This window comes from Emys orbicularis, chromosome 6, assembly GCF_028017835.1.
Source record: "Emys orbicularis isolate rEmyOrb1 chromosome 6, rEmyOrb1.hap1, whole genome shotgun sequence".
NCBI classification, from domain to species: Eukaryota; Metazoa; Chordata; order Testudines; family Emydidae; genus Emys; species Emys orbicularis.
In genome coordinates, this window is record NC_088688.1 from 68,762,126 (window position 1) to 68,906,304 (window position 144,179).

Genomic DNA, 144,179 nt, shown 5'->3' on the forward strand with positions numbered 1-144,179 from the left:
TTGTGGAGTCACAAATATTATTCAGACATTTAAATCTGGGCAGGTGCTATTATCATGTTAGAGTATTCAGAAGGATTTCGGGTGAGTATTGAAATTATGTAAAGGCTGAGCTCTGCCAACCTAGTAGTCACCAGAGCCCACTTGGCTCCACTGTCTGCTTCTGGAAATACTGTCCAGTGTCCCATTGATGAGCTAGGTTGTTCCACTGAAGTAGCTTTCTTGATTTTGGCACCTTCTGTCATTTTGGGTAGGTGTGGACTAGAGTAAAAATGTTTTTAGTATGCATTAGTTAGAGTGGTCTAATGAAAACCACAGTGTAGATAAGCCAAGTAGTACAGTACTTAGCATGTGTTAAATTGAGCTGAAGCCGAGGCTCTCCTTTAGGTAGAGAATTGCCTACACAAATCTAGTTACACATGCTCTTTTCTAGGGTTCAACTCGCCCAGCTAAAAATTACTAAATTTGCCGTGTCTAGACTCTAGTTTTAGAACATGTTGGATAAAAACAGCTTCTTACTCCTATTCTAGACAAACTCTCATGGAAGGGGAAGACTGGCACTAAATCTAGACAGTCTACTTACTATAGGAGGTGACAGCTTAAAAATACAGAGGGTGAGTGGCATTCACTGGGCAAGAAAAGCAAATAGCAACCCAAAACAGAGGACAAAGAAACTATAATTGTTTAGAAATCTGATTACTGTTAATTGAATTTTCTGATAATAAACATTTGCCAGCTGTCAAGATGAAACATCTGCAAGCTGCCTTTGAATACTAAGGTCTGGAGTTACTTCTACAAAAAAAGAAATGTCTTCACTCACTGGTATATGGGTGGGAAAGTAGTAACTTTCTGCATCTTCATGCAGAATGACAGATTCTCATGAATATGCATGACTATACAGATAATAATATTATGCCCTTTATATTTCATCTCCTAACACCTCAAATCCTGTAATTCACCAGTATGTCTTCTGTAAAGTAATACAAAATATTTTTAATATACATTGGTGCTTCATTCTTTTGCCTAGACATGCCAATTGATCCAACATTGAAATGTAAACAGTAATAAATGTTTTCCTATTCTCTTTCCTTCCCTTACACAACAAAGGAAAAAACAACACACTAGCAGCCTATTATTTCAATGCTAGTTTTTCCATATAACTTTGAGTATATACATTTGTCTATACGCAAATATTATTGAATGTTCATTTGCTATTTGAATTATTCCTCTTCTCAGGCGATGACTGTTTTAGAAGTTTGGCCACTCACCATTATCCCAAGTTACTCAATTCAGTAATAAATTCATTGTTTAAGTTCTGATCTTTTTGTAAGGAATTTTGCAAATTTTCTATACTTACTGTTATGGTTGAACCTTTTCCTGTCTCTCACATAGCTGAGATTGACACAATTAGGTTTTAATTGTGTGTCATGAATTAATATCAATTTAAGGGGCAAATTTTAAAATAGTGATTTAAGTTAGCACAGAAAGTAGAGAAATTGCCAACATAAAATCCAGTTCACTATCAGGACATGGTTTACGCATAAGCGGGTTTCCTAGGTGGTGAGCTGAAATATGCATATTTTATATATGTACAAATGGGACTCTCGTTTGTACAAATGGAGGCAAGTGATTGCAGGGGAAGATAGAAGGGAAGAGTAAAAATCAAAAAACAGAGAAAAGGGAAAGACAGGAGGAACCAGAAAATACAGGGAAGAAAACAAAAGGCAAAGTAAAGAGGCAGACAATTAATCTTTCTAGAAACACTGCCCCACGTAATAACAGATAGGACGTGTTACATGCAGAATGGCAGATTTATACATTGGGAAGATGCAAGAGTGACAGAAAATAATCTGACCTAAGGTATGAAAACCAAACATGGAAGTGAAAATAGAGACAGAGTGTTGACATTTTTTTGGCATCAAAATGTTGAGAGAGATCTATTTTCCCAAAAGATTTATAGAAGGGGAGTCTCTGAGCCCCCTCAATTTAGGATTTTACCTTTAGTAAATGCACCTTCTTTTGATGTCTCTTATTCCATGTTCCCACATTTAACACCCCCCCGCCCCCAAAATGTCCAACTATCTCATTGTAAGCATTGTAAAACCTGTGTAATGTGTAATGACTAAACTGGACACATGTTGGGTTAAATCTGACCCTCTGGAATTAGGACCCTCAGTAGTACTGATTATTATTTTGGTACTTTCCAGACAAATGAATTAACTTCAAGTACAGCAAGTAGTTCCACTGAAATGAGCTTTACTCACAGGAGTAAACTTATGCTCCTCTGCAAGTGTGTGCAGGATTTAGGCCTAAATTTTAACAAAACACAAAACGTGTGATGACAAAGTGAAACCAGAGACAAAGAGTCAGAAACAAGAAGTTCATGTGGTTGCTTTGGTTAATCATACACACCTCAATGACTTTGCATTTTAAAAAATAATTTGGTTTATAAATTTACATTGTTACTACTGATTATAAAAGTAGATTTACAAAACAGAGTAGTGCTTTGCACTCTGTACAGAACTCACCTCCTTCACCATCGTTCACTGAAACGGCCCCTCCATTTGTACTCCTCTGTTGCAGAGCCTCTCTCAAAGCTTTCGAGCTAAGGACTGGTGCATTTTTAACTAGTTATTTAAAACCCAGAGGAGAGTCTCCCCAGGTTAACATTACATTAATTCATTTGAATGACTGGGTCCCATTTTTATGATTTAATCAGCAAACATTCCAAACTCCCTTTCCTGAGCTAATTTTGTGCTTCAAGTTTGTAAAATAACAAAATAACAAAACAGAAGTAGTAGTCTGTGTAGCTCAAAAGCCTGTCTCTTTCACCTACAGAAGATGGTTCAGTACAAGATATTACCTCATCCACCTTGTCTCGCTAAAACAGATACAATCAGAGATACATGAATGGCTCTAGCCCACTTGTAATGCATTCCACTGTGGTAATTTGAGGGGGCAATCTTCTTCCAATACTGCTCACAGTGGCATCTTCTTAAACTAGCAAATGTAATCAAAATGTCAGTTTAAGACAGAATTTGTCTTAAGGAATTGACTGGCATAAGTAAATATATTTATTACAAATCTATACAACTATTGTTGCAGCTAATATCTTTATACTATAATTTTCAAGAAGCATTAGAAAAACACACCCTGACTTCAAATGTTTGTTACGAGAATTCTGCTCATGTGCAATGAAGCTTATCTCCACTTTTACAGGAATTATCTTACACATTAACAGGTCACAGTAGAATACTGTTATTCAACTTACAAGACAAAAATATACCTTTATTGTACTTTTAAAAAAAAATCATCTGGTTTTCCTATTTCAGGGCTATCAAGCAGCCACTAGCATCTAGCTGTTCTTAATCAGTGTTAGCAAGAGAATGTGGGTGAGGTAATATCGTTTATTGGACCAACTTCTACTGGTGAGAGAGAGAAACTTTTGAACTTACACAGAGCTCTTGTTAAGCTCTGGGAAACTTAATGTTGCAGATAAATACAGCATGGAACAAGTTGTTTAGCATAAGTAGTTAACAGGGACCATTCAAGGTATTGTTAAAATACTAAATATTTCATCTTTTGTTTTCTTTCATAAAAGAACCTGGTGCAAAGTACCCAACCTTAAACTTCAAAAAAATTACCTTGCTCCTACAATAAAGTGTAATTGACTTTCTTTGAAGCCTCTGGGAAAATTTCTGTCTGAATAGGTGAAATATGGTTGTTTCACTGTTGAAAATTGTGCCCGTCAATTCTATTTTTACCTTTGTTTAAAGGCTGTTTGAGAAACATTGGGCCTGATTCTCATTTACATAAAGGTTCCTTTATACTGCTGTGGCAGCATAAATTACTTTTACATCCACTTTAATGCAGTTTTATGTTGCCACACCTGTGCAGAAGGACCTTAGTGTAAATGAGAATCTAGCCCATTATGTTTTAGCCTTTAATGTATGAGACACCACTAAACCAATATGCTTCTTAAACAGTAATGATTACAAGGACATCTACCTCAAAAATACACCTACTGAAATGTTTTAAACTAATAGTTAAAAAAAAAAATCACTTAATTTCCAATATGGAGTTTCAGCATTGAAACAAAATTTGCAAATACAGATTTCTTTTTCTGTGTTTTTATGGTACTAGAAAAAGAAAGGAATACAGATGCCATCTGGTGAAATTCCTCAGTCTACAAGCATGGTATTTAAAACAAATATCAATTATCAGGAAGTAAAACAAGGGAGAAATAAACACCTGCTGAACAAGAAAGGAACTGACAGGGTGTATTCAGAGCTGATAGAAATACACATCATTGTGTTTGATATAAACACTCAATCCCAATACCATCGTTGGTTGTATGTCCCACCATACTATACTGAACAGTGCTTAAGGAAGTGCAAAGAGGGCTCCCAAATAATTTCAGATGGATCAGACTTTTGATGGAGACTCACTATCAGTACAGTACAAGGAAATGACACCATGTCCTGGACTGGATAAAGCCAAAAATTACAAGTGGGGTTCAAAATTTTATTATACAATTATTCTGACATGAAAAACAACAACATCAAAAAAAAAAAAAAACGCAAGCTGTGGTGGGCCAGGTGAATTCACTAGAAAATGAATAATTTCGTTTTTGTGAAGGAAGATGATAGCTCTTCCTGTGGCCCATTAATAAAATAACGTGTCATGGAACAAGCGCATAAGATACAGGTCAAATTCTGGATCTATATTTAGTTGCCCAAAACATTGGTAAAAAGTGACATACTGGTCAGGATTTTCAAAAGTGCCTAAGGGAGAGAGGCGTGCAATTCTCCCAGAAAGTCAGTAAGAGTTGAGCTTTTTTGAAAATCCCCATCATTCACTATAAAAGAAGAGGTGCATCCAAATGATCACAACTCATCCAAGGAGCATTCACATATTTCTAATAGAAAATAATATAAGAAAAAATTAGGGCAGCCCCCAGACTGTCAGTTTCATCTAGTTATTGCAAAAATGGGCACGATGAGAAGTTTTACGGTTCTTTCCAGAAAGTCCAATAGGAACAAATATTCCACTCTCTTATCAGTGTCTAGTATGTTGTCACCTGATTTGTTAAATACTGTTTGTTTTTTAAACTAATGAGCATAATCTGAAATAGTATTTGTGAGATAGTTGTCTCCGTATTGGTTAACGGACAACCTTTCCTCCAACACAAAGGAGGTAATAATATTGCTGCAAGACTAAAGAATATCTTATAATCAGACAAGGATGGATGAAAGAAAGAGAAAATATCTTGTTTCTTTAAGTTAGAAATTCTGAGTGCAGGCATGCAGTTTGGATCATACATTATAACTCCGATCCTCCAAACACTTATGCATATTCTTAACTTTAAAATTAAGCACTTTAAACTTAAGCATTTGCATGTTAGAAGGATCATGGCCTATATTATAGTATTGGAAAAAGGAAGTCTCTACATGCAGTAAAAAGTACATTGCAAATTCCAATTACAGATGCTGGACTCATAAAGGTGTATTTAGCGGACAAGACAATCAATAAAACAGCATCCCTGAAAGGAAGAGGCTTCCAGGTATCAAAAACAGAAAAAAAACAGGAAAAAAAATAAGTCATTTAATGAACAGGATGCCTGGTTACTTTGGTACATTTGCATATTACACCCTCCCACATCAGTCTGCTCACAGCCTTTTCCTTCAATAGCAACAGTCCACATCATATCTACAAAACTTCTGATTGTTTACATTTTGCTCTAGTTAATTTGATTTTGGAGCTGGTTCCAATTATGATTTGGTGGGGGGCAGGGTATAAGAAAGGGGCTGGCAGTGTATTTAAATAGTTTAATTTACTTACTTTTTACTGTTGTGAATTTTTAGTAAAAAGCAACCAGATCTTGGAATGGGTACTTCTATTATCTGTTTTAAATAAATCAAAGTAAAATGAAATGTAAAAAGTAAAAATATTAAATCCATCAAAATGGGACCTCTAAAAATGTGGGTATGATTCAGAAGAACAAGGTCAAAATGGGGACCAATTTTTGTTTCAATTAGTTTGGATGGGATTTTCAAAAGAATTTAAGTGAGGGTTGAACACAAGTCACATTGACTTTCAGTGTGAGCTAGGGACTTTTCACCCATTGCTCCTAATCTCTGATATAGTTTCATACTTATTAAGGCCAGAGGGAGATTGTTATGATCTTGATAACAGAGGCCACAGAACCCCACCCACTAATTTCTGTATTCTTCTGGTTGAGTTACAGCATATTTTTTAGAAAGACATCCACAGTCTTGATTTCAAGGAGGTTCACCTTGTGGAGATCCTCAATAGTCTGCATAATCTCATTAAAACTGAATTCACAAGAAAGGAGTCATACGGGTAGTACCTCCAAGGTGCAGGAACAACCATGCAAGCAAAGAGAAAAACTCTTCATTTTGGCATTTTTGGTTTCTTCCTTCTCTTTTAGCTAAGATACGCTGTAGAGTAAATAATATGTAATTCATCCCATTACAGAATAGTATTTTCTTCTTGTAGAGGGATGGACTCAGTCAAGTCTTTTCAATCTTTGATTACTGTGATCCTACCTGTTATGAAACTGCTTTACTGTGTTATATCCGAATTTGTGTTATATCGGGTCATGTTATATCGGGGTAGAGGTGTACATATCAAAATTAATAAAAAGGATCAAAAAGTTTCCTCTGGAGGGTATCAAATAGGGTAAAACAAAATAAACAACCCATTGGTCTGGGTAACAATTGTTATCATATAGTTTTCTCAGAGCTTGATAAACTGAGATATGAACCTAACTATCCCTCATATGTATTATACAGAAGCAGGTACCCAAAATCAATGACTTTCATTATTCTGTTTTACTACCTGGAACTTCAGTTTTGAATTTTGATGTTTAGGTAGGTTGGCTGGCCTTGGACAACATGTTTTGGCAGTTATGGGATATTAATATTGTAGGATTGTGTGTGAGTGCACATGTGTGTGTAACAACTAAAAATTCTAAAAAGCACAATGCGACTTTCTCAATGGCTGCCATTTCAACTGTGATACCTGGTATGTAATTTCTTCAGGATAAAAATACCCCAAGTGATCTATTTACAACATATATATTTCTCAGAAGGTTGTCTGGACACATATAACGAACCTCTGTAGTAAACAGAAATCTCAATCTAAAAGGATCTTTCAGGAGTTTAAGCAAGGGCAAAATGAAATTTCTTTTTTAAACCAAGGACACATTAAACAAATTGGTGGTCTGACTGCAGTTCCCAGCAGAGAGAAGTCTGAATGGACACGAAAACTGGATTAAACTACCTTCTTGCCCCTTGAGGTTTCTTTCATTTAGTTGTGTCAGAAAGCTTGCACTACTCCATCCAGATCTACTTTGTGCACAAATAGAGAACTTACTTTCCAAAGTCCCTTTCTTTCAAGGTGTATGGGGGAGAAGTGGGCAGGGAAGGAAGAAGGGGGAAGGGATGAGGGGGAACCAAAGTGACTAATACTAGATTTTTGGCTAACAAAAATCTGCATTCTAACTTTAGAACTAGAGATGTTTTATTACAATATTAAGTGCAGTTTATATCATATATTTAACTGCTTTGGAGAATGAATATTGTATTATTAACACAAACATTCAAAATGGGGTAGTTTGTTGTGGTGCTGCTACTCATTTTTGTGGTCTTTTCTTAAGGAGACTCTGCAATATATTGCTGTACGCACAGAAGACCAAGAATAAGTACTTTTAAATAAATGAGCGTAACTTGTCACGTTACTTCTTTAACCATGTAGACAGATTAAGAGCTTGAAAGTTTTGTTTTAGGTAACAGGACAGGGAAGAATAGAAATATTTAGCCTGGTAGTTGATCAGAGTTCTTTTATAAGATGAGTGGACTATTCTCTGGGAACAAAGTTATAGCCTATAAAAGTCACCTTGAACTGATTATGGACAGAATACAGTGCTTTTCAGAGCACTAATGCCCATACAGGAGTTATTTTGGCCAGATATATTTTTATATTCAAAGCAGAAGCTTGCACATACATAGGATACTGCTTCCATAACAAACAAAACAGTAGCTATAACATTTGGAGAACAGTTCATCATTTGACTCTTCCTCTTTTTTTGTGTCCGATATAATTCGACTAGTAATCTTTTATTATGATCTAGTATTTATTGATTCAACCACTAGTTAAAGAGATATTTTGTGTTATCCCTCAATTAAAGACCAGGAGTTTGAAAGGTATGCAAGGAAGACCTACAAATACAGATTTAAAAAAGTAATCTTTTAAACAACTTTTGTGTACGAGCTCTGTAGAGATAGAAGGGAGCCAAAGGCTGAGACCAGCAACAGATGGCAAGAACAAAAACAAAACAAAACAAAACAAAACCAAAAAAACCCTAACAGCTCTTGACACTGCTGGTTGAGTTTAGAATTGAAAATTTTAAACAACTGGCAAGCAGTTTCTAAATCGTAACACAGAAGCTGGGAGAATTCTCTTTGAAACAACTGTTCTTTAGGAGAAGGAAATGAAGGGCATCTTACAGTGCAGAGCCAGTATACAACAGAGCCAAGTAATACATATAGGCTTGTCAAGAAATCTGTAGTATTATCAGTTGCACATGTGCAGTACTATATAGAACAATGACATTAACAAGGAGCAAACTCAGCCCCACATAACTATATCCACCTTTTTGCATGTTTTTCCTATGAAGGGGACAGGAATCTGTTTTAAATCCTGCACTTTCCCTCCTGTCTCGCCTCCTAAATCTTCAAATGCCCCAAGATTCATGTGGACCTCGAAAGAACCTTAAAGATCACACCTCTGCCTTGCTGTCCTCATTTTACCATGGCACCGTCTGGATCTGTGTTGCCAATGTCCAACTTGCCTGTGACTCCAAAGGAGCAGTTTATAGTAGGGATTCTATGAGAGTCAGTGCTTCGTGATCAGTATTGAATCTAGGTCAGATTTCTAATAGGAAAGCTGGTGCGTCTGCAAAGAAGCACAATGGTTGTCACCTGCTCACACCCCATTCTGCCCCCCCCAGTCTCTGCTGAAGCCCACTGCAGTGGAATTTAGATATAGGGACTTTCCACAAGAAGAAAAATCATACTGTGGAACTGTGCCTTTTCTGCTTTGGCTTCACTGTACCCCAAGGCAAAGGAATGATAGTTCTGTAGGTAAGCCACTGAGTTAGGACTCAGGACATCTAGATTCAACTCCTTGAATTCTGCTACATTCTTCATGTATGACCTTTGGACAAGTCACCTTATTTCACTGTCCTCCTGTAAAATGAGAATAATACTTTGCTCAGAGTGGTGTTGTGAAAATACATTAATGTTTGTAAGATGATCACATTTTTACTGTATTGGGGGCCATAATCAGGAATATTTCTGAGTAGCTGAAGAACGAGACCAGAATTTGTATGAAAAGGGGGTTATTTTCCAAGAGTAACTCTTCTCCAAGGACCCATCCCAGGTCTAATTAAAGTAAATGGAAAAAACTGCCACTGAGTTTAGTGCCCCAGATGTATTGCTCCCAAGGAATTATGTTGTAAAAAACATGTATCTAACCTAGGGGTCGGCAACCTGCGGCACGTGTGCCAAAGACGGCATGCAAGTCGATTTTTAATGGCACACTGCTGCCTGCCGCCTGCCAGGATCCCGGCCCCACTGAGCCCCCCCGCCCACCGCCCTCTCCTGCGGGGGCAGGAGGCAGAAGCTTGGTCTTGCCGGCAGCCAAGCTTCCCCCTCCCCCGCTTCTTCCCCCAGCGTGATGCTTTCCTGCCCCTCCCCACCCCCTCCCTCTCCCTGCCGCCAATCAGCTCATCGCCCTTGCGAGGGAGAGGGGAGGGGGAGCAGAGCCGAGCCACAGCGTGCTCGCTGCTCGGGGAGGAGGAGCAGAGCCGAGCCACAGCGTGCTCGCTGCTCGGGGAGGAGGCAGAGAAGAGGTGGGGATGGGGCATATCCCCTCCAGCCCCCTGCCGTGAGCACCCCACGAGCCGAGCACCCCAGCCCTCTGCCCTGACCCCCCCCCCCACACCCAGTCTTCTGCCAGCAGTGGGCTGGCGGCGTACGATCAGCATTTTAATTTAAGTGTCTTAAACATTTTGAAAACCTTGTTTACTTTACATACAACAATAGTTTAGTTATATAATATAGACTTATAGAGAGAGACCTTCTAAAAAACGTTAAAATGTATTACTGGCACGCGAAACCTTAAGTTCAAGTGAATAAGTGAAGACTCAGCACACCACTTCTGAAAGGTTGTCAACCCCTGATCTAACCCATAACCATGGGAAGTTTTTGAGAGTTGGTTGTTGGAGGGAATGTACAATTCCTTGAGCCCTACATTCCCGCCATGTAAGATTTGCTTTCTATATATGCAAAAAGAAGAACATGAAGGGTTATTGAGGAAATATAGTACAGTCTGAGATGTCTATTACAGTCCTTTCCGTTTCTTGGTTTGCTTTTGGTTTAAACATAAAATCTAGTGCAGTCCATTGCAGCCAGCAGAAATACTGGAAGTCTAACTGTATCTTTACACTACCAGTAATGACTGTCATAATTATCTCACTGAACAGTTTATTCCATTGCCATATTCCATCCTTTGCGGTTACTACACTATACTGGGTTTTTCTCAATTCAGTCTGAAGAGTCCTTACTCCATTTTTCAGACAAAGATTCCCAGACACAAGAAACTATTTTGAATATCTCTGCACAGAGTGAGCAAACATCACCCCAGACCCCTAAATCTCAAGACCAAAATTTTAGAATGGGATTTGCAAAAGAGATTAAAGGAATTAGGCATCTGACGCCCATTGATTTAACTCTTAAAGCTGGGATTTTCAAAGGAGTGTAAAGTTTCATACCCCACTTTTTTTTTTTTTTTTTTTTTAAAGCCAGGACATATGCTCAAGAATAGTGCAAATATTTCTAAAAACTCCACATTGTGGTATCCATAATAAATAACTAGAGGTTCATACATATGGGAAAAGAATATTATGGAAAAGTCAGAAGATAAAAAAAGTGTATTATTATGCAGTTTATTTCCAGTGAAACCAAATTTTACTACTGCTGTGATCACAGAACGTCTTCACATTTGATGCAAATATGAGAGATCAATTACAAAGTCACTTGGTGCCACTATCTTTGACAAAAACAAAAAAAACACATTGTTCAGTTATATTATGTAAAACAGGTTATAAGCATAACTTTAATAAGCTCCAACTGCACTGCAGTTGCAAGAACTTGAACACATAAAGTGCCACATTAATGATCATTCTTTTGACAAATTTAACGTAATACAAGCTTTAGATATTACGGTTAACAGCAAGGTGTTCTACTGCAGAAAACTGACGCAAATTTTTCTAACTTTCAGTTTGAAAATGTTAGCTATTATTGTAAATCTAAACAGTTTAGAAAGTCTTACATTCTCTTTCTAAACTAAAATATATACTATATATAGCATTTATATATAATATATTTTATATATAATTGTTTTCACATTGTAATTAAAACAGAAGAAATTTACATTTTTAGTTTGCTGGGGCAACATCTCATTCCAGAGGTTAATTTTATTGTGTTCCTGCAGCACTGTGGACTGAAGGAGGGGAATCATGATCAGAGAGAAAGGAAGTAGCAGCAGCTGCTGCTTCAGGGAGTACAGGTGCAAGCACATGACGACACACCGGGCATGTTCCTGACTAGAAGAGACAAAAAGAAATAGGTTAATTGCAAAGTGTGCGTGACTCTACATGTTTTCCAATAGCAATTCTCAACTGCTTTATTCACCCGTCTTTTAAATGTCTCAACCACTGAGGATTTCATCCCTGCGCTGAGGAGACAATTCCACACCAAACAGACCTCAGCCTAAGTTTTCCAGTGCAATTTAATGTTATTACTTCTAGTTAAATTGCTCTGAACCACTTTAAACAATTCCTCATCTTTAGTGATGTTGCACTCTTCACTCTTGTAGTTTGCTATTCTCTCTTCCTAGGCAAGTTATGAAGAAAAAATTAAACAAGTTTAAGTCAATTCCTCCAACCCAAGAAGAATTTTTTATCTTACCAATTTAAATTTTCTTTTTTCCTCCTAGTAATGAGAAGCACAGTATGGTGTTCTAGGGGTTGGTCATTCTAAAGAATATCGGTACCATCACTGATGCAGTCCAACATTAGGACTCTACACACACTGCAAGCAATGTCTAAATTGTTTATGGGTGATCTTGAATATATCAAATGGTCAAGACTAATCAACTTTGCTCCTTGCATACTCCTATAGATCTCTTTTCACCACCAACAAAATTGTTTCCTAAAATATTAAAATAATTCAATTAACTATTTTGTGAAATAATCTCACAATAAGTTTTCAGAAAAAGTTGCATGTTGTTCTAACCAGAAGAGCACAAATTCACCACTAATCATGCAAGCAAGCAAAGGAGAACTCACCTTCTGTAACCAAAGTGTTACACAGGGTTTGTGAAAGAAATGGTGACAGGGCAGCTCAGTTATTATTTCATCTTTCACATACTCACTGCAACAGATAGCACAACACTGCTCCTGACCAACCGCTTGAGGGGGGGAAAATAAAAACATCACAAATTTTAAAATTTAAGTTTAATTAAAAATCAAGTGAAATATGTTAATAAGAAGATATCAGTGGCTAATCATAATATGATATAGTTTACCAGAGTAAGCAAGTCATTTTCCAAAGTACCCTTAAGTTCTACTCAGAGTGAACAGATAATTTCTGAATTTACCACTCAGTATTGTGCTGCATAACAGAGTTTCCTTTAAATACTGTATGTACACTACCACACTATAACAAATTTAAGCTTAGATATTGTATTTTGCAGAAATTAAAAAAATTTGTGGGACGGTTTTTCCATACCATTGTGATTTTCTGTAATAATAATCTGTGGCAGACAGTCTATGCTTTCTTTGCTGGCTGGTGGATGAGCTTGCTCAACATCAACTGCAAGAGACTCCAGATGTGCTAAAGCAGTCTAAAGAGAAAGTTTTTTTTAAAAGGTTACATTTCATTACTCATGACAAAGATACTTCACATTTAAAAAACCCAACAGACAAAAAAATTAATATAGCTATTGTGTTACTTTGTTAAGCAAAAGGATTATGCAAGTTATGTAGAGCAACATTACTGCTAGATTTTTACAGGTCAAATGGAACAGGAAGTTAATTGATTAGCTACTTATTTCTGGATCCCTGGTTTCAAATATCAATTAGGTTATGAGCAAAGAGAGTTATGGTCTCAAGCTACTCCCTAATGAATATTTACTCATACACAAAGTGGCTGAACAAAATGGCATGAAAATGTCTTTTCAGGAATGATTTAGAGGATGCAGGAGGTCAGAATTGACTGTTTCCTTAGTAACACACTGCTATTGTCACCTTATGAAAGCAGTACCAATGGCTTCACGTTAACAGATTTCCCAGTTTCAATTACAACATATCCCAAAACTATAAACGAGAAATTAAGGATAATAGTAGTGGGCTTGACTATGTATCAGCTGCAATACTAGTTTTCAGGAGGAAAGCAGAATCCATCGAGGTCATTATGCGGATGAGTGATATTTCAGGAAGACTCAAGTAATGCAAGGAGTTGGGATATTTCAGGAGATGGTACTGTTCCCTGTGGTTCGCTACTCAACCGATGTATGGTGGTGAATGGAGAAGCACTGTACTCTTTGAGGAGCCGTCTCTTGGTTAAGACTTACAACTTAAGATCTTGACCAATACAAGGTCATTAAAGATAACTTTTCATAAGAGTAAGGAGTTAACAACACTGGTGTCCCTGACCAAATACGACAGGATTAGTCACATTCTGTCCAACTAAAATTCATATTTCAGTTTCAACTAGATACAGAATTATTTTCTGACGTTATGTACATAATGTAAAACATGTTCCATTTAATGTGTAGCTGCATTTCAGTGCACAGAGAAGCGGTCCCCATGTAATTTTTACTTACCGTACCTTACAATGATGTTGAGTCTTAATCAATTGTTTGTAAAGTATTTTACAATTCCTGGATGAAAGGTACTGTAGAAATGTACTGGTATATTTATTATTATTTTCTTATTTGCCAACTTAAAGAATATTTATTGCACTTACAACATGAAAAGCTGAAGCAAATGAACATAATACTGACCTATTATATGGAGTGAATGACATGTTAAATAGATTTTACATCTTAAAGATAGAAAATCCTTAAAAAAAAACTTAAATCAAGCTAGAAAGCCAAGAATACTGGGATAATGGATCACAGGCAAAACCCCTGAGCAAACTAGACCTTGCAAGTCTGGAAAAACAGGATTTTAAAGTCAGAAGTCCATATTCACTGGACCAGCTGAACTCCGCTCAGCACAAATCCAGAGTGGGCGGAAGCAAGGATGGCGTTAAAGCCACTTTTGAGAGTCCCCAATCCTAGACCTCACATAAATGACAGCAACTTTTTGGCTATGCTCTCACTTGTTAGTTACCATTGGCCCCAAAAACCTATTCTGGCAGCTGAGGATCACATAGATATAGCAAACTCCCCTGTCACGTTCCTTATGCTGGGACCAAGGCAAAGTGGGATTGTGCAGGAACTCACACCTCTTTTCAAGTAGCTGGTATAGCACAAGGCTGACTGAGCAGGAGAGTGAATCCGGACATAAATATTTTATTAAACTGGCACCACATGGCTCTTAATGCCGACTATCTTCAATAATTATGATACTCTTTCTTTAAAAAAAATTCTTATTGGGAAGTAAATAAATATTTATCAATATATATTAACAGAAAAACATGTACATGTAACATGTGACAAATGTTCAAACACAAAGAAACAAAACAAGTTAAGCCATCTTACACTGTGTCTCCTTGATTCTTCCACCCAGAGACACATACTTCATCACTAACAAGCCATCCATCTCATGAGCAAAGAGATAAGCACAAGCTACTCATAAAAATACATTTTACCTTTAAGAACAGAACACTAAATAAATGACATTTGAACAGGTTCCCAAGTTTCAAAGTTGAGGTTTGTCAGAAAGATATTGGAATATGCATATCTAATGTGGAGTCTGACTGAATACCTGGCAACTCAGGTCCCTAGTGTTGAAAATAAGAAGTCTGAGACTGAGATGAGGCATCAATTTAATAAGTTTCAAAATCCAGTAAAACCAGAAGAACTACTTTAGATTTGCGTAAGAACGTACTTAGGTCAAATTGCAAATTCTTCAAATTTCTAAGGCACTTCAGCAGATTGAAGCAAACTAACATCTATTATTCCCCACGGTGTACACTAGATGATAAGAAGAACCATAGTACAACCCACCCTGAGCCCCCCACAACTTGCTGTGAACCAAATTTGACAGATTTCAATTGCAGGATGAAACTAACAATAGTCTTACAATAACACAATAGAACAATAGCAATTGAAACTGAACAGCTAAAATGCCACTTTAATACATATATGTTATAAGCACAGATTTTTTTGGGGGGAAGTCAGCATCCAATTTATTTATTCTAATGGACACAAAACTTATTAGTTTTGAATAATCTCTAATACTAATATTTACAGAAAATGTTACTGAGATCTACAGCAGCCTAATTAATTACTAATTAATGTAAAATACAAAAGGGGAAAGCACTCAATACACTAAACTAAGGGACTGGTATGTTGGATTATATTTGGATTTACTTTTAGTGTGTCCATCTCAATCTTTAAATAGGGAGAAATTTTAAAGAACCCAGTCCAATATTCTAAAGGGTTAGAATTGGTTTCATTTATGTTCCTGTATAAGATATTATCTTTGAGTATTAATCTTAAAAAATGTTTAAAACTTTAAATGCAGTATTACATAACATACTTTTAAGATGAAAAAACATCAAAAGCAAGAAATGGACAAGAAATTTGGGAAACCATGAAAATAAAAATCTGAAGGGTGACGCGGGGAAGGGGAGGAGGGGATTATAATTCGTTTGATGCTTTCCCCCAAGCACAAATATCAAAGTAGTCCAAAGAAATGGCTATCCTGAAGCTACAAAATTTAGTAGTGTATGTTATTAAAAACAGTTAATGAGAACACCTGGGAATCAACCTCAGGCCTCTACTTCCTCCCCAACTGACGCATTTCCTAATTATTGCTTATTTTCAAGTTTTTTTGGCACCTCCTGTCTATAGACTTCCAGCGAGGTTTCCACTCTCATCCTCCTATCTGTGCCTGCAACCCATCTTGTACTCTGAAATAAGGAGAAGGAGATACCAGCACTTGTTCTATAGCTTAACTGAACAGGTGGAAAATTATCACAAATGGTTTATAAGATTAAGTTTGCTGGACACAGAAGCGGAGCTTTCTTTGACATTCAGTAAGATTCTGGAATCTATTAATAAATAATTGGCTAATCTACCAATTAGAGGGGAGAAAAATGGATAGAGTCATGCTTAATCGGGACAGCTCAGTCTCTCCCTTTTCTAAAGTAAGATAAACTTGGATTTTTGCAGCACTACCATTTCACACCCCTTTCAAGTGCTCCTTCGCTACAGCAAATTGGTTTTGCTAGGTAGAGAGATTTTTTGAATAACTTCTGAGCTATAGTAGACTTAGATAAAAGTTAGGTTGTCACGGGGAAAAATATCTGGCTAATGAATTTGCTAGTTCAGATAAGGAACATTAGAAATTTTGGGAAGATTGAGGAAGGGGGTTTAAATAAATTAGTACCTCTGAAAGAATGAATCACAGTGTCACAAGACAGATAGGATTTTATTGATGATATAATTAAAATCAACCCTCCAGTTCCTCAAATATCAAAAAATGGTACATAATATTTCAAGTCAGTGGTTAGACTCTGAGAACACCCTTAACCCCACATGCAAAATGCTTCCAAACTGTGATAATCCTGGACACATCATTGTATTTTGACAGGGAGCAGCCAGTCTGCCTTTTATGCTACAGAACAAAATGCTCTTTATTATCCCATTTTCAAAGCATTTCCTACATTCCGTATATGTAGATAATCAGAAATTGCCGATACCTGTAGACGGTGATAAGTCATTTCCATGAACATGCTTGTTACCTGAATTTGAAAAGACTCAGATTAGTGAAGGGGAGTGCAGGATTCTTAACTGTTTGTACCCCAGAACAAGCTAACCTAAAAGATTATTTTTTCTGAAAAATGTAATTCCAGAGCTGGAATGTTTGTGGGCATTATGACAGTGATACTAAATAGGAGAGAAAACCTTTGTATCATTATGCCAGTATTTTGAGAAATTTAAGTCATCCTCTGTTCCAAGATTTTTATTTTATTTTACTTGCTTCGCATCCATTTTAGATTTTCCAATTGCATGATGCACCATTTAAAGGCTCTGTCTACAATGCCCTAAAAACAAGATAAGGAATCATTTAAACTTTGTTTGAAAACAGTATCAGGAACACTAATTTCTAGCACCATGTGGCTAGCAAATGCGGGATGGTGCTGCACCTGTTCCACAGTGTCCTACACTAGGTAGTTTGTCTTAATTTAGGTAACACTAGCCAGCCAAATCATGTTAGACTCCATCTTCTAGAACAGTGGTGGGCAGCCTGCGGGCCGCATGTGGCCCATCAGGGTAAGCTGATTGCAGGCCGCGAGATATGTTGCTGATGTTGACCGTCTGCAGGCACAGCCCCCCAGAGCTCCCAGTGGCCGCAGTTCGCCATTCCCGGCCACTGGAAGCTGCGGGGAGCCAACGTCAGCAACATGTCTCGCGGCCCACAATCAGCTTATGCTGATGGGCCATATGTGGCCCACAGTTTGCCCACCACGGTTCCATAACCTTTTGTAAGAGAATTTAAAACATTATTTCCTGTTTTTAAATCAGGCTATGCTCATCAAACATGGGACCTTAGTAGATCAAAATCCAGATGACATCCGAACACACAGTCCTCTGGGTGGCACAGATTTTCAGTCAGTTTCCTTTTCAAGTTCCAGAAGGTACATACAAAGTTCTCCCAAAGGAAACCAAGCCATGTACTGGATAATCCTTGATGTTTTCTGGACAATTTTTGTAACTATTTTGAAGCTGGGAGTAGAGGTGAGCCATCTATAGAATTTTGATTTGGAGTACATATCTTGAGATCTTCTCAAAATTCCTGTTGTTTCTGGTACAATCAAATAATATAGATGTAGTTTTTTTGCTACTTTGAAAGTCTCCTCACCACTTTCAACCATTTCTGAAAACAGTGGAACAGCCTAGCAAACATTCTGTACCTCTGAATGTAGTAAGTATGCAGAAATATATAGGATACTCTATTGATCAGAAACCTTACCAGTATAGCTACACAGTAGAGGGTCAGGAATTTAACATATCTAAAGATCACATGATCAGAGATTAAACATTTCCTACATTCAGTAAACCAATGCGGTAAGTCTATTCTTTTGGACAAGGGGGTAGCAAACAACAACCCTTGACATATGCCAAATTTTCAATTCAATAAAAGAAGCAGATACAACTGATAATCAAATCAGAAATGGGCAATATCAATTTTTCAAATTGCTTCATGGATTTAAGTTTGGAGAGGAAGAGGCACTGACATTAGCCATATTAAAAGGAAGAAGCTCTTAGAAGGACAGAGTTGGGCAGAAGTGCACTGGGTCAAGTTATAGAATTTAGGAAGAGATCTATAAAAACATGATACCTATGGTCTCCCCCTCATGATTACTGGAAATGCAAATTTTAGACGGATATGTCAATAGGTTTTTACCAGTGGTTCACATGGATAGCTATTCTTTACATCATAAAATGTTTAATAGACTCATAGACTTTAAGGTCAGAAGGGACCATTATGATCATCTAGTATCACCTCCTGCACAACGCAGGCCACAGAATCTCACCCACCCACTCCTGTAACAAACCCCTAAACTATGCCTGAGTTACTGAAGTCCTCAAATTGTGGTTTAAAGACCTCAAGGTGCAGGGAATCCTCCAGCAAGTGACCCGTGTCCCACGCTGCAGAGGAAGACGAAAAACCTCCAGGGCCTCTGCCAATCTGCCCTGGAGGAATATTCCTTCCCGACCCCAAATATGGCGATCAGTTAAACCCTGAGCATGTGGGCAAGACTCACCAGCCAGCACCCTGGAAAAAATTCTCTGTAGTAACTCAGATCCCACCCCATCTAACATCACATCACAGACCATTGGGGATATTTACCTGCTAATAATCAAAGATCAATTAATTGCCAAAATTAGGCTATCCCATCATACCATCCCCTCCATAAACTTATCAAGCTTAGTCTTGAAGCCAGATATGCCTTTTGCCCCCACTACTCCCCTTGGAAGGCCGTTCCAGAACTTCACTCCTCTAATGGTTAGAAACCTTCGTCTAATTTCAAGTCTAATGCAAAGATGTAAGTGTATACTAGGACTCAAAATCCTCAAATTACTCATTTTCATTAGGCTCGGTTATTAATCAGAATGCTGAAATCGTTGTACTGGTTTCTTGCCTTATAAGAAGTTGTAGCCACTATTATAATAAATCAGGTTTTCTGTACTGATATTAATTGTGTGTGAAAGTTTGCTCCTTTTTGTACTGTGAAAGCCAATTCCCCTCCAGCCTGGAAGGCACATATTACACATGCAGGGTTGATTCTTGGCATTAATAAAATTAGGACAGGATTGTGGAATGACTTTTCACTGAAAAAAGGTAAAGAATCATTAATACAAGAACACCTACAAGTATTCTGGTAACAATAAAGAGAACACTGACTGGAGAAAGTGCAATAGATAGAATGGCATGCAAGTTTAAAACCCATCCGCTCCCTATAAGGTATTTAATAACCTATGAGCTATTTTTTCTCCTTAAAGAAGCTGTATTTACATTAGCTCCAGACTTGCTTGTAGATGAAGAGCCATCCTGATGCCCTTGATAATGACATAAAACCAGAAAAAGGTTGAGATTTTAGCGAGAGGGGGATCTGAATCCAGACTTTCATAGAGGCTCTGTGAATATGGTATTAGATCCAAATTGTATCAACACATACATTGTGTCAACACTGGCAACACAATACAGAATTGCTAAATTTGTCCAGCCAAGAGCATAGTCTCCATACCTTTAAAGAATTACTTGAATTTACAAATGAGAATGATAATATCCTACAATGGGATTTTCCAGCAAGCGTAGGGAAGTGATGTATGTACCAGGTATCATAAGTGTCAACCAGTTATTAAAGACATCTATGATTCTTTGAAACATCCTATTGGGCATTTATGTACTGCTGACAAAAATCAATTAGATCAGGCTCTTTTGCTTGCCATAACGTTTCAGACAACTAAAACCTAATTTTAAACACTGGTATAGTCCAAGGCAGTGGTTCTCAACTGGCGGCCCAATCAGCACTCAGCTGCGTCCCATGTGACATACTCAGGGCCATACAGGTAGTAGATATATTGTGTGGATGTGGCCCACATAAACACAGAGCGCTGCATATGAGACCCACAATGGTAAATAGGTTGAGAACCACTGTTCTAAGGGAATTGTCTTCCCTCCTGGTCCAATATAAAAATTGACTGGATAGGACTTGTGTCAATCTCAAAGACTAAATAAGAACTTGTTTACAGTCATCCATGATTTACTAAATGGACAGAATGCTCAACAGCTCCCAACAATACTACCATAATTACAGCAGCTCTCTCAGTCAATCAGGCATACAGCCCCCAAGAATTGCCTTTATAGGGTAAATTAAACAGGGGCTCATGCTTTTCTTCCGATAGAAGAGCTTAAGTCTGTTGCATACTAGTAATATAGACAAACTTCTTGTAGGCTCAACACCCCCAGACTTCTGGGTCAGGTATAAACATATGAGTATGAACACATATAGGACAAGATTATCTGGCAAATATAACCAACATAAAGGATTTGCCCTCTCCATGCAGGCTCCCCTATTCTTGTGCAGAGAAGCCACTCAGTTACCTCTGTCCCCCGAGTGGAAAGAAAACCTGTGACTTGGTAAAGGACTAGCACAGGTAAAGCAATTGGTCTCCAGTTGAGACATGCTGTCAAGAATCTGGGTAGAGCTGAGTGGTAGGAGGTCTAGACCAGATGCAGAGGTATGACTTTTGTTTGGATGGCCCTGACTTCTCATGGGTCTTAGGGGACCTAGGTGGCAGGGAACAGAATCACTGCTGATGCTACAACCCCGTCCCGATTAAATGATTTGAAGAAAAATGTGAAGGGATCCTCATGGGGTTTTTCATCTCCCAGATCTCCTCCCACGGCTATTACCAGGAGAGGATTGAAGAGGCCCATGATCAATATATTAAGGAAGTGAGCTCTAGACAGAGATTTAAAATTTTTTTCATGTGTACCACAACAAACAAGTCTATTGAATTCACCCCTTTGAACTAATGGACTGGTAGTCAAATGATGTTGCTTCTGCATTTACAGCATCACATACCAGGTACTCACTGCAGCAATTACTTTACAACGGTACATTACACATCCAAAAGCACCATTTAGCACTTCTTTTGTACAATGCAATCTAAGGTTGAGGAGTCTTGGGACATGAGAATTGCCATACTGGGTCAGACCCATTGTCCATATAGCTCAGTATCCTGTCTGACAGTGACTAGCATCAGATGTCCAAAAAAAGGTAAAGAACCCCACAGTAGGCAAATGTGGGATAATCTGCTCCTCACATTAGGTCTCACCCTGATCTCTAACATTTAATCTTTAGCCAATCTCAATCTCTTCCAAATTTTTTATGACCATGCATTATAATTCTGACTAATTATTCTGATATATAGATTATCCAATTCCTTTTGACATTTTGTTAAATTATTGGCCTCAACGATATCCCATGGCAGCAAATTCCACAGTTTAATTACTGATAGAGTAAAAAATTTATTTTGATCTATTTTGAATTTCTCATCTTTTAATTTCATCAAATGTTCCCTTGTTCTTGTGTTATGAGACAAGAGAAAAGTACCTAATTCTCCTTCTCTAGACCATTCATTATTTTACATATTTTTCATGTCCCCTTTTATTCTCTCAAACTTTTCAATCTCTCTTCATGAGAGAATTTTTCCCTTCCCTTCATCACTCTTTCTTTTTCCTGAACCCCCCATAGTTTTGTAATATCCTTCTTGAGATGGGGAGATGGGATTGCACACACACTATTCCGGATGACATTACATCACTGATTTATATAAAAGCATTTAATATTGTTGGTTCTATTCTCAAACCTTTTTTCTTATGCACTCTAACTTTTTTTTTTTAAAACTGCAGCTGCACATCAAGAACTCTTCACTGAATTAGCTATAATGATGGCCAGGTCGCTTTCTTGAGTAGATACAATTGATTTATAAACCTGTAAGGTGTACGAGTTGTTTAATTTTTTCTTTCCAAAATGCCTTACATTGCATTTATTGACAATGAATTTTGTTTGCCATTTTGTTGTCTTTTCACCTCGTGTATTTAGGTCTCTCTGAAATTTCTCACAGTCCCCAATGGTCCTGACTAGCCTAAATCACTTTATGTTATTTACACGCCTCCCCACTCACTCCCCTCTCCAGATCCTTAATTAAACTACATGGGACCTCAACATCTTATTACGACAGGAATATCAAACTGAACTACACTGTTGAATTTTAGCTTTGACATGAGAAGGCCAACTGCTAAAAGTTTAGAGCAATGCTCTGTATGATGCTATAGAGAAGAGGTCATCTGTTGTCTACCAGAGCAAGATAATTAAGACTGGAAAAATTGCCACCTTTTCTTAAAATGGACCTGAACCAAATCTAAAGCAGAAATATATCCTGCACCACTGTGGTATCAAGGCGCAAAAAGAGGGGGGAAAATGTATTTAGAATTAGGGTTAAGCAGAAATAATTTCTGGGCATGAATCCTACCATTACTGAATGTTCCATATTCAGATTGTAAATATGGAGAAATTGCCAATATTCCTAGAACAGTTTGAAATGTATGTATATGAATGTATGATGGCTATCATTATTGTTATTTCATTGGTTGGAGATTAATTTATCTTAATGAGGAACAGCAAAGTAATTTTAAGAGTCCATTAAAAATATTTATTCCCTATGTGGACACTTACAGACTGGCATCAAGTCATCCCATAACATGTTAAACTAAATAGATTGAACTCCTTGAGCATCACTGTTTTTTAATCCTTCAATCATTCTTGTGGCTCTTCCCTGAACCCTATCTAATTTATCAGCTTTCTTCTGGAATTGTGGACACCAGAACTGGACTCTGTATTCCAGCAGCAGTCACACTGGTGCCAAGTAACATAGTACCTCTCTACTCCTACTCAAGATTCCCCTGTTTATGCATCCCAGGATCACATTAGCTCTTTTGGCCACAGTGTCACACTGGGTGCTCATGTTCAGCTGATTATCCACCATGACTCCCAAATCTTTTTCAGAGTCACTACTTCCCTGGATAGAAAACCCCATCTTGTAAGTATGCCCTACATTCTTTGTTCCTAGATGTATATATTTACACTTAGCCCCATTAAAAACACATATTGTTTGCTTGTGCCCATTTTACCAAGTGATTCAGGTTGCTCTGTACCAGTAACCTGTCCTCTTCATTATTCACACCCCCCTCCCCCCGATTTGTGTGTCATCTGCAAACTTTATCAGCGATTATGTTGTTTTCTTCCACATAACTGATAAAAATGTTAAATAGCATGGGACCATGAACTGATCCCTGTGGGATCCCAGTGGAAACAGACATGCTTGATGATGATTCCCCATTTACAGTTACGTTTTGAGACCTGACAGTTAGCCAGTTATTAATCCATTTAATGTGTACCATGTTAATTTTATATTATTCCAGCTTCTTAATCAATATGTCATGAGGTACTAAGTAACTGTCTTTTCTTCTTCAAGTGGTTGCAGATCAGGTGACTCACAAGCGAATGAGTAGGAGGTGAGATCAGAATCTATTTATAGAACAACTGCAGAACTACCTTCCCAAAGTTTGTATCTGATCTAGATGCAGCCATGATAACAAAGTGTTTGCTAAAAGTATACACTGAAGACCAGGCAGCAGCCCTGAAATGTCCAATATTGAAACATTATTGAGGAATGTGATCGATGTCATTTGGGCCCTAACTGAATGAGTCTGTAACTTTTGTGGAGGTGTGGCCTGAGCTACTCCATATGCCATCATAATACAGGAAGCTAGCCATCTGGAAATTGTCTGTGCAGAGACCCCCTGACCCATTCTCTGATATGCATAGGAGACAAAAAGATGACATGATGAACTAAATAAAATGCCAATCATTGTCTCACATCCAACACATAAAGATCCTGCTCATTTGCATTTGAATGTGGCTTAGGCAAGAATACTGGTAAATATACTATTTGGTAAAGATGAAACTGTGAAACCACTTCAGACAAAAATTTTGCACTGAAGACCAGGTAGCAGCCCTGCAAATGTCAGACACTGAAACACCATTGAGGAATGTGATCTATGTCACTTGGGCGCTAGTTGAATGAGTCTGTAACTGGAGGTATGACCTGAGCTACTCCATATGCCACCTTAGGGCCACATTACCTTTGAAAAACTGAGTATACAAGGGCTCTGCCCTTAAAGCCTGTGGCTCATTTACTCTTCTTGCAGATGTGACAGCACATTGGGAGTAGGACATTAGAGATAGAGAACAAGATTGCCAAGGGCTCAGATGGAGTAGGACAGCCAGCACAGTATTAAGGTCCCATAAAGGAACCACTTCTTTCACTGGTTGAAAAAGACAAATGATTACTTTTAGAAATTTCACTGACAGGGAGTTTGAGAAAATTGACTATCAGAGGATTGAACACCAAGATCACCGCTAAGTGGACCCTCAAGGAGCTGAGAAACAGACCAGAGGATTGAAGGTGTAACAGATACTCCAAAATGTCCTAGACATGGGTTAGCATCGGTTGAACCCCCCAGTTTAGGAACCAAATTGAAAACCACTTCAACTTATCCAAATAGGTAGCTCTACCAGAGGGTTTTCTACTGTTGAGTAGCACTTGTCTAACAGCTTCCAAACAGTGTTCCTTCTCCTCATCTAGCCATGCAGCTTCCATGCCATGAGGTGTAAACTTCTCAGTGCTGGATACCAAAATCAACCGTGGTGCTGAGTCAGTTGATAAGTATAAAGAGGAAGAAACATTGGAGCTGGGGTCAAACAGATAGACTGACGAGGTCAGGGAACTAACATTGTCTCAGCCAAGCTGATGCAATGAGAATTTGTTTGGTATGATCCAGCTTCAGTTTGAGAATAAACTGAGGAACAAGTGAGATTGGGGGAAAGACATACATGAGTGCCGATCCTCAGTTCGGACGGAAGGCATTGGTTAAGGAGCCTGGACGGAGACCTGCTCAAGAACAAAACAAATGACACTTTGTCTTTCATTGCAAACAGGGTGAGAGCCAGGATGCCTCATTCTACAAAGCTGGACCTCTGCACACTGGTCTTCAGAGCCCACTCATGATTCCAGGAGAAATACCTGCTGAGGTGATCAGCTAAGTGATTCTGGACTGCGGGTAAGTGAGTGTCTGTAGGGAATAATGCTCTACTTGATGCAGAACTGCCAACATTTTATTGCCTCCTGAAAAAGCTGGTTGGAGTGAGCTTCCTTCCTGCTACATTGCAGTGTTGTTGTTGAGAAGTATGTGAACCGCTGTGTCCTTGTTCTGTATCCAAAAAGCTCTGCACATATTGTAAATGGCTTGAAACTCCAGGATGTTAATTTGAAGGGAAGGTCTTGTTCTGTCAATAAACCTTGAACCTTCAATGTCCCCAGATGTACTCCCTGGTGAAAGGAATCAGTTTCTATGTCCTGACCAGAGGGGGACAGGCAAAGGGAACAACCCTCACTCATATCAATATGATCTGTCCACTACCCTAGGGACTCGAGGACAGGCAGTGCCACAAGCACTATGCAATTCAGTTACTGACAATCCAGGTGATATACCAACTTCAACTAGTCCTGAAGATGAAGGCGTAATCTTGCATGCTGGACCGCATAAATGCATGCCAACATATGGCTTAATCTCAGACATACACATATCATAGTTGAAAGGTGAGAGCAGAAAGACAGGCACAGGCAATGAATTGCTTGAAATTGTTCATAGGTCAGGAATGCACTCGAACTAGATTTTTTGTGTTTGTGTTAATGCTTACTTCCCTTTGTTCAAAATCAGAGCCAAATGATCGAAGAGATACAAAGTGAATTTGACATGAGAGAGGACTTGATCTCTGGACTTGCCCTTCACTAACCAACCGTCCAGGTACAGAAAAACATGAATTCCTCTTTTTCTGAGATATGCTGCTACTACAGTCATGCATTTGATAAATGTCGAGCCAAGGACAGGCCAAATGGCAACACAGTGTACTGATAATGCTGGCCTGCCACTACAAATCTCAGAAACCACCTGTGACTTGGGAAAATTACCACATGGAAGTAAATGTTCTGAAGATTGAGCGGGGAAAACCACTTGTGGTTCAAAGCAGGGAGAATAGCAGCTAGGTTAACCATACAGAAACTCATGTATCTGATGTACTTGTTGAGATGGAGATTGAGGATAGGTCTCACTCCTCTCTTGGACTTGGGGATCAGGAAGTACTGTGAGTAGAATCCCCTTCCCTGATTCTGAAGGGGAATCTCCTCTATGGCCTACAAAGCCCAAAGAGCTTTCACCTGCTGTAGAAGCAGAGACTCATGAGAGGGGTCCCACAAAAGGGATGGTGTAGGAGTGTGGAAGGGGGGATGGAATGGCATTACCCAGTCCCACAGTGCTTAGGACATCCTTGTCCATAGTTATTGACTCCAAAGCCCTGTAGAGGTGGGATAGCCTGTCTCCCCCCACCCCAAATGGAGGGGAGATGACTTGAAAGCTTGATGACTGGAATGTTGACCTCGGAGAGTCACACTGACGGCTTGCCCAAAACAGAAGAAAGACAGGCTGACTGGGTGAAATTGGAACCAGAAGACCTCTTACTTGACTTGTACCCCTTTCTGGAGAAGTCCTGCTGTCTAGTGGGATAATCTGACCTCAAGAACTGCTGAGGATGATATTGATCCTTTTGCTCTTGCCCCATGAAATGAGGTCTTTTTACCGCCGGGGTAAAAAAAAAACCCCAATGAACACAATGTAGCTTGAGAGTTCTTAAAGGAATGCAGCGTTTCATCAGTTTTCTCTAAAAACAAAAATTGACCGTCAAAGAGTAAGTCCTCAATCATTTTTTGGACCTCAGGAGCTGTATCAGAGTTCTGTAACAACGAAGCCCTTCTCATTGCTACAGCAGATGACATAACTCGAGAGGAAGCATCTGCCATGTCCAAAACTGACTATAGTGACATCTTTGCCTCTAGATGGACTTCTGCAATGAAAGTCTTAAACTCTTCCCCTCAAGGATTCTGGCAACTTATCTGTAAATTTTGCTATCACTTCCCAATTTATAAACTTGTACTTTGACAACTCACATTTGTAAGGACAAGACTGAATATATTTTCCTCTCCAACAACTCCAATCTTTTAGAGTCCTTTTCTTTTGGTGTTGATTTATATCTCCTCTGTCTTAACCTCTCATTTGCCAAAGTTATGACATGAGAGTTAGGCGCTAGATGCAAGTAGAAGTGCTCAAAACCATAGATAGGCACAATTTCTCTTATTAGTGCACTTCGTTGTGGGTGGTAAGGCTACCAGAGTGTTCCTCAGAGAGTTTTTGCAGGTTCCAAAATCACTTCAGTTATGGGGAAAGCTACCCTCCCTGGAGCGGAGGACTGGAGAATATTCAGCAGCTTATGGGTGTTCTCCTGAACAACTCAGCCTGAACGCCCAAGGCTGAAGCCATGCACCTCAGGAGGTCCTGATACGATTTAAAATCCTCAAGCATGGGGGAGGAAGAATCCAGCACCTGGAGACGAAGAATAGGAAGAAGCGGAGCCAATGGAATCTCCTGTGGTGCCTGTAACAACAGTTCAAGCTCAATCAGTTCAGCAGGAGTAACCATTGTCTGTGGCTGCAGCATGCACCGGCGTCGTCATATGCACTGAAGATAGTACCTGCACTGAAAAGCCCTTCAGTACCGAACAGGTGGGCAACCTCAACTCTGCGCCCTAAACTGGAAGAGGTGCAGAAGAAGGTGTCAACAACAATGTCAAGTCTTTAATAATTTCACATGGCGCAAAGGACATCGAAGAAGCAACCATCACACCTGAACATTCCTGAATTAGTGGACAGTCAGGATCAGACAGGCAAAACAAGTCTGATACTGCCCAGTACGCCAGAGTACAGAGTCAATAGTGCAGACCTCTCACCTCGGTACCAGAGAACAAGTAGACATCCCTGCTCTATCTCATGTACCAGATGAATCACGGTCTTGGTCTGCACTCCTCTTAGAAGGGGAGAAGAAACCTCTCCTACCTCTGGAACGACCCTGGTCCATTTTATGAGATCTCTGTCTAGGAGGACCAGAGGAAGGGAAACAGTCTCTCTTCCTCCTGGAAGAGGAATCCTTACCTGGCCAAACAACAGCCCGTGCTGGCTCAGATGCCCACTAAGGGGTCTGGCAATTTGTGGAGGTCTCTAGTGCTGAAGCAGACCTCATGGTCTGCTCCAGAAGGTACTGCTTCAAGTGAAAGCTTCTGGCCATCTTCATTTCTTTGCCTTTCTCTTCTTGAATGACTTGCAGATTTCTTTAACGTGCCCTTCCCCAACAAGTCTGAGGTCACTATAAGCGTTCGCTACACCACACAACAGTGAAGGCATCACACCAGGCAAAATCCTAACTATTAGTAAACTAAACCTAGGGGTACTACTACACGAACTACAACTAACAACTATATACAGGGGGGAAAAACCCCACAGACAGCAATGTGAAACAAGGCATGAGGTAAAAACCACAATGAGCACTCTGACTCAAGCTCTGGGCAGTGAGAAGAAACTGACGCAGGTATGGGTAGGATCACCGCCTGTACGCTAAGCAAAGTTCTCCAGCTTTGGTGTGCTGGGTGGGTACATACCTGAGTGGAACACATGGATGCAAACACTTGAAGAAAAACCTCCAATGATAAGAATTCCACAACCTCCCTTGGTAGCCTATTCCAACACTTAACTATCCTTAGATTTAGAAAGTTTTTCCTAATATCTAACCTAAATGTTTCTTGCTGCAGATTAAGCTGATTACTTCTTGTCCTACTTTCAGTAGGCATGAAGGACCACCAATCACTATCCTTTTTATAACAGCACATTTGAAGACTCATCATGTCCCTCTTCAATCTTTTTCTCAATACTGAACACACACAGTTTTTTGTTGTTGTTTTTTTAAAAACCTTTCCTCATTGGTCAGGTTTTCTAAACCTGTTAGAATTTTTGCTGCTCTCCTCTGGAGTCTCTCCCATTTATCCACATTTTTCTTTGTGTGTGAGCACCCAAAACTGGATGCAACACTGCAGATGGGGCCTCCACAGTGCTGAGCGGAACAAAACAATTGCCCCTCGTGTCTTACATATGACACTCCTGTTAAAACACCCCACAATGATATTAGTCTCTTTTGCAACTGCCTTACATTGCTGGCTCATATTACACCCAGCTGTACTATCACCTAGGCAGTTATTAACCCATTTTGTATTTATGCATGGGATTTTTCCTTCTTACGTGTAGTATATTTCACTTCTCTTTATTGAATTTCATCTTGTTGATTTCAGACCAATTCTTCAATTTGTCAAGGTCTTTTGAATTCGAATCCTGTCCTGCAAAGTGCTTGCAATCCCTAACAACTTGGTGTCAAGTGCAAATTTTATAAGCATAGTCTCTATTCCATTATCCAAGTCAAAGAAAGTAATTAGGTTTGTCTGGCTTTATTTGTTCTTGACAAATCCATATTGGCTATTACTTATCATTCAATTATCCTCTAGGTGCTTACAAATTGATTGTTTAATAATTCGTTGCAGTATCTTTCCAGATATAGAAGTTTTCAATTATAAAAGACATGTACTGTATGCCCCTTCCAGTCCTCCTGCATATCACCCATCCTCAATGAGTTCTCAAAGATAATTGCTAATGGTTCAAAGATTGCTTTAGTACCCTACCATGAATTTTGTGAGGTGCTGCTGACTTGAATACATCTAAGTTATATAAACATTCTTTAACCAGTACTTTCTCTATTCTGACTTGTATTCCTTCCTAGTCTTTGTTAATATTAATTGTGTTAAACATCTGGTCACCATTCACCCCTTTTTAATTGAAGACTGAGGCAACACAGTCTTCTTGGTGTCATCCAGTATTAGTTCTCCTTCCCTGCTAAGTAGTAGACCTACACTGTCCTGTGTCTTTCTTTACTCCCAAGGTATTTATAGAACCTCTTCTTACTGTCTCATGACCCTTGCTAGGTGTAACTCATTTTGTGCCTTAGCCTTTGTGATTTTGTCCCTACATGTTTGTGGTATTCATTTATATTCATCCTTAGTAATCTGGCCATGTTTCCACCTTTTGTAGGATTCCTTTTTGATTTTCAGGTCATTAAAGAGATCATGATGGAGCCATAATGGCCTCTTACTATTCTTCTTCTTCTTATCTTTCCTTTGCATCAGGATAGTTTGCTGTTGTGCCTGAAATATTGTTTCTTTGAGAAACTGCCAGCTCCTGTGAATTCCTTTTTCCCTTAGATTTTTCCCCCCAATGGAACCTTACCCACTAATACTCTGATTTTCTACAAAATATTCTTTTTTGAAGTCCACTGGCCTTATTCTGCTGCTCTCCATCCTTCCTTTCTATAGAATCATGAAATCTGTCATTTCATGATCACTTTCACCTAAATGAATGATGCACTAGGAAATGATAACACACTAGCAAGTGCATCTAGCTCACTGTTTCATACTTGTTTAGATCAGCAGAGCTTACAAGAATAAAAAGTAGTAAAAATTTATGTTATTAAAAAGTAAGTCGATATGAATCCATACACACAGGGACCATATCTGTGGAACACACTGGTGCATTACCACTCAAAACAAAATGAAAATTGTCATCTTTAGGCTCCTTTAAGCTAGTCTGGTGATATGGTTTTAGTCATTTTAATGTGTTCCATTTTTATTTTTACACAGAAGTCAAAACCGTATTTCAATACCTCCATGGCCTGTGCCAAACGCTCCTCCAGTGCCATATATGTGAGAAACTGAGGATCCACATAAGAAATGGCTTGAGCAACTCCTAGGCCATCACCAAATTCATCAAGTAGTCTGAAAACACCAAAAATGCAATATTAGGAAACAGAGCCTCCATTTTAAGTGGAGCCTTAACAATATTCAATTGAAAAATTACTTGATCTGTCAGACAAAAACCAGACAAATCCTAATGAGAGAGACAAGGTGTGTGAGGTAATATCTTTTTACTAAACCAAAGATATTGGTTCAATAAAAAATATTGCCTCACCCTCTTTGTCTCTCTAATATCCTGGGACTGACACAGCTACAACTACACTGCATACAAATCCTAAGGAGTGCATAAAAGCTGGGTTTGTATATGTCAATTAGAGGATGTTTGTGAATCAGTCAGGAGTATGCCCATTTGAAAATTTTATGCTTCATGTCTCTGCATACAGATGCTGAGATGTATAGACACACAGTGTCTAGTCTTTGTTCAAAAACATTTACTTCTATTTTAAGTAAAATTGTGCACTCTGCAATGGAACAACCCCGTATCAGGCTTCTGACACCATTTCTGCATTTATACCTGATGCTTTTCTATATTATGCTCATGAAAAATAAAAGCAATTTATTTTAGAGTTACTTTTTATAATTTCATCAGTATAATTTAGTGACAACGCTTTGATATGAGCAGATACTGCAAGATGCAGGTATCAGCATTTGCTAGGTATAAGGGATATGCTTTCTGTATTCTTACCATCCCTAAAAGATATTACCAATTTTTTTTTCCCCAAAAAATTGAGACAAGACTTGGGGTTGTGCCTTTTAGGTCTTCATGATGCTAAGCCACACTCTGAAAGCTCTTGCTCCCTCCCCCAACAAAAAAGTTTATTTCCTGCTTATTTTTCTACATTAGGAACTCAGGTCCTGTCTCACCTGGAAGAGACTGTGATGTCACCACAACAATAAAAGTGAAAGGTGAACTATTGTAAAGGTAGGACTTGTAATTAGGCTGCTTAAAACTCTGTTTTTGTTCACACTTTTGAACTTAAACACCTAAAATTTTTGAATGAAGACTATTTTAAAAATTCAACATCCCACATTTTCAATTAAGGGCTGAAAGTTAACACTGTACTTGTTCACACCTCCCACCCCCACAAAGTGGTCCCTCAGCCAAATCTTGGAAAAAAGACTTGATATTCCTAAGGTTAAAAAAAAAATTGAAAACCAACACACCCCCTACCTTTGTCACCAGATTCAGTTATCTGATAGTTTAAAGCCAGAAGAAATCATTAGATCATCTAATCTGACTTCCTGTACATCACAGGCCATGGAATTTCATCCAGGTACTCTTTTACTGAGCCCAATAAACTGTGTTTCACTAAAGCATAACTTGTGGTTGGCTGCTTTTCTGGAAAAAATGCTTTAGCCACTCTCAATTTAGACAGCAAGAAATGGAGAATCCACCACTTCCGTTGGTAGTTTGTTCTACTTGTTAATCGCCTTCATTGTGAGAAACCGGATACTAATTTTTAACTTTTATTTGTCTGACTGCAGCTTCCAGCCATTGGTTCTTGTAAAGCCTTTCTTTGCTAGATTAAACAGCTCTTTGGCACCCTCTATTTTCTCCCCATAAAGCTACTAATACACTGTAATCAAGTCACCTCTCACTCTCCTTTTGGATAAGCTAAAGAGATTGAACTCCTTAAATCTCTCATTCTAAGACATTTTCTCCGGCCTTCAAATTATTTTTGAGGCTCTTTTCTGCACTCTCTAATTTTTCAACTTTCTTTTTAAAATGTGGATACCAGACTGTATGCAATATTCCAGTATTGGTCTTATCAATGGCATATGGAAGTAAAGTCATCTCCCTACTCCTACTGTAATCATCTTGCTATTTTGCAATATTTCTAAGTAATCTTAACACAGAAATGGAAAGAAACATGTTAAACAGCAACATAAAAATGATTTCTATGTGCATAGCACTGAAAAGAGAAATAAGACAAGGTTTATAATGCAGATCTAAATCCCTATAATTGCAGAGGAGTAACTACAACATAAAAACCTTTACCAAGATCATATATACTTCAACATTCAATTAGATGCATATTCTTATGTAATCAAAAATTTGTATAACAACATTTATATAGGGGCATTTATCAACCTGGAAATGAATCCAAAATTACAACCCTTGGATCTCCAATACATCAAAACTATCTTAAATTTGAACCTGATCAATATGACACAATGTCTTAGTCTTCTTGTTGGAAGAAACAGCACTTATTGCAAGTTAAGCCTGAAACTGCAGTATCATCGGCTTGTTTAAGCAGTAGAACAATGCTCAATTTGTGGCCTCCTAAATATAGCACGAAGTGCAAGATGACAGAATAACTAACTACTAATATCGTCTCACACAGAGAACCCATCACTTTTATGCACAGATGCATACCTCCACTCCATGTCTAAGTCTTCACTCATACTGGAGTCATCCTCAAGGTTGTTGTTCCCATCCAACATGAAAAATCCTGGATGCACAAAATGGCTAACTGGATCATTTTCCTCATCACTGCTACTTTCAATTTCTTCATGGTACTGCAGCCAAGGAATCTCTCCCTCCTCCAAAGAGGTCTGTTCCCTACAAACAAATATTAGAAAAGCTGTAACAAACAAAATCATTGCTAAAGTAAATGTAAATAATGGAGGATACTTCTTTTACTCTTAAGGGCTGTAAAAGCACCTCTCTCATTCCTAGTCTACACTATGAGTATAGGTTGAATTTTGCAGCATTAGATCGATTTAACCCTGCACCCGTCCACACGATGAAGCCATTTTTGTCGACTTAAAGGGCTCTTAAAATCGATTTCTGTACTCCTCCCCGACGAGGGGTTTAGCGCTGAAATCAACCCCGCTGGGTCGAATTTGGGGTAGTGTGGACGCAATTTGACGGTATTGGCCTCCGGGAGCTATTCCAGAGAGCTCCATTGTGACCGCTCTGGACAGCACTCTCAACTCAGATGCACTGGCCAGGTAGACAGGAAAAGCCCCGCGAACTTTTGAATTTCATTTCCTGTCTGGCCAGCATGGCGAGCTGATCAGCACAGGTGACCATGCAGAGCTCATCAGCACAGGTGACCATGGAGTCCCAGAATCGCAAAAGAGCTCCAGCATGGACCGAACGGGAGATACTGGATTTGATCACTGTATGGGGAGACGAAGCCGTGCTATCCGAACTCCGTTCCAAAAGACGAAATGCCGGAATATTTGAAAAAATCTCCAAGGGCATGAAGGACAGAGATTATAACAGGGACCCGCAGCAGTGCCATGTGAAACTTAAGGAGCTCAGGCAAGCCTACCAAAGAACCAGAGAGGTAAACGGCCGCTCCGGGTCAGAGCCCCAGACATGCCGCTTCTATGATGAGCTGCATGCCATTCTAGGGGGTGCCCCTACAACTACCCCACCCCTGTGCTTCCCTCATCCCCCACCCCTCCCGGGCTACCTTGGCAGTTATCCCCCCATTTGTGTGACGAATTAATAAAGAATGCATGAATTTGAAACAACAATGACTTTATTGCCTCTGCAAGTGGTGATCAAAGGGGGGACGGGAGGGCGGTTGGCTTACAGGGAAGTAGAGTGAACCAAGGGGGCGGGTTTTCATCAAGGAGAAACAAACAATACTTTCACACCGTAGCCTGGTCAGTCATGAAACTGGTTTTCAAAGCTTCTCTGATGCACAGCGCGCCCTGCTGTGCTCTTCTAACCTCCCTGGTGTCTGGCTGAGCGTAATCAGCGGCCAGGCGATTTGCCTCAACCTCCCATCCCGCCATAAATGTCTCCCCCTTACTCTCACAGATATTGTGGAGCACACAGCAAGCAGTAATAACGATGGGAATATCGGTTTCGCTGAGGTCTAACTGAGTCAGTAAACTGCGCCAGTGAGCTTTTAAATGTCCAAAGGCACATTCTACCACCATTATGCACTTGCTCAGCCTATAGTTGAACTGCTCCTTACTACTGTCCAGGCTTCATGAGCCATGGGAGCAAGGGGTAGGTGCGACCACACGGTGCTGCCGACTGGGAGAGCAGCCTGAGGCAGAAGCCTTCAGCTGGCATGATATTCCAGGCAGGACTGAATCCCCATTAGACGAAACTTAAAGAAGAGAATGACCTGGAGCCATTCCCATTTTTGTCCCCTGTCTGCCCAGGTGCCCCTGACCAACCTAACCAAGGTCGGCCAGGAGCACCCATGGGACGACGACAACGGTTAGCAGTCGTATTGCACCGTCTGCCGTCCGCAAGGCAAGGAAAGGCAAGGGGATGCTACTGTGTAGCACTGCAGGAGACATATGGTGACAGTGAGCTGAGCGGGCTCCATGTCTGGTATGTCGTCTGCACGGGTAACCCAGGAAAAAAGGCGAGAAACCATTTTTTGCTGTTGCTTTCAAGGAGGGAGGGAGAGAGAGAGAGGGGGCCTGACGACATGTACCCAGAACCACCCACGACAATGTTTTTGCCCCATCAGGCATTGGGAGCTCAACCAAGAATTCCAATGGGCGGCGGAGACTGCGGGAACTGTGGGATAGCTACCACAGTGCAACTCTCTGAAAGTCGATGCTAGCCTCGGTACTGTGGACGCACACCGCCGACTTAATGCACTTAGTGGGGACACACACAATTGACTGTATCAAATTGATTTCTAAAAAAATCGACTTCTATTAAATCGACCTAATTTCGTAGTGTAGACATACCCTCAAACTCAGAAGAACTAGACTCTGAATCCAATGATGTCTGCCAGGATCCTAAGACAATAGCTCCAAGAGGTATCACCTGACCCATTCACCAAAAATCAGGGCCCAGTGACAGCCATAATTCTGTGGTCACGGAATTTGGCTTTTCCCCAAGATGCCACAGAAATCAGCATTTTTACTGCAGAACTTGCTATTTTGTTGCAGACAGAATCAGGCATTTGTCTCCCTGCCCTGCCAGGACCCACTTTCCTGATGAATTTCGCTATCTATCTTTCCCTACAAGAGGGCACTTAACTGGATTACAGTGCATGCTCTTTGAAATGTTCCATGGAACCAGGAAGCAAGGGATTGGTGACCAAGAATAGGAGTCCAGCTTGCAACAGTGGAGCTGGAAAGACTAAATTATAGGCTGGCCAACTGGCCTGTCTGGAGAATAGCACTAAACTGTTCCATTTCCTTTGCTACGGTTAATACAAGGCAGGCAGAGAGAGGCACTCCATTTTCTCACTGGCAGATTTGTATATGTTGTGTAAAATTTACACTTTGATTGCTGCCCCAAAATTTGTACTTTTGTACAGGATCAACAATAGGGGGAAAAAGGGGTACTCTGATCATAACCCTTTTGGACTGATTGTGTGAAGTCTAGTCAGCATAATATACATTTTAAACAAAAAACAACTTAAAATTGTACTACCCCACTGAAAGTACGTATGTCCAGTCATTGGTATACTGGACTGGAGATAGGAGTCTACCTGGCTTTGTAACTGGACTTGCTGCATGACCACGAGCAAACTTCTTTTTGTCTCTATGCCTAAAACATCCTTCACCTAGGATTAAAACCTGCCTACTCCTAACAGGGATATTATGGAATTAATTTGGGATATTTGTAAAGTGCTTTCAGATCATAATTGCTATAGGAGAGGGAAATGTTATTTCAGAGTTGGATACTTTGTACTAAGGTACAAATACATTTTAGTTTTTTCAACATCTAATACAGTCTGTGTGTCACGCTCACTTTTGGTTTATCTTTTAAATACATTTTCATTCCTATTTTGAAAACTGTTGATGGTGTTTCTCTTCATATATTTCCATCCATAACCTGATCGAATAAGGTGCTTATCCTTGGAGAACTGAAATCTACTTTGGTGGACATGTAAAACCTACCAGCTACAAAAACGAGGAGTCCTTGTGGCACTTTAGAGACTACAAATTTATTTGGGCATAAGCTTTCATGGGCTAAAACCCACTTCATCAGATGCATGGAGTGGAAAATACAGAGGCAGGTATAAATACACAGCACATGAAAAGACAGGAGTTGCCTTACCAAGTGGGGGTGGGGTGGGGTCGGTCAGTGCTAATGAGCCAATTCAATTAAGGTGGAAGTGGGCTATTCTCAACAGTTGACAAGAAGGGAAGAAAATCACTTTTGTAGTGCTAATGCATTCAATGTAATCAAGGTGGCCCATTTCAAACAGTTGACAAGAAGGTGCGAGTATCAGCAGGGGGAAAATTAGTTTTTGTAGTGACCCATCCACTCCCAGACTTTATTCAGGCCTAATTTGATGGTGTCCAGTTTGCAAATTAATTCCAGTTCTGCAGTTTCTCGTTGGAATCTGTTTTTGAAGTTTTTTTGTTGAAGAATCGCACTCAGACTTTTAAGTCTGTTATTGAGTGTCCAGGGAGAATGAAATGTTCTCCTACTGGTTTTTGAATACTACTATATCAGTATACTATAGTTGTTCCATTGGCAAGTCACTTGTGAAAACAGGCGATACATTTAAATGATTCTGAAATCCAAATATTAAGTAGGAGTCAGATGGAGAGCAGAAGGAGAAGCTCCACCCACCATCAACCCAAGAACTACACACTCTTGTTGCCAAAATGAGATGCTTCACAGCTCCAACTGCTAGAAGCAAGCCTAATTAAACAGCTGGCACACATCTCATCGTAGTTTGGCACAAAGTAAAAGGAAAAGCATTGGATTTAGCATCTGCTCACCCTCATTTTTTGCCACAAGCATATAGCTACTTGAGCTAACGGGGGCCAATTTTAGGTCTCCTGATACTGTTTTATCTGCTAGAAGATGGCAAAACATTGCATTTTAAGTTCTGGAGTGACTACACCTTGATCATCATACTGATTCCTGATTTTTTTTATTAGAAAGGCAGTGACAATTTGGAGAAAGTTCAGAGAAAAATCATCATGAGTGATCAGGAATTATTTAATTAGGATAGTACACAGGGATATAGCCAAGACTAAAGAGGTGAAATCAACAAAGCAAAATTTAGGCTGAATCTCAGGAAAAGCTTTTTTACATGAAAATTTAACCTGTGCAATAATCTCACAAGGTAAGTGGTGGAAACCCTGCAACTTTGGACAACAGGTACTAGGCTGAACAATGCATGACATTGGGTACAATGTGGCATTGAAGGGGAGGGCAGGAGGTGCACGACAGGTGGAGTTACAGAAGAAGCTAATAAGAGTTAACATTTGCCAATTGTTACCACAGAGTTATCCCAACTGGCCTCTAAGGCCTTGCTTAGAGTAGAGAAATAGGTGCCTTCTTCAACCAAGTTAGTTCAACTGAAAACTCCATGTAACATGAATATACACGCTCCTTCAGCTTGATTTTAGCAGGTTGAATTATAGGTGAAATTGAGCTAAAAGGTGTAAAACTGTGTCTATATTGGTGTTAAATGAGTTTTTCAATAAATTTGAACTAGCTCAATTGAAAGAGGCACCTTTTTGCTTAGTTTAGAGAACACCTAAACTCTTGCTCACTTTTTAAAAAGAATTATAAGTTTTCAATTAATTTTTCATTGAAAGGGACCCCAAGATTAAATTTGATAAATTACTAGATACATACCTGAGAATAAAGTTGAATATATTGACATCACCCACGTTACTGTTCTTTCAGGTAAGATAGTCTTGAATAGAGTTTAAAGAAATTTAATTAAAAAGTCAGTGTTTGGCTCTATATTGAACACTTTGCCAGTCAATGAGGGTCACGGTCTGTAATTGCCATTAATGGGCATTTGAAGGTGCTTCTGTAATGGAAAATTGAGGTTATGGGCCTCCAGGAGTCCCCATCCCCAGAAATCAGAAATAAGCCTGATTCCTTCCAAGAAGATAGAAGGAACCCTTCTATCTGCAGCAGAGGACAGATAGCAGGAGACAACTCAACTGCTGCCATTGTTGTGCCTCTCCTGGAATCTCGGCAACTATCAGAGGTGCATGAATAGGACTCAGTAAGCTACATTACTGGGGTAGGGTCAGGAAGATACTCTAATATTGCCATGATGGGCTCAATACGAGTACCTGAATAGGAGAGAACAGACACCAACAAAACCCCTGAGATGTCACCTGCCTGTAGTCCCCTTCTCTACACTGGGCACAAACTCCTCTCATATACTACAGTGATGATGGCAATATAAGAACTTATAAAGAAATGAACAAGTTACATCATGAGGAAAGGGCCAGCTCTGCCCAGGATAATCATCTGTGATCTGATTTTCCGCATTCCCTCTCTCCTGTTGCATTCAGGGTTATCCTGGCTTCTCGCTGCAATCTAGTGGTCCCTTTGAACTGTAGAAGGCAGAGTGAGACAAAACAGCTTCTCCCACCTCAGCTATATGCCCTCTCAAAAGGGTGGTGGTGCTAAATCCATGTCTGACAGGAGCAGGGATAGGCAAGGAATGCTAGGTAAATACAGCCCACACCTCTGCTCACCATATACTATACTTCAAACAGGCTGCCCCACTGCAGTGAAAAACTGGGGTAACCATGTTTGTAGCAGAAGAGAGAGCGCAGTTCATGTTCAAATTCATGCATCTGGTAGGCTGCAGACCTCCCTAATCTCCTTGCAGAGGCTATAACATTCTGACAGAGTTGTTAGTGCCCAGGGAGATGTCTGGCAAGAGGGAAGAGGGCAGAAGAGAAATATTGCTGCAGGTGCCCACTCCCTTTCCCCCTCATTATTCAGTATATTTTGCATACGCTGTCTCCCAGCAATACAGGGTTTCAAGTATTTGGGAGTGTAAATCTGCCCTCTGCTGTCCTTCAATTGCTGCTCACAGACCTATATGGCCTTCCCCTACAGGGGCAGTAGGTGCGCTTTCTCCCGCTGATAGGGGCCCTGCAATCCCATGGTTTGCCTTTTTTTTAATTTTTTTATTTTTATTTTTTTAAAGTGGCAGCCATACTTTTTTCTGTGTGCTGCAGATCAGGGAATTATTGAGGGTAACTACCCTGTAAAGACTGTACTGTATACTGTCTTTAGAATATATGATCTTCACTTCTGACACACACTGCAAGAGTCACAGCTTCTTGGCTATGTAATACAGAATTGCGTGATTTCTGAAGAGAATGCAGAAATCTCTTTTTCAATTGTTTTACGGTTCAGACAGAAAGGATAAAAGCCCTTATGTCTATATTTTTATTCCAATTTAGAAAAAATCCAGCATATGAAGTGGATGAATCACACTAAATCTCGGCAGTTGTTTGCAACAGGTTATTACTCCTGCGCCAATGCTAGTTAAGAAACACTTTTATTCATTCACCAAGTGTGAAGGCAGAGGCCTTGAAGAGACCACCACTAATAATAGGACTATGGGTATTGTGTGGCTGTTGTACACAACACTGTCGACCAACATGACAAGCCACAGACACTACTTTGATGAAAAGCAAAATTCAGGTGGTAAATTTACCATGCCAGAGTGCTTGCACTGTGCTGGCCACAAGCGATCTTTTGCAACACAGCAGTGGGACTCTAGTGCTTGTCAGACAGGAAAGCTATTCTAAAAAGATTGGGTATATTCACATGATTATTCTATTTCACATAGCAAATACAGAAAAAATGTATTCCCTAGGGTATTATAAGATTATAATTCAATCAGTTTGTTGATGCCACCGACCTCAAGAGTGCAATTTGAATGTCTTGAATTACAGAAAAAACCTCCAGAGAAAGACTTGTGCAGCCTTTTAGTCAATAAGGTAATTGAATGCACACTACAGTGAATGTCCAAGGTAAAATTACCTAGTTTTTCTTAATCCATTTCCTTCTGCATTACATAGTCAATGACTTTTCTAGTACGGGCCTCGAATGCTTACTGATCTTCCAACTATGACAACCCAAAGAACGCCCATGGCACATTGGGAAGACACAAAGTCTGGCCAAAAATATAGAATGTTAAGTTAAAAGAAAAAAAAACAGTAAATGCTCAAATTTTGTTTGTTTTCGATCCAGATTTAACATATTTTAGACAAATACACAAGAAATGCCCTGCCCTGCATAGAACACAAAAGATAGTTTCACTGTCATTCATGAGATATTTGTGTTTTTATCAAAAAAACTCCTCCTCCCCCTGCCCGGGCCACCAATAACCCTTAAGAGAAAAATCACAGCTTTATTTAAGAGATTGTATATTATAGACTCCCTCTTAATCCAAATATCCACCTTAGGGTACACTTCCCTTGCAACTTTCAAATCTCATACACTTTAAGTTCTTGATTAATAGAAAACATCCTGTAGCACCATTAAGGGATTAAAATAAAATAACTAAGTAGTATTAAAGTGGATTTATGTTCCTAATCTGATACAGTATTTCTGCTATTTACTTCCTCTTTCTGGATTTAGAGCCAGTATTTATTAGTACCAAATATCCCTTTATTGCCTACATCCCACTCAGCTCTAATCTCTCCAAATTGACTCACAGAGTGTTACACCTCTACCCCGATATAACGCTGTCCTCGGGAGCCAAAAAATCTTACCGCCTTATAGGTGAAACCGCGTTATATCGAACTTGCTTTGATCCGCCGGAGTGCGCAGTCCCGCCCCCCCGGAGCGTTGCTTTACCGCGTTATATCCGAATTCGTGTTATATCAGGTCGTGTTATATCGGGGTAGAGGTGTACTCTCTGTTTTTCAAGTTTTACAATTTATTTTTTGTCAGTAAATTTGATCAGATTTGAATTTACACTAGAAAAAACACTCAAAGACTAATTAATAGGCAAATTCCTGCACAGCAACCTGGACACAGAATCATACAAGGGATCTCCCACAGGAATAAAACAGACCCCATATGCCTGAAGACTTCTCTAGACACAAATGAAATTTCTAGAATACAGAATTACCTCTTACTTCAATTGCACATGCTTAACCATTGTGACAGAAACAGCTTTGCAGATCAGTTTGAGAAGTGTTGATTTAGTAAATTATTCACCACACTATTATTGTCACTAATATAGCAGCACTATATAAGCATACCAATTATTTAAAAAAAAAAAAAAAAGAGTATCAAGATCAACATTTTCAAACATCAGTGCCTATATTTGGTCACCTATAGCCATATTTAGACATCCAAATCATCTAAATTATTATTTTTTGAAGTGTTGAACACTTGCAATCCTCAAAGACTGAAATTAGGCCATTCTGATTTAGATTACTACAAACAGATATAAGTAACCAAATTTAGGCACTCATTCAAAATTCTTGACATATACTATTATTTAACAGACTAAAAAGAGTAATGGAAAGCCACACACTTTCACCCAAAAATATACACTGAATAACCTTTCAAATGTGTAATCTCCCAGGGCGAATGATTTATTTGACAGGTGAATAAAATGTCAGGTTCTCCCACCATCAATGTTGCAAAGGCAGAAAAGATCTTGTGTTTGGACTGGTAAGTTTTTAACAGGGCCGGCTCTGGCTTTTTTGCCGCCCCAGGCAAAAAAGCCTCTGGCAGTCCCCCCCCCCCCCCCCCCCGAGCCCCGGCGGGGGCTCCGCTCTTCCCCGGGGGCCGGGGGGAGGGCGCCGGGGGGGAGGGGGGCCGGAGCCCTGGGAGGAGGGCAGCGAGCCCCAGCGGGGGCTCCGCTCTCCCCACGGCGGCCAGAGCGCCGGGGGCAGGGCGGCGAGCCCCGGCCGGGGCTCCGCTCTCCCCCCGGCGGCCAGAGCGCAGGGGGCAGGGCGGCGAGAGGGCGGCGAGCCCCGGCCGGGGCTCCGCTCTCCCCCCGGCGGCCAAAGCGCCGGGGGCAGGGCGGCGAGAGGGCGGCGAGCCCCGGCCGGGGCTCCGCTCTCCCCCCGGCGGCCAGAGCGCAGGGGGCAGGGCGGCGAGAGGGCGGCGAGCCTCGGCCGGGGCTCCGCTCTCCCCCCGGCGGCCAGAGCGCAGGGGGCAGGGCGGCGAGAGGGCGGCGAGCCCCGGCCGGGGCTCCGCTCTCCCCCCGGCGGCCAGAGCGCCGGGGGCAGGGCGGCAAGAGGGCGGCGAGCCCCGGCCGGGGCTCGGCTCTCCCCCCGGCGGCCAGAGCGCAGGGCGGCGAGCCCCGGCTGGGGCTCGGCTCTCCCCCCGGCGGCCAGAGCGCAGGGCGGCGAGCCCCGGCTGGGGCTCGGCTCTCCCCCCGGCGGCCAGAGCGCAGGGGGCAGGGCGGCGAGAGGGCGGCGAGCCCCGGCTGGGGCTCGGCTCTCCCCCCGGCAGCCAGAGCGCAGGGCGGCGAGAGGGCGGCGAGCCCCAGTAGGGGCTCGCCACTCTCCCCCCGGCGGCCGGGGGGAGGGCGGCCAGAGCGCCGGGGGGAGGGCGGCGAGCCCGGCTGTGGCCCCGCTCTCCCCGGCGGCCGGAGCGCCGCGCCGCCCCCCTCCAGGTGCCGCCCCAAGCACAAGCTTGGTGGGCTGGTGCCTGGAGCCGGCCCTGGTTTTTAACAGTATTTTTGCAAAGCTGTGCTAATTCATTACACCTGAAATTTATAAAGGCCAGAACAGAAATACCCTAATGGTAGTGATTTCCTTAGGCAAGAAGGACCTGAGAGTGTGGAAGAGCAGAAAAACCAGGAGTGACTACTGTCGCTCAAGGCAGAACTCTCTAGTCAATTAAGAAATAATAATGACTGGTTCAGAGGAGAGTTCTCAGCTGGACGCCTCCACAGTTTGCTTTGAAGAACAAAGTTGCAACAGTTATTGACACATATGACTGAATAAACAAAGAACTGATGATGACAAATTCCATGACCAGCGGAGGAAGAGCAACCAGGTAAAGAGAAGAATTGGACAGAAAACCATGGAAGTAGATTTGTAGGAGAAGGTATCTGAAAAGCAGTAAATATATGCAAAGAAGAGTGTTCATTACAATGAATTTGGACAAAGATAATACAGAATCCACTCTCACTGTTTTAGTCTAGTAAGTCTCTTTTGTTGCTTGTGCAATCATCAGTATTTCTCAATAGCATTACAGTATTACTATAGCTATCATTCAGAAGTCAAGAATTACCAACAGTGGGTCTGTATGAAACACCAGAGTTATTTCCTATTCTAAATATAGGCAAATACTGCATTCTTTCTGATACAACCATAGTAACTGCTGGTAAATTAAGTTTTATTTAAAATGGCAACAATTAAATATACTGTTGGGTACACAGCATGTTATTAATTCTCACTTATTAGTAGAAATCACTTTCTGAAATACAAAAACAAAAAACAAAAAAAAAACCATACCCGCCTTGGAAACAGAAGTCTGTGTTTTCCTCTTCTAGGCCACTGCTGTTGCTCTGCACTTCAGGTTCACGTTCCTCCCTGCCTGGCAGAGTCTCCCAGCTTTCATCACTGGAGGATTGGTCTTTTTCTGTAGCAGCAAAATAGGAGGGCAAACATGCAGACCACTCCCCATCACTGCATTCAGAACTGCAATTTGAGACAAGCCAATGTTGTGTTTAAAGTATTGACAGGTTCAAAAAGAAATAAATAAATAAAAGCCAAAGTTAAAATCCATTATTAGCTATTTCACGAAAAAGGTAGAGAACTGTTTCTAAATATAAACAATATTTCTGACATACATTCATTTTGTACCATTCATGTATCTTACCATTATGAATAAAAGCTGTTGCTTCTTTATAAAAAGGAGGATTTGTTTATCTTCTTATAACACTATGATTTTTAAAAACCACGTCCATATTATTTAGCACAATTTTTCATTTTTCCCTCCTCCATCCATGTTTGCAGAGTCCATGAAATACCTTCAAAATATTCACTCCAGACACTATATAAGAACCCTTTCTCTCGCTGCCCTGGGAAAAGAAAAGGATGGCAAGACCCTTGAGAGGAGCCAGAAGATACAAGTGAGTGGCAATGGCCTCATTTCCATGGCATGCAAGACTTCACAACTGGACATTGATCCTCCACTTCTAAACACTATTTGGTACTTTTAAAAATAATCTCTATATGTGAATGAGACATCTAAATTGAAGGAAGAGGAGAAAAAACCTGAAGATTATTAGGTGCATGGGTCTAAAACAGGAATTGGGCGAACTACGGCCTGGTGCCACATCAGGCCCTCCAGACGTTTTAATCCAGTCCTCCAGCTCCTGCCGGGGAGCAGGGTCTGGGGCTTGCCCCGCTCTGGGCTCCAGTCGTGGAGCAGGATAGGGGACTTGCCCCACTCCACGGGGCTCCCAGAAACAGTGGCATGTCCCCCCTCTGGCTCCTACACATAGGGGCAGGGGGCTCCACATGCTGCCCCTGCCTCAAGAGCCACCCCCATATCTCCCATTGGGGAACTGCAGCCCATGGGAGCTGCAGAGGTGGCACCTTCAGCTAGGGCAGCGCGCAGAGCCTCCTGGCCACACCTCTTCATAGGAGCCAGGGGGGGCGCAGGCCACTGCTTCTGGGAGCTGCTTGAGGTAAGCGCCGCCCAGAGCCTGCACCCCTGACCTCCTCCTGCACCCCAACCCCAGCCCTGATCCCCTCCTGCCCTCCGAACCCCTCGGTCCCAGCCCAGCCAACCCTCCTGCATCCCAAATCCCTCATCCCCAGCCCCACCCCAGAGCCTGCACCCCAGCCGGAGCCCTCCCCCCTCGCACCCCAACACCCTGCCCCAGCCCAGAGCCCCCTCCCACACCCTGAACACCTCATTTCTGGCCCCACCCCAGAACCTGCATCCCCAGCCAGAGCCCTCACCCCCTCCCACACCCCAACCCCCAATTTCGTGAGCATTCATTGCCTGCCATAAAATTTCCATACCCAGATGTTGCCCTCGGGCCAAGAAGTTTGCCCACCCCGGTCTAAAAACTAAAAGAACCAATGGCAGAGACGTTTTTCCTGAGAAAAGGGTAAAGATTGAGGAAGTTTAACTTTCACCCACAACATAGTGCAATAAAAGAGCACAGTAGATGATATCTGACTGGATGTTACTCTCATGGCTTATAGTAGCATTAAAATTGTAGAGGCATTAGCTCAATCTCCAGAAGTAGGATACGTAACTTGTCAAACAGCACCTTCTGTAAAGCAATTTGCATAGCTCTTGGATCTTTTGCCCTTGGGGACAGAGGACACCTGCCTAGATCGAAGCAGAGATAATGGAGTATGTCATTCAAAAAAAAAAAAAATCACAGGAAACTATAATGGGTAGGCAAGCAGAGAGTCTGTAATCTGATGGAGAAAATCTCTTCTTATTTAAGACACAGGCAGTCCTGGGACAGCTGCAGGTCAGGATTTAGTCTGCTAATCATTATGAAGTTGACATTTGAAATTTTACCTTCTTCCCACCATCAAACTTATTTGGGGAAATGAAGAATTAAGTTTCCTTCTAATAATACATACCCATGCTGACAGAATTTGCTGAGAACATGTTTAACCAAATAGCAAAGTACATTGGAAGCTATACATGATAAATGCAAGCTGAGGGAAAAGATGTTGCAGGATCTGTAAATTTATTTATCCCCTATTCTCTCCCAAGAGACATCCACAGTTTTATATTGGCTCTGGCCATGCATGCTGAAACTACATGGTAAATAAAAGCTATCTAGTAAGTGTCCAGTAAAGTTAGAAGTCCCTCGGGAATAGTCCCATAAATACATCTAACTGTCCATCCGATCTATGAATAGTTATTCCCCAGAGGAAATAGTTCCATAAAGCTGGAATGTCAATTCAAACTGTCTTCAAGAGTCACCAATAAAACAGCAGGTAGAAGTTCAACAATATCCCATTTGAAAAAGAAATTTGATAAGTCCACGAGAGAATGCTGTAAAGACAAGTTACATTAAAAATGAATAGATCAAGTTACCACGAGTGAAATCAGCTAATTATTCCCAAGCTTCCACAGTCAGTCATCTATATTCATCTTTTCACTGCATAATATAAATTATTTACCCTTTGTGTGTTAGTAGCATATAGCCAAAGCAATAGCACTGGTATTCTAAAGCTTAACAGTGACAAGGTTAAAGCCCCATCTACAGAACATAACGGAACAGTGCTTTCACCATGTTTAAGGACAACCTGATCCTGACACACTCTCAGGAATCAGGCCTGCAGCAGAGCTAATCTCCACATAGCCCCATCAGTACAGCTGGCCTGCAGCAGCAGGCTGCCTGATTTGGCCATGCCATCTGACTGGCTGGAAGGGCCACCAGGCTGGCTCTTAAGTCAGCAGCAGCAGCAGCTGCAGGCTGGCTACTCAACACCCACCATAATGCCCACTCCTGTGTTACCTTGTTCCTGCTACTCCTGTCTGGCTCCCAGCCTTGCCTCTGTCCTGTCCCTGCCCTTCCTTGCCTCTTACCCTGCTCACTCCAGGTACTGACCTTTAGCCTGACCATGGCTTTGACTTATTACTGTCTCCAGCTTGCCCCTCAGCTCTGGTATCCAGTTCCTAGCCTCTGGTTTAACCCTTGGCTTTGACTTTTATTACTGACTCTGGCTTGACCTTTGGCTCTGGTATCTAGCTTCTGATCTCTGGCTTGATCCTTTACTCCAGCTTCTTTATACTGATTCTTGCTCTGGCCCTAGTCCTTGGTTCCTTACGACCGCTCTGATCACTAGGCCTGATGCGCGCCCCGATACCTAGGTTAAACCACCCTCATCCGTACCAGCTTACACACACCTTTACTTCTAGTATGTATGAGCCCTCCATCACGAAGGATTTTGAGTTATTTTTGAACTGTGTGCTTTACAGGGCTGTGACGTTGCACTCTATATGATTTTATGAAAATATGCTAATGTAACTGGAATATGCTTCATGCAAAAGGTCTTGTAAGGTATCATTACAAAGCTTATAATCTACTGAGTGTGATCATCCTATTTGTATAAATGTACCACTCTTGTATCTGAAACTAGAAATATGAAATATAACTCTGGGGGCCTACTGTAATTATGCAAAGTGTGGGCCACTAATGGTGGTTTGGAATCTTGATGACTCCCATTAACCGGGACAACTGACTGCAGATGACTCTGTTTTACCTGTAAGTCTTCCTGTATAGGTGTGTGCTGGCAAGTGGGTAATGAAGTCTTACAGTGACATGTGATCATGTCACCTGAACCGGAATCCATCTTTAACCTAGTGCTTGTCCATTTGGGGGGGGGGGGGGGGAAGAGGAAGGACCCAGAGGGACAAAGGATTCCCACCTTATGCAAAAGATATATAAATGGGTGGAACGGAACAAAGTGGAGAGCCATCATGAGAAATCCTCTAGCTACCACCTGAGCTGGAACAAGGGCTGTACCAGGGGAAAGGACTGTGCTAGACTAGGAAGGCATTCAGTCTGTGAAAGAGACTTATTGAAACATCTCTCAGGGTGAGATTTTTACCTGTACTCAGTTGTATTACTGTATTAGACTTAGATTTGCGTGTTTTATTTTATTTCACTTAGTAATTCACTTTGTTCTGTCTGTTACTACTTGGAACCACTTAAATCCTACTTTCTGTATTTAATAAAATCACTTTTTTCTTATTAATTAACCAGAGTATGTATTAATACCTGGGGAGGCAAACAGCTGTGCAAATCTCTCTATCAGTGTTATAGAGGGCAAACAATTTATGAGTTTACCCTGTATAAGCTTTCTACAGGGTAAAACGGATTTATTTGGGTTTAGACCCCATTGGGAGTTGGGCATCTGAGTGTTAAAGACAAGAACACTTCTGTAAGCTGCTTTCAGTTAAGTCTGCAGCTTTGGGGCAAGTAATTCAGACCCTGGGTCTGTGTTGGAGCAGACGGGCATGTCTGGCTCAGCAAGACAGGGTTGCTGGGGTCCCGAGCTGGTAGGGAAAGCAGGGGCAGAAGTAGTCTTGACACATTACTTGGCAGTTCCCAAGGGGGTTTCTGTGTTCAACCCGTCACAAGGGCTTTCTAGGATGACTCTGCTCATCTACCCATTCAGCCACATGAAAGATTCTGGCATGATCTCTTATAATAATATCCAGAGTCCAAATCCAAAGATTAAGGGCAAACAGCTGAGACCTAGCTAAGTTAGGGCACCAAGAAAAAGGTCACACCATTAAAAATAAAAAAAATTCATAGTAGTATCTCCCTGTATGGAGAAATCCACTTGGGGCAAAAAATGACTTAAGGTGGTAGAAACCCACTGTTTTAATGGGGAAATGTCAACTTGAAACAAAAGTTTGTATCCATTAGTGTCACAAGTTCAAGTTACTATAGCAAACCCAAAACTCTTTCATGTGGTTTGTTTTACATGTTTCAACACTTTGCTCCAACATCTGAGATGTCAATTTTTAAGTCAGGGTCAATACTAGTCTCAATGCTAATACCAATCCAGCTTGGGCTTTGGTGCTACTTTCTCTGCAGAGATCTCTGGAGTCACTTGCTAACAGATGGAGGGCTGGAAGATGTGGGCTTGACTGTCAGAGGGATGTTCAAGCTTGGCTCTTCTGGATCCAGTCCCACTCTGAGATTGCTCCAGAAGATGGAGCTTCAGCCTTGCATCCCTCAACTTGCAGGTTCTTTCAGAAAATGAAAGGCAGCCAAAGCATGCTGCATCAAAGCACACTCTCCCAAGAACAGGCACGTGCAGTACCTGTCTTTCAGTGGAACTAGCTGACTACTAACCTGCAAGTTTCGAGCCAACCATTCTCAGAGCCCATAAAAAAAGCTACGTATGGGAAAGTGGTTGTACAGGAGGGTCTGCAAGCAACTTCTGTTTGACAAATGCTAGAACAGACTAGGTAATATAGAATAAAGATAGCTCTGAGGCATTTCAGAGTGCTTGAAGAAGCATTAGAGAAATTTAGCCAGAGCTAAAGCCTAGTGAGTCAGCCATCAGATAGATTCTATCTTGCTGCCATGTACTGCGGCTCCCCTACCCTTTATGCCCTTGTATGGGAGCATGAGGCAGCAGAGGACACATGCACAGCCCTGACAGATGCTATTAAAAAACCTCTAGTTTTGTGTCCATGAGGCACATCTGTATCTAGAGTGGGATCTGCCCTAACACATAACAGAAGAAGAATAACTGTTACAGGTTATCCCCATCCTCCCTCATGTTAGTATTCCTCATAAGTCCACCCAAAGGCATTAAATAAAAGGCTTGACCTTTTGAATCCATTTACAAGGCCTTGAAGATTTCATTCTTTTGTTCAATCAGTACTTCTTGCAATATTTTAGTTACAAGAGTTTATGCAGACAATTTTTCATACTGTAAATCCCTCATAAGTGGTAAAAACGTGAACTGGTAAATGGGTCTGGCCAAGGAGCATAAAGTAGTAAAAAAATACAAGGCCAATTATATATCAAGAGAGAAGATTAGATCTGTGGTTAAATGCACTGAAAATTGGACCTCCAGAGATTTGATTTCTATTTCCAGCTCTGCCAAAGACTTATGTTATTTTGGCCATGCTGCTTAACTTCTTTGGGTAACATTTTCAAAAGCACTTAAGTCCCACTAACTTTTAATGGGACTTAAGTGGTTTTGAAAATGTTACCCATAGTGACTCAATTCCTCAACTGCAAGATGAGGATAATACTTCCTTAACTTACAAGGTTTTATGAAACTAAATTAAATTAATTACAGTATATGCCCATGTATCCAAAACACTATTAGCCAAACCTTTGCATTATTTCAGATCCCTTCCTTGTCCCCCCGCATGAGAGATATGATGCAGAGGTCATGTATATCATGTTGGGGCACAAGGAAGGAATTTGGATAATCAAGAGCTTCAGATAATAGAGCAGAGCCACCCTCCCCCGTCCCACCAGCACTGTGAAGAGGAGGATGAGCCCCCGGCTGTGAGGAAAGCCATCCTGAGGCTAAATGGCTCCTGTAGCAGTGCAGGGATGCCAGGCACTGAAGCCCTCTTGTCATAGGAGTGAATGGAGGTGTGACACCAGAGCTGCAGAGGGCTCCCTGCACTTCTGCAGTCAGTGACACCCAATCCATGCAAGAACAAGCGGTTGTGGTTGTGGCAGAGCAGAGTCCTACCCGGGGAGCTCTGCTCTGTTTCACCAGGACCAAAGCCTCCCCACCACACCCTTGCACCTACAGAGATAGGGTGTCACCTGTCTTATGGCAGTGCAAGGAGCCTTCTGCAGCCCACTGTCATGGGAATGAGCAAATGGTGCAGAGCAGAGACCCCCGGCGAGGATGATGATGACGACAAGTCCCCAGCTGTGGGGGAAGTCCACCCTGCTGCTGAATGGCTCCTGCCCTCTTGATTATCAGAACTCCCGATTATCAGAACTCCTGATTATCCAAAGAAAATCCATGTTATCCATGCTATTTGGATAATCAGAAGTATACCGTAGTGTTTATGAAATACTCAGCTATTAAAAGCAATGAATGTCTTTTTTTTAAAAATGTATAGGCTTTAGGATGTCATTCTTCAATATAAGGAGGAAAATAACTGTTTGGCTGATCATTTTTTTATGTTCTCTCCCTTTCCCACTTTGTCAGTTAGTACTTCATATCTGGTTAAGAAATCTCTAGTGGAAGCAACATGGTGATAACACAGCTATTTTAGAAATAGAATGATTTATCTTTTGTGGCAACCAGGAGCTATATACAGAGATGCTGACTGATGCCATCGCCTCCCAAAGATTAGAGTGAGGGATCATCATCATCCAAAAGAGCAAAACCACAAGCAAAACTAAAGGAGAGAAGCTCCACATTGGCAGATATATAATATGAGGCTAGCTGATACATATGACAAAGCTGTCCTTTTCTCAATAAAGTAAAATCAGTCAAACCTAGTCAACTACCAGGGTGCATCAAGCAGTAGTAGATAAGCAGGGAGAAGATGAAGTTACTGCAAAAGAACTAAGTAAAAAACAATATTTTTAAAGAACAACAGAACACATGAAAGATAGCTTGCAGGATACTAAGCCTACTTAGATTTTAAGCTCTTTGGGGCAGGGACTGTCTTTTTACAGTGGCTAGCATAACAGTGTCCTGATCCATGACTGGGGTGCCTCAATGGTCAATCAACAACAACAATAATAAATAATAGACTCCCAAGGGAACAATGCTGCACTGACCATAGATGCTTAGAGAATTAATTAATAGATGCTGAATAATGGCTTCAACTTGCAGCCCTCACTAAGGGTTCAGCTGTGCAACCCTTACTCACATTGACTAAGGGCTCACTTAGCGTCCTACTGATTTCAGTGGGACTCCTTGTGTGAATAAGTGCTCATCAACATATGAGTAGTACAACTGGGCCCTAAAAATAAATAAATAAATAAATATTTTCTCTGCCCAAAAGGCAGCCAGAAAATGGTTGTGGGAGCATGAATGTTGCCACAGATGTCCTTGGTCGTCAGTCACCTAGAGCTTGTCGCTCTTGAACCCTTGTTCACTATTATTTAAGGCACAACTGTTATCATAGAGAACTGTTACTAGCTACAACAGCTTGTAAAAGACAAAGGAAATTGGCAATGGGTAAAGAGGGAAATATATATTTATCTTGGAAGACATGAAAGTGAAACTTTGATGGAGAATATCATACAAGTCCCAAATATACCACCACCCAAAGGGAGTTCAAGAATTCCTTCACAGCAAAGGACCTTTAACTCCCTGACCAACCAGGCTGAAGTGTCTAAAAGAAATTACCAAATTACATAGGTGAATAATTAACAACTTGCCCCTTTTTCCTCTATCCCTACCAGTAAAAGTCATAGTCCTCAGTGGTAGCTAGGGCGCTCTGAACCTCTTAACACCCACACACCCCTTGGCCACTTATTTAGGGACCTAATTTAGGCACCTACGTTTATAAGCTTTGGTAGTAGTTTTCAAAAATTGCCTTGGGATTTTTAGGCTAGAAAGTGCTATATAAAACATGATTATGGATGGCCTGTGAACCTTAACTCTGTCTTTAAATTTAATACGAGGCAATGATCCATTAATGTCGTTTTGGTAGTTAATATCTTTATAACAAAAAAAAAAATACAGCAACAAGTTGAAGGACTATTTTAAAAAGATTTTACAAAAACAACAAGGAGTCTGGTGGCACCTTAAAGACTAACAGATTTATTTGGGCATAAGTTTTCGTGGGTAAAAACCTCACTTCTTCGGATGCGTAGAGTGAAAGTTACAGATGCAGGCATTATATACTGACACATGGAGAGCAGGGAGTTACTTCGCAAGTGGAGAACCAGTGTTGACAGGGCCAATTCAATCAGGGTGGATGTAGTCCACTCCCAATAATAGATGAGGAGGTGTCAATTCCAGGAGAGGAAAAGCTGCTTCTGTAATGAGCCAGCCACTCCCACTCCCTATTCAAGCCCAGATTAATGGTGTTAAATTTGCAAATGAATTTTAGTTCTGCTGTTTCTCTTTGAAGTCGGTTTCTGAAGTTTTTTTGTTCAATGATAGCGACTTTTAAATCTGTAATAGAATGACCAGGGAGATTGAAGTGTTCACTTACTGGCTTATGTATGTTACCATTCCTGATGTCCGATTTGTGTCCATTTATTCTTTTGCGGAGGGACTGTCCGGTTTGGCCAATGTACATGGCAGAGGGGCATTGCTGGCACATGATGGCATATATAACATTAGTGGATGTGCAGGTGAATGAGCCCTTGATGGTGTGGCTGATGTGGTTGGGTCCTCTGATGGTGTCGCCAGAGTAGATATGGGGACAGAGTAGGCAACGAGGGTTTGCTACAGGGATTGGTTCCTGGGTTGGTGTTTCTGTGGTGTGGTGTGTAGTTGCTGGTATTTGCTTCAGGTTGGGGGGTTGTCTGTAAGCGAGGACTGGCCTGCCTCCCAAGGTCTGTGAGAGTGAAGGATCATTTTCCAGGATAGGTTGTAGATCGAAAGTCACTATCATTGAACAAAAAAACTTCAGAAACCGACTTCAAAGAGAAACTCATAGACTCATAGACTTTAAAGTCAGAAGGGACCATTATGATCATCTAGTCTGACCTCCCGCATGATGCAGGCCACAAAATCTGACCCACCCACTCCTGGAATAATTCTCTCCCTTGACTCAGCTGTTGAAGTCCCCAAATCATGATTTAAAGACTTTAAGTCGCAGAAAATCCTCCAGCAAGCGACCCCTGCCCCATGCTGCGGAGGAAGGCGAAAAACCTCCAGGGCCTCTGCCAATCTACCCTGGAGGAAAATTCCTTCCCGACCCCAAATATGGCGATCAGCAGAACCCCGAGCATGCGGGCAAGATTCTCCAGCCAGACCCATATTGACCATTGATACTAATTACCAGCGATGGCAGTTATCGACTAAAATCATGTTATCCCATCAAACCATCCCCTCCATAAACTTATCAAGCTTAATCTTAAAGCCAGAGAGGTCTTTCGCCCCCACCGTTTCCCTCGGAAGGCTATTCCAGAACTTCACCCCTCTGACGGTTAGAAACCGTCGTCTAATTTCAAGCCTAAACTTCCCGACGGCCAGTTTATATCCATTTGTTCTCGTGTCCACATTAGTACTAAGCTGAAATAATTCCTCTCCCTCCCTTGTATTTATCCCTCTGATATATTTAAAGGAACAGCAGAACTAAAATTCATTTGCAAATTTAACACCATTAATCTGGGCTTGAATAGGGACTGGGAGTGGCTGGCTCATTACAGAAGCAGCTTTTCCTCTCTTGGAATTGACACCTCCTCATCTATTATTGGGAGTGGACTACATCCACCCTGATTGAATTGGCCCTGTCAACACTGGTTCTCCACTTGCGAAGTAACTCCCTGCTCTCCATGTGTCAGTATATAATGCCTGCATCTGTAACTTTCACTCTACGCATCCGAAGAAGTGAGGTTTTTACCCACGAAAGCTTATGCCCAAATAAATCTGTTAGTCTTTAAGGTGCCACCAGACTCCTTGTTGTTTTTGTAGATACAGACTAACACGGCTACCCCCTGATACTTGACACCAAGCAAAAAGATTTTAGGATCTCAACAATTTAGTAACCATTTTAGAATTCTTCCTCATTTGGGTACTACACCTATGTTTTTATCTAGCTTTGGATATTTCTTCTATTTATAGTTCTTGCAGATCAGTATGATCATTAAAACTTCAATGAGGATTATATCAGCAGTTGGTCTTTCTTACAAGAGTAAATTAAAGAGCTAATACTACGTGTCATTCTCAAATACAGAAATTACATTTTATGCATTTTGTAACATTTAAGATTTACTCACAGCATAAGATGCTTATGCATGGAGGATTTGCTGGAGATTTGCCATGCTACACTAACCACTAGTTTGCTGCTGTACACAGGCAAACTAAAGAGTGAAAATGAAAAGTGCAATGTATACGATACTCGTCAATTTCAGTCTATAGCTGGCTACCCTGATTGGCAGTGAAACTAGTCAGAAGCTATGGGAAGAAGGAGAAGTCTTCTAAAAGTTATATAGCAGGAGTGGCCAAACTTACTGACCCTCTGAGCCACATACAACAATCTTCACAAGTTAGAGAGCTGGGGCACACGTGCCGGGGCTTGGAGCTTCAGCCCTGCGGGAGGCGCCTGCTGGGGCTTGGGGCTTCAGCCCCACTCCTGTTAAAAGCCCCAAGCCCCAGAAGGTGCGCCCTGTGGGGCTGAAGCCCTGAGACCCCTCTCCTACTGAACAGAAGCCCGGAGACCCCCGTCCCTACTGGGCAGAAGCCCCTACCCCACCACCCCACTGCAAGGCAGAGGTCCTGAACTCCCCCCCCCCCCCTTTCTGGTAGGTGGAGAATGGGGAGAGTGGTGGGCTCCGCGAGCTGCACTTCAATGGTAAAGAGCCGCACGTGGCTCACAAACCACAGTTTGGCCACCCTTGTTATATAGGCGACTACAGAGGACTTCCAAAATTTCTCTTTATATTAGTTTAAATAGGCTTTCAAAAACAAAATGCTTACTTCACCCAACTGCATTTCCACAAACCAATCTTCAAAATATTTTATTTTGGAATGCAGGATGTTAACCTATGTTTCTGACAACTAAGAGTCCCATGGTGTGTGGAAGGCTTTAGCTTACAGTACACTTTGGGCTGAATACAGAATGAAGACACTGAAACATAGCAGGAATGTCAGTTTTTCAGAAATCTAAAACCTCCTAGTACAATACACAACTGTAGCAGCTAAGTCTCCCTGTCTACATTACCCTGCACATCTTTTAAAAGAAATTCTTCTACAGCAGGAAATTACAGATAGTATTCAGTAATCTTTCTCTACAAATAGCTGTATGCAGAAAATTATAATTCAATGTGGTTTTAAATGATCAATTTTGACTGAAGCACAAATACCTTACATATTAGTGGAATGAAAAACGGGCTGGTTAATATTTTAAAATTAAAAAACCCTATATGCAATGATGCATTTCTGGCTTTTGGTACAGCAGCAGATATTAATATTGCACAGCAATTTGAGGAGGAGAAAGATGGCAACTCATGACAAGGTTTTAGAGAAAAATTTTTGTTTTGCCATTTTATATAATCATTCCCCGGATACTTTGTCTTTTTTAAACCACTACTACCTCATAATAGTTGCTAAAGTTATTTAGATTAGTACATTATTTTTACAAACTTAAGATGCTACAATACTGTATATATTAAAATTCTTACCTGTCTTCATCTTTGTTTGAACCAGGTAAATGCCTGCTGCAATCTTCAAATTCATCCCAGAAAGCACTATCATCTACTACAGATGTTCTTTCTTGGCTGGTTACATTACTTTTTAGATCATTTTCCGTTTTCTTTTGAGTACCTTCATAGTCTCTTGGGTCAAAGAACATACTGGAATTCATTTTTTCTTTGCTATTTCTCAAGGCATGTTCTGCACTGCCTTGCTGGGCTTCGAAAATTTCACTCCTCCTTCTAGTACTGCTTTTCTCCTCGTCATCACTAGTAAGCTTTTTTCTATCCAACGGGTATGTAGCATTTTGTTTTCTAACTTTAGGTCTCACTACCAGTTCAGGTGAATTTCCTTGGTCAGTCTTGCCATCACTGGTATTCAGTTCATTACAAATCCCTACAGGGGTCCTGACGGCAACATCAGCTATAATTTTTCTCTGTTGTGTTTCACAACTGGCACTACCACTTAAGTTATTTTTTCCTATAGCTTCATCTTCAGCAGGTGATTTTTTAAATGTCCTATTATTTCGATGGCCAAGATCTGAGTCTATGCTATAATATCTCATTGAAGGCACTGGTCCTTGTTCTTCAAAAACTTCTCTGGAAGCATTATGATTAAAAGTAGACAATCGTGACTGTATGCCACTGAAGGACTCTACCTCTTTCTCCAACTCAGAAAGCATGTGATCCAGTGTTTCCTGAAATAAGCCTGCTTCCTCTTTTGCTAAGGAAAAATCAACTTGTACACCATCATCCTCTCCATCACTGCTATCTGGCTCATAGGAGTCAATGTTTACAAAAGCAATTCCATTCTGACCATTCCGATCACTACACTCGCCAGAAGTATACTCTGCACAGTCCTCAGGAATTTTATCAGGATTCATACTGCTCCTTGAGGTTTGATTGCCTTCCTGATTGTAGCATACTGGAGAAAATGGTGATGTGTTTGTTTCGACAGTTTGCCTCAATACAGTTCTACAAACAGGAACTTCAGATCCACCATTCTGTAATGAAGGTTCATCTGATAAAGCAGAACAAACTTGAACCAATGGATTGGGACCTTCATAGAAAATTGCAAGAAAGAATACATTGGAGTGATCAAACTGGATATGAAGTTTCTCATTAACAATGCTTGCTCATGAAAAAGCTGGCAGTTGACTGGAACAACAGTGCAATTGAATGATCAGGTACATTTATCACAGGTGTGCTTATGTGCAGCTAATATATCTTTGGTTCCATTTATTAAACTAAGCCTAAATGAACAAACCTAAATGATACAATTTCAGCTTTACTCATGAGAGCAGAAATACTTAAGAGTCCTATAAACAAAAACACATTTGCAGGCAAACTCTTTTAAATTGCTTTCAGGCAATGGAAGTTTGAGATGAGAATTATAGGAATTTAGTATGTTTCAAAAGGTAAGGAAACTGAAAAACTTGCTGCTAATAATAATACTGCTAATAATTAGACTATCCATATATTAGTGGGCAAAAATGCACATTCTGCTAGGATTTGAAGAAGACATTTACTGGTACCATAAATGGGATTTTTATATAGGCATATTTTGTACTTTCAAGTAAGAATGCCATTCTTGATTTACAAGGAGAAATTAACAAGGAAAGGAAAGGTAAAAGCTCCAATTGGCAACAATGAGTGCACTGTAATTAGGTTTAATAGTAAAATTGAGGGTAGACTCCTCTGATGGTATGACAATGAACATCAAGAATAGCAGACTTTGAAAATGGAGGGGGAAAAGCTAGAAAAAGGTTGAATAAGTAAAAAAGTATAGCATCCAATCATCTTTGAAGTGAACAGTGACCCAAATCTTCAAAAGTGTGTACATTTTTGCATACCTCTGACTGGTGCACATGCAAATCAGGGTTGGAACATTTATATTCAAGTTTGCATGGAAACTTCAAGCTGCATTCACAGCTCAGTGCATGCACTTATGAAATTTAAACTACTGTTAGAAACACAGAAAGCTTGTATACATCTGAGAAAAGAGTTTTGAATAAAGAAGAATGAAATATGCATGGTTAAATACATGGACCCAAGTATAGTCTTTTAAAAAAAAATATAGGGAATACTGCATAAACAGATAAGGTGTAAATTAGAAGAAAAAGAAAAGATCTCTCTAATTTAAAATGTTATACATTATTCAAATACATAAGCAAACTAGGGAAATGTGGTCTAGATTAAATTACTATAAGGTAGGTGCACAACTGATTGAAAGACTGTACTCAAAGAGTACTTATCAATGGTTTGCTGTTAAATTGGGAGGGCATATCTAGTGGAGTCCCACAGAGGTCAGTCCTGGGTCCAGTACTATTCAATATTTTCATTAATGACTTGGTAATGAAATAGAGAGTAGGCAGAAAAAATCTGCAGATGACACTAAGCTGGGAGGGGTTGCAAGCACTTTGGACAACAGGTTTAACATTCAAAATGACTTTGGCAAGTTGAATTGGTTTGAATTCAACAAGATGAAATTCAATAAAGACAAGTGCAAAGTACTTCACTTGAGGAAGGAAAAAAATCAAATGCACAAATACAAAATGGGGAATAATTCTCTAGATGGTAGTACTGCTGAAAAGGATCTCAAGGCTATTATGGACCACAAACTGAATATGAGTTATCAATGTGATGCAAAAAAAGGCTTATATGATTCTGGGGTATATTAATCGGAGTGTGGTATGTAAGACACAGGAGGTAACTGTCCTGCTCTACTTGGCACTGATGAGACCCCAGTTCTAGACACCACAATTTAGGAAAGACAGGGACAAACTGGAAAGAATCCAGAGGACAGCAACAAAAATGATAAAAAGGTTTAGAAAAACCTCACCTGTGAGGAAAGGTTGAAAAAAGTGGGCATGTTTAGTCTTGAGAAAAGAAGACCGAGGGGCGACCTGTTACAGTCTTCCACTATGTTAAGGGCTGTTATAAAGAGGAAGGTGATTAATTGTTCTCCATGTCCACTGAAGGTAGGACAGGAAGTAATGGGCTTAATCTGCAGCAAGGGAGATTTAGGTTAAATATTAGGGAAAACTTTCTAACCATAGGGGTAGTTAAGCTCTGCAATAGGCTTCCAGGGGAGGTCATGGAGTCCCCATCATTTGAAGCTTTTAAAAAAAGTTGGACGAACACCTGTCAGGGATGGTCTAGGTTTACATGGTCCTGCCACAGCACAAGTGGCTGGACTTGATGACTTCTCAAGTTCCCTTCCAGTCCTACATTTCTATGATTAGAATCCAGATGGCTGCTTGAGACTCTTGTATCACACAGACTCAGATTTCTGCAGAACCTTGAATTATAGGTGGCACAGATAGCGTCACCTCTAATTATGGTAGCCCAACATTTTTATTTATCTCTTCAGTCTTATCTGAAAAAAAAGATACGGCACGTCAGAATGGGTGAGCTGATAGCACTTTCATTTCTGGAACACAAGGATGCGGGTTGTGGTTTCCCACACTAGAATTTGGGCTTACATGGCACGCTGTCATTGCAAAACTAAAAGGATATTGCTCTGTTAGAGGTGCTGCCTTTGATGAAACATTTAACTGAAGTCCCTTCTATCTATCTCTTGTGGTTGTTTAAGTAGATATTGAAGATGGCATGGAATTTAGCAGTGGATAACTCCTGTGTTTTGGTCAGTACTCTCAGTATAAAATGAGAATCAGCTTGGAAACATGCAAGCTCATACATCTGGGAATAAAATAATCCAAAACACAAATATTCAATGACAGGGAAAAATATGGAAAGTAGAAATGCCAAGAAGAGACTTAAGGGTTATAGACCACAGCACATTACTATTAGACATGAGTTTACAAGGAAATATTGCAGCAAAAAGTCAATGAAAATTTGAGCTACATCTATAGAGGATCACATTATGGAACAGGGAAGTAATATTCCTTTTAACCATATACCTCCTCTGAACACCTGAAACAATATGTTCAGTGTGGGCACTTCATTATCTAAAAAGATAGTGACAAACTAGAGTGAGTTCAGACAAAAAAAAAGCAACAAAAATAGTCATGGGGTTAGCATTGAGTTACCAGAAAACTAAGATGCAAATAAGGTAAATATTTGCATACAACTCACTCTGAACATTTGAAAGATGTAAACACAAAAGGGGAACAGGAATTTCTTAGCATAATAAAAGAAGCTTTCAAAAACAATAGAATGAAATTATGTGACGAGTTTCCAAAAAAGTGAGATCTTCTGGTTGTGGAATACTCTCTTAAATGAAAGAGTGGTAAATATTACTTGGCACATTTCAGACTAGACTGCAAAAACATTTACTAACATACAATCGACTCAAAAGAAGAGGTACTATACGTATGATTTAATAGGTCATTTTGAATTTCTAGATTCAATTATTCTAACTGAATGCTACTTTAACCTCATGAACTATTGATGAAGTTTAAAATTAGCAAACCAAAGAAAACTGAATATTCATGAAAAGGGGAAAATAATGTCCATTTGCTATTTCAATATTTCTTTTTCTCTCATTTTTCTTGTAAATATTTATATACAGTCGAATTAATTTCTGGTGTAGCTCTGCTAAGTCAATGGACTTACATGATAGAAGAATTTGGCTCATGAAATGTAAAGTATTTTGTTTTCTAGCTCTTTGTGGCAGCAAATAAACATGATGTATTTTCCTCTTACATGGGAATTATTCAAGAATCTGGTGCTGGGGTAAGATTTCTATAATATATTCATGGTTACAATTATATGTTTTATGAGATTTTATTAAATTTAAATCTTTCAGTGTTGCTCTACTTTATTTTATGAAGTAAATTTAAACATTTCAAGATAAATACTATTTTTCATTAAACTTCACATTGAGTTTTTGATGCAGAACATATGAACTATAGTTTGTTCATATGACTTTAACCATTCTATACATTTCCATTTCCCTTCCCTCCCAAAGAAAATGTGTCTCAGTTTGAAATTACAGAGCACGCACATAAAGACTTCTCTTTTTGAACATCGTCTAATTCTAATCCTTCACATTCTCCATTCTGTTGGCTTGAATTTCTGTCTTGATTCATCAAAGATGGTCTAAAACTGACATACGCATGTCTTCTTCCATATCTTCTCCCTGTAATGGTCTGATATCCTCCGGCTGGTTTGGGCCAGGCAGGTTTGCCAGCTTCTTGACCCATTGCTGCAAGAGATAAAACAGGAAAAATTGAATACATTAGATAAGAGGGATAAGAAAACAAAAATCCATTCACCCCCTTCCCCTTACAGTTTGATTTGTTTGAGCAAGGAATCATTTTCCACTATAAAGAGGAAACATGGGAAATTTAAAGCACTGAAGTGTGCTGGCATGAACATTAAAAAAAAAAAAAATCTATATATAATCAAGTAAACACTACCAGCTTACATTTTAGTTCTTTTGATGCTAATGGCATATAAAAGTATACTTGAATCAGACTTTTCTCCTTATTTTAAATAATATTTACTGATTAGAGCCTGTCAGGATAAAAAGACAGACTCTGCAGTAAATAAAGGCTTAAAAACAAACACTGGGCCAAACTCATCCCTAACGTAACTCAACTGAAATCAGGAATTAGTTTGACACAGTAAATTTTGCTCTATTCCCGATTTGTATCATTCCTCATCCCTTTCATATCTCTGAGTGACATAAATACCTCAATCTGGAACACTCAGCACCGTAAAATTAGGGTTTACTTATTTGATAAACCATCCAAAGCACAACTATGAACTACTTATTTTTCTGAACAATCTATGCAAAGGCTTTGCTGAAAGAACAGTCTATTTTTATTAAATGCGGACTACAAAAAAAAAAAAAAAAAAAAAAAAAAAAGTGTTCAGAAGTTACAGAAGTCCACCAAGCAAAAGAAAAGTATACTGACACTTTATATAAACTTAGCATTTTGTCATAAATGCATAATATATGCTACAAAAACATGATTAAGAAAAGAGTTGAGAACAACTGTAGCTCTCATCCAGTATTTCTTAAGAAGTGCTGATTTAAGAATTGCTGCCTCAAAGAAAATTTTTTACTTGTATGAGCCAGGTAAAGGCAACAACTGTAAAAGGGCAGAACTAAACATTGCACAATCCACCCCTGTGAGGTCAATAGATTATATCTAAAATTCAAATCTTCACTACAAACACCTTCTGATTTATGTGATTAGGCTTTTTCCTTATATATGCAAAAATTTACAAATAAAGAACACAGAACACTTGATTGCTCTTCCTTAAATGACATGCATTGGTGCTAATGGGTCTGACATTTGACATAACCATAAGAAGTTTTATCCCAAACTTAAGTACTGTTGAAAATAAACACAACAGAAACAACACAAAAGTCAGCTGGATCCAGTTAGTCTCTCTCTGGTGGGAAAAAAAAATTGGTAGTCAGACCACATCTTCTAGAATAAACATTCCAGGTCACAAGGGGGTAGTGATGGATTCTTTACATTAGGACAGGTTTCAGAGTAGCAGCCGTGTTAGTCTGTATCCGCAAAAAGAACAGGAGTACTCGTGGCACCTTAGAGACTAACAAATTTATTAGAGCATAAGCTTTCGTGGGCTACAACCCACTTCTTCGGAGCATCCGAAGAAGTGGGTTGTAGCCCACGAAAGCTTATGCTCTAATAAATTTGTTAGTCTCTAAGGTGCCACAAGTACTCCTGTTCTCTTTACATTAGGTAACTTCATTAAGTCTAGCCATGCAAAGTAATAACCCATGTGGGATCCTATTATGGTAAAAAGATCCAGGCTAAATGGATCCTACTGACTTTACCAAGAAGATACACTCAAAAGTATAAGAAAACTTGAATAGGAAAAAATGCTGATATACTAGATATTACAAACGTTTCTGGTGCAATGTTAATTCCATTTGCAGTCTGCCTGATATAGAAATGCTCATGTTGCATAATCTCCCCAATTAATGTAATTAAAAGTCCAATACTTCAGAAGTTCAGTAGCTTTCTTTGGGGTTACATATAAGTAATTTTTCCAGTCAATAGGCCATCTTTAACTTTGCTGGATATTCAATTAACACTTTAGCTTTTGTAACCTTGAAAGCCATCGAAATGCAGATGAGGCAAGGACAAGAGGGAGTTTAGTTTCTCTGGCCTGGTCCCCACTAAGCCCCCACTTCGGACTAAGGTACGCAAATTAATTCGAAGTACCTTAGTCCGAACTTACCGCGGGTCCAGACGCGGCAGGCAGGCTCCCCCGTCGATGCCGCGTACTCCTCTCGCCGAGCTGGAGTACCGGCGTCGACGGCGAGCACTTCCGGGATCGATTTATCGCGTCTAAACCAGACGCGATAAATCGATCCCAGAACATTGATTGCCTGCCGCCGGACCCTCCGGTAAGTGTAGACGTACCCTCTGAGAGCCCACATTCACAGACAGCAAATATTTTTGGAGTTCAAATGGAAGTTCTATTTTTCCCAGCTGCTACAAGTATTCTTTAAGAACCATGCTCAGTTCAGTGGAGACAAGCAGGATAAAGTTGTTTGTTTAGACATATGATGCCACTGATCAGGGGGTTTCCTCATGTGCACTCAAGTGCTTTTTCCACTACCAAAGTTAGTACCTATATTACATCAACTGTCAGGAATGGTGCAGCTGCACAGGTGGTAACAGCATAAATATTAAGAGTAGATGGGGTGCTGGTGTTTTTACCTCTCTCATAAAACCCTACACCACTGCTGAAGCATGTATTAATTATGCCAACACAGACACACCAAAGGAGGCAATTTTTTGTTCCAAACAGGATGAAGCAGAGCCTGCCCTTAGAAAAAAATGTGGAAAGGAAAAAAAGGATTTTTTCCCCCCTGGAGCTTCTCTCAACTAAGATATCACCCTTTAAAAACTTCAACTGAAGAAATGGATGTAGAAGGACTACTTATTTCAAACTAAGGGCTATAGCTTCCAGCAGAAGCCATTTGGGCTGCAGGTATGTCAATATTCACAAAGAAAAGTGTAAAGACATGTAACTGTTGTGATTTTAGAGTGTAATCTGGATACTAGAAGTTTTTCTGTGGAAGACATTGGTTATATTGTTTTCAGTTTTAAAAGGTGAATCTGGAGAATTTCTGGCTGGTGAACACAAAGAAAGATGAGTGCAAGATAAACATTAATGGAATAATTTCACATAAGTCTTAGGGTACGTCTATATTTACCTCCGGGTTCGGTGGTAAGCAATCGATCTTCTGGGATCGATTTATCACGTCTTGTCTAGACGCGATAAATCGATCCCAGAAGTGCTCGCCGTCGACATCGGTACTCCTGCTCTGCGAGAGAAGTACGCGGAGTCGACGGGGGAGCCTGCCTGCCGCGTGTGGACCCGCGGTAAGTACCTTGTAGTTCGAACTAAGATACTTCGACTTCAGCTACGTTATTCACATAGCTGAAGTTGCGTATCTTAGTTCGAACTGGGGGGTTAGTGTGGACCAGCCCTTAGGAACTCAGTTACAAAGCATCTATAAAGCAACTTAAAGGAGAACCAGGTTACGACTCAATTACAGGTTGGTAAATGTAAGATATTATTCATGTCAAGTTGGGAAACATACAAATTTGGAAGATACTGGGAGATTCTCTCTCAATTTAAGGACTTCTCTTGTGCTTGAACTTCATCACTAAGAAAAGGCACTATGTGAGTCTGGATCTGGTTACTTATGCTTTTTCTGAGAAGTTATTTAAAGCAAATAGCAGCTTAAATAAACTATTTAAATAAGGAATCATTTTATTATTTATGCTTCATTACTGAAGATATGGAGAGCCATTACGGGTGACCTATTCTCATTTTGGAGCAGTATTTTAAACTTACATATACTTTAATCTATACATTAAATGCACATCAAGTTTCATGAGGTTTACAGGAATTCCTGAAGGCTGAGAGAAAGACTTTCAGGATCACATTTTCCCCCTTTTATTTTTCAGAGTTGGAGTGACTTTAGTACTCAAGAAAGGTACTAAATCAATAATCATGGAAGCTGAGGTCCTCTATTTATCCCATGATGTACAGCATGGACAGTGGGAGAGCAAACTTCCCTATACTACTCTACCAACATGCCTCAATTCTGCTCTATGATGGGCCTCTTCTAAGGATTAGAGATTAGTGCAGTTTCCTTACCCACTCAATCCTTGACTTCTCTTGCTAACAAAGATGCCAGACGTGTTCACATTTCTGTCACTAAGAACTGTATTTAGCTAATGAACTCATTCACATGAATCAGCTTTTGAAGATGAGAGCCTTCAAGTAATTATTGACCTCAGAACTAAGATTTTATATAATTTATACGCACAACAAAATTTTCATAGTTGATTCTCTGTATCGCATTGGCTCTTTTTGGCATAGTATCATGTTGCAAGCCCCTATCTAGTTTACTGTCCACTACATTATCTAGATCCTTTTCAGCATTCCAACTACCTCTTGCTCACTGAATCTGTGTTGCTGAATATGTTTTAGAACCATTATACTTCCCCCACCACCACAGCCACGTGAACCATTCAAACATAAAACGAACCCTCCTGGTCATGTTGCCAATATACTGAAGTGCTGAGCAAGTACTGTAGCTAAGTATAGCACCACACATCTGTTTGTGGAAGCCATCACTATAGAAAAACAATTCAACAGTTAAAAGCAGCAACATTTACACAGAAGATTAAGGCCTAATATTTAAAACAAAAAACAAAAAAAAACTTCTCTTGTAGGTGCCAGATTCATTTGACTTTTCAAGCCTCTGGCCAAGTGGCCAATTCCCCATCACAGCATCTAACTTTGGGCCCTCTTTTGTTTCCACCATTCTTCCCACTTTCTTGGGAAAGCAACCCAATTCCCAAAGCACTGCCTGAGTCTGCCAGTGAGCCACTAACCATACTGTAGCTCTGGAGCAACAGCAAAGAAGATAAATCATCATTTATTATGTTTCAAATGACAAAAGCCTTTCAGCTATTTACAACTGCGCTGTGGTTGTCTGAATAGCTAAGACATTTTAAAGCTACAAATAGCATCTTATCTTCACTGGTATCAATGCAGCACCACATCCAGTAACAAAGGGTCTGGCCCAAGTTTCGGCAATAGCAGAAATGTCTTACTGCCACAGATTTTGATTGAGATTGCTTTTTGGGCAATGCTTAAGTAATCAGTTTGCTTTTCCTCGATCTATACACAGCCTATGATGTGATGATTAGACACATGGGGGGCTTGCTGCAGAGTAGGTTTAATATCGGGAAAAGGGAAGTTAGCATGAAGAAATTAATTTTTTAAATTTCCATTTATGTTGACATACCTCCTTTTCTATTCCCCCACTGATACAAGAGATTTTTGAGCTGCTCTACTCTGGTTACTGAATACAGTATTAAGAACATTGCCCTGCCACCATTAGCTGAAGCAAGGGAAATATAGAAATTAAATTAAATTAGTAAAAATTGGAGTGGCAGCAGTAGATCTTAACATCAAGATGCATAAAGTGTGTGTATATATATAAATAAAGGAAATAAGAATTGTTTATAGTCATAAGTATTTAATAATTTATAAACACAGTTTAAAGCAGTTATAGCTAGGAATAGTAAAAATGGCGGTCTGGGGTAGTCACAGTCAGAAACGCTAAGATGGTGGTCTTGGAGCAATTCGGCCTATGGCAAGCATGCAGCCTGAGATTAAACGCAGGTCACTCCAAAACCTGAAGGGAGGGGTCAGTCTGGCAAGGCACAAGTTTACAACTAGGCCCGGCTTTGGTTGACAGACATCTAGCAGCTATGATTGGTTTATAAGAACTAACCAATCAGAGAGGGCTTAAAGATGATTGGAGAATAGGTATGCTAATGATAAGGATTAAGGGACTAACCAATCAGAATAGGCCAAAAACTGTATATAAAGCAGAGAGCTGACAGGCTTGAATCAGCAGAAGGAAGAGATCAGGAGTAGAAGGTGGAGAAGTAGGAGAAGAAGAGGGCAGATCAGAAGGAAGAGTGAAATCACTAAAGAGAGTAGAAGAGAGTTAGGTTTTTGTGACAGAAGAAGAAATCACTGCAAGCAGCGGTGGAGAAGCGGCAGCAGTGGAGAAGGGGCAGCCGAGAAGCAGCCTTGGTGCTAAGACAGAACAGAAGGACTCCTTCTGGCACAGCAGAGGGAAGAGAAGCCTGCGGAAAGTAAGCACGACAGCCATAGTATAAAAAATAAAATAGAAATAAGGTTCATAAGTGTGTATGCTGGGAATAATAAAATTGGATGTATCTGTATGTATGTTTGTTGCTATGTATAAAGTTTAGTGTTCTAATTAAAACTGATGTCAGCATCCTCCACATGATTGATCACCGCATGTAGAACATACTCAAAGCCATTTCCGTGACATTGCAATATTGGGTACTTTAATGCGCATACTTGTGCTACCAGGATTTGTGTTTTGGTTTCTTAATGTATGCTTTCAACATTTATTGTATTGAGGAATATTAATACATTAAATAAAGGATATTTTGTTTTCGAAGATTACTGCCTGATTCTCAATCCTTCAAGCAGCAGGCTGTATCCGTGTCCTCCCAAGAGTAAAGAGTTACTTTTCTGGGGAGTTTCCTGAAGGGCATAGGGGAAACCCTGGTAAAACCCTGGCAATTCCTCTAGGGCAGGCCATATCCTTTCACCTACCAAAATAGATAACTGAGTTACTGAAATAGGCAAGCCATTGTGAGGGTGACTCAAGTCTGGTTTTGGGGGTAACACTACTTCTATTATAAATGAAAAGTTGCTTACTTGTGTCAGTGCAACTCAGCAGAGCCCTGCCAGAAGAGTCTTTAAGTAGAGAAATCGTGTACTAACACCTCCTCCTGCCTCCTCAGTCCATCTGAGGAATTGGTTTTTTTTGTCCATAAAGTCTGTATAGTTTGATGTCAATCACATATTATCTTCACTTAGTATCTTTCCAGACATTTTCACAACTTGCCGAGCCCACTTCAGCAACCAAGACAAACTTATTGTTAAATAGATAGGGTTCATGTGTTCAGTCACTCCTTTTACTCAATCCACTCACCCCTAGTTATAGCCCAAAAAATCTTGCATCCCCAGGCCCACCAATAGCAATTCCGGGCCCCAGGGCAGAACAGTCAAAGGGCCCCCAGTCCGCCTGACATTTGGGCGGTGCTACACCTGTGCTGGCTGGTGCCCAGTGAGCTTCCGGCTGTGCTGCTGGGAGCATTCTTCTGGCACGGCCAGGACTTCCACATGCCCGGCTGCCTTCACCACCACTAGGCCTGCCAGAGGTGACTAGTGGGAGACACACAAAGGGGGACACCAGCTAAGGAGGTGGACATGTGACACCCCTACGTGATCTCCCATGTGACTCCGCCTCGCCCCCAGCTCAAGGCTCCCACGCTCTCCCTGTCCTCGCCTTCCCATCCCATGTTACCTGAGCGGGGGGGGGGCTCTGTCCTCCTGCTGCACCAGCCTGGCTCCCCCTGGCTGTTCAGCTGCTCTTCTGGCAGCCAGGCTCCAGAGCCACTTCCGGATGCTGCCTGGTGCAGCACAGCAGCTGCCTGGGAGAGTGCTTGGCTGCGACAGCAGCAGGCCACCCCTCCAGGCTCAGCTTCTGGTGACAGTGGCCAAGCGAGCCAGAGCGCCCCCCTCCCCCCGGCATGCTCAGAATTGGCTCCTGTCCCGAGAAGCTGAGCCTGGGTAGGGAGAGGGCTGCCGCTGTCGCCGCTCCCTGCCTTGCCCAGGCTCAGCTTCTGGGGACAGGAGCCGACTCTGAGCATGCTGAGGAGGGCCCCGGGCTCGCTCGGCCGCTGACCCTAGAGAAGCTGAGCCCCAGGGCAGCCGCTGCGCTGCACCAGGCAGCATGGCCAGAAGAGGAGAGGCTCTGGTCCCGCCCCACCTCTTCCCTTCCGGCTAAACTAACTTTTGACAGTGTTGTGCAGGTGCAGAGAGAATATTTTCTTCATTTCAGTTTATTCAACCAGTTCAGTTCAATGACTACTTCATTCAAAGGTAAGAAACCAGGAAAGTTTGTTTTCCTCTTCCAATCGATTAATAAAATGGAGGCATGAGAGGGTAGGATCTACTAGCTCTAACGCCTTAACAGACATTGGGTGACCAGAAACAATCATCTCAATTTATAATACTGCCTTTGTTTAACACAGCAATTAGTTTTAAGTGTAAAATATGTTCTGATAAACCTTTTTCTTATGTATCAAGCACATTTAAGGTAATTTTATTTAATTAATACAGCCCAAATTTATTTTGTGTGCACGCATTTTTGATTGAATTCCAATTTTCATCCAAATAGAGTTTGACACACAAATCACAAGTAAAAAAATTAATCTATTAAAGAAATGTATCCTTCACCATTTTCTTATAAGAAAAAAAATAAAAATTAAGACTGAATAAATATATGTTAAGCTATATAACTGCTTAAATCAATTTGTAAAGATATAGTGTATTCCTTTTAGTTATTAAAAAGAACCACCAAATTTAGCATAAAGGCTAGAATTAGTAGCATTTAGTGTCAAGACTAGAGTTAGTTTCAAATCAACATGCTTTAATGGTTATCAACCAACAGGGTGACCAGACAGCAAGTGTGAAAAATCAGGACAGAGGGTGGGGGGTAATAGGAGCCTATATAAGAAAAAGCCCCAAGTATCAGGACTGTCCCTATAAAATCGGGACATCTGGTCACCCTATCAACCAATGAAATAAAAAAAAAGTACAAATGTAAAACAAAGATTAAAAGTAATGATTTAAATCAAGGTTTTCTGTTCTGTTTGATTTGATTTAAATCAATCCACCCTGTCTGAGATCTTGAAAATCTGGTCTTATGTTCCTAGCACTTCCTCCAATCCTGTTTTTAAACATCAAGCAATTAAGTTTCCTCCACTTCCTTTGAAAGACTATTCCACAGTCCAAATGATCTTGAGCTCTAGACATTTTTCCAGATACTCTGTGTAGTGAGTCGGTGTGGCTCCCCTCCTACCCAGCAGAGGGAGCACCCTTGCAGGCACCCGAGTGGGCGGAGCCACCACCGCCTGTTCCCGCCCCCCGGAAGTCAAGGGGCGGGACCGGAAGTATAAAGGCTGGCCGCCGGAGCTCAGTCAGGGCCCAGCCACCGCAGGGAGCAGACGTGCCGCCGGGAGCTCGTGGCCGGGAGCCCTCCGAGACCCGGGACCGTTGCCCTAACTGGTCGGAGCTGCCCCGAGCCCACTACGAGGAGGAGCCGCCGGAGCCCCCCCGCACCCGTTATTGGGAGGAGCCGTCGGACCTGCCCCGCGCCAACTGCGAAGGCGAGGAGCCCCCAGAGTCCCTCCGCCCCTGCTGTTACCTGGAGGAACCGCCGGAGCCCCGGTGGCCGGATTTCCCCGAGGAGCTGCCGGACCTGCCCCCAAGCCCCGGACGAGAGGAACCGATGCTAATGGACTGGCCTGGATCCGGGGCCACGGACGAGGTAGGCCCGGAGGGGGAATTTGGAAGTAGCCCGGGGATAGCCGACCCCGGTCAGGCTGCAGACGCATGTGAGCCGATGTCAGTGTGTTTCGGCCAGGACACCCCACTAACCAGCAGCGACACGAGCCGCTGCTAGGGCCCCGGGCTGGGACGCAGTGGAGTGGGTGGGCCTGCGTCCCCCCCCCTGCCACCCCGCTCTCGGGTGGCAGGTTTCCCCCTCACCCAACGCTCAGGTGTAGGAACCTGAGTCTACCTACCTAACTCATTGTTGCTCAGCCCCTGCACCAGAGGGCCTGAGCTCCCTAACTGTGTGTCGCTCAGCCCCTGCACCAAAGGGCCTGAGCTGTGACTGTTTGTGCCCCGCCCTGATCCAGGGCCTGGGCTTACCTAACTGATTGTTGCTCAGCCCCTGCACCAGAGGGCCTGAGCTCCTTCACTGTTTGTTTGCTCAGCCCTGCCTGAGGGCCTGAGCCCTGAACTAACTATTTGTTTGCTCAGCCCCTGCACCATAGGGCCTGGGCTCCTAAACTGCTGTACTGTTGGCTCAGCCCCTGAACCTGAGGGCCTGAGCTCCGGACTACCTGTTTGTTTGCTCAGCCCCTGCCTGAGGGCCTGAGCCCTGCACTAACTATTTGTTGGCTCAGCCCCTGCACCAGAGGGTCTGAGCCCCTGCCCTAACTAGTTGTTTGTTCCACCAGTAGTGAGTCGGTGTGGCTCCCCTCCTGCCCAGGAGGGTCGAGCCCCAGCACGAACCTTCTACACTCTGCTTAAGTTTTCCCTTACTTAATTTCATTCCAACACATCTAGTTTCATCCCAACACATCTAGTTTCATCCCCTTAAATCACTCTAAACAAATCCTCTCCTTTCTTAGTATATATATTCTCTCCTCTGACCTACTACTTTTAGCTATCACTAAACCAAGAAACATTTAGTAATTTTAGTCTTTCCAGCCACTTAAAGTCATTTTCATTGCCTTTTCCTGGACTCCTTCCCATATATCTTTAGCTTGCTAATATGGATGATTCCAGAACAGAATGCAGTATTTCAGATGAAAGCTCAGACCTTTATAGTGCTGGACTATCACATCCTTCCTCTGTGACATCAGTGTCTACACAGCCCAAAATTGCACTAGTCTTTTTTGCTGCCAAATAATATTGCAAAGTTAGCTAACCTGCTGTCAGACATCAAACCTATGTCACTTTTTCAAATGTCTCTTCCACTATTTTGATCTACAATATTTTACAATTACACTGGTCTACAATTTTTGAGAAGTCGTCTGCTTCAGAGATAAAATGTGCTATTTATTATGTTTTTTGATGTGCTGAATTCAAATATGACAATTAAAACAACTGATTGGCTACTGTTTCTAAGATATTTAAGTTTTTACATTTTATGTCTATGTATATCGTGTAGATAGTAGAGTTTTAATCATAAATTGTAAACCTAGGTCTTTTCATGTGTTTATGGTTGCTTTACATGATAATATTTCACCTGTCCTGTTTATGTAACGCTTTAAAAATCAGCTAAAGGGTTATATAAATAAAATTTATTATGAAACAAAAGGCAAAAAACTATTCTGTACATAGTTTAGTCCTATTCAGTGTCTACTCGGCGATTCTTGGCTTGTCTCTTGTATTCATTAAATGGAGCATCTCTTGTCACTGTCCAGCAATAGTCTGCAAGCATTGATGGGCTCCATTTGTCCCGATAGCATTTCTCCATTGTTGCAATGTCCTGGTGAAATCGCTCGCCGTGCTCGTCGCTCACTGCTCCGCAGTTTGGTGGAAAAAAATCTAGGTGAGAGTGCGAAAAATGTATCTTTAGTGACATGTTGCAACCAAGGCTTTTGTATGCCTTGAGGAGGTTTTCCACCAACAACCTGTAGTTGTCTGCCTTGTTGTTTCCGAGAAAATTTATTGCCACTAACTGGAAGGCTTTCCATGCCGTCTTTTCCTCGCCACGCACTGCATGGTCAAATGCATCATCTCGAAGAAGTTCACGAATCTGAGGACCAACAAAGACACCTTCCTTTATCTTAACTTCACTTAACCTTGGAAATTTTCCACGGAGGTACTTGAAAGCTGCTTGTGTTTTGTCAATGGCCTTGACAAAGTTCTTCATCAGACCCAGCTTGATGTGTAAGGGTGGTAACAAAATCTTCCTTGATTCAACAAGTGGTGGATGCTGAACACTTTTCCTCCCAGGCTCCAATGACTGTCGGAGTGGCCAATCTTTCTTGATGTAGTGGGAATCTCTTGCACGACTATCCCATTCGCAGAGAAAACAACAGTACTTTGTGTATCCAGTCTGCAGACCAAGCAAGAGAGCAACAACCTTCAAATCGCCACAAAGCTGCCACTGATGTTGGTCATAGTTTATGCACCTCAAAAGTTGTTTCATGTTGTCATAGGTTTCCCTCATATGGACTGCATGACCAACTGGAATTGATGGCAAAACATTGCCATTATGCAGTAAAACAGCTTTAAGACTCGTCTTCGATGAATCAATGAACAGTCTCCACTCATCTGGATCGTGAACGATGTTGAGGGCTGCCATCACACCATCGATGTTGTTGCAGGCTACAAGATCACCTTCCATGAAGAAGAATGGGACAAGATCCTTTTGACGGTCACGGAACATGGAAACCCTAACAACACCTGCCAGGAGATTCCACTGCTGTAGTCTGGAGCCCAACAGCTCTGCCTTACTCTTGGGTAGTTCCAAATCCCTGACAAGGTCATTCAGTTCACCTTGTGTTATGAGGTGTGGTTCAGAGGAGGAGGATGGGAGAAAATGTGGGTCCTGTGACACTGATGGTTCAGGACCAGAAGTTTCATCCTCTTCCTCGTCTGACTCAAGTGAGAATGATTCTGGTGCATCAGGAACTGGCAGTCCTTCTCCGTGGGGTACTGGGCGTATAGCTGATGGAATGTCTGGATAATGCACAGTCCACTTTTTCTTCTTTGACACACCTTTCCCAACTGGAGGCACCATGCAGAAGTAACAATTGCTGGTATGATCTGTTGGCTCTCTCCAAATCATTGGCACTGCAAAAGGCATAGATTTCCTTTTCCTGTTCAACCACTGGCGAAGATTTGTTGCACAAGTGTTGCAGCATAGGTGTGGGGCCCACCTCTTGTCCTGATCTCCAATTTTGCAGCCAAAATAAAGGTGATAGGCTTTCTTAACCATAGTGGTTATACTGCGCTTTTGTGATGCAAAAGTCACTTCACCACAAACATAGCAGAAGTTATCTGCACTGTTCACACAAGTACGAGGCATCTCTGCTCACTTTGGCTAAACAGAAATGTGTCCCTTTGCAAAATCAAACACTGACAAATAAGAAAGCACGACACTGTATGATTTCTAGAGCTGATATAGATGTAGGTTTCATTTTTAGAAGGTACATACTATACATTTTTAAGTGATTTATTTTGAAAACTTTTCAGATTCGTTTTACAGCTATATCAGAAAATGAATGATTGTTTGGTTATTTCATTTACCAAAGGTAATTGAAGCAGATATTTATGAAGTCATTGGGAGGTGAACTATCTCCAATCCAACAGGTTAATCATGAATATTTGGAGGATTTTCTTGCCATGCTGTATTAGGAAGAGATCACCACCAGACAGACATTTAAATTGTTTTAACTAAAACAACGTTATGTATTCTGGATTTTTTTCTTCAACAGCAAACACAATATTTTAACAAAACAAGCACATGAATTTTTGAATTTAGTTAAACATTCACATTTTTTAAAATCAGGTTTGTTTTTGTTAAAATTGTTTTTAACTAAAATTGTTGAATGAAATATTTAAAAAAAAAAACAAATTAAATGGACTATGTCAGCCAAGTCAACATGAGAAACTTAAAATATTGGCTTCTGCAGCTAACTCAGTCATCTTCACCTTCATTTTCCTGTTTGTTCATAATCTGGAAAAGAAAAACAAGCTTTCCTGCTTTTTCAGGTCCCAAACGATTTCTCAATTTGGAATGAATTAGTCCAAAGGAAGAAAATATTCTTTCTACACTGGCAAAAGAAGCTTCTGCTGTTAAAAGTGATGATCACTTCAACAGTCTCTGAATCCAAGTGCTTAAGTGACTTCCACCAGTTCACTGGTGTGACTTTCTTTAAAACATCATCAGCTAACATATATTTCTTGAATGTTCTTATTCTCAAACTGGGTCTCTTTTACGGCCTGCTGCCATTATAGGTTTTCCCTTCTGTGGTTACACTCCCATTTTTTGATGATTCCCCATTGGCAATTGTTTTTTTAGATCTGTCAGTTAGCCAATTCTTAATCCATTAAGGTATATTTTATTGATATTCTGCAGTGCTAATTTCTGAAACCAGAATATTATGTGGCACTAAGTCAAACACCTTATAAAAACTGAAGTATATTACACCTATGCAGTTACTTTTATCAATCAAGTTTGTAATCTCAAAGAATGACAACAGGTTTGTTTGACAAGACCCACTTTCCCTAACACTATTACACAAAGAATTAATCTAGGATGAAGAGATGAACAGAATGGAAAATCCAGAAGAGAAAAGGACTGTGAAGCTCATCTTCATGTTATCATCCCCTATGAAATTCAACTAGTTGACAACATAGGATCTTTCATCCTTAGGTAGACTGTTTCAGCAGACTAAGAACTTATCACAGAGTTCACAGCCTTCTAAGGCCCATGTGGCTTAGAAGGCATCAGAAATAATGTGCTGGATTGAGCTCCATTTGTCATTTGAAGACAGACTCAAAGTATGCAAGCTGCCAGCTAAAGATCAAACTGTAAATTATAAAGCACAACTGTAGGGTACTACGTTTTCTCTGAATCATTTATACTTTGTTCATCTGCCTCACCATTGACCCCTCACCCTTCTTCTCAGTTGTTTGCCCAACACAAGCTTTGGTGCACCATAGGCAGTGGTTGCACAAGCAGCCACAGCAATGCTCTAAAACAGAGTCCTCTGCAAAAAAAGCTGACTAGGGTTCTGATCCTGCAAACACTTACACAAATGCGTAACTTTAAGCAACAGAAAAGTTAATGAAAATTTTAATGTGCTTAATGTTACAAACATACAAAAGTGTCTGCAGGACTGCAACCTAACATTGTACAATACTAACCAGTTTTCCTATGGGAGCTTTTATGTAAAATGTATTGCTGCTGGTGATTAAAAAATAACCCAAAATGAATCAATTTCTAGGAAAACCAAAAATGGGGAGAAAATACACTTGAGCAGACAGAGAAAAAAGAGCACACAGAAGAACTGTAACAGACGCAGAAAGGGAGAAAAATGAACAGAGGTAAGGAAAAGGCAAAAACAAGCGAAGATATATTTGAAAGAATGTATGAAATAACACAGATTTGAATCAGTATAGAGTTATTTCAGTTTTGCTGGCCAGGACTCAAACTGGTGGGGAGATTATTCCACACCTCACTGCTCCCAGATGAAAAAAGGAAAAATATTGAGGAAAAAGAAGGAGCAAATAAATACTTTAGAGTGGTGAAGAGACCTACCACTGCACCCCAATGTGGCCATTCCCAAACCACTTGTTGTGACAAAAGTTCTTGAAGTTAGTTGTGGTTCATGTTAGTGTAAAATCTGTAAACTTAGAAACTATGTGCACTGGTAGACTCTTTACTCTAGGACAGTTAACCTTCAGAGTTAGGACATTCCACCATCCTTAGCCACCTGGGATTTACCTAAAGCAGTGGAGGACCATGATGTAGGAAAATATTTAAAATGTACTTAAGGTATTTGATTTTTATTAGCTGTAAATTACTTCCAAAGTCCCAAGAGTATTATGCTTTGTGGCAACTCAAAACTGTTTTGTAGGTTACTTGAGAAATGTACATTGGTTGTTTCCATAAGCAGTGTTAGTTCAGATACAAAGATGTTAACAAATGGGGGTGCTTCAGGGATTTATTCTTAGGCCTTAATTATTTTTTTCTTCTTGCCAACCTTTTATTTCAGCTATCTTTGCCCCAGGTTGAAAGCAGCCTGTAGTCTGATTTTAATAAGCTGGCAGCCAGCTCTCCACTGAGTTGACTTTAAATTAAATGAAAACCATGACTTTTAGTTCACCTCCCAGATGGGGATTGGGCCTGCTTTGAGCAGGGGGTTGGACTAGATGACCTCCTGAGGTCCCTTCCAACCCTGATATTCTATGATTCTATGATTACAGAAAGTGACTGCTTCATTAATGACTGAAACAGCAGATGGTGATGTCTTGTAGCAATTGACGGATTTAAGCATCAGGAATCCCTCCGTTCAACAAGCCAGTATTTCCTTTATAGTAGATCAAAGTTCAGAAGCACTATACAGATAATTTAATAAGTGTGAAATACTTTGTGAAGAAGCAGGTTGTTCAGCAGTACCTGGTCCATTCTGGACTATGGGGATTAATTTATATTTAAAATTATTTGGTGTGCTAATGCATACTTTGAAAATATTTAACCCACTGAGTTTTGACTTTGGAACTTCAAGCACACAGAATCACAGAAATAATAGCAATGTAAGACTGGAAGGGTCCTTAATATGTCTTCTAATCCAGTCTCCTGCACTCAAGGCAGGACTAAATATTTGCTACACCATCCCTGACAGATGTTTGTCTAACTTGTTCTTAAAAACCTTCAATGGCAGAGATTCCACCACCTCCATAGGTAATTTATTCCAGTGCTTACCTACCCTTACTGTTAGGAAGTTTCTCCTAATGTCTAACCTACATCTCCACTGCTGCAATTTAAGCACATTATTTTTTTGTCCTTTCTCAGTGGTCAAGGAGAATAATTTATCACCCTCCTCTTTATCATAACCTTTTACATACTTGAAGACTTATGTACCCCCTCAGTCTTCTCTTCCCCAGACTAAACAAACCCATTTTTTTAAATCTTTCCTCATAGGCCATGTTTTCTAGTCCTTTAATCATGTTTGTTGCTCTCCTCTGGACTTTCTCCAATTTGTCCATATCTTTCCCAAAGTGTGGTGCCCAGAACTGGACACAATACACCAGCTGAGGTCTTTTCAGTGTTGAGCAGAGTGAAAGAATTACTTCTCGTGCCTTGCTTATAACACTCCTGCTAATACATCCCCCCAAAAAGTCATTTGTGGGTTTTTTGCAACATTATTACACTGATAACTCATATTTAGCTTGTGATCATCTATAACCCCCACATCCTTTTCTGCAGTACTCCTTCCTAGGCAGTCATTTCCCATTTGGTATTTGTGCAATTGATTATTCCTTCCTAAGTGGAGTACTTTGCATTTGTCGTTATTGAATTTCATCCTATTTATTTCAGACCACACTTCCAGTTTGTCAAAATAATTTTTAATTGTAATCCTGTCCCCCAAAGCAACTGCAAGGCCTCCCAATTTAGTATCATTTACCAACTTTATAAGTTTGCAAAAGAGGACTGGGTCCTCTATAATCAACTTAGTTAGCTAAGTCACTCCAAACTAAACAGTATACCAGATCATATACATATATTCGTAACTTGGCATTAGCATGTTTATACTCACTTATCAGACGTAGACAGCAAGTGGCTACTGGCTCCACCCAGTCTATCAACTTTGAAATACCCAGAGTCAACAATTACTTTAGGAGATGGCTATGTAAGGCTGAAGCTAGAACAAGCCCCAAGCTACCTACTCTATTAGAAACTTTTTCTCTTATCATTGCTAATGTAAATTATCACTCCATACTTGTGAATGCAGACTACTATTTAAATAGAATACAGCAGTATACTGTTTATATGGTAATGTAACTGAAATTTATTATATGCTGTTGTAATTTGGCAACTGTCCTTTTGGATCCTCATCAAAAAGAGACTTGTCCCATCAAATCACCCTAAATGAGCAAAAAGGTTTTTTTTTTTTTTTTAAAAAAATACATATAAGATGGGTAAAGATACTTTTAAAAATAAGAGCATTGTGCAAATTCATTTCCCCTCAATAGAACATCTGAGTGCACATAAATATCTGCAGGTATTTACACCCATCTCTTCCTGAATTCCAAGGAGGGGAGAATAATACAGTGAAACATTTAAAATGGTAATCAACCTTCTTTTACTTAGATTAGAGCTAAATTTTAGCATTCATCCGCAGATTTAAGGAGTTGTGACTTCCCTTACAGTGTTTGTGTGTGGATTTTGTCCCATAAAAATAATTCTAAACTGTTATAAGAATGAGAATAAAAGATCTCAAGTATCTATAACCATGGAGACACAGAAACACAGAGAAATTTCAAGAAGAAATTAATCCAGGTTATCAAGAGGAGTTATCAAGCAGCTGAAAAGTAAGAAGGAACATTAATATTTTAATCAGCATTTATATACGTTTGCTTTCAATTAATACTATACTATAATCAGATATATCAAGTCTCCATTCAAAGCATTGGGAATTTCCCCATGGAATTCAAAGGGAGCAGGTGGTGCCACTGTGTGAAAATTTCTGTGATGTAATTAAAGGTGTTTAGACCTGCAGCTTTTCCATACACACACTTGTCATGAAAGAAACTTGTTTATTTTTAATAACTTTCAGAACATAGCACTACCAATTTTTTGAAAGTACTGAAAAAAATTAAAATGGGGGGGGGGAGATTACCCTAGGATTACTCAAGATCAATGCTGTTTTTTCCGTAAGCCACGCATCCCTGTGTTAAAGTTTAATTTAAAATGTTGATTTTTAAACATTTTCTCAAATATTTATCTACATGACTGTTCTAGCTTTGTCATATTTGGTACCATTGTGTTCATGGGAGAAAGGGCTTTCCAACGATACCCAACTTGACTCATTTCCCATGACACTATTATCAAAATTTCCATCAACCCGAGAACTTGGAGCTGGGAGCAGCATGTCCCCTCTGCCATGCCACAGAGGGCGATACCATTGAAATTACGATTCTGTAGATTTTTATTAGTCAAATGACACCTCCCTTACCTTTCTATCACTAACTTGACCACAGAATGAGATTTTACGATGTTGTGCTCCCACATTGCATAGGCAGAACTGGAAGAAGTGGAGAATCCAGTTCCAGCCTTCCAGAGTGATGGCACAGGTAAGAGGAGGGAGGTGGCAAGTGCTGTGTTAGCACAAACTAATTTCCTGCTTGTGGCCACCACTCCCCTTTCCTGAGTGTATTCAGCATGAGCTTTGCAGTGCAGTGCACTGATGTGGGTGTGGAGAGCTGAGTTGGAGATAACGATCTTTTGCCGCCCACCTAGAAGCACCAGACACAAGTAGTATGCTCAATCTCAAGGGAAGGGAACTCTCTTCTGTTGCTACATGGTATTCTGTTCTGGAATCTTTAAGCTTCCATATAAAGCTACCAGAGGGATGGTTCCTACAGTAGAAAATAGAGAAGACCCTCTAGGTTCAGAGGAGGCCCATGGGAAGGTGGTCAGGGACTCTCTCAGACTACATTTGCTAAATTGTTCAATAACAACTGTTTCACTGATGTGAGCAAATGCATGTCATCCCTGTCTTGTACTAACTCCACTTGCTTCTCATTCATTTCAGGGTCTAGTTCAAAAGTATCCTGCATGGTTTTTAAAACTCTGTTGGTTTTGCTCCAGATGAACACACAGACCTCGATTGTGAAATCTTTGTTACCTCCTCTGATAAATTTATGAATGGGATTAGATGATGGGGTTGCCTGTGGTAGAAGGGTACTGGAGTAAATGTTGCAGGAGGTCCCTTCCAATACTGTCACCTATGTTCGTTCCCCTCTTCCAAACGGGGTTTGTTCTGTGTTTATACAGCACCTATCTCAACTGGGTTCTGATCCATGACTGAGGCTTATAGGCACTACAATAATACAAATAATAATAGCATTCAGAAGACAATCTAAATGCTTCATATAATTTGGGGCTAAGTGTTTTATGTCCACAATAAAGAAGCTGCATTCACTGTTTGCCAGTGCCAATTATCACTATGTAATTTTTAGTGCTACATTTTCTACAGTCTAACTATATTGTTTTTGTTTTCAGTTAGTTTACTAACAAGTTGCAATATTCCTTCTGCATCTTCTCCAGAAGTATACAAGGCCCAATCCAGAGGCCACTGAAGTCAATGGAAAGATTCTCATAGATTTCACTGGGCTCTGGGTAAGGCTCAAAATTCAGAGTTTGGCCATTAAATGCTTTCCAGTGGGATGGGAAAGAACATTTCCTTGTTGAAGTACTTCTCCCCAAAAAAGTCCACTATTATACTTTTATTAGCACAAAATAAAAGGAGCTGAAGTGTAAAAGCAGAGAAGACTTGCTTCCTTGCTAGTGGGCAGGAACTACGTTTTCCTTGATATGGTTTGTCCAGAAAAGATTAACCTTTTTTCTTTCAGACAAAGGAGATTTACTATTGTAATACAAAGTTCCCCTTATTTACACTTTTAGAAAAAAATATTCCTGTAATCAAATTTCCTACCAGATTACACAAACACATTTACTTTTCCACTTCTAAGGAGGTGAAACTCCCTTTTGACCAAAAGAGAGTATTAGTACCAAATGACAAAAAAATTAAAAAAATAAGGTCAAATATATAAATGCTCCAATATCAGATTGATACCCTTATAAACACTGTAGCATTACATCTCTAGATTGTATAACATAATCCAAGATAAATACTCTAGAAATGTGATAGAATCAAGTTATATGAGCTGAGCATTTATGCTCAATATCGTTAATTACATCAAGATTACATTAATCTTACTGCTTTCCTACCACACATTTTAACCCCAAAGAAGAATTTCACATTCACTAGTAATTTCTATATTTCCCCCCCTATGACTGATTCATTTGACAGTAATGCACTCTTTACCCAAGTGAACCGCAAAAGAATTGAACATTTGCACCACTGTAAGTTTGTCCTAAAAGAAGCACCAATTCAGAGACTTTCAACACATCTTTAATGGCTCTGAGAAGAGGACTGCATACACAAATTTTCAACTTCAGTGTATTTTTTTTTTTAAATGTGTTACTTTTTAAAAGCTGCTATAATCAATGATTTTACAGTAAATGCAAAAGCATTCTGTGGGATTTTTGCACTTATAAAGCAAAATTACTCAGATTAGAAAGTGAAACATTTTAGACTGAACCTGTTTTATTATTCAGGAAAAGTAAGGCGATTAAATAATTGAAATACTAAAAGCTTTCAGAAGTAACTACTGTGCATATACAATAATTATGATATCTAAATATAGACAAGTTTTCTTCATCAGAAAACCAATCTACATCTTCTAGTTTAAAAAAACTAAAAAGGAAAAAAAATGGCCACAAGACATCAGAGACCAAAGGTGTAGGTTGATTTTTAAAAAAGGTTAGTCATTAGTATGTAATGAAACTGTCAATGTTCTCATTGTCCATAAGACACAGACTTTTTTTTACATAACTATATTTTCACAAACAAGGGTTACTTTCATGGTTAGATTTTTTTAGACTAGCAAAATAGTGGTGCAAAAGATAAAAGTGCACTTAAAAAATGTGTGCTAGTGTTGCTATGGCCAACTTCTGATTCCAGAGCCACACGTGCACATTTTTCAGAATGGAAGATAATTTTCAGTAACTTTGTGCTCCGTTAACTGGTTTGATGACCAAGGGACACTGCTCCTGCTTCCAGTGCCCATGGTCCTGGGTTCTAATCTCAATGGATCCCTGGCTGGGAGAGTAAAATTTACTTTTTACAGTGAGTAATTAACCATTGGAATGATTTACCAAGGGTTGTGGTGGATTCTCTATCACTGCCAATTTTTCAATTAAGACTGGATTTTTTTTAAAGACATGCTCAAGTTAAAAAGGAAGTATTTTGGGGAAGTTCTCTGGCTTCTGTTACACAGGTCAGACTAGATGATCACAGTGGTCCCTTCTGGCCTTGGAATCTTGGAATCTATCTAGTGTGGGTTGCACAGCAGTCACCACAGAAGAGTTGTGCATTTTGTTAATATGAGGGCAGCCATGAGAGCTCTCAATCACTGCCTAAACCTTGGGTGATTTGCTCCTTACGCCAATTCTGGCAGAAGAATTCTTTTATAGACAAAAGATTAAAACTAAACTAATAAAGTGTACTAAACTAGTCATTCCTTATGGGTTGCTTTGCAACTGAAAGGTACATTTTTACCTAAATAGGGACTGAAATTGATGGATGTGCTCTCTGTCTCAAAAAAAATCAGACTCCTGCATGTAAGATGATGTGTTTCTAACTGTCCTCTCTCCTTTCCCCATCATTCCTTTGTCTTTTAAACAACATGCAATGTGAATGTAATTTTGATCATAAGCTCTTTGGAGAAGGGACTGTGTCTTTTTTAAATCTAGACAACACCATGTAGAGTGATGATGCTATATAATATTTATTAATATACTGAACTAGGACTCAGGACACCTGGCTCCTACTCCTGGCTCTGTCACTGACCTCTTTTGTGACCTTGGACAAGTCACTTCCCCATTCTCTGCCCGTTTCCACTCCCGCCTCCCGCCCTGTCTGTCTTGTCTATTTAGACTATAAGCTCTTTGGGGCAGGAATTGTCTCTCACTACATGTTTGTGCAGTGCCTAACATAATGGGCCCTGATCACAGTTGAAGCCTCTAGGTACTACCACATAAATAGGGCCCTACCAAATTCACGACCATGAAAAATGTGTCACGGACCATGAAATCTGGTCCACCCCGTGAAATCTGGTCTTGTGTGTGCTTTTACCCTATAATATACAGATTTCACAGGGGAGATCAGCGTTTCTCAAATTGGGGGTCCTGACCAAAAAAAGGGTATTGTGGGGGGTCACAAGGTTATTTTAGGGGGGTTGCGGTATTGCCACCCTTACTTCTGCGCCACCTTCAGAGTTGGGCGGCTGGAGAGCGGCGGCTGTTGGCCAGGGGTCCAGCTCGGAAGGCAGCACCCGGGAGTAGCAGTGCAGAAGTAAGGGTGGCAATACCACACCATGCAACTCTTAGGCCTGGTCTACACTGGGGAGGGACGAGCTAAGTTGGTCTAAGTTACGCAACTTCAGCTACGAAAATAGCGTAGTTGAAGTCGACGTACTTAGAGCTATTTACCGTGGTGTCTTCACTGCGGTAGGTCGACTGCTGACGCTCCTCCGTCGACTCCGCCTATGCTTCTCGCTCCGGTGGAATACCGGAGTCGACGGGAGAGCACTTGGCGGTTGATTTATCGCGTCTTCACTAGACGCGATAAATCGACCGCTGCTGGATCAATCGCTCCGGGGGCAAGGGTAGACATGCCCTTACTTCTGCGCTGTTGCTGGCGGTGGCTATGCCTTCAGATGCATCCCAGAAGAAAGGGTAGCAGTACCGCAACCCCCCCCCCATAATAATCTTCCGACACCCCCCCCTCCCCCCCACAACTCCTTTTTGGGTCAGGACCCCTACAATTACAACACCGTGAAATTACAGGTTTAAATAGCTGAAATCATGAAATTTATTATTTTTAAAATCCTATGACTGTGAAATTGACTAAAATGGACCGTGAATTTGGTAGGACCTTACACATTAGTATTATTTAACAATTAAACCACATTTCTTCTATTGAAATAGTCTGTGTGACAGATTATAGTAAGTAAATTAATATTTCATATCCAAGTAGGCAAGTTTTAGACACAGGCTTGGGCTACACTACAAAATAAGGTCGGTTTAACTATGTAGGCCGGGGTTATGAAAAATGCACACCACTAAGCTGCGTAGTTAAGCCAACCTACATAGACAGCACTAGATTGATGGAAGAATTCTTATATCCACCTAGCTACCACCTCTTGGGGAAGTGAATTACCTATGCCGATGGAAGAATCCCTCCTGTCAGCGTCTATACTGAAGCACTACAGCAGCGCAGTGTTTTAAGTGTAGACAAGCAATCCCCCACAAACAACTCCACACAGCTAGATGGAACTACCATCCTCAAGAACAAAGGGTAGGCCCATCAGAAACCAATCACCTTCATGGGGTAGGCAGATACTTAGAGAACAAGCTGGGAAGTGCAATACTTTGGGTTTGGAAATAGGGAAAGTCATTAGGGTGGAAGTAACCTGGCTCTGGGGTGGGAAAAATCTGAACGTGGGGAAAGAACTTTCATACAAGAGGTAAGAGACAGGACTTGCTCTTGGAACACATTAGATTTTCTTCTCTTACCTACATTAAGAAGGCATTATCTTATTTAGTTTATAAAAAAGTGTAGATCTAGAGATGTTAACAGTTTGTTTTAAAATAATTTTCTGTTTTTAATAAGCCTCGTTTTGAGAAATTCTACTGTTGTGTGCTGTTTCAGTCAGTGCCACCAAAGAGAAAAGTAACCTACAACCTCAAAAGAAGCAATAAAGTTTTTGTGGGATTGAGCCATCCACTCAGTCTCTGTCAAAGGGCCTGGACAGAGTTGTTCTCCCACAATGAAGGTGTGTTGAAAAAGGCTGTATCGCATTCAACACATCATGGGAGATGCCTACAGGATCCAGGTGAAGACATGAATTAAAGGTTGGTCATATTTCCCACCACTACCTTTCAGGTCATTTGGCCCTCCCTATACCTACAGTGGCTCTCTCCTATCTTTCTGCAGCACAGTCTGAGGAAGGAAATGGGTACAGGGAAGGTTAGTTTAGATGTTGTAACTCAGACCATTAATTACACCTAGTCTTGCTACTCCCATCATAAGATTACGTATTCTCTCTCAAGGGGACCTGACAGTTCAAAGAGCTACACCCTCACTTTGACAAATACTATAAAATGTTTGTGTAAGTGACTCTTCGGTTCCAAAGTAGAATTTCAGATTTCTGAAAATCTAAGACCTGATTTACCCTACACAATTATTCCAGTACAACTATGTTGGTTAGGACTATGAAAAAAAAATTATGCTGGCAAAGGCTCCATAATGTAGACATGGTCTTACATGACAGAAAGCCGCAGCTCAGCACAAAGATCATATCCAGAGAAGTATTTCTGCATAATTTATCTTTTGTCTTATGCCACATAACTGGCTATATTATGTTTAAATTAGCGTGTTGCATTACATCATTCACCTTGTGTGACACAGAGGCCCATCTGTAGTTCACTATTTTGTGTCAGCAACTCTTGTCAGGTACATGCTCACTACACCTAATACATTGTTGTTGTGTCATATATCCAAAAAGGGGATCATTGGTTTCAGGTTATGAGTTTCAGCTGGCCTGAACAATTCAGTGTACCCAAACTGACTATGGTTATAATCTGCATCTAAAAAGTGTCATGTAATGGGTCATTGGAAAACTAATAAATCACTGATAATTACTATTCTAGCATAATGTATGTATTTGGTGTGTATAAAGAGTTATGGATATATGCTGGAAAGGTGACTAAAATATGTTTAAGGCGGGTATGTCAAGGAGAGTTGGTAAACAGGTCTGCCCTAGATAAAGGAATGTGTATTTGCTTCTCTGACCAGCCTGGCCATCAGGCAGAGACAATGAAGGTCTATTTACGTATTAGGTAAACAAAGCTAACAAGTGAGGGAGGAGACAGCTTCTAGCAGAGAAGAGAAACTTTATCGGGGCTATAAAGACAGGGGGGCTGAACCTCAAGTGAAACAACTGAATCCATTGACTGTATACAATATTACTGTATTATAAAAGTTATTGAGTGAGGTGTTTTATGAAAGCCTATGACACACTGGTGACTAATATCGGGAAAATGTATGTATTAATACTCTAAATGGAATTGTGAATAATCATTGATATTAGGCTTTACACTCTGTGTCTAAACAAAGGGAGAAACAGGTCTCTCCCACACATGAGGGATCACCACAGCTATTTACCTGTCTCAGATGTAAATTAAGCATCGTGGAATCAAAACAATGGAAACCCAATTTACATACAGATGGGTGGGAAGCCCACACACGAAGCATGAAGTCATTCTGCCTCTTGAAACACAGTCATTGAACTTTGGAAGATGTAAGCAAAGACCAGAAGTCATCTTTGGCATCCATCACTAGACAGACAAGCGAACAGAGCCCTGGCAAGCTGAGAAAGATGGGTCCTTCAACTAAGGGTGGGGCCTCAAGTCTCTGGGCACTGTATATAGGTGAGAAACCTGCTTAAGCAAAGATCATTCACCTAGGAAGACAAGGGGAGCCAGCATCTTGTACTTTTGTGGAAGGTCCTGACTGAGGGAAAGTCAGCCAAGGCTGGGAAGAAAGATTGGTGACAGAAACCATCTTGAACAAAGCCAGTACCTTGCTAGATTGAGTTTTACACTTCTAGATGTGTTTTCATTTCAATTTGCTTGTAATCATCTCTACTTTTATTTCTTTTACTTGGCATCATTAACTTATATCCTATTGTTAATAAATTCATTTTTATTTTTACTATAAACCAACTCAGTGCTGTGTTTGAAGGGAAGGGTGTATTTACCCCAGTCAAGTTAATAATGTGCTTTTGTTTCTTTAAAGGAGCAATGAACCTTATTTCTCTGAGTGACCCAGGTAAGGGCTGGACAATTCAGAGCACATGGTTTTGGTGAAATTCAGTACTGGGAGCATGTTGGTGTCACCTTGCTGGTTGTAATAAAGGCTGATGGAAGCCAGGTTAGGGCTGCACACAGGCTGCTGGGGTCAGAGCTGCTGAACCAAAGCTGTCTAGCACACAGAAACTCAGGATGTGATATGCATGCTTGTAGGCTGGCTGTGAGCTTCCCAGGCTGGAAGCTACAGCAGTAAAACATTATAAGGCACTCAGGATTGCAGGGCAAGTGGGGACACAGCCCTTTACTGGTCTGAATTGCATCTCCAGGCTGTGACACCTTCCTTCCCACCCACACACAAAACTAACTTTTGGAAGACCAGTTTTGCCCTTATACCAAACATACACAGACATTAAACCATTATCTAAGGACCCTCTTCCTCTCACACAAGTGTCTTTAATCGTTCTCAAATATATTTTAGATGAGCCTATCCATGAGAAACTCAGATGAATTTCCCATACTAACAAGAAGTCATTACTCTGATAAATGTCAAGAAGAAATTATGCAGATGACAGAGTTTATATTCTGACATCAGACAGGTTCATAATTTAGTCCATATGTACCAGTCATTCCTGCTGACATAGTAACTCATCCACTGTGACAGTTCCTCAGATTTGTCACCTACAAAAGCCGGCTCAGGTTTGGGAATCTCCCTAACATCCTCAGCCGTGAAGACTGAAGCAAAGAATCCATTTAGTTTCTCCGCAATGACTTTATCGTCTTTAAGCGCTCCTTTTGTATCTCGATCATCAAGGGACCCCACTGGTTGTTTAGCAGGCTTCCTGCTTCTGATATACTTAAAAACATTTTGTTATTACCTTTGGAGTTTTTGGCTAGCCGTTCTTCAAACTCCTCTTTGGCTTTTCTTATTACATTCTTGCACTTAATTTGGCAGCGTTTATGCTCCTTTCTATTTGCCTCACTAGGATTTGACTTCCACTTTTTAAAGGAAGTCTTTTTATCTCTCACTGCTTCTTACACATAGCTGTTAAGCCACGGTGGCTCTTTTTTAGTTCTTTTACTGTGTTTCTTAATTTGGGGTATACATTGAAGTTGGGCCTCTATTATGGTGTCTTTAAAAAGCACCCATGCAGCTTGCAGGGATTTCACTTTAGTCACTGTACTTTTTAACTTCTGTTTAACTAACCCCCTCATTTTTGCATAGTTCCCCCTTTTGAAATTAAATGCCAGTGTTGGGCTGTTGAGATGATCTTCCCACCACAGGGATGTTGAATGCTATTGTATTATGGTCACTATTTCCAAGCGGTCCTGTTATAGTTACCTCTTGGACCAACTCCTGCGCTCCACTCAGGACTAAATCTAGAGTTGCCTCTCCCCTTGTGGGTTCCCGTACCAGCTGCTCCATGAAGCAGTCATTTAAAGTATCAAGAAATTTTATCTCTGCATTTCGTCCTAAAGTGAAATGTTCCCAGTCAATATGGGGATAATTGAAATCCCCCACTATTATTGGGTTCTTAATTTTGATAGCCTCTCTAATGTCCCTTAGCATTTCATCATCACTATCACTGTCCTGGTCAGGTGAAATAAATAAATAAGCCTTGGTACGAATGCAAGAGAAGGCATCATAATTATTTCAACTTTATAGCAAGAACAAGACTGCCTCCTCCGATTTTCTCCTAGAAAATGTATTTATTAAGAAATGCTATTTTAAAAAATAATAAAACCTCCTTAAGAAATTTGAAGGTGCACGGGCATGTGTGCATCACAGAGAACTGCAGGGTAGTTCTTAATCTGCTAGTTTATTTTAAAATGTTGCTTTAAGTAACTATTCATCTATTCTTATGTTGTAGGCCAGCAGGTTCCCCTAAGCTGTTTGCTAAACTAATCTCTGAAGATTAAACTGTTAATTCAGTCTCACATCTATTAGCGCTGGTAGCATCTGGAATTATAAAAATCTACCTTCTAACATTAAAAAAAATTGTTTTGGTTTAACAGTAAACTTTGAAAACCCAAGCTATTAGATTAGTATTTATAGATTTCGGTTTTATTACTGATCTCAAGAAAGAAGTACAGTACATTTTTTTGGAAAATGTATTGGATCCCTGACTGATACGTCTTGTTTGAAAATCATTTTCTGCTGAGCTAATTTGGGGCCCATTAGAAGGATGCTCCCTATGCGCTTTTCTTCAAGAGCTCTGGAGAGTACAATTGACAAACAACCCACTGTATGCTTCCCGCACTACAAGTCATGAGATGAGTACATTGCAGCTGTTCCTGGGAACACACCTTCATGTTTCCAAGTGTCTTTCAAGAGAAGTTCCAGTTCCAATGCTCCTATTGAGCTGATCTGCTTTTGTATTTGCCTAGCTTAATAATTATTTGTATAACATTGCACCCAGAGGCCGCTGTCAAATTAGGGTCCTATTGTGCTGGGTGTCACACAAACACAAGTCTTGACCACTTCTTGATGAAAAACACAGCTTCTCATACCTACCTGCTTATTCCAACTATAGAAATGTCTTGCAGGACTCTGACCCTGAATGCCCCTTTTAAAGAAGTCAAAGATAATCCAGAAAATCTGTGTTGCTTTGTAGTGTTTCCACAGCCCAGGAACTTTGAATTTATGCGTCCACTAAGTTTACCTATCCTTTCAAAATGACAACCGTCTGGAATACTTTTCCTCCAACATCATTGCAACAGTGCACTCTAGTAGATGCTGGTGTTCCCCAACTAGCTTAACACATACTTTCTTCATATGTTGCAGCTGGCGTATTGCACAGTGTCTAGATGTGAAACTTATCTCAAGCAGACAAAGGAAGGTGCTTGTCCATATTTTCCTGCATGCTCAGTTAGTTCATGCAGTATCTCATCTTCTAGTACTTGTCACTTGATAAAACTTCTTTTCCTAGAACAGTAATTGTCCTTGCTAGCTGCCCTATCTTCAAATGGATGAAAGGTTACTATTGTAAGGAGTTATAATAAGAGCCTCTTATCTATTTTTGAAGATACATTGATTACAAATAACCTGAACTTGAATTTTAATATTGTTATCTGAGCTGCTATGCTTGTTGACTCCCATACCACTGGTTCTCAGAATATTTTCAAGGCAGGGTAAACGGTGATATCCCTATTCTCAAAGAAGATGCTACCAGAATCTTGGAAAGAATTCTAGAGATTTGAGAATTTGAGCACCATCTGGCAACACCATTTCATAAATCCATGAGAGGTAGTCAACTGTAACTAGAAAGATGACAGTTTTAGTAATGGGTATCTAATCTTTTGGGGACAATATGAGACCATTGCCTATCATGCTAACCTGTATTATCACAGTGTTTCCTTGTTCTCCACCTATCTGCTGTATATACATGTAGTCTCTTGTCTTAGATAGTAAGCTCTTTAGGGCAGGAACTTTTTGTTTGTTTAATATCTACCACAATGGGGCCCTGGTGCATAACTGGGACTCCTAGGTGCTATTGCAATACAAATAACTAAAACCAACCTCTTCTTGTTTACATTCTTGTGTTCTAACACAGCATGTATTTATAGCATCATTTTCTTTTATGAGTCACAAGACAACAGAAAATGCCACTGATACAGTCTTGTTGCATCCCTTTCAAGGTAGTAATACAGGGATCAACATATTCTTATTCTTCTCTTTTTTTTTTTTTTTTAATCTCAAGGAGTTTAGGGGATAAAATACATTCTGTGTACTCTTCATTAATTCTTTGGAGTGCCTTCGGAAATTTCTTCTGTGACCCATCAGTCTGCAATAAGTTTTATCTAGAGAGTCTAAAAATGATATCCTGCCCCATACCTGAAGCTGTTTTTGACATGGGGTGTCTTACCTTGTTCTCTATGGGATTTAACTATATTTTCCCCAAGTCTTAACATATGTGTTCCTCTACTTACTATTTCTGTTACAAGACCTCTTTCCGATATAAGCAGAGTTCTTTCTATAACGACAGGAACAAAAAGAAAAACAGACTTCAGAAGCTGTGTGTCTTTATATGTCTTTGATAGAGGTCAGACAATCTTTTCCGCATGCTCTTTTACCAACTTTTCAAATATTTTCCATTATGATACTCAGAACACCGACACCATCTTTCTACCCAACCAACTGAACCAAGTCTCTTCTACCCACTCCCAAAAAAGACCTACAACAGCCTCCACCACAAGCAGAATTTTTACCCCCCAAAAAGAAGAAGTCGCCCACTAAGGATAGTGCCATTGTTATCGATTTCATGTGGAAGGTGCTCAGATACTATAGAGATGTCTGACAGCATAAAAACATACCAGTCCAAAAAGCAGCATCGTGGTGATGGCTTGTGGCTGTTAGGTAAAATACACAAAAGCTGAAAAGCTGAGATTGTGAATATATTACAAATATCTGTCTTGTTGACAGTGGCATTGTTACAGCATGCAATATCCCCTGAGAAAACTATCTGGGGCATCTCCTTTCCCTGCTCTCCCCCGAAGAGACCACCGGATGATAGTTTAATCAGAAAGGAGGCTACCTCGCAGATTTCCACTGTTAAGTCTGTCCACTGTTCATAAAGGCTTTGTCTACAGAGTTAGGTTAACATAAGGCAGCTTATGTCGATCTAATTATGTCAGTGTACACATGCTCCTCAGGATGCACGTGCCCTACTACACCAACATAACCCTTACACTTCTCGTGGAGGATGTCGGCGTAGTTAGGGCGATGCAGTGTCCATGTAGACACTGCCTTACTTATACTGGCTGTTGGCTGTCAATCTTGTCAATTTCGGGACTCCATGCTGGAGCCCTGAAACTGATAAGAAAGCCGGGCTGTCACAGAGGTGGGTGGATGGCTCCAGCTAAATCATGGCTGCACCCGCCCTGCTCCCCAGAGCCCAGCTGCCTCCCAGCTTTGCACTGCAGGCCCAGATGCTGCCTGTGCTCCCCACTCAGCTGCTGCTCAGAGGTTCCCAGCTCTCCATGGGTGCTGCCCTCCCCCGCAACTCTCAGCTCCCCACCAGAGCCGGGCTCCCAGTTGTGAGCTCCCAGTCTCTCAGCACCCCATGCTGCTCCTCTTAAGTTAATGGGAGCGCTCCTGGTGAGGACGCGCACCACCAACAGAAGGAGGGTAGTGTGGATATGAACCACTGTAGTAATTACTGTGGTGGTTGTGAGTTAACCTAACTTAGGTTGACTTGCATTTCTAGTGTAAACATGCCCAAAGCTTTATAGCCTGGTAACCTACATGTAGCATGACCCTTGTTGGGATAGCTTCTACTCTCCTTTTATGGCTTCTGCTGTTTGTTTCATTTAATGAGGTAAGAGGCTATTTGTAGATGGCTGAGAAGCATTTTCCTTTACTTTTGCCGATATTTCATTTGGAACTCTGAAGTACTTAATTCCCCCACGAAGACAAAATATCCAGAAGGAAAAAAAGTCTCTACTACTCTGTAACCTGGTCTGACAGTTCCAATTCTGACTGAAACAGTTCTTCCATTTTTCAGGATGAATTACTGGTATAAAATAATCAATTTATATTTTTGCTTTTTAAAAAACCCTGTTTATTTTTTAAAATATTTAAAGATGTTGAGTCACAAAAGCTGTATACATGACAAAATATCTGAAAATAAGTACAAACATCTGTGGGTATACATACATAACCAGTGCGATCCAAGCACCTATAACTTTCTTTCAGATCTGCAGATACATACAGAAAAGAACAAATCTAAAAACTGAAACAACCTTGCATATTTTTGCTGAGTCAATGTTTCATTTGTCATTTCATGCGAACTTGGTGGCGGATCAAGGTGCTACGTAGAAGAATTTTCATGAAAATTGTTGAACTTTCCCTATCAAAAGTTAAAATTTGAAGGGGAAGACCTCCAAAATCAACATCCAATGGGCATAAAAGTCACTTTATCCGTGAGAATATCTATTTATTTTTCAAAAGTCAGAACTCAAAATAAAATTAACCCAGCCATTAAGAGTATAATGGTGGCAGTTTTGCAACAGAAAAGCTTCAAAAACAAACTCCAATGAGAAGCTGCTGAACTCGAATTAATATGCAAACTAGATACCATTAACTTAGGTTTGAACAGAGACTGGGAATGGCTCGGTCATTACACTAACTGAATCTATTTCCCCATGTTAAAGTATCCTCACACCTTTGTGTCAACTGTCCGAAATGGGCTATCTTGATTATCACTTCAAAAGTTTTTCTCCCCTGCTGATAACAGCTTCTCTTAATTAATTAGCCTCTTACAGTTGGTATGGGTACTTCCACCTTTTCATGTTCTCTGTATGTATAAATATCTTCTTACTGTATGTTCCATTCTGTGCATCCGATGAAGTGGGCTGTAGCCCATGAAAGCTTATGCTCAAATAAATTTGTTAGTCTCTAAGGTGCCACAAGTACTCCTGTTCTTTTTGCTGATACAGACTAACACAGCCGCTACTCTGAAACCTGTTTTTAAGGTATGTATATTAAGGCCGGTCACCAGAAAGTGATAAACATGCTCCATTTAGGTAGGAGGGAAGAGACCCTTCTCGCTCTCTGGCTGGTCACATGTGTGATATTGTCTGCTTCACAATGGAGGCCCCTCCACAGACAGAGCAGAACGATAACCAAGAGTTTGTGACATCTTCAAGAGAAAAAACTGCAGGAAACACTAGCGCAGCAGAGGCGTATCCTGTTTACAAGTAAAGACAATGGATTTTGGGGGCATAACTGGAGGTACTGAGGTACACCCTGGATCCTTCACCTAGGATACTGTCAACGTGTTCTGTCTTAAGAAAGGAGGGTCACAGCTAACTTAGCTAGAACATAAGAATGACCATATTGGGTCAGACCAATGATCTATCTAGCTCAGTATCTTGTCTTCCAACAGTGCCCAAAATGCCAGGTGCTTCAGAGGGAATGAACAGAACAGGTAATTATCAAGTGGTCCATCGCCTGTAACCCATTCCCAGCTTCTGGCAAACAGAGGCTAGGGACACTTCAGAGCATGGTTTTGCTCTGAAAATGCTACAAAGACTTTGGGTGAACTAAACTACATTAGACAGGAGAATATCTTGTTAATTAAGTCCAGGCTCTAGAATGTGTATTATGTTTTTTATTTTACAAGTAACCACTTGTTTCCAAATTTTTTATTTGCTACTCCTCAAATCTCTGTATGTTATCAAATACTTTTTTTCACTATAGACACCTGTAAAAATGTAAGTGCTGTGTGTTAAATGGAGTGGTGATGTGAGGTGTAGCTGGTAAATTGAGGCGTACCATTCCTTTGGGAACAGTGAATCTCTGAACTCTTGAGTGTCCAGTGAACCAGCGGCTGGACAATCCAAGGGGAAGCTCAGAAGGTTCAGATGCTGGAGCGTGCCTATTGCTAACCTGCAGATGGATAACAGAGCCTGCATAAACTAAGAGGGGAGTGCGTGTGCTGCCCGCGGTCAGTGAAGTGAAGGAGCTGACACTCTGCAGGCACAGACACGGCTTCCTCATGCTAAGGGCAGATGATAGTGAGGTACCTCACAATTCTGGGTACTGCTAGGAAGCATCACAGACAGTCTGTTATATGTTTATACTGTGCTTAGCACAATGGAGTCCTGGCCTCTAGGCCCTATCACAGTACAAAACAAAGTAATAATAATATTAATTTCTTTCAAGACTACGCCAGGCCAAAGCAAAAGGGGCAAAGAATCACCAAAAACCACCCTCCCGCCCCCCCCAAAAAAGACCCACAAGTAAATGAGTACTTCTGATTCCATGCAAAATAGTGTATTTATAAAAAGCGATGCCAGCCTGAACGGTTGCTACTAATACCCATCAGAGCATTCTTTGAGTTAACCCAGTACACTAGATCAAACACTTTTCAGTTAATATACTGAATTCTTTTTATGGGAAAATTTAAAAAAACAGGTCCTTTTCATGGGAAAACTCCACAACTGACCGAGCACGATAAAACTGGGTCCAAAATGTGCTTTGTTTTGATGTTGATTGGATTTGCAAAATAATGATAAATACTTTCTTCACTGAACTGTTTATGCACTGAATTAGCAAAATAGACAAAAATCAATACCTGTGAAAGAGCTCTATTTAATATAATGTTAAGCTTGACATTTTAAGTCAAGAAATTTAAAAGTTACGTTTCCTACAGCAACAATAACTTGGCCACCTTGCACATGTGTAGTCATCTCTATCACTTGTATACTATTTGCATTTTCCTTATTTTCTCTGCAATATGGCTACAGTAAACAATTCACTTTCTTGATTCATGTGTGTTGATTTTTAAACATTTACCTTACATTAACAGTTTTAGGGAAAATAAATTCTATAGGATCACTGATTCAAATATATACTTGTATAATCAAGTAAACAAAATGGTTTGTATCTGGTGTACTGCATCACAGATATAAAAATATTTACACAGCTTATTTTTAAACCATTTTTTTCAATCATGTCACTAGTCTTAAATGAACATCAAGTCCATGAAGTACAGAAGTTTTAAAAAGCCATCAGAGCACAAAAATAAATCTGAAAGTTCTCTTTACTGCTGGGAGGCACCATATCCCCCTCCCCCAAGATGGTAAAATGTAATTTTATCAAATGTAACAAAAGAAATTCACATGCAGCACAATTTCAGCCCCAAAGGTAGCACAGTTTAGGGGGATAAGTGTATATAACACAGTTCAAGATTCATACCAGAAAACTGGTGTCTCTGCAGAGACATTAAAAACAGAGCAGCACCTTAAACCCACACAAGTCAGTAAGCCTGAGAGACCTGGCTCCTCTGTGAACTATATAGTATCACATAGATGATGCTGTTTAGTTTTCAATTTAGAATTTTTTTAAACATTGTTTTCATCCTTTGAATATGCAGAGATTGTGCAATGTATGTGTATTTACATGAATGTATAACTCATGTCTGTGAAAGCACTTTCAGTGGTATCTGGTCTGATATTATGAAAGCGTTCAAAATGTTCTTTATTTTAAAATATCTTTAATTCAACTATAATTAAGTCACTTGGGGTATGTCTATACAGCAAAGGAAAACCCACGGCTGGCCTGTGCCAGCCAACTCAGGCTCGGGGGGCTCGGGCCATGGGGCTGTTTCACTGCTGTGCAGACTTCCAGTCTTAGGCTAGAACTCAGGCTCTAGGGCCCTGAGAGGGTCCTAGTGCTCGGGCTGGATCCACCCTGCAAGATCCTAGAGCCAGGGCTCCAGCCTGAGCCCAGAAGTCTACAAAAAATTCACACCCTTAGAGACGTAGCAACCTACGCCTCAATACAGACATTACCGCCTGGATCTACTAGAGCAATGGTTTTCAACCTGTGGTCTGCAGATCCCTGGGGGGCCGTAGACTATGTCTAAGCGGTCTGCAAAAGGTTGACATAACCATAGAACACTGATTTTCGAACTGTGATCTGCAAACTATGTATAAGTTTCCAAAGGGGGCTACACCTCCATTCGAAATTTTTTAGGAGTCTGCAGATGAAAAAAGGTTGAAAACCACGGTACTAAAGCTATGAAAAAACCCTTCAATTGCTGTAGCAATTGCCCCCTGGGACAGGCCACAGCACGGAGCTGCTGGGCCCAACTGCCCAGGATCCTCCCGAGCCAGCCGTGCTACGCTATGTAGCAATTGTCCCACTTAGCGCTTATAGCACAGACCACAGGTGGCCAAACTTATTGACACTCCGAGCTGCATATGACAATCTTCAGAGGTTTGAGAGCCAGGGCATGCCTGCCAGGGCTCAGGGCATCAGCCCTGCTCCTGCTGAAGCCAGGAGCCCCAGCAGGTGCACCCCATGGGACTGAAGCCCCGAGAACGTCCTCCCCACTGGGCAGAAGCCCCTACTCCACCACCCCCATGCAAAGCAGAGGTCCCAAGCTACACATACAGTCTGGTAGGTGGAGAATGGGGGCGGGCATGGGGGGCTCTGTGAGCTGCACTTTAAAGGTAAAAGATCTGCATGTGGCTCACAAGCCACAGTTTGGCCACCCCTGGCATAGACATAGCCTATGTATATATAGACTGTTATCATAAGAATATAAAAATGGCCCTACTGGGTCAGATCAATGGTCCATCTAGCCAGTATCCTGTCTTCCAACAGTGGCCAATACCAGGTGCTTCACAGGGAATGAACAGATCAGGTAATCATCAAGTGATCCATCCCCGCCTTCTGGCAAACAGAGGCTAGGGACACTTCACAGCATGGTTTTGCATCTCTGCCCATCCTGGCTAACAGCCATTGATAGACCCATCCTCTATTCACTTATCTAGTTCTTTTTTTAACCCTGTTATAGTTTTGGCCTTCACACAACATCCTCTGGCAAACAGTTCCACTGGTTGACTATGCATTGTGTGAAGAAAAAAGTATGGGCCACACCTGCCCCGGTGGCTACCACATCCCCCAGGTACCCCACCCCTACTGCCTGGACCATGCACAGCCCCACCCCGCAGCCCCTCCTACGCCCTCCCGCCTCCCAGTCCCTGCTGCCAGCCGCGCTGGCCGAACCCCCGCCTGGGCCTGCACAAGCCTGGCTAGGCATGAGGTCGAGACCCGTCGTCAAGCCCGGGGGAGGCGGCCTGTCCCGAGGGGGCGGTTCCGGCCCAAGCGCTCCCCTCAGGCCGGGCTGCGCCGCTCCTGCTCCGCATCGGGCACCCGGGCAAAGGGGTCAGACCCCCCGGGGAAACCAGGAAGGGCCGGGTCGCGCCCGCGATAGCCCGGGGGCCGGGGCTCCCCCTGTGACAGGCCGCGGCACGGAGCCGCTGGGCCCAACCGCCCGGGATCCTCCCGAGCCAGCCACGCTACCGCGCAGCGGGGACCGCTCCCCCGAGCCCGCCGTCCGGTCCGGGCCCTGCACTCACCCCTCCCCGGGTCCCGACTCACCCGCCTCCTCCAGGCCGGGCCCCGGCACCAAAGCCTGGGCCCCGACACGGCCTCAGCGAGAGCCAGCCAGGCCAATCCCGTCCCGCTACACCGCCAGAGCCGGCCAATCCCGGCCCGCACTGCGGAGACACCAGCCAATCCTTGCAGAGAGGGGGAGAGGATTGGAACCGATGGGCCCGCCCCGCTGCTGCCTGCTGTCGGGTTCAGGGGAGGGAGCTAAGCTACACATACAACTACAGCTCTCTCTACAGTCACACGCGTCCACCCAGAGCCACCCTCATCCCAACAGCCACACACACACACACACACACAGAGCTACATTCCTGCCTGGAGCCACACACAGAGCTACACCCAGAGATGCTGGAACTAGGGGTGCTGCAGCACCCCCTGGCTTGAAGTGATTTTCATTATACACAGGGTTTACAGTTTGGTTCAATGGCTCTCAGTACCCCCACTATAAAAATTGTTCCTATCACCCCTGGCTACACCCCTCTGTTGAGATACACACAAAGCTACACTCTTTCCTAGAACCATGCACACACAACTATACTCCTCTCTAGAGCCACACACAGAGAGCTACACTCCATCCCAAAGATACACACAGAGCTACATACATTCCTCCCTATACCCACTCAGAGCCACAGCCACAACACAGTTACACTCTACCCTAGAGATACACACAAAGCTACGTCCTTCCCTAGAGCCACAGATATAAAAACATAAGAACGGCCATACTGGGTCAGACCAAAGGTCCATCAAGCCTCTGTCAGTGGCCAATGGCATTGCCCCAAAGGGAATGAACAGACAGGTTATCATCAAGTGATCCGTGCCATGTCACCCAATCCCTGCTTCTGGCAATCAGAGGCTAGGGATACCATTCCTGCCCATCCTGGCTAATAGCCATTGATGGACCTATCTTCCATGAATCCATCTAGCTCCCTTTTGAACCCCGTTATGGCCTTCACAACACCCTCTGGCAAGGAGTTCCACAGGTTGACAGTGTGTTGCGTGAAAAAATACTTTCTTGTGTTTGTTTTAAACCTGCTACCTATTAATTTCATTTGGTGGCCCCTTGTTCTTGTATTATGAGAAGGAGTAAATAACACTTCCTTATTTACTTTCTCTATACCACTCATGATTTTATAGACCTCTACCATATCCCCCCTTAGTTGCCTCTTTTCCAAGCTGAAAAGTCCCAGTCTTATTAATCTCTCCTCATACGGGAAGCCGTTCTATACCCCTAATCATTTTTATTGCCCTTTTCTGAACCTTTTCCAATTCCAATATATCTTTTTTGAGATGGGGCGATCACATCTGCACACAGTATTCAAGGTGTTGGGCGTACCATGGATTTATATAGAGGCAATATGATATTATCTATCCCTTTCTTGATGATTCCCAATATTCTGTTCGCTTTTTTGACTGCCGCTGCACATTGAGTGGATGATTTCAGAGAACTATCCACAATGACTCCAAGATCTCTTTCTTAAGTGGTAACAGCTAATTTAGACCCCATGAATTGTATATGTATAGTTAGGATTATGTTTTCCAATGTGCATTACTTTGCATTTATCAACATTAAATTTCATCTGCTATTTTGTTGCCCAGTCACCCAGTTTTGTGAGACTCTTTTGTAGCTCTTCGCAGTCTGCCTGGGACTTAACTATCTTGAGTAGTTTCGTATCTTCTGCAAATTTTGCCACCTCACTGTTTACCCCTTTTTCCAGATTGTTGATGAATATGTTAAATAGGACTGGGCCCAGTACAGACCCCTGGGGGACACCACTATTTACCTCTCTCCATTCTGAAAACTGACCATTTATTCCTACCCTTTGTCTCTTATCTTTTAACCAGTTACCAATCCATGAGAGAACCTTCCCTCTTATCCCATGACTGCTTATTTTGCTTAAGAACCTTTGGTGAGGGACCTTGTCAAAGGCTTTCTGAAAACCTAAATACACTATGTCCACTAGATCCCCTTTGTCCACATGCTTGTTGACCCCCTCAAAGAATTCTAGTAGATTGGTGAGGCATGATTTCCCTTTACAAAAACCATGTTGACTATTTCCCAACAAGTTATGTTCATCTATGTGTCTGACAATTTTGTTCTTTACGATAGTTTCAACCAATTTGCCTGGTACTGAAGTGAGGCTTACTGGCATGTAGTTGCCAGGGTCACCTCTGGAGCCCTTTTTAAAAATTGGCATCACATTAGCTATCCTCCAGTCATTTGGTACAGAAGCTGATTTAAATGATAGGTTACAGATGACAGTTAGTAGTCCTGCAATTTCACATTTGAGTTCCTTCAGAACTCGTGGGTGAATACCATCAGGTCCTGTAGACTTATTACTGTTTAGTTTATCAATTTGTTCCAAAACCTCCTCTAATGACACCTCAATTTGGGACAGTTCCTTAGATCTGTCACCCAAAAAGAATGGCTCAGGTTTGGGAATCTTCCTCAACAGTGAAGACCAATGCAAAGAATTCATTTAGTTTCTCCGCAATGGCCTTATCATCTTTGAGTGCTGCTTTAGCATCTCGATCATCCAGTGGCCCCACTGGTTGTTTAGCAGGCTTTCTGCTTCTGATGTATTAAAAAAAAAATTGCTATTACTTTTGGAGTCTTTGGCTAGCTGTTCTTCAAATTATTTTTTGGTCTTTCTAATTATATTTTTACACTTAATTTGCCAGAGTTTATGCTCCTTTCTATTTTCCTCATTAGGATTTATCTTCCACTTTTTAAAGGATGCCTTTTTGCCTCTCACTGCTTCTTTTACTTTGTTGTTTAACCACGGTGGCTCTTTTTTGGTTCTCTTACTATGTTTTTTAAATTGAGGTATACATTTAAGTTGAGCCTCTATTATGGTGTCTTTAAAACGTTTCCATGCAGCTTGCAGAGATTTCACTTTTGGTACTGTAACTTTTAATTTCTGTTTCACTAACCTCCTGATTTTTGTGTAGTTCCCCTTTCTGAAATTAAATGCTACAGTGTTGGGCCGCTGTGGAGTTTTCCCTGACACAGGGATGTTAAATTTAATTATATTATGGTCACTATTACCAAGCGGTCCAGCTATATTCACCTCTTCGACCTGATCCTGTGCTCCACTTAGGACTAAATCAAGAATTGCCTCTCCTCTTGTGGGTTCCAGGACTAGCTGCTCCAAGAAGCAGTCATTTAAGGTGTCAAGAAACTTTATCTCAGCATCCCTTCCTGAGGTGATATGTACCCAGTCAATATGGGGACAGTTGAAATCCACCATTATTATTATTGAGCTTTTTATTTTAATAGAGCTACACTTCTCACTAGAGACACACAGGGAGCTGCACTTCTCCCCCAGCGCTATGCACACACGAAGAACTACATCCCTCCTTAGAACCTCTCTCACACAGAGGCCTGATCTACACTAAGAAGTAAGATCAGTATATTTACATCGCTCAAGGGTGTGAAACATCCATGTCCCTGAGCGACGCAATTAAACCTGCCTAACCCTCTGGTGTAGACAGCACTAGGTCAATGGGAGAATTCTCCCGTCAACTTAGCTGCCACCTCTCATGGAGGTGGATTACCTATACCAATGGGAGAAGTCTTCCTGAGTGTCAGCATAGGTAGCGTCTTCACCAAAGCGCTACAGCAATGCAGCAATGGAGCTGTGCTGTTGCAGCCTTTTAAGTGTAGAAAAACCCAGAGCTACCCACCACCCCATAGCCACAAAGATAGAGCTACACACAAGGAGAGATCTACTCCCCTTCCTAGAGTTTTTCTCACACACACACACAAAGCTACACCCCCCCTAGAGCCACACACATGCAGTTACAATGCTCCTTAGAACCACACACACACAGCTACACACTCTCTAGAGCAACACGCACAAACAGAGCTACTACACTCCTCCCCCAGAGCTATGCACCAGAGATACATCCCTGTGTAGAACCATACACATACAACCATACACATACATCCCCAGCCCCACCCCAGAGCCCTCACCCCCTCTTGTACCCCAACCCCCGCCTCAACCCGCAGCCCCCTCCCGCACTCCAAATCCCTCGGCCCCACCCCACAGCCTGGAGCCCCCTCCTGTACCCCAAACTGCTCATCCCCAGCCCTACCCCAGAGCCAGCACCCCCAGCCCAGAGCCCTCACCCCTCCTGAACCCCAACCCCCTGCCTCAACCTGCAATCTCCTCCTGCACTCCAAATCCCTTGGCCCCACCCCCCAGCCTGGAGCCCCCTCTTGCACCCCAAACCCCTCATCCCCAGCCCCAACCCAGGGCCCACCGCTCAGCCAGAGCCTTCACCCCCTCCCACACCCCAACTCCCTGCCCCAGCCCAAAGTCCCCTCCTGCACCCTGAACCCGTCATTTCTGGCCCCACCCCAGAGCCCACACCCCCAGTTAGAGCCCTTACCCCAACCCCCTACCCCAGCCAAGTGAAAGTGAGTGAGGGTGGGGGAGAGCAAGCCATCGAGGGAGGGGGAATGTAGTGAATAGGGGGTAGGGCCTCCGGGAAGGGGTGGGGCAGGAGTGGGGCCTCGGGGAAGAGGCGGGGCTAGGGTATTTGGTTTTGTGCAACTAGGACGTTGGCAACCCTATGGGCAGAGAGGCACTCCTTACAGCTCTAACCAGGGAGTTGCATCTACCTCTGACAGACACCTGAGGTTTCTGTCTCTTTTACAGTTTACAGTTCACTGTATAGCCTGTTATCTGGTACCACTGAGAACAGTCTAGATCCATCCTCTTTGGAACCCCCTTTCAGGTAGTTGAAAGCAGCGATCGAATCCCCCCCAATTCTTCTCTTCTGCAGACTAAACAGTCCCAGTTCCCTCAGCCTCTCCTCATAAGTCATGTGCTCCAGCCACCTACATGAGTTAGAAGTCTGCACATGGTCCATGTGTAGGCTTGTAGCACCCTAGTCACTGAGGTTGCTGCAGCACAGAGAAGGCTATAGGCTAAACTGTAGTCAATCAGCCTTTTACTGATGCGGTTTAATGACACTTGGTGGCAATTGTTGGGCTAATGAAGTAATTATCTTAGTAATGTGGAAGATATATAATGGGAGGAACAGGAAGTAAGAGGAGTTTAGAGAGTGAGCTGGGTGGAGGAGTGACAAGTGCCTCTTTCTGCATATCTATATGATGTCTTGCAAATTTGGTAACTGAGGATTAAAGATATATGTGGTAAAAAAAAAGAAACAGGCTATGTGTGTTTGTGACTAGGAAACCATGAAAACAGGCTAGGCAGTACTGCTCACAGTATTCCCTGTGACTCTCCCCAGATAGTTTCTTGCATTTCTTGTGCTTAAGGCCTGCTATGGATGTGTCTGGTTTTGTTTTGTTTTTGTTTTTGTTTTTTCCCTCTAAATGCAACATATCTGGAGGACACAATCAACTTTTTCAGTCTCAATTCTAAAAACCCTGTTAAAAATAATTAATTACTTTTTAATCTCTTCCCCTTGTTGCAGTTACTGCTGTATCTCTTAACCTGTAAATGCCAGGCATGCAACACTGGCCTTTAAAAATGAATGGAAAAGATCCTAAATTAAGGTTATGATAACCGCTAAAATGGGGAAGACAGAGTTTGTTGTCATCTTTAGAACGTTCACGTGTGAGGCTACAAATGATAGTGCAATTCAGATTTTTTCCTTACCTAAAATAAATTGGTGATATTCTATATCCTATGAGCACAACTAAGAAAATTCATGTTTTCGCTAATTAATTGTGAACATAACCCCTAAACCTGAAATGACCTAGGACTAGTTCTTAAACATATAGAAAAAATTATTTTGTCATTAGTTTCAAGACTTTATGCTTTCAAGCATGTTCTCATGTAACCACCAGGGTTGTACAGGCCAGAAGTAAATTTGGTCCTAAAATGAATGATTTATTTTTTTACTGAGTAGTACAGCTGAGGGAAATGACTGCAGCTACACCATTTTTTACTGAGCAAGAGGTAAGTGAGTCAGTGTTCTTTTAAACAGGTTAAGGAAGTCTTTAAAAAAAAAAAAGTCAGTGTTTTAGCAACAAGAAGCAGTTTTCCAGTTTGAGGCTGGCAATTCTTCTTTCATTTGAAAGACCTTTCAAAAGTTTGAGTTAGGTGATAATTTTGAATTAATTGTCAATTAGTTTCAGTGTTAGAGTTTGAGTTAATGCAAGAGCTGGGTCATGTCTAATATTAATGGTATACTTAGATAGCTACTTTTGTGTTTTATGCATTTACTTTAGTGACTTAATTAAAAAGTAAAGCTTGGAAACATCCTGCCCAGGAGAGAAGAGCTATCCTAGCCAGAAGACAGAAGAATTTTAGCCCAATCCTGCAAAGTCCCACTCCTCCCACCGCTCCTGTCTCCCTCAGCCCCATGTCCTCCAGCAGGACAGGAAACCTTCTCCCAAACAAGACATTCTCTCTGGACAGGAGAGATGAAGCCTCAAAGTGCATTGATTTAAGGAAATTCCCTTCTTCTACCTAGAAGATTTGGGGTGGGTGGAATTAGATCTATTTTGCTAACTCCGCCATGAACTTCTGATGAAGGTATGTGCCAACCAGCTGACCCCTGAAGATTTAGTATGTGGGGAGCAGACCATGATCAGAATGCACTGAAGAACTTTGAATTGATGCACGTCTCCCCGGGGAAATTTTCTACCTTCTGGAGCCCTCTACTAGAGTCTGCACCAGTGGAGAGAATCTGTATATCTGGCATATCAGGGCATTTCACGGTCATGCTAGAAACAGGATAGTGATTATATAGGCAGTGTCTCAGACATATTAGTTGATGTGCTGGATACAGAATAATGGCTATATGTTGTAACTGGTTAGTCAGTTGTGTTTGTAGATACCGAGCTAAATTCTGCTGTTACACAAGTGCAGGTCCTCAGTAGAGCCAATGGTGAGGTTTATTTATTTGTGACAGTGAAGTGTCTTCCTCTGCTTTAAGTAAATAGGAGTTGCACTGGTGTAACAGAGCAAATTTTGGACCATGGTATTTAAGAGCTCCAAAAATATACTGACATCCTTGAACATGCAGCTGATGAAATCTCAAAGATACCTTTTCCTTCCCTACTTGAATTGATGAAAGATCTCTCCTCAAAGAAGGCACAGGTTCTAGTACCTGAGACATTCTTTCAGTTACTGCATGCTGTGGGGAAAAGACGAGTTCCTAAAATGACTAAAAGTAAATATAAAAGTATAAAAAATTGTTGCAATCTGGCCTTCCAAGCTGTTAGGTATACTAATGGGTCACATATGACTACAAAGACTATTTTCAAAATAGTCTATTTTGTGGGAGGGGAGGGTTGCATTTATTTATGTCAACATGAGGCTGGTTTTTCACCTCCAGCTGTGGTGGCTCAAACTTCTCTCAACTTCTACTGCTCATTTATTGAAGGCAAGGAATCTCAAATCCAGTGCAGTGACATCATCTTGCAGTTCTTTGATTTTTACAACTCAACGCTTCAGCATTTTTTCTCCTGAACTTTAAAATGATTATTTTTAATGGCATTGAACTGAGAACTTTTAACAGACTTAATTTGGGGGAAAAGAAGAGGATGTCAAAATTCCTGCAGGCAAAGGAGTTCCATGCCAATCGTAAACATTGATAATTCTGTGTCTCCTTTACTTACATTTAATCATTGATATGTTATTTTTATGACAAATTAAAAATCTTGTCAAAAGAAAAATAAAATTAGTGAATTAGTTAAAGGATCTTGCAAAATGTTTCCCCTTTGTGAATTATGTAATTATTATTTATATTGTCTATACAGTAAAGACAATTATTCAAGGAGACATTCTGTAATAAATTGCTGAAGATATCTTCACTTCAGGGGGGATGGAGACAGAAAATGAAATATTACTTTTCCCCCCCAGCTTTTTGTTCATTCTTTTAATTTCAAAAAATGCAAAGAACGTTAGTACCTTTGCAGTGAAAGTTTAAAGATGAAGATGAGCTTTCAGAAACATCTGGCAATTCATTTTGGTGCATTAAAAAGTAAATGGATTTAGAAATTGGTGCTACATAGTGAGAAGTTAAAATTTAAGACTTTCGTGTTTATTTAAATATACATTTATTTTAAATGGGCATAGATAGTATTTTCATTAACAAAAGATATGAGAATTCAAAATGCAAACTTAAGTTTAATGGCATGGAATCTGATTTTTCACCAATCAAGATGTATCTAAGGATTACAATAGGAATTATCCAAATATTCATTCCCATTCTGTTTCATTTATCGATGCTATAACGTTTTATTGATTTAAGTAGCAAATTAGTTTGCAATCTTGCTTAATCTCAAAGAAAAAAGGCCATTGCTTTTCATATGGCCGGTGTATATAACAACTTGAAAATGTTAAATTGACCATCAACAAAACTAGCAAGATGTCTTGAGTGGTAGTAGGCTTATCTGTATATTCAAAGATTATATTGATTTTTTTGGAAATGTAAATGCACTCCTGGTTGTGGATCATACTCTCCAATGTGCAGGATTTCAGGAGAGCATTGATTCAATCTAAAAGTTTTATACAACTTCTACAAGTCTATTTTGTATATCATATTATGTACTGCTAGCTATTCTTTCCTGGCAGAGAGAGAGAGGAACTCATACAAAGTCTGACTCTCATAACTTCTCATCTTATAATTTTCTGTGACCGGTCAGATTGTCCCTTCAATCCAAATCTTTTTATAAGGAAACAAAATCCTAATCTCAAACAATTATTCTAACATGTAAACTGGTTACCGTTCTTTAGGTCTCTTTTTATTCTTTTCCTCCATTTTTAAAATGGTGGTTGGTATCTTCAATAGTCCCACTGCTGGAAACTAAACAGTCCAGGGATGTCTCCATAGCAGCAACATTTCATCTATTTCTGAATAGGAGAAAAATCTGCCAACAGCAATCTCCCATCAATATCAATATTGAGATTCTTGCCATTTATTTACCAAGTATATGGGAGAGTTAGACAGCCAGATCTGTACAAGCATCTGAATCTAAGCAGATTAAAAGTGACTACAGCCAGACCAACATGCACCGGAGATTCAGATAACCTATAGGAGCTCTAACGCAGTATGTGAATCCCACAGCAAGCATCCAATAGCACCCATAATGTGCTTAGTGTTTATTCCAAACAGAAAGAAAAGATGGCCCCTGTTCTGAAGAGCTGACAGGCAGCAAGTGCAGAGAAATGGTGATTGACAACATCATGCCTGATATAAGGTTATGTAAACACAAACATATTTTTGTAGAAATAGAACAGGCAATTTATTCTCAATTACCCCTGAAACTTGTCATTAATAGTCAGCTTCCTGTAGGCTTTGATTCAAGCTGTTCCCAACCAGAATGCTGAAAAAACTATTTCCCTTAATTCCTTCATACTACAAATCTGTGCAGAATCAAGAACCTCAAGGTTGCACTAATCCCTAATGGGCCCAATAGTCAACTATGTCTGGAGGAAATCCTGGAGGCCCCCAGTAATGCCTCCACATGTACTTTAACTCTCCCATTTTGAAGGAGAAATGATAATGCTAAAGCACAAAGTAAACCATCTTACATTAAACCACAGATTATCAGTGCTCCAAAACATCCAGCTATTAATGAGTGACAAAATCAGATGGACATATCAAAGATGAGCCAATATCTCCGTAGCAAATATCATTCTCAGGACTTTAAATCTTAGAGGTTCTGAGTGAGAAGAGGCAACATCCACTGACTGCTCTCTGACTCTCTTCCCTAAAGAGACAACCTTAATCCACAAAAAGCTTCAGAGGTCTTCAGGGCAAGAAGAAAATAACTCCACGGCCTTGGCACAGAAGAGATCAGGCAGATCAGAGCTGGTCTGTGCTAGTCTGACAAACCCCACAACCTGGGCTTCAGACTGTTTAATAGAAACTGAAAAGGCAGGTCAGCCAGCTTGGGGAAAGAAAAGGACAAAATTCAAACAACGCAAATAGCAGTGGGCCAGGATGGCAAGACTTGTGAAAATGTCTGCTCAGCTAAATTCAATCAGTGACCATATACTGAAAAAACACTCCATTTGGGGAATTTAAAGAACAGACAACTTGGAAGGCCAAGATAGCAAAAGGTTCTAGGCTTGTAACTTGAAATTACTTGGCAATTCTTTCATGCTCAGTTAAATTAGAAGCTGCATGAAAGCACATGCTGACAAACTGCCTACTCCCTGCAAAAATATTATTCCAGCAGGACTGGCTATGCAGCAAAGTGAGATCCTTCCAAGATGCATTTTGTTAGGCACCATAGGATCAAACATACTGTACACATAAAATATGAATTCATATAAGATAGAGACTGATCCTGCCCTAAGCAGGATTTAATGGGCAATGGATTTTAGATATTTTACCTGCATTCACCATTTCACTGCAGAAAATACTTCAGGATATCCTATAGAATGCCACTTCAATCCACCGCTAAAAGGTTTGTGGATAAGATTAAACGTTTGCGTTTGCAAATGAAGTCAAACAGTAAAATAGTCACTGCAAAAATCCAAATCCTACTGGACTTCACAAACTTAGGGTGTAATGAGAAGCTAGGACCTCAATCCTTTATCCATAAGTGCTGAGGCATTAGCTGTATATGAACCAAACACTGTATGTCCCCCCAAACTGAAACCCACCTAGACATGATGTATGCACTACAAGTGTAATAGGAGGGGATAAATATTGCAGTCTTGAATCAAGCAGGTTACATGGGGCATGACCTTTGGGGGGCGGGGGGTAACACTGCATCCCTTACTGGAGACCAAGCTGTGTGGAATGCCTTGACCTCCTGAGCCAATGTCATCACATAACCACAATGCCAGAAGACAACATTGGCTGGCATCTTAGTGGTCAAAGGTTACACTATGACTGAACCACAATATCTGGGACAAAACACATCAGTGCTTCAGTTTCTGTAACCAGCACTATTTACAGTCTCTCTCATTGGACACCAGAGTAATGCTATTCTGGAGCTTCAGTGCATGGATGATGCATGTGTCTTGGTTCTAGACTGTAGAACCTGTATCAGACTTCATTAGCAGACAGCAAATTAAGGAAAGTGCACTGGAGTCAAGAAGCTACAATTCTCTGGAGCTTTAAGAAGGGAAGATGGACTGGAGCTTTGGCTTCAAGCGGTAAGGGCATATTGGAGCTTTCAAACTTAGAAATAAAGATCCATCTGTACCTCACTCCAGAAATAATGCTGCATCAGGGCTTCATCATTGCATGGAAGCCTAAGTATTTGGAGTCAAAGGTACAACAAAGCCTTGCCTACACATTTGTCCTAGGAGGTGAGTGCATCAAAGCCTCTATGCTTAGAAACAAAAGTGTGTGGAAATGACAGGCCTTAGAAGATGATGCTGTGTTGAAGCCTCAGAGCCTACAGAGGGGATGCTTTGATATCTGTCCCAAGTAATGTCCCAAGTATGGACCCAAAGGCCCTTATCTGTCAATGTCTCAGACTCAGGAGGCAGCATAACTGGATGTACAGAGGCTTGAGAGTTTCAATTCCCTGAAAGTTCTAGAAGACGAGTCACAATACATGACCAACTACTCTTTAAACAATAAAAACGAGGAGTCTGGTGGCACCTTAAAGACTAACAGATTTATTTGGGTATAAGCTTTCGTGGGTAAAAAACTCCCACTCCTTCAGATGCCTGGAGTGAAAATTACAGCTACAGTCATAAATATATTGGCACATGAAGAGAAGGGAGTTACCTTACAAGTGGAGAAACAGTGTTGACAAGGCCAATTCAGTCAGGGTGGATGTGGTCCACTCCCAATAATTGATGAGGAGGTGTCAATACCAAGAGAGGGAAAATTGCTTTTGTAGTGAGCTAGCCACCTCCAGTCCCTATTCAAGCCCAAATTAATGGTGTTAAGTTTGCAAATGAATTGTAGCTCTGCAGTTTCTCTTTAAAGTCCAATATTACACCAATATTCCACACGAGGATGGACTACAAACTGTCAGGAACAATATCCCTGATGAGGCCACAGCACAGCTGGTGGCTGAGCTTTGTGACTTTGTCCTCACCCACAACCATTTCAGAATTGGCCTCATCATCCACTTGTAAGGTAACTCCCTTCTCTTCATGTGCCAATATATTTATGACTGTATCTGTAATTTTCACTCCATGCATCTGAAGAAGTGGGGGTTTTTACCCACGAAAGCTTATGCCCAAATAAATCTGTTAGTCTTTAAGGTGCCACCGGACTCCTCGTTGTTTTTGTGGATACAGACTAACACGGCTACCCTTCTGATCTTTAAACAATAGTGAATCAAGATGATTCTGTGCTAGTGCTTCTCATAGGAGGTGTGGTACCAATGTCTTGAAGCTCCAATCAAAGCATTAAACTTTCATAAATATCTTTCAGTAAGTGACTCTTTACTGTTGTCTTAATACCTGGAGGGAAAGACTTTAACTGCTTTACACCTCTGAACGAGGTAAGGCTTCTGCCTGTTGCTCAGGTCCTGAGTGACACAATGAAGTAGTAATTGAGTATAACCTACTAGTCTCTGTTCAGGGATAGGCCAGAGAAGAGAATCAAAGTACCAAAGGGGGCAGTGGAACTGAAGAAGCTTCCAAGGGCTAGATTCACAAGGGAGTGTAGATGTTTTTGGAGCCTTGCCGCCTAGTGGAATTCACAAGCCCTAGTTAGGTGCCTAGAGTCCCTATACAATGCATAGGGAGCGGTACGTGCCTAAAAAAAAAAAAAACAGATTCAGAGAAGCTAGCTCATCTAAGCTAGCCAATAAGAAATGCCAAGAACAGTGTGTGGCCAGGGCTGGTGCTACCATTAAGGCAAACTAGGTGGTTGCCTAGGGCACCAAGCTTTGGGGGCACCAAAAAGCGGTGCCCCCAATTTTTTTTTTACAGCGTTCCTGGGCTGGGCTGCCGGCAGCTCAGACTCCCTCTCCCAGCGCAGCGGCCGCTCCATGCAATTATTGTCATTGCCGGCGGGAGCGCCGGCGGCTGGGCAGAGCTCCGCAGCTCCGCTTAGCGCACGTGGCACAAGCCCGGCGACGGGCGCGGCAGCAGGGCTTCGGGAGGAAACGGGTGGCTGCCTCCTGGCTCAGCCTCCACGGTCAGCCCCAGCGGGGGGCACGGAGAACAAAAGAGCCTCGGGCTGCGGTCCAGTGGAGGAAGAAAGAGCATCCCGATGCCCGTGCATTGGGCAAGGTAAGCACTTCCCCACAGCTCGGCCTCGGGTGCCTGTGCTCCTGCTCCCCTTGGTCCGTGGTTGGTCCGTGCTCCTGCTCCCCTTGTGCGTGGGCGGCTGGAGAGGACGGCAGCCTGCAGAGCTGAGCTGCCCCAGTGCCCCCCTCTCCCTGCCCCAGCCTCTGTCATGCCCGGTATCTGCGTTTTAAGCCCTGCTGCTGTGTTATGCCTGCAACTGGCAGGCCTAAGCCTGTGAGTGACCCCCATAGTAGCTGCCTGAAGAAGTGCTTGGGGGAATCACGCAGAAGGAGCGTGATATTTGTTTGAGTTCTCTCCTCATGGAGGCTGCACTCCACTTGGCGCAGGACTGCAGTCTCAGCAGGACTCTAGGTCTAGCACCTCGCCTCGGTTTGTAGACTTGTAGTGCACCCCTGTCACCGGGCTCAGTCTGGCACCGCTACCCCTCACCAGTGCCCAAGAAGCAGTCAAAAAAGTTGGATGGACTGGTTAGGTTAGGTTAGTTGTCATGCTGTTGCTTGGCCAGTGTAGAGACCACTGAATGCATAATATTCCTCTATGATGTTCTGTCCTGAGCAAAATTGGCATGTTATGAGGTAGTGCCTGTGAGGGACAGGTGTCTGTTTATGTCATCCAGCCATCATGTCTTAGGTCTTCTGGGGGGCGGGGCGGGCTCTTCCATCCTGCTTTCATTGGATCAAAGTCAAAGATTATTCTCACAGGGAAGTTAGTAGGCATTTAGAGCAGATGAGCATACCACAGAGAGCACTTGGCAACCATTTGAGAGTGTGTGACCTATTTAGTTAGAAAATGGAACTTTTCATTCAAATTGAGTTTGTACCATTTGATGTTTTTAATCATTTGGAGGTACATGGCTGGTTGGACAGAATGGGTTCTGCAGCACTCCCAGTCAGATTTTGATATGAAAGAATGAAGGAAGGAAGTATACGTGACTAAAAAGGGTGTATTTCTGATTACAATCAACATTGCTTCATTTTAAGGGAAAGTCATCTTGATCTCTTAATCAATATTTACGTCAAACAGTTGATGAAATTCAAATAGTGACTTATAGTAAGTGACATGTATTCTCTATCCTTTACTTTTAATAGTGAGCAAGAAAAAGAACTGATAGGAATAAAATTTCATTTTTTTTCGTTTTCAGTTGATGCAGCCTCATGGCAGATAAAAAAAATTGTCTGGGGCACAATTTAGTAAACGGAAGGCTGATAAGCAAAAAGAAGAAAGCAAGCAAGAAGGTTCGTTTCTGAAATATCTCCATCCACTGGCCAGAGATGAAGGTAGTTCAATGCCAAAGGCTCAAGCAGAGATGGAGGTGGGGATGAGAGTTTCACAAGTTGAAGAAGAGTTTGAAGAACATAATCTGAATATTGAAGACGAATCAAATGAGACACGCGAGGATCAAAACTTGGAAGACCGTGAAAGCAAAAATGTCACTCGTTTGAATTTGAGCTTTAGTGATCCTGCTACTAGGGCCAAATGCGATGATCAAGTCCGACAAATTCTGGTGGAACATGGGCCGGAACAAGTTCAGCAGTTCGATTTTCCCAAAGATAGTAAGCAAAGAAAATTCTCGACAATTCATTACAAACGTAGACTTGTTAATGGAGAAGAAATGCACCATCAGAGGCTGCAGTATTCCACATCAAGTGATTCTATCTTTTGCTTCTGCTGCAAGTTGTTTGGCAGTAGTACTATTGGCACATCATCTCTTTCTGAAAAAGGCTCAAGGGATTGGAAAAACATGTCTGCAATTCTTTCACGGCACGAGAAAAGCAGTGAACATTTGACGAATGTTCAAACATGGAAAGAACTTGAACTGCGATTGAAATACAAGAGAACAATTGATGAAGAACATTTGCGCTTGATTAAGCAAGAAGAAAAGTATTGGCAACAAATACTAAAACGTCTGATTGCTTTGGTCAGAGTTCTTGGTGTGCAAAACCTGGCCTTTCGGGGAACACATGAAAAACTGCACACTTCTGGTAATGGGAATGTCCTCAAATTTGTCGAATATCTAGCTTTGTTTGACCCACTTATGGATGAGCATCTTCGCAGGATTAAGGACCAGGAGATGCATGTACATTACCTAGGGAAAGACATACAGAATGAGCTTATTCAGCTTCTATCCAGTGCCATCAAACAAAAAATCCTAGCATCTGCTCGTGCTGCAAAATACTTTTCGATCATTCTAGATTGTACACCAGATGCAGGCCACGTTGAACAAATGACCATGATCATTCGGTTTGTGGATAGGCCTACTTCAGAGACCGAGAATGAGACTGAATCAGTATGCATAAAGGAACACTTCTTGGGATTTGTGTCGCTTACGGAGACAACTGGAGCTGGTATGACAGAAACTATTCTTCACCAGTTAGAAGAGATGTCACTGCCTATAGAAAACTTGCGTGGTCAAGGCTACGACAATGGGAGCAATATGAAAGGGAAAGAAAATGGTGTCCAGCGAAGAATTTTGGATATTAATCCACGAGCCTTTTTCATTCCTTGCAGTGCACATTCATTGAATTTGGTTGTTAATGATGCTGCAAAGTGTTGCTTGGAGGCAACCGCCTTCTTTGATTTAGTTCAACGTGTGTATGTGTATTTCTCAGCTTCTACACATCGCTGGGAAGTTCTAACACGCCACGTATCTAATCTCACAGTTAAACCATTGAGTGAAACAAAATGGGAAAGTCGAATCGATGCCTTGAAACCTCTTCGATATCAGCTTGGTGACATCTATGATGCTCTGATAGACATCTATGAAGACACTACTCTAACAGGATCATCTGGCAATACGTCACGAGTTGATGCAAAGGCTCTTACAAAAGTCATTTCTAGTTTCAAGTTTCTTGCTTCTCTTGTTTTGTGGTATGACATTGTTTGAGATCAACATGACTAGCAAACAACTTCAGGCAAAAGAATTCGACATATGTGATGCCATTAATCAACTTGGAGAAACCAAGAAGTTTCTTGTGGGCCGCAGAAGTTACGCAGCCTTTGAGAAAACATTGGTAGATGCAGGTGAACTTGCGGAGGAGTTGGATGTACCGGCACTTTTTGAACCAGATCCAATCCATATTAGAAAGAAGAGGAACCAGTTCACATATGAAGCAGATGACGAACCTATTTATAATCCGAAAGAAAAATTCAAAGTGAACTTTTACTTTGCAATCACTGACACAGCAATACATTCGGTTGAAGACAGATTCACATTGATGCAGCAAATTAGTTCAGTATTTGGCTTCATATATGATGTTTACAGTTTGCAAAATAAAACACCAAAGCAAATTATGGAACATTGCTTGAATCTGGAGCAAGCTTTGCAACATGGTGAATCCAAAGATTCTGATGCCTTTGACTTGTGCAGTGAATTGCAAGCTATTGCAAGACGAGTCCAAAGGAATTCATCACCGCAAGATGTATTGAACTTCATATGGGAAAATAAGCTGACAGATAGTGTCCCTAACACAGTTTTTGCTCTTCGCATCCTCTTGATTCTCCCAGTTTCTGTGGCCAGTGGTGAGCGAAGCTTCTCGAAGCTCAAGTTGATAAAAACATACATGCGAACATCAATGTTGCAACAAAGTCTTGTTGGGTTATCTATCTTGTCAATAGGAACATGACATTGCTCACAGCATTGACTTGGAGGAACTTGTTTCTAAATTTGCTAAACTTAAAGTGCGGAAACATAAATTCTAAATTATAACATGTTACTCTGTGACAGTGTATTGTGTATAATGTATGTGATTTATTTTAGGGGGGGGCGCAAGGTGGAAGTTTTGCCTAGGGCGCAAAATATCTTTGCACCGGCCCTGTGTGTGGCCAAAGCCCTGCCCCATAAACGGAGTTAGGCACTAACTTTGGGCTAGAGGGAAGGGCCTAACTCTACTCCGGATTCACAGCCATGAACCCACACCTGAAATTAAGTGTCTAAACCAGGTCAGCCCTTTTCTCAAGGAAAAACAGAGTAAAAGAAGGTGGAACTGCCCCTTAAGCCCAATAATTAGAACACTCTGTAGAGAGCCTGGATTCAAAGGCCCATCTTGCCTGATTCAGAGTAGGGATTTGAACCCAAGTCTCCCACTTCCCACATGAGGGCCCTAACCAGTAGATTATACTCAGTCTTCTCTTGCTTGTTGAGTGATTGTAAGTATTTCATACTGTCAAAGTGGGACAGTTTCAACGGAGGGATTCCCACCCCCAGAATACCCTCCTATAGCCCAGTATTTAAAGCCATGATATATCAGGTGGGACACCCAGGTTCAAGTCTCTGCTCTGAATCACACAGAGTGGTGATTTGAACTTGGGTCTCCTGCATCCTGGGTGAGTGCTCTAACCATTGGGCACTTGCCCCAGCTACGTTTTGTGAAGGTTAGGCAATGTCTGAGCAGCCCTAACAGATTGGGCCCAATAAGTGAACGCCAAGCTTGTGAATCCCCCTGGGGCTTAGGCATGAGTTAGGTGCTGAGCAGCGGTATCAGGACTTATACACCTGTGTGCATATCCACCAGCAGAAATTTAGGGGACTTCATGCACCTACAGGATAAGGTGGCCGCTAAGTGGTTGTTTGTTTTGTGAATACCAGCGATACCTACAAGTTGGCCTTGGATGCCTGAAATGGCAGCTAGGTGTTAAAGACCCCTTTGTGAATCCAGCCCCAAGTGACTCAGTTATGCTGATGTCCTTGATAGAAAAAGAGAAGAGAAACTAATAGCTATCAACTTATGAAAGCACAAATAAGAAAAATAACACATGGCACGATAGCACTTTGCTCTCTATTTACTTTTACCTTACTGAAAAGGAAGATAAAACTCCAGAAAATACCCAAATAATTTATTTTAACCAACAATAAACAACAGAAGGAGCAGCCATCACCGGGAGCTCTTCTGCCAGCAGCTTTTGAAAAGGAACTGACAGTTGAAACACTATAGGGCTGTGAGCTCAGAGAGCAGGGTGTATATACAATCTGTTATGTGGGTGAAGATGGGGGCACAAACTCAAAGTCTTTAGTTTTGGGAGCTGTCAATGCATGTTCTTGAAGCTTAAGACCCAAGAGTGTAACAACTTGCATTTTTGCTGAAGTTTGCAGTACTGTACTAGGCTAGGTCTACACTGCAGCGGGGGTCCGACCTAAGATACGCAACTTCAGCTACGTGAATACCGTAGCTGAAGTTGCGTATTTTAGGTCGGCTTACCTAGCGGTGAGGACGCGGGAAAGTCGACCGCTGCCGCGCTGCCGCCGACTCCGCTGCCGCCTCCTGCCGAGGTGGATTTCCGGAGTCGACGGCAGAGCGATCAGGGATCGATTTTACCGCGTCTTCACTAGACGCGGTAAGCCGATCCCCGATAAACCGATTGCTACCCGCCGGATCGGCGGGTAGTGAAGACAAAGCCCTAGTTATGTGAGTAAACAGAGAACTTCTGTCTCAAGGGCTGTCAGTACAGCACTTTTCACAAGCACTAAAATTCACTAGAGCAGTTTAAAAAAAAGATTAAAACCCTATCATAAGGGTAAGTGGATGTGATAAAAGTGCTTAGATTGTTAAGGGATGTTGCAGGAACCTTGATAAATATTTAGGCAACTGGGAGGTTTTGCCTCTTTGCTAAGGGGAAAGAGGATAATTTGTTAGCTGTGTCATTTCCTACTTTTGGTGGTGAAATTTACCCTTGCTGTTTTGTAACATAATTTTAGGAAGTACTGGATTCTGGTACAATGCCAGAAACAATGTTGTATTGATAATAAAACTTCAGTTTCTGGGTATCACATTTCAAGGGTACCTCAGTTAAGAAGAATATTGCATTTGGGTGGAAGAGCAGTAAAAGGCATGGGGAGGCCATGGTACATGTGGAGAAGGTATTTATTTACATATATGTTTCTCTAAACATGGTTCAGGGAGCTTAGTGCACCAGAAATGTGTAAATAATATATTTTCTGATGTATTTAAATACATCACTTTAAATTATATCCTTCCAGTGAAAGATCTGTAAAGCCCACTTTATTTTGGTTACCATAAACCAGTACAGAAAGAGCATATATAAATTAATAACACACATCATCTGAATTTCATGACATGACAACAATTTCACTGCCATTTTTTCTGGAGTGGGAAATAAGGTATCAACTCACATACTACGTCACTACATAAAGAGGATTACATATAGAGAGATTACTGCTATCCATATACCACAAACATATCTAACACAAGCAATTTATATTAGAATTAAAACTGCTATTGGGAGAGTAAATATTTGGATAGTATATGACTTCCAAATAGGTCACTTCTGAAACTATTGGTGCACAATAGGGAGAGGAAATCCGTGAAGTATGAGAGTTTAATTGTATTGCTGAGCTTGCAAAGGCTATTGCAACAATAGAGAGCAGTGTCAGCTCTTCTCTCTAAGGCTGCTGCAATAATCCACTACTGGGAACTGCTGTTCTGAGCATGGGATCCAGACATATGGTGGAATCTCATAAAGACAACAATCCATAAGGTCAACAGACATAAGGCTGAAAGGCCAAGAAGTCAACATGTTGAGAAGTTACTAAGCCAGAAAGCTGAAAGAAGAGCAAGTATCCTTTGTTTCTGAGAAGGGAGGGGGAGTTAGTATGTCTTCTTAAAGGACCAATTTGAGACTTTTTATTTTGAAGTTTCAATCTCTTCTTTTAAAAATCAGAGCAATTTCTGTGTGTGCAGTTTTTCTGATTAGTAAAGTACACTTCATTGTATAAACAAAACACCACATGAGTCTGGGCTTTTGAGAAGGACCTAGAAACCTATTGCCTAGCAACAGGACATTAACTCTCTCTTCTCTAAACCACTGAATACTTCTCCTCCCGTCACCTTTCTGGCTAATTGACTTTGGGGGATTTCTGGATTCTTGGCTTCATGGGACTCAAGTACGTGATCAAAAAACATCTCAGCTCAGAATTATTGAGGTTACTCTAATAAAATAAGGAAGATTGTAATATTAAATGATAATTTAAAAAAAGGCTTTTCATCCACTGTGTCATTTCTCAATATGTTTCTTTAAATTAGAGATGTGATAGGCTGCTAAACAATAACTTGAACTTAATTTACACATTTCAAATTAATACAGAATCCATCCACTGTCAGTAGGCATGTGGATAACTTCAAAATTTACTTGGCTTTTATTCACTGTTTGTTTTCCTGGCTTCATTTTGGAACGAATACCAATAGATATTCCATCACGTAACAACAAGAGAAGCACCTGGGAATATAATGCCATCACCTTACTCATCTCTGAACTCCTTGTGATTCCACTATCCATAACCTTGACATCATTCTTGATCCTGAACTCTCCTTCTCCTTCCACTGCCATCTCCTGGGTCTGCAAATCTCCCTGTCACCTCTGCAGCTGTTCAATTGCCTGGAGTCTTGCTCTGCTGAAATCCTCATCTCTACATTCCTTTCTTCACCCCTTAACTCACATCTCTATCATCTTCCCATCTCCTTGCCCTCTATGTGCAGAATGTTGCTACCCACCTTACTACTTAGACAAAGAAGTGGAAACATATCACCCCTATCCTGAGATTCAGCCACTTCATTCCACATTCATCTCAGGATCCAGTTCAAAACCATCTCTTTAAAAAAAAAAAATCTATATGGATTTACTGCAGCTTAACTTTTGGACTGTGTTCCTCCTTCTTTCCCTCCACCCTCCCACTACTTTTTTAGCTTCTTCCTCTTGTATTATATTCCTACAATCTCCAAGCTGTTGGTGCCGGATATTTTTTCTTTGCATTTCCTGCCATCTGTATTTCCCTGACTTTTTAACTCCCCATCTCCTTTCAAATCTCATCTTAAGACTTATCTTTTCTCCCTTGCCTATGCTCCTACTTGCTCTCTTCCTCCACTATTGGCTTTGTGATGGAATGCTTTGATTTATTCACCATACAATGTCTTTATATCCTTGTTTCTGAAATATATATCATATTATGTTCACTATCTTGTATTACTTTGTTCTGTAAGAAACCCCTTCTTCATCCAAAGCCTAGGGTGGAGGGAAACAAAAGCACGTTAAACACAGGAAAACTGGGTGGAGTGGCTAAGCAGAAATAGCTATAAGTTGGCTATGCAGTATGCTCCTACTCACTACATTAGTCATTAGCAGCCCCTACATGCCACTCAGGCATCTCAAAAGGATATCTGGTCTGGCTGCTGGGAGCAGGGGTCAGGTAACAGCTGCTGTGCACCACATGGACTTATTTCCAATAGGCACATATTACACAGTATAAATTTCTGCTACTTGGAACAGTAGTAATCCCCCTCTGCAAAATGTGCTGCCAGTGCTGGAGACAGGAGTTAAGCAGAGTCAGGAAGGCTGCACATAGTTGCTCTGAAGTCCAAGTGGTTTGTCCCTGATTTTCTCCATGGATACTCAATCTCCATGCATCCCTTTGGCCACACATCCTCACCAATACTGTGTCCAGTTGGGGTGCTTACAACTTTTTTTCCCCTACATGAGTATGTACCAATCCTTTTAGAGTAAGTCCTTTTCTATGCATCTTTATGCAGGAAGGGAAGGCACTAAGTTTTGGTACACGGTTTGTATGGGCAGGCTATATAAAATAGATAAGTATTATGAGCTATGTATGTTCCCTTTATATTTTGGCATTGTTTCGTGTTACAATGTAGTAGCCCACTGTTAGATGCTGTGCTCAAATTTCAGTGAAAGCACACCATTGTGAATCCATGCTCATGTACAGTATTACTCATTTAATCTGGTGCCAGGCCATCCACAGCCAATTTCTCAGTTCCCGATATGTAAAAAGATCTTTTCTGATGTCTGTATTCCTTTCTTCATGGAAATATTCTTTTACTGATATAGTTACAGATTAAGTATATCTGGATGATAATGCCTTATTCAAGGAAAAAGACATAGGGCCCAAGTTAATAGGCTATCCATCGTCTCAACTTCACATATAGATAGCGAATGATGGCTGTTGCTGTTGGCATCAGTTCTGGTATATGGATCATTGTATCTGTTAATGTTGTGATATTTTTAATGTGACTTGTTTCATGAATTTGTGCTCAGTTTGTTTCATGATTTGCTTGCTTTGCACAGGTCAGCAAAAGAGAAGTAAGTAATGAAGGAGAATATTGACATTATGTGCAAGTTGTTTGTTTCTGAGAATGTGCATCCAGTATTCAGTACCTGCATCAAATGGAAAGTGTCACTTACGTATTTGACACCACACTGTTACGCAGGAAATTATCAATAAGAAACTATAAGGAGTGTATGAAGCACTATTGTATGTATTAGAAATAATCAAATTTATTTAGGACAAATAAAAAGAGATGCAACCTTTTGTCCAACCACTAATCCAAACAGAACCTAAACCTTTTTTTAAAAGTGACTTACAAAGGAAATTATCAAAACTTCACAAGATATACAGAAATTACAGTTCAGGCTGTGAGTACATTTCTATTTAAAGCCCAAATTTGACTGCTAAATTGGCTGTAAAAATAAACCAGTTTTTTTCCCACCAAAGGAGAAATATTTTGAAAAGTTTGAATTTAATTTAATCAGGCAAAGCAATTGGAAGATATGAAAACTTAAAATATGAGGCTGTTCGCTTTTCCGTAACTTCTTTTATCAACCCATTTCTCAGCAGGGCCTCGCCACTAAATTTATTTTATTTCATTGTTCTCAGTGAAGACTGGCTTGGGACGAGACTGCTTTGAGCTATAGAAACCCACAAAGATAAGCATAAGAATGGCCAAATTTGGTCAGACCATTGGTCCATCTAGCCTAGTATCCTGTCTTCCAACAGTGGCCAATACCAGGTGCTTCAGAGCAACTGAACAGAACAGATAATCATCAAGTGATCCATCCCGTGTCACCCATTCCCAGCTTCTTGTAAACAAAGAGGAAGGACACCCGCCCAAAAAAGATGACAGGTGAACAAGTCCAGTGACCAGATCATTTTGATAATGTGACAGCTTCCAGAGACCCAGCTAATTTCCCAGAAAGCAGGGAGTGAACTCCTGCTTAGACCTCAAACAGGTGTACAGGCTGGGACCTGAACACCCAAGCAACCCCCATTCAGTCTCTCGGGGAATAAAGGAAAATAACACTTGATAATTAGGAGGTAGGGGCATGCACAGGAATTTAAATTTGGCTGCTTTTGGAGGGGCATCTTAAACACACACAAATAAAAGGTTCGCGTGACACTCCCCCTCCCGGATTTCTCAGATCACCACTGGCGGGGACACCCAGGAGCAAGGAGGCAGCCGGGGGAGGGAGGAAGCAGCAGGGAGGCCCTACAGCTGCTGCTTCTCCTTCCCTGCTGCTGGAGTCCTAGTGCTGCTGCCTTCTTTGCAGACTGCCCACTGAGGTGAGTCAGGGGATGGAGGGGCAGAGGTAATGGGTGGGACTCCAGCAGCGGGGAAGGAGAAGAAGGGGCTGTAGAGGTGCGGGGAGGAGGAGCTCAGCTGGCAGGCAGCCAGCCACCCTACTGCTTCTTCCCTCCCCAGGTTGCAGGGACACATGGAGATTTGGGGGGGGGGGGAATGCCCCTTCGTGCCCCCCCCTTGTGCGTGTCCCCATTAGGAGGTCTTTGACAAACTTCACACCAAGTTGTCACAGGCCTGGGTTGGCTCCAGGCTGAGAGAGTTGTTTGGTTATTTTCTTTATGTGAATCCACCTTGGTTTGGCTCTCTTATAATCAATACACTTTAAAATCTTCCAAGAATAAAATCTGGAGAAATAAAATTGTCTAAAATGTGCGTATAATTTTTCTGAACCATTGATTTGCTCCATCAGCTTACAAGTAGTTTTTGAAATGTTAAGTTTGTCAAATGTCTCTAACTACAAATTGTGCTGTGTGTTATATACCTTCTTGTTGCAAACTAAAGTCATAAACATTCAACTTGCCGACTTTGTACCCCCCATTCTTCCATATTTTCAAAAATAAATGGGCTTTGGAAGAAACTTTCTCTGTGGGCATCAGGGCCGGCTCCAGGGTTTTGGCTGCCCCAAGCAGCCAAACAAAACAAAACAAAAAAAAAGCCGCGATCGCGATCGCGATCTGAGGCACCAATTCGGCGGGAGGCCCTTCGCTCCGAGCAGGAGTGAGGGACCGTCCGCCGAATTGCCGCCGAACAGCTGGACGTGCCGCCCCTCTCCGAAGTGGCCGCCCCAAACACCTGCTTGGTAAGCTGATGCCTGGAGCCGGCCCTGGTGGGCATGTTCCATAACTATCTGCTGCCAGCTTGCTTGAATCTTTTCTTAAAGCATCTAGTACCGGCTACTCTCAGACCCAGAATGCACATCTGGATTATATGGGCCACTGGTCTGATTCAGCATGGCACTTCCTATGGTATTTCCTACATGAAGCAAAGCTGTGTGCATGAACACAGACTGAGCACGTGACTTTGCTATAAATGCAGTCTGTGCTGTGAAATTAAATTTTTGAGTCCAGCAAGAAGCCAAGTCAGAATGGTTGCTTAAGCCCAGAAGTCATGTAACAATAACAACCATGGCAAAGTAAAATAATATTTTTATTGCTTTTTCACATTTTGGAATCCTTTGTTTTCTGTCATCAGGCAAAAGCCCTTCGAGGCCTTCGTTTGAAAGAATCCTACAGAAAAGGGGCTAGACTATTCCATCTGGCACATGGCATGCACTTGATAAAAAGGATGCAAGATATGACTAATCTTTAAAAGTATATAAATTATTCATGCATACACACAAGATATATTACCATATAATCCTAAGTGAGCAAGGGGAGTACTAATTCAGTGCACATGATGTCAGTGTAACTATGTTAAAAACAATCATTTACATTGAACAAGGACCTTTATTAGAATGGGAAAAAAACCCCCAATATTGAGTTATTTTGTCTCTACATCTGTTTCACTGCAGAACCTGCCTAGAATTTTCCTCTTCCCCACTCCTGCCTGGCTTCCTCCTACAGACTGAAAGAAATAGTACAATACTCTTACCTATGACTTTCTCATTTAAAGGTGAGCTGTAGATATAGGAGAGAGAGAGAGAGAGAGAGAGAGAGAGAGAGAGAGAGAGAGAGAGAGAGAGATGTGGTCAGATTCCTTACTTAGTATTATCCCATCCAAAAAGCAGCATAAAAAAGGGAACAAGTTAAACCTGCTCAAAGCATGCTTCTCTTGCATCTTTGCCACTAGGGCCACAGCAGATACTGGTGCTGATGTGTTATCGCTAGTCAGTGGGAGACTGGGTACCTGCTGCAGCTACCATATTGATCGGACTCATTTGCTACAAGAAGGTCATATTGCTTAGCATATTGATTATGCGGACAGTGGAATCTTTATGCAGCTATGATGTATGGCATCTGATGCTCATTTTATGTAACTGGGTGTGGAATCACTGTCTCTATTACTGATTTGTCTCTGAACACATCAGATAAACTATCTGTTATGGATATTAAACCTTTTCATTTGACTGTGCTGCTGAAGAGTTTTGACTGAATATAACCATACACTGCATATCCAACAATATAGGCATAAAATGAGAACTATGCATTCCACAGCTGACAATTTTAGGTAAGTACAGCACAAATAGTACTGTATTTGCAGCACTGTTAGATGTAGCACTGTTACTGCAGCACTGTTATGTAGCAGCACAAACTTTCATACCAGAATCTACTGAACATTTGTTCTCTTGCACCTCTGCCTTACCTCAATTGTTGTAGGGTCTCTCTTTGGATTTGGGACTGCATTCTCACCATCCACTCATCTTCCACACTTGTACTGCCTGTCAGCAGCCACTACTCTGGCAAATGAAGTGTAAAAATATAATTAGGAAGGCCAAAAAAGAATTTGAAGTACAGCAAGCCAAAGACTCAAAAAAAGTAATAGCAAAAACTTTAAGTACATCAGAAGCAGGAAGCCTGTTACACAACCATTTTTTTTAGGTGACAAATCTGAGGAACTATCCCAGATTGAGGTGTCATTAGAGGAGATTTTGGAGCAAATTGATAAACTAAACAGTAATAAGTCACCAGGACCAGCTAGTATTCACTCAAGAGTTCTGAAGGAACTAAAATGTGAAATTGCGGAACTACTAACTGTAGTATGTAACCTGTCATTTAAATCAGCTTCTGTACAAGATGACTGGAGGATGGCTAATGTGACACCAATTTTTAAAAAAGGCTCTAGACAATTACAGGCTGGTAAGCCTAACTTCAGTACTGGGCAAACTGGCTGAAACTATAGTAAAGAACAGAATTATCAGACACATAGATGAACATGATTTGTTGGGGAAGAGTCAACACGTTTTTTGTAAAGGGAAATCATGCCTTACTAATTTACTAGAATTCTTTGAGAGGATCAACAGACATGTGGACAAAGGTGATCCAGTGGATATAATGTACTTAGATCTCAGAAAGCCTTTAACAAGGTCCCTCACCAAAGGCTCTTAAGCAAAGTAAGCTGTCATGAGATAAGAGGGAAGGTCCTTTCATGGATCAGTAAATGGTTAAAAGATGGGAAACAAAGGGTAGTAATAAATGGTCAGTTTTCAGAATGTCGAGAGGTAAATAGTGGTGTCCCCCAGGAGTCTGTAATGGGATCAGTGCTGTTCAACATATTCATAAATGATCTGGAAAAAGGGGTAAACAGTGAGGTGGCAAAATTTGCAGATGATACAAAACTACTCAAGATAGTTAAGTCCTAAGCAGACTGCAAAGAGTTACAAAAGTATCTCTCAAAACTGGGTTACTGGGCAACAAAATGGCAGATGAAAGTCAATGTTGATAAATGCAAAATAATGTACATTGGACAACATCTATACTATAATCCCAACTATACATATAAAATGATGGGGTCTAAATTAGCTGTTACCACTCAAGAAAGATCTTGGAGTCATTGTGGATAGTTCTCTGAAAACATCCACTCAAGTTGCAGTGGCGGTCAAAAAAGTGAACAGAATGTTGGGAATCATTAAGAAAGGAATAGATAATAAGACAGAAAATATCATATTGCCTGTAGTGGGGTGGTCACCCGCTCCTGTCATAAAGGGCTTAAAACAGCCCAGGAGAGGGCTGTGGCTGGAGGCAAGCAGCCTAGGCTGATTGGGGAAGCAGCCTCAGCTGTGGCCACGCCCCAATCAGGGCCCAGGTGGCCCTTATAAGAGGGCAGTGGGCTAGGAGCAGACAGACACTCTCTCTCTCTCACCTTTGAGAGGGAGGGACCTGGCTGCTGGGGAGTGTACCTGAGTACCTGAGGTGGAGCAGGGTTGGGGGAAGGCCAGAGGAGCTGGGGAGCTCTGGCCTGGAAACCCCCCAGGCTGCAGGCTTAGTATAAGGCTGAATAGGTACTGAGGTTGCAGGGGGCAGCCCAAGGGCAGGCAGAGGCAGCAGGTCCAAACCCCCCTTGCCTGTGATGAGTGGCTTATATACTGCAGTCTCCCTCAGTGAACGGGGGCTAGATGGGGACTGGGCAGTAGCCATATACTGAGGCGAGGTGGGGATGAGGGGCGGGGGTTCCCCTGGAAGGGGGAGACCCAGAGACTGTGAGGTTACTGCCAGGGGGCAGCACCCCAGTGGAAAGGGGCACTGGGGTCTGGGAAGGACACGGGGGTCCAGTGGTAGCAAGACACCGGCTGACATAGGGTGCTCTGGAGGCTGGAAGCTAATTCCCTGAGAGACCAGCAGGAGGTGCTGCCAGGGTGAGTCTCACACCGTTACATGCCTCTATATAAATCCATGGTATGCCCACATCTTGAATACTGTGTGCAGATGTCGGCATCCCATCTCAAAAAAGATATATTGGAATTGGAAAAGGGCAACAAAAATGATTAGGGGTACGGAAGAGCTTCCATTTGAGGAGAGATTAATAAGACAGGGACATTCCAGCTGAGAAAAGAGATGACTAAGGTGGGAAATATGATAGAGGTCTATAAAATCATGACTGGTGTGGAGAAAGTAAATAAGGAAGTGTTATTTATTCCTTCTCATAACACAAGAACTAGGGGTCGCCAAATGAAATTAATAGGCAGCAGGTTTAAAACAAACAAAAGGAAGTATTTCTTCACACAATGCACAGTCAACCTGTGGAACTCTTTGCCAGGGGATGTTGTGAAGGCCAAGACTATAACAAGGTTCAAAAAAGAACTACATTAATTCATGGAGGATAGGTCCATCAATGGCTATTAGACAGGATAGGCAGGGATGGTGTCTCTAGTCTCTGTTTGCCAGAAGCTGGGAATGGGCGACAGGGAATGGATTACTTGATGATTGCCTGTTCTGTTCATTTCCTGTGGTGCGCCTGGCATAGGCCGCTGTCGGAAGACAGGATACTGGGCTATATGGACCTTGGGTCTGACCCAGTGTGGCCATTCTTATGTATCTCTGCAACGCTTGAGACACCTTTTGTCAGCTGTGAGCTAGTTGTAGGCCTTGCTGGAGCCCTGGGCATAAGCAACAGTGTGAAACAAAGGCTGTGAACCTGAGTAAGCCTGGTCTTGGCAAAATAACAATACACTAGGTATTGGCTAACACCAAGTAAGCACATTGACCTGAAAGGATGGTACAGAAACAGCTACAGTTCTCAAGTAATAGTGCAAACACATTCCTAGGAGAAGGTACAGTAATACACCAACCCCAAGTACAATTAGGATGGGATGACAGGACAATGGATGGGGATGTTTTGCTTGAACTAGCAGGTACAAGGATAAGGGCGGTAACTAACCACGTCAGGACTGTAATATGTAAATTGTTTTTATCAATGTATAAAGGAGGAAGTCACAGAAGGGGCACCTTTGTCCAGCCGAGGGGACAGCAGAAACTCCCGCAGCTGACTGAGCTGGTCCATTGTCATAGGCCGAGATGCGTTAGTGTACCTATGGTTACCATACGTCCGGATTTTCCTGGACATGTCCGGCTTTTTGGGCCTCAAATCCCCGTCCGGGAGGAAATCCCAAAAAGCCGGACATGTCCGGGGAAATAGGGAGGGAGGGCCCGGTGGTGCGGGGCCGCGGCCGGGCCGGGGCCAGCGGTGCTCGGCCAGGGGCCGGGGCCGGCAGTGCTCGTCCGGGGCCGGGGCCGGGGCCGGGACCGGGGCCGGCGGTGCTCGGCCGGGGGTGCTTGGCCGGGGGCCGGGCCGGGGCCGGGGGTGCTCGGCCGGGGGCCGGCGCCCCAGGGCCCGAGCCGAGCCGGGCGGGAGACGCCGGGGCCAGAGCCTCTTGGCCTGGGCCGGCCGGCCGGCCGCCAGAGGGAGCCACTCGGCCAGGGGGGCCGGACTGGGCCGCGCCGCACCCCGCCCCAGCCCCAACTTACCTGCTGCCTCCCTGTTTCAGGCTTCCCGCGAACATTTGATTCGCGGGAAGCAGGGGAGGGGGAGGAGCAGGGGGCAGAGCGTTCAGGGGAGGGGGCAGAGTTGGGGCGGGGACTTTGGGGAAGGGGCGGAGTTGGGGCGGGGCCGGGGCCCCGTGGAGTGTCCTCCTTTTTTAAAACTAAAAGATGGTAACCCTAGTGTACCTGTAGTTCCTATGGGGTGCAAGGACCATGCTTCATCAGTAATAAACCTGGCTGTGTGCCTTCACCACTGAACTGAACCTGTGGTTTTTCTTATCAAGGTCTCCTGAATTAACATGCTGCACTGTCTGCTAGTGCAGCTGACATCGGAGCTCCAAGCTCAGTAACAAAGCTGCATCAGCAACCACATTCCTCTGTACTTAACAGCAGCTAGTACTGTAGTTATGGTTGCAGGCAGTCTGCTTTTTTCTTGGTCTGAAAGAGCCACAAAAGTATTTAGCTAGATGTGGTCTTTATCTTAAATGAAACATCCACCTTCAATACAGCCACATTCACTGTTGCAGATTTGCACAGATTTGGTGAGTCGATAGGAGACAGATTAAACATTATTGTTTTAGTATGTTTTTACGCTGTTCACCTTTACTCAAGAGGGGATGATCTGCTCAAGAGGTTTTTCGCCTACCTTCCCCCCCTGACCCATCTCTTTTGCCTGCAGCACTGTGAGCTTGTGCAGGGAGAGAGAGAGCTCTTAATCCCACGCAAACACATTCTCTCCCCACCATTCAGATGAAGATAGAGCCTAGTGATCTGTAAACTGAGTGTCTGTACAGTCTTAAGATTTGTTTCAGCCTGACCCATGCAGGTACAGTGCTGCTTTCATTACAGTCAAAACCAAACTGAAAATATAGAAAAATAGCAAGTGGCATGTCTGGGCCTGGTTTAAAGCTGGTGCCAATGAGAGGAAAAATCAGGCCCCTAGTTTTTATTCTCCTTTGAAATAGGCATTAAATGACAACTAATAAAATCTATGTTATACTGTACACGCTAATATGAAATTGTTTTTGTTTCCTTATGGATTGCACTAGTTAAAAGTGTTTGAGTGATTTTATGGCAGAGCAAAAATATTAAATATAGGTAGGTACCTGGAATGGAATGGAAGAAGGCAGGGTGGGCCTAACAATGGATGCCTTCATGAGCATCATTCTCCTCTCCAATCTGTGGGGATTTCCCTGTGGAAAATAAGGCTGACATATGTTAAACTAACTTCTGAAAGTTCCCCCCGCCACATATTAAAAAGTCTCCCTACCCTACAATTGGGAGCTGAGAAGTGTACACGAATATTGCTGCAGCGGAAGCCATGTTGCTATGGAAGAGAAGAATCTTGGGAAACAACAAACAGGCACCAGGCTTCTACATAAGCATCTCTCTTTTGGAGGGGGTATCTTGAGAGCCATAGGAACTTTCTATGGATCTCAGGACAATTGCAGAATTGATGGGTTTCACCCCCTCCCAGTTCCATATATTGACAAATCCTGGTCCTGTAATAGAAGCTAAAGGAATCTTCATCAGTTCAAACTCTCAAAGTTCCCTGGCCCCTTCATGGGTTTCTCCCTCATAGGGAAGGATAGGGCTGAGCCCAAACATATGCATCAGACCTAGTTTGTATTCACGTAATCTATTTGACTTTAAAAACCTAATTCAGGGGATTTTCTTCAGCTTTACAGTAGTGTAACTAAAATCAGAATTTGGTCTTTTGTGTTAGTCTATGCTGGGTGGTCATTCATATCCCTGACACCAACTCAATAAACAGTTGAATCAGATTTTTTAGAAAAGCTTTTTCTGTTAAAATATATATGTCAGCAAGAATATGTTGACAAAGAATGCAATGCACATCAAGGAATTTATGATAAAACAACATATTGGTGAATATTGATGAGTTTACTCTGTATCAAGTTTCCAAAACTCTTAGATTTTATGCTAAATTTTTCCTGAATAAATAGTTGTTAAAAGTAATAATCTCATACGAACAAGCTCCTGAATAGGAGATGTGGAAACAGCAGCCATATTTCACTGGTATTTATCATGGTTGGCTTTCAGCTTACATTCAAGTTTATTAAGAATTATTCATGGAGTCACAGTTGTATTTCATGTAGATAACAAGCTTATTTTGGAATGAACTGGGAAAATTCAGTCATAATTTCCATACATACATTGTTATTGTTAATTTGTACTGCAACTATTAGTTAAGGCTCAGACTTTAAAAACAGAAACATAAATCCATCATAGAGAAGAATATGCATCACAATTTGCCCTGAATATAACTTATTCGATTTTTACATGGTAGCAAAACTCAACAGGTGTGTATGTGCAATCTGCCAACGCTGAAAAAACAACTGTAGCAGCCTACCCACTGAGCTGGTAATTATTCTTGCTGTTAATCTAACCATTATGGGACAACTTTTATGTCAATAGAAAACAATCTTTCCTGCACTTCCCCTGTTCTTCCCCCCCCCACAGAACACACACAAAAATGCTATTAGAGAATTTCTAAGTGATAATTGTGAATCTAAATTATTATTTTTTGTGCTAATCTCTACAATGAACTTTGCACCAAGCAAGGTCAAATATTATAAATTAATAGTTAACTTTTTGGTGGGGTATCAAAAACTGTGGTTTCCACTATGAACTTGATTCTGCTGGAACATTTGAAGTAACAAAAGCCTCACAATCCAAATAATGAATAAAATTATTTGCATATAGTGAATAATTGTTTTTAACTTGATAAGTGGTTTTAAGGCTCTTCCAAGCATTAAATAAATAGTGCCATTGGAAAAATACAACACTTTTTTGATCATATAAATGGATTGAGTCCTAATACCCCATTCTCACAGAGTTAAGGTCTGTGCAGGAACGGCACCAGGGTTTTTGCCGCCCTAGGCGGCAGCGCTCCTCCTCTGAGCATTCGGTGGCGGGGATCCTTCTGCTCCGCGTCTTCAGGGCACTTCGGCGGCGGGTCCCGGAGCGAGTGAAGGACCCGCCGCCGAATTTCCGCCGAAGACCCGGAGTGGAAGGACCCCCCCGCCGCCAAATTTCCGCCGAGGACGGCAAAATGCCGCCCCCCAAATCCTGCCGCTGTAGGTGACCGCCTAGGGTCAGCTAATGGAAGCGCCGGCCCTGGGTCTGTGCCAAAGTCCATTGAGGTCAATAGAAAAATTACTTCTGATATCAATGGGTTTTGGATCAGCCCCCTGAGGGGCCAAACGCATTCAGATTCTGGGATTCAGCAGAAACAACACCTCTAACATAAACTCAGCTGATCATGTCTCCCAAAGCTCAGATGCTCCTCAGCCTTACTCTTTGCTCAAAGAGGTATGCCCACTCCCTTTATATGCTGGGTGGTGGCTAGGATGACTCAGCAGTAATTATCCTGATTCTTAAAGCATAATCTAAATCTAAGAGAGTCAGGGTCCCAAATCCCATTGAATTTCAATTGATTGACCTGGATGCCTAACTCCCTTTGAAAATCCTAGCTCAAATTTCTGGTGAGATTTTAAAACGGAGCCTCCCATATTTACATTTGTAAATATTTACACTCATTTGTATGTGGATCCAGGATTACTGTGCACCCAAATGTGTATTTATGCATGACATTACTTATACTGTAAGCTTTTCAGAGCAGGGACTGGCTCTTTGCTATATGTCTGTACAGTACCTAGCCCAATGGGATCCTGACTTCTAGGCACTACTGTTTCACAAATAATATAACTAATAATTTTTTTCTATTTATATGGAGAAATACAAATTTTGCATATGCAAATTGATGTGCTAGCAAATTTTGCAGGTATTTTGAAAGTTTAGTGATATTATTGAAAAGAATTAGGAGGCTGAGAATAATTCTGAGTACTTAGAGTCTGGGGACTAGAGTCCACAAAGAGGACTTATGCTCAGCATTCAAAGACTAGTTTTGGATGGCCTGCCACCAACCTGAGTTAGGTACCCAGGCACCCTGTACAATTCAATGGAGAAAGCTAGATGTCTAAGAATGGGATTCACAAATGTCAGCATGCTGAGCAGAGAGCTGCCTAAACTAGCCAGTAAAAATACTGAGAAGGGTGGGGAGTGTCCCCACCCCTCAAAGGGAGTGGGGACAAACCCCTCAAAGGGAGTTAGGCACCCAAGTCCATGGCAGAGGGAGGCACCTATCTCCACTTAGGATTCACAGTTGTGAAGCCTCTCCTGGAGTTAGATGCCTATGCCAGGTTGATGCTTTATGGTAAAGACAGAGAAGGAGATAGCTCTGTGGTTAGAACACTCATCTAGGCTGTGGGAGATGCGGATTCAAAGCTCCACGCTGCCTTATGTGTAGCAGGGATTTGACCCTAGGTCTCCAACCTCCCCAGTGAGCACCCTCACCTCTAGTTCTCTTAATATCTCTGGTAGATCCTGTTCCACTGTACATGAAATATTTAAATAGTCATTGGAGCAGGAATTGGAAGCTGGGTCTCCCAGGTGAGTGCCCCAGCTCCTGGGCTGTAGAGTCATTCTCTCTCTCTCTGCCCCAATGACTATTTAAGTATTTCATACAAAGTGGAACAGCTTCAATAGGAGAAATTTAGAGAAATCCACCCCAGAATATCCTATAGCTCAGTGATTAATGCATTCACCAGGAGGTGGGAGAACTTGGTTTAAGTCCTTGCGCCACATCAGGCAGAGTGGGGATTTGTACCTAGGTCCCCTCACATTGTGGTTGAGTGCTTTAACCACTGGGATATAAGTTAAGAGGTAGCACCCCTATCTCATCTGTTTTATTCAGGGCTGAATCTGGTAGGCAACCTCTGAGCATACCTGTTGGATCAGGCCCTGTGGGCAAGATGGGGAAATGCCTAGTTTGAGGATCCCACTGGGACATGAGCACTGAGTAGCTCAGCGGCATTGGAATTTACTTACACAGCAGGAATTTAGGTACCATAGGGACTTCATCTGTGGAAACTTAGGTGCCTTGAGAACTTAGGCACTTACAGGGCTAGGTGGGAGATGAGCAGGGGTTTTGAGAATCTACATTTTGGATGCAGGTGCCTAAAGTGGCAGTTAGGTACCTAAATCCCTATCCCGATCTAGCCTTTGGTGTCCATATTCCTAGAATATGATTCAAGTTGCTATCTCAGATGATGTAAATGGAAGTCATCAGCCCATCCGGGTAGGACTTATTTATTTTCAATTTCTTCTTGTGTTAAAAAAGGAAATAAAATAAAAAACAGTGGAAAACTAAAGGCAGATCAGAATAGTGAATACAGAGGAAGGAAGGAAGAGCGATGAAGGAGCAGGAGAAGAGAAGAAAATTTAAAGAAAAAGAAAAGTAGATAATGACAGGGGGGAAAAAAAGCAGCATATATGAGCGTGGTAAAGGAAGAGAATGATGCCAAAACCAATAGTGTAGTTAGGATAATTGTTTCTAAGTGAGTTTTCCCTGCAAAAATCTCAGGGGTAGTTCATTTTCCTTCCTGTGTGACCTTTTCTCAGAGAGTTATTGAAACCTTACAGATTATTCTCTCTCCTAGTTTTTTGTAGATCTTTCAGGTTGTCTGAGTGGTTGGTGAGTGTCTGGTACCTAGTTGTTTTTTCCTCCCATAGAAGAGTAGTATTACTTTTTCCATAAAAAAAATAATCATAAAAGTCTTATCTTCATCAAGCTTGATTCATCCTATTTAAATAGTTTACATTTGGGGGACACTGAAAACAATTCCAAAGTCAGGTAATGCAATGGCAGAATCAAAAAACATTCAATCAGACCTCGTTTATGTTGCTAGTGTTCCAAATTGATCTGGCAAATTGAAATGTTTTAAATAATTAATACCATAAAGGCCAGTGATTCTTTTTAGAACAGAATTCTGAACAGTTTGCATATACTGCATGTCTAAAATATATACCAAATCAGAGCAACAAATCAAAAGCAGCAATGAAGTGAGTCATATCAAAGTGCTGAGAAACACCAAAGCAACCAACAGCCAGAAAGGAAGGCAAGGAATCCACATGGTTTGAAACAAAAAGAAAAACAAACTGGATAATGGAAGGCATACTGTGCAGAACAAGCAAATACAAACAGCACAGGATAATGTATGGAAAATGACTGAGTTAGGGAATGGAACAAAAGAAAGGCATTAACAAGGCAGTTAGGATGGGATCCTGAAGTGCTTATTAAAAATAATAAAAGAGGGGAAGAAAATGAAAGCATAGTAAGGCCAAAGCAAAAATGTTATCCCAACCCCCTGAACTTATTGTCTTTACTTGGGCAAAACTCCCACTGAAGATAATGGGAATTTTGCCTAAGGGAGAACTGCTAAACTAAACCTAAGAAAGGAAAATGTTATATATCTTGTTAGTTGTGCATAGTGCAAGGTCATGCTCTTAGGGAATAACAACAAGAATTTTTGCTATAAGCTGAGGATTTACCAGTTGTAAGTGACAGAGAGAAAGACCTGGGTATATTGGCTGATCACAGGATGACTATGAGTCACCAATGCGATGCGGCAGTGAAAAAGGCTAATGCAGTCCTAGGATGCACCAGGAAAGGTATTTCCAGTAGAGACAGGGAACTGTTAGAACTATTGTACAAGGCATTGGTGAGACCTCATCTGGAATAGTGTGTGCAATTTTGGTCTCCCATGTTCAAGAAAGATAAATTCAAACTGGAACAGGTGCAGAGAAGGGCTACTAGGATGATCAGAGGAATAGAAAACCTACCTTATGAGATGAGACTCAAAGAGCTTGGCTTGTTTAGCCTAAACAAAAGAAGGCTGAGGGGAGATATGATTGTTCTATATAAATACATCAGAGGGATAAATACCAGGGAGGGAGAGGAGTTATGTAAGATGAGCGCCAATGTGGACACAAGACCAAATGGATATAAACTGGCCATCAACAAGTTCAAGCTTGAAATTAGACAAAGGTTTCAAACCATGAGAGAAATGAAGTTTTGGAATAGCCTTCCAAGGGGAACAGTGGGGGCAAAAAACCTAACTGGCTTCAAGACTGAGCTTGATAAGTTAATGTAGGGGATGGTATGATGTGGCTGGTACAATGGCATGTAGCTGATCTGTGAATGTGCTAGCAGCAAATATCTCCAATGGCCACTGATGGGACACTAGATGGGGCGACGTGAGGGGGGCGTCTGCCCCACACTGGGCTCTAAGGGGTTAATAGAGCCCTAGGGAGGCTGCACAGGAGGCAGCCAATCAGAGAAGGGCTGAAGGTAGCAGCCAAGCAGGCCCATATAAAAAGGGAGCTGCAGGGCAGAGGAAGGCAGTTCTCTGCTGGGATCCCAGGGAGGGAAGAAGGAAGGATGGCAGGCAGGCAGGCCGGCCTCCCTCTCTGGAGGACTGAGAGAACTGCCAGCACCCTGGACAGAGCTGTGCTGCTAGCAGGGATGGGGGGAGCGAGACAGATGGTGGCTGGCTGCTGGGGTTTGCAGGCTGAGGCCCTGTGGCAAGGGCAAAGAGGATGCTGGGGCCATGAAGAAGTGGCCAGACAATTTGCTGCAGTTGCCACTAAGGGAAGAGTGTGGCACAGCCGGAGGGCTGTGTTGCTGAAGAGGACACTGTGGTCCTTGGAGAGACGTGGGTCCTAGAGCAGGAGTGACAGTGGTGAGACATCACCTGAAGAGGATGTTGGCTAATTCCCAAGACAGCCAGCAGGAGGCGCCACAGTGGTGAGTGAACCCCATTACAGGAGGGCTCTGAGTTACTAAAGATAATTCTTTCCCAGGTGTCTGGCTGGTGGATCTTGCCCACATGCTCAGGGTCTGACTGACCACCATATTTGGGGTCAGGAAGGAATTTTCCCCTGGGTCAGAAGAGCAGAGACCCTGGGTTTTTTTTTGCCTTCCTCTGCAGCATGGGGCCTGGGTGACTTGCAGGTTTAAACTAGTGTAAATAGTGAATTCTCTGTAACTTGAAATCTTTAAATCATAATTTGAGTTCTTGAGTAACTCAGCCAGAGGTTAGGGGTCTATTACAGGAGTGAGTGGGTGAGGTTTTGTGGCCTGCGATGTGCAGGAGGTCAGACTAGATGATCATCCCTTCTGACCTTAAAGTCCAAGAGTCTATGAGACTATAATAATCTACAGCTCTGCAAAGAGAGGACAAAGGGGAAATCAAACCCTTGCATTCTGATTTGGTTGCATTATATACCCACTTTGCACATGTATGAGTTAATACGCAGGCACCTTCTTAACTGCTTTCTGCTGGCCACATAGCATCCCTCCATCTGTATAATGGAGGCTTAGTAATGTGTTTTACTTACACTGGCACATTTTCTGAGCACCAGGAGAAATAGTAAAAGAGTGAGAAGAGAAGGTGGAAAGTGAAACACCTACAGTGGGGAGCAGAGTGCTAGCAGTTTATTTTCAAAACAATGAGCTTTCCTCCAGTCAGTCAGTGTTAAGCTGGCACATTTCCCAGCATCCAGGACCACAGAAAAACCAGCAGGTTGCCCAGGATTAAGGTGACTGCATAAGGTGTATGGTACTGACCAATCAAACCCTTAGAATTCACAAAGCAGTTGCATCAAAATGATAAAATTATTAGCTTAGAAAGCTTTGGCTGAGATCTAGAAGATGAAGGGCCAAGAATTTTTTGGAGGGAAATTAAGAACTTCAAACAGTGCTGGAATGTATATGTAGATAAAGGAAAGTCTAAGCTGAAATCAGTGGGAGTTTTGTGCAGCAATACCACTCCATGGCCCACATACAGGGTTCAGTCTTGCATTAAAGCTAATGGGAAGTTTTATTTTCAAAGAAATTTTTTTCAAACTGCATGCTTCCTTAAGGCAGCACATAAGCCAAACAGATCCCATCCAGGGAAGTAAACAGATCCAATCCAGGGAAGTGGGGACAGAGTGGGTAGCTGTCCAGAACAGCTGTATGGATCCAGGGTCATTAGCATATTGTAATGAGCTATTGATGAATAATAAGTAAAAGTTGTCAGATGACACTCAGCTGATGGGGTGTCAGCTGCTCCTATTGTGACTTCACTTGCTCCTACAGGTGGATCTCAATTAGCCAGCCTGTCAGAAACTAACAAGAAGAGGAAGGTCCTCTTTGAGATTTTCCTCTTTTCGACAATATGCCAACAATGGAGGTCACTCTGAAGGACAGATTGAACAGATATGCTGGATAACATGAATGCTGTGGGAGGCCAAAGGAGGCACCTTGCAGAATGTCAAGAAAAGTGAAGGGCACTTCAAGAGGGTACAAACGTGAAGGTAGCTGATCAGGCAGTGGGTAGAGATGGGACCCCTTGCCCAGGTTTTCTCATGCCCAGCAGGACAGTATGGTGCTTGCAGTCCATGGTGCCTGAACCCATTCATGGATTTGGACAGGTGGCCACCACCTTTATGAGCCACCAGCTATCAAATGAATATGCAGGAAATGTTTTTGTCTTAATTTATGTATATAGTGCCTCAGTGTAGTCTGTTCCCATTCCTTTCCCTTCTGCATCCCACCACACTGAGCCATCATGAGCTTGCCACGCTGACCCCTGAGTGCTACAGAGAACAGGAATTTTTCTCTATTCTCTTTGGAATGCGTGACTGTCAGAGATACATTGGGACTGATTTTTTTTAAATGGTACGCCTGTTTTGCATGTATAAATATCAAAATCATTCACCCATGTTATTAGCACACAGAAGTACTAAATGCCCAACTATGGTATTTGCACATCTAATTTTATGAAAATAAATCAATGTAATTAGCAGCAGTCTGATGTGGAGAAAGTAAATAAGTGTTATTTACTCCTTCTCCTACTCAAGAATTAGGGGTCACCAAATGAAATTAATAGGCAGCAGGTTTAAAACAAACAGAAGGAAGTACTTCTTCACACAACACACAGTCAACCTGTGGAATTCTTTGCCAGAGGATGTTGTGAAGGCCAAGACTATAACAAGGTTCAAAAAAGAACTGGATAAGTTCATAGAGGATAGGTCAGGGCTGGTGTCCCTAGCCACTGTTTGCCAGAAGCTGGGAATGGGTGACAGGGGATGGATCATGTGATGATTACCTGTTCTGTTCATTCCCTCTGAATCACCTGGCATTGGCCACTGTCAGAAGACAGGATACTCACCTAGATGGATTTTTAGTCTGACCCAGTATGGCCATTCATATGTGCCTGTTATGTTGCCTTTATGTAAGCAAAGGGTAACAGAATATACTGGTATAGAAATATTTGTTGTTGGAGACATAAACTGTACTTGTTTTGTGTTTTAAATACTTTACCTTTTGGTTTGATTTTAGTCTGGTTTACTATGTTGACTACATGTATAAAGATAGAAAGTTGAAAACATTTATAACAAACTTTGAGCATCTTTCATTCAAATTAGTGTTTAACTGAATCTTTAAATTTTACTTCCAATATTTCTTTATGGAGATTCAATGTTTCTCTTCTTAATATCAAACACTCCAAAGGCTTTGCTGGTTGAAGTAGGTACTATGTATCATTCGGCACTTCAGTTTATAATGCAGGCTCATTACCATATTCATTATTGTGAATTACAGAAGTTGCCTGGCTGGCCCTCATTAACCATCTGGCAGATAAACACTGATTTGTGTTTATATATAAAGTTAATTTTAAAAAAGCACCTGAACATCTACTGAAAATGTTGATTTCATCTGTTTCTCCATATTTCTGCAGGTCCTCAAACTGACTGTCCCAAAAGCACATTGTTTGTCTTTACTGTTTTATTTATATGTGCATGATGTTGTCATAAAATTGCAACAGTGGGAAAGGATTTTTTTATGCCTTTACTGGCTGTGTATTAACATGGCATCTGTCTCTTGTCTTACCTAGACACTGATTTATTGTAACGTCCCTCAAAATCTGGTTTACCAACAACACTAGTCAGTGCTGCTGCTTTTCATGAACTAGTAGTTGCTGGACCCGAAACGTTGCAGGCTAGCCTTATTTCTTCACATACGTTTTCAATTTTCTTTTACAAGGTGCTGCTGTAAAGTTCAGGAAAAACTAATTTCTATCTGTTAAAAAGTACAATTTTTCAGTGACTAGCAAGGCATTTAATCGTGTCCCACTGGGTCTGAAACAGAAATGTCACAAATAAGATACATCCAGCCCTTAATTCCCTTTTGTCTTATCAAATTGTTGTTTACTGTAGGTCTTGATCTTTTGTAACCTTAGGTGGAGACAAATCACTTGCAATTGTCCCACCCTCATTATCAAAAAACATTAAATCACAAAGGTTCCAAACAGCCATTTTCAGAGATTTCAAAGACATCTAATACTATGTAAACAGCTTGAAAGCCTCTGTAGAGTCACTCCTTAAAACTCTTGGGAAATTCATTAACTGTAAATTATTAATGTCTGCACTTCAACAAATGCTCCATCTTTCTTCTTAGGCCTTGTCTACACTGCCACTTTATAGCGCTGCAACTTTCTTGCTCAGGGGGGTGAAAAAACACCCCCCTGAGCGCTGCAAGTTTCAGCGCTGTAAACTGGCAGTGTAGACAGTGCACCAGCGCTGGGAGCTATTCCCCTCATGGAGATTTTCTTTCTTTCTTTTTTTTTATACTGCGCTGGGAGAGCTCTCTCCCAGCACTGGTGCCGCGACTACACAGCGCTTTAATATTGCTAGTGAAGACATGCCCTTAGTTGTATATTGTCTCTAATTAACATTAGTTTGAGTCTGGAGAGAAGTGATTTTCTTTGGGGTTTTTTTTTCCCCCCCTCAAGCTTTCCCAACTGAACCACTAGTTTTTCTAGCTCCCAGCCTTTGGTTTCTGTGCCACTAACAATTATGAAATTCTCTCCAGCAAGGAGAAAGTGGACTAGGCCTTCTAGGCCAACAAAACTCTGTGTGATGGGGCTCAGAAGTGAAGCAGCAGCTTTTCATGGGAGCTTCCATACTAAAGGACCATGAACAGCCCCTTGCTGACCAACAGGAATCAAAGACGCATCCCACCATTTTGCAGTTAGAAAGCTGATGAACCTAACCATACAAGGCTGATGGCCAGGGTACTATGGAATTGGAGGCAGGCAATGTAAGCACTTACCCTACTGTGTTACCAGTAGCTGGCTCTTCCTCTTGTCCTGTTGCTACAAGCTTCTCTTCCCTTCTATTTCCTTCAGGTCATGTGATGACCCCAGAAGTGATTGAGGACAAGGAAACATATTGGTGACCACAAGAACTCCTCCATGCCAACTGGTAGAAGGTTCATGGTTCTGTAACAGTAACTCCTGATGGATATAGTGAGTTTGTCAGCCCTAACATATTGTTTCATAATATTTCTCCAAAGAGAGAGAAGTGAGATCTCGTAAAAGCTTGTCATACTGTTTCTCATAAATGTTGTGAGATGTATGTACAGATGATATTTAAAGAGTTGTGTATATGTACTGAAAATATTTTTAAAATTTGTGTACGAACAGGTTTTGCCCGACAAAGGGATATAATTCACCTGTCTGCCTTGGTTCATATGTAGATTAAGCATTGTAAGCCAACACAATGGAAGCCCCAATTTGAACATGGACTCAACACAAGGATGTGAAGGCAACTTGGAGCCAGCACACCAGAAAGGGAACCATGGAGAGGCATCCTGACTCTGGGGACAAAAACAATTGGTTTGGGGAAATATAAAGAGAAGCAAAAAGACATTTTGTTATCCTTTAACATAGACAAGAGTGGGGATGATCTATATACCATAATTTACAGTGCAATTATTTTTAAATTGTTACTTCATATCTATGAAAATTAGTTTCTCAGTGCAAACACTGCACATCTATTAGACATTATAATATCTTCATTCTCATTACTTATTCTCATACTGTGTTCTAATGAATTTTTTTTGTACATAAATTAAAAAATTAGTTTTTAATGTCTTAATTAAACTATAAGTTAAAATCATTTTATGTAACTGTCTTCTACTGTGATTTTCATTTCCTCACCTTGCAGAATGTACTGCCAGCAGGAATAACACAGAGAGAGTTTTATTTATGACTTCATTGTTTGTGTGGAAAGTAATCTAATTTGAAAAAAATACATCAGTTTTGCTGAAATGTACAGCTCAGGTTTTAGATAAGTTTCCATTCATGAAGTAGTTTTCTGCACCACAATGTACAGCGATGCTTTATTCTTGGTTGCCAGTGCCTTGCCCTGCCTTCTTGTCTACAGATTCTCAGAAGAGTAAAAATTTCAAATCTTTCTTCTCCTATGAAGTGCATTTAACCGCTAGGCTGAGACACAATAATTTAACATAAATATTATTACGGGTATTGACTGTGATGAAATCCATTGGCTACTTTCCATTCCTTCTGAGTGGCTTGTCATTATGCTAGTAGCATGTTGATGGAAAAACAGACAACTGTTCACTTTGATCGAAATGTATGTTTTGCTCTTTTATCATTATTAGTTTTAAAATAATAATAGCAAAATCAGAGTATAGGTCAAAGTACATGGTGTTTGATTTCTAACCAGCACACTGCTACACTGTAATGAAGCTTCCTAGCTTACCCTCTCTGGATTTCTCTCTCTCTCTCTCTCTCTCCAATGCATATTATCATCAACAATATTTCATGACAAACCTACACTATGTTTCCAATAATCAATACTAAACAATTATTAAGTTAAACACCCTAGAAACATCCAAACACGAATTGTCATTCACAATAATTACAGCACTTTCCATATTAACATATATCGGGTGACCATATTTCCCTATGCTGAATATAGGACATCTGGTAAAATTATTCATACTGAAGCAAGTTCAACGGCAATAAATCAAAACTATGCAGTACAAACTTCCAAATTAACATCAAGTTGACTGAGCCCTTATTAAAAAGAAATACTGCATAGTTGGATTATTTTTATTTACCTTCTTATCTTTAAAGCTTTAGGGTTCACACAGGGAGAGGTGAGAAACACACACACACACACACTCCGTACACCTCTCTCACACAGGGAGGGAGGGTGACTGACTGACCCAACTCTCCCTGTCCAGTGCTCTCTGGCCTCCATGCCTGGCTGGACCCCCAGGACGGACCTGCCTTTCCTGGTACCTGGCACCACATCTTCCCCAAGCAACATGTGGGAGGGGGCATGCAGGGTCAGATGCCCCACTTCCCCATATTTCTGCCAGGGTTTACACCAGAACGCAGCCAGCAGCAGCCTTTTGGCACTGTGCGGGAGGGAAGGGATGGGAGCTGCTTCCAGCCCCGAGGCGGGGGGGGGGGGGGAGGGAGGGGAAAGGTTGGTAGGGGGAGGGGAAAGGGATGACTTGGCCTGTGTCTTTGCAGAGCTCATCTCTTTCTCCCACCTCCCCTGTGGGAGGTGCGGGCAGGAAGGGGTTAAGCCTTAAGGATGCATTGTGCACCAGGGTCCAAGGAACCTGACTGCAGGGGCTTCAGCGAACCCAGCCAGAGAGGTGGCTCAGCAGGGGAGAGTGCCTAGGGGACGGATCAGCCCCATGCTCCCTGGGGGCAGGTCCCAGGGTGGGGGGGCAGGTGGAGAGGGTGCTAAGCCCCTGCCTATGGGGCTGATGTGGAGCCTGCAGGGCTGGGGCACGAACAGGCTGGAAATCGCTTACCCCTGCCACTCCAGAGCTTAACTGAGGGGTGGAGAGACTTCCCGTGCCAGTGCTGCGTGTGGCTTTGGCACATGAAGGGCTTGGCTCCTCCTGGCCATTGCCCCGGGCCAGAGGGTCTTGGGCTTTCCTGGGGCACCGGCCCAGCCAGAGGCAGTGAGAGAAGGAAGGAGTCTACCGGTCAGGCTGTTGGTGAGCTGAGCGCTCCGATCAGGGGCTGGTTCTCCGCACACCACTCACAGTGGGACATACCCCACCCAGGGGAGAGATATGGAGGAGCAGTGGGGCAGGGGAGTGAAGGGGCAAAGCAGGGAGAAGACAGCGAGAGGGGGAGCAAGTAAAGGGCCGATGCATGGGCAGCAGAGGCGACATGTAACCGGTCACTGCTTGGCACCTGCCCACACTCACCAGCCACCGCAGCGCGCAGCGAGTGCCAGCTGGAAACGGGGCAGGGCCCTGCTAGCCGAGAGCCAGCATGCAGTGGGGGCTGCGCTGACAGACCAGCAGGGGAAGCGGCCAGCCCTGCACACTGCAACTTCGCCCTGCCACCAGCCTGGCACCCACCTCCATCGTTGGCCACTGGACCCCCCCACTCACCACTGGTGGGAGGGTGGCTGGTGAGCAGGGATCTGGGCAGCAGCACAACCCACCAGTACTCATGGGGGGGCACAGAAAATTCAAGACAATTTGTCTGTTTTTAAGAAAAAGTCGGGACACCTGCAGGAGGGCTTAAATACACGTCTGTCCCTTTAAAAACAGGACATCTGGTCACCCTAGACATATACTACTTTCACTTCCATTCTATTGTAGATCATTTGTTCTACCAGAGGATCACATTCATTTGTGAATTGTGCTGTTGTCCTTACTGGTTTTTACTGTTCTATTGACATTGCCACCAGTCTCTCCACCTCTTTCAGTACAGGGTATCTGTGTAGCCCTTTTCCTGTGAAATACACCATTGTACATTATTGAAGATTGGGGTTGTCTTTATATAGACAGTTGTTAATGCTCCTCCCAAAATTGAGTGTTTTGAGACTGACCAATAGTGTACACAGATGATCTGGAGTTATATACACTAATTTTTTCACAGGAGCTTTGGTGCTGCATGGGTGAACTTCAAATAAATGTAGCTAATACTCTGTGCAGCTGCACATTGCAAATGTCTGATCCAAACCAGTAGTCACTGGCTCAGCTGTCATTCACAATATCTGAAATATCTTTGTTTCCTGAACATCTGTGAGAATTATTATAGCAGAAAAAATGTTTTTGGGACCCTCGACTAAGTTGGCCCTTGGTCCTTGTCTCATTAGCTTAACTTTTTGTGCAGTGCTGTCCATGATGCCTTCAGTCTCTGTAAGTTACTGGATAATGGCTACCAAACGTGTGTTTTCTACCGACATAGTACTACAGCACCAATACAGTGTAGAGCAGACATATTAAATGGGTGTGAGAGTTGGGTCTGTGTAATCACCCATGAATTCTGCTTTATTGATGCCACTTTGTTTGCTCCATCTTATGCTATTTGTTGATTTATGATGAAAATACAGTTTTAAAACATACTAGTATATTGAGTGATTACTGTACTAACTATATGAGCTGGGCAAAGAATTTTCTGTAAGTCACCAAAACAGTCATGCAGCATTTTAAAGATGTCACCATGATATCGCTAACTTTATATTCATTTCTGAACTAACATCACGCTGTTTATTAGAAGTCAGTAGATCAAGTTCTGTTCTCAAGTACATGCACAGAACTCAAGATGATTCAAAAGGGAGTT

At 41.6% G+C, this 144,179-nt stretch overlaps 2 protein-coding genes across 5 annotated transcripts; one reads left to right on the forward strand and one right to left on the reverse strand.

Annotated features, from left to right (window-relative positions):
• Positions 1-11,327: 11,327 nt before the first annotated feature.
• PJA2 (praja ring finger ubiquitin ligase 2) lies at positions 11,328-98,459 on the reverse strand. 4 transcript variants are annotated; one of them, XM_065406184.1, is made up of 11 exons: positions 98,395-98,450; positions 91,431-91,474; positions 61,620-61,820; positions 56,642-57,710; positions 44,355-44,540; positions 33,577-33,762; positions 31,109-31,220; positions 17,022-17,063; positions 12,876-12,990; positions 12,434-12,555; positions 11,328-11,689 (listed from the first exon to the last, which is right to left on the reverse strand). In XM_065406184.1, exons 3-11 carry the CDS (start codon positions 61,816-61,818, stop codon positions 11,561-11,563), a joined length of 2,160 nt encoding a protein of 719 aa, XP_065262256.1. In that variant the 5' UTR covers positions 61,819-61,820; positions 91,431-91,474; positions 98,395-98,450; the 3' UTR covers positions 11,328-11,560. The 4 variants fall into 4 exon arrangements, with proteins under 4 accessions (XP_065262256.1, XP_065262255.1, XP_065262253.1 ...); XM_065406183.1 differs by having other exon boundaries at positions 98,373-98,440; XM_065406181.1 differs by lacking the exon at positions 91,431-91,474 and having other exon boundaries at positions 98,395-98,459.
• Positions 98,460-112,872: 14,413 nt separating this feature from the next.
• On the forward strand, positions 112,873-115,189 carry LOC135879858 (uncharacterized). The gene is given in 3 exon segments (XM_065405895.1): positions 112,873-114,021; positions 114,292-114,440; positions 114,442-115,189. Coding segments are annotated over 3 exon segments (2,046 nt in total).
• Positions 115,190-144,179: the final 28,990 nt, after the last annotated feature.

What these genes read in the sequence shown, in the direction of transcription:
- PJA2 (XM_065406181.1), bottom strand. Translation starts at nt 61,818, where the DNA reads ATGGGTCAAGAAGCTGGCAAACCTGCCTGGCCCAAACCAGCCGGAGGA. An exon ending in GACTTAGACATGGAGTGGAG is followed by an intron (nt 31,221 to 33,576) that starts GTATGCATCTGT and finishes TGGTGTTTTCAG; the next exon opens with ACTACTTGATGAATTTGGTG. An exon ending in GTTTGGCACAGGCCATGGAG is followed by an intron (nt 17,064 to 31,108) that starts GTATTGAAATAC and finishes TTTCAAATTCAG; the next exon opens with GTAACAAGCATGTTCATGGA.